At 35.2% G+C, this 144,179-nt stretch overlaps 5 protein-coding genes across 6 annotated transcripts; 4 read left to right on the top strand and 1 right to left on the bottom strand.

Annotated features, from left to right (window-relative positions):
* Positions 1 to 36,194: 36,194 nt before the first annotated feature.
* On the top strand, positions 36,195 to 79,611 carry LOC111511277 (uncharacterized). Its single transcript, XM_074171271.1, has 6 exons — positions 36,195 to 36,336; positions 61,080 to 61,395; positions 63,459 to 63,868; positions 67,817 to 70,759; positions 71,951 to 73,013; positions 78,372 to 79,611. Exons 1-6 carry the CDS (start codon positions 36,334 to 36,336, stop codon positions 79,364 to 79,366), a joined length of 5,730 nt encoding a protein of 1,909 aa, XP_074027372.1. The 5' UTR covers positions 36,195 to 36,333; the 3' UTR covers positions 79,367 to 79,611.
* A 9,940-nt stretch (positions 79,612 to 89,551) lies between these two features.
* On the top strand, positions 89,552 to 99,258 carry LOC111515792 (general odorant-binding protein 83a). Its single transcript, XM_023171993.2, has 6 exons — positions 89,552 to 89,703; positions 93,146 to 93,274; positions 93,333 to 93,368; positions 98,450 to 98,558; positions 98,985 to 99,049; positions 99,104 to 99,258. The coding sequence occupies exons 1-6, from the start codon at positions 89,629 to 89,631 to the stop codon at positions 99,119 to 99,121; spliced, it is 432 nt and encodes a 143-aa protein (XP_023027761.2). The 5' UTR covers positions 89,552 to 89,628; the 3' UTR covers positions 99,122 to 99,258.
* Positions 99,259 to 104,847: 5,589 nt separating this feature from the next.
* sax (type I BMP receptor saxophone) lies at positions 104,848 to 121,482 on the bottom strand. Its single transcript, XM_074171270.1, has 7 exons — positions 121,375 to 121,482; positions 120,727 to 121,282; positions 119,143 to 119,448; positions 115,144 to 115,366; positions 114,812 to 114,999; positions 112,239 to 112,464; positions 104,848 to 110,453 (listed from the first exon to the last, which is right to left on the bottom strand). The coding sequence occupies exons 1-7, from the start codon at positions 121,448 to 121,450 to the stop codon at positions 110,304 to 110,306; spliced, it is 1,725 nt and encodes a 574-aa protein (XP_074027371.1). The 5' UTR covers positions 121,451 to 121,482; the 3' UTR covers positions 104,848 to 110,303.
* Positions 121,483 to 123,097: 1,615 nt separating this feature from the next.
* On the top strand, positions 123,098 to 127,573 carry Rs1 (Dead-box helicase Rs1). Its single transcript, XM_023164679.2, has 3 exons — positions 123,098 to 123,311; positions 124,144 to 124,603; positions 125,897 to 127,573. Exons 1-3 carry the CDS (start codon positions 123,213 to 123,215, stop codon positions 127,510 to 127,512), a joined length of 2,175 nt encoding a protein of 724 aa, XP_023020447.2. The 5' UTR covers positions 123,098 to 123,212; the 3' UTR covers positions 127,513 to 127,573.
* A 4,493-nt stretch (positions 127,574 to 132,066) lies between these two features.
* LOC111509013 (GMP reductase 1) lies at positions 132,067 to 143,051 on the top strand. 2 transcript variants are annotated; one of them, XM_074171267.1, is made up of 6 exons: positions 132,067 to 132,228; positions 135,889 to 136,008; positions 138,545 to 138,802; positions 139,768 to 139,956; positions 140,571 to 140,754; positions 142,480 to 143,051. In XM_074171267.1, exons 1-6 carry the CDS (start codon positions 132,142 to 132,144, stop codon positions 142,677 to 142,679), a joined length of 1,038 nt encoding a protein of 345 aa, XP_074027368.1. In that variant the 5' UTR covers positions 132,067 to 132,141; the 3' UTR covers positions 142,680 to 143,051. The 2 variants fall into 2 exon arrangements, with proteins under 2 accessions (XP_074027368.1, XP_074027369.1); XM_074171268.1 differs by having other exon boundaries at positions 132,168 to 132,287.
* Positions 143,052 to 144,179: the final 1,128 nt, after the last annotated feature.

Raw genomic sequence — 144,179 nt, 5'->3', positions numbered from 1 at the left:
CCATCAGGTAAACATATTTATATAAACATACTTATATTAAGACCTGCCTCAATCTCAATATATAAAAAGTAACCCTCGTATTTGTTTTATTTACTTACATACCTCTTCATAATTTCAGGTGAAGGAAAACGGCTTATTATTTGTCACATCGGCAATGAGAATGGGTTTGTTGCTGAAGGACTGTGGTGTTCCGAGTCGAAAACTCGAGATTATCACGAAGAAATAACGGTGAATCTTTCGCACAGTGGTTTTCCATAGTTCTACCCCATCTGGAGGATAATGCTGTGATTGTAATGGACAACCTTATCATTCGCGACGGTTAGAGATGATTTCGACAAGTCCTTCAAAGAAGGTTGAGATCCAAAATTGGCTGCGATCGAAGAATATTAGCTTTGAAGTCTCAATGCTAAAAGTACTGCTACTAAAAATTGTCAAGGAGCGCAAGCTTGAATACCAAAAATAAGTATATAGTCGATAAGATGGCAGCAGACCAAAACAAAATTGTCCTTCGCCTGCCTCCATACCACTGCGAGCTCAATCCCATCGAGTTAATATGGGCTGATGTGAAGAATTTTGTAGCTCAGCCTAACACCACGTTCAAATTTGCAGATCTCAAAGTACTTTTTGATTAGGCTTTGAAAAGAGTCACAGCGGAGAAATGGGAGAAGTGTGTTCGGCATGTTCGGAAGTCGAGACAAAGATGTGGAAGCTTGATAACATAATAGAGGCACAAATCGAGCCACTGATAATTCAGATTGTTGAGGATGACACTACTGATGAAGAGACAAATTCATCCAGTTGACTAATTTTGATTAATATTCCTTTTGATTTTACATGAAATGAAAATTATCAATAAAGAAATAATTACGTCTCTTTTCATATAATGCTTGAGTGCGCTGTGAAAAATCCAAAGAAAATCTTTTTATATTACACATATTATCTGCATTTATCCCGTTAAACTGCAAAACTTGTGCATTTCACTCGTTATTATAAAAAGTTTTCCTACGTATGATATAGCATTTGCGATCAACAAGATGTTGGTTCTGAATAAGACCCTGGCCAATTCTTGGGATTTTCAATATCACGTGCGTCGGGCATGTCAATGTTTACATCCACTCTATCTTGGATTTGAATTTGCCCAACAGACCAAGATTCTGTTGATGATATTTCGGGTACATTAGCCTTCAATATAGACCACGTAATCATCAGTGGGGAGTTCCCAAACAAACAAAAATGTTCAAAACAGTTCCGGTCTTCAAATAGGGATGGAACCAGTGTGTGGAAAATTACAGAATGGTGGCATTCGATTTCGAATTAGCCCTACACAATCAAATAACATCATACCCAGCTAAACGTGATATATTGTTAAGTTTTTCCTGTGAGATTTGTCATGTTCAATTATATAAGTTCTTGTTCCATGGGTACTGGCAACGCTGTTCCAAGTCGTCGTCTGTCAAATAATATATGTAAAAAAAATAATGAATGAGTTTAGTATTATTGAAAGTAAAGTTATCTCGAAAAGTCTCTAAAAACTTTTCTATCCATGTGTCAGACAAAACAGGGTTGACAATGATTGACTACACTGTACAAATCAACTTAACTTCATTTCACTGCTACACTGACAATACAACACAAACACTTCAACTTTAACTTCAAACTCAATTGTCTATCGCTTTATAAGGTCACTTCGTACCTTCCAAATAGACTCCTTGATCTGCATGTTGGTAGTATTTATATATCGTTATGGAAGCCTCTGAAAGCCGATAGGAAAGTCTCTCGAAGGGACGCGATATCTAGAATGATTGCGGAGCGCAAGAAGAGTTGAGCGCGACCTTGACCAAGTTACAATCGATTTGACAACGACCAGTGGCGGTCGGCGTTGATGTTTTCAGGGGATGATTTACAACATTATTGACCCAACTTCAGTTCGAATTTCGACCTGGTTACTCAGTTGAAACAGCTTCGTAGGATCTTGTGTAGTATATACACACGACATCATCAAAGGGGATAAGTTTGTAGTTGGGTTATTCTTTGAACTGAATCGTGATTTTGAAACACGCTACGTTAGGTATCTGCAAAACAAACTGGAAACTCCAGACCAGGGTTTCTCAAAATGGGGTAGATACGCGTACCACTGGGGGTAGGCCATTGAGTAATAGGAGGTATGCGATAAAATTCACGTAATGGCGGCGGCGACAAACGTGATGGTACACGGGCGACTGAATCGATAACTGCGCACGCTAGCAATTGGGCAGCAAGAAATCAAGAATTTCTGGTGAAGCAGTGAAATGTCTTTTGCCTTCGTGACAACTTACCTATGTGAGATTAGGTTTTCTTTCACAACTGGTCATGATAAAGACGAAATACAGAAATCTACTGAACGCTGAATATGAATTAAGATTCATGTTGAGTAAAATCGACTTCATTTGTAACAAAAAACAAGCCCACTCATCACATTAACGTACCCGCCGCTGGGCACCAAGATGTGTGAACCAAAACGTCTGCTATGATAGCGGACGTTAGCCGGATTTTAAAACAAAATATTTTATTTGGTCTATCACCTAACGCTAAACATGTGTACTTATATATTGCTTTTTTGTAATATTTTTTGATAGAATGCCCATCAATAGTCAATGTTTTTTGAAGGGTTCGCTATGATCTTGAAGATCATAAAAGGGTACGTGGGACAATAGGTTTGAGAAACCCTGCTCTAGACCTTCAAGACATTTATTGAGTCATACATATCCAGTAGATCTTTCAAGGTGCAGTTCAAGAATCAGTTCTCTGACGAATTCAATGTCAAGATTGACACTCCCCAAGGTAGGGTTGTCTTTTTACTTTATGTCAACGATCTATCTAGTCATGGTAGTCAAGAAGGTACTTTGATATATGCAGACGATACTATATTCGTCACAGCAGAAACTATCACACAAGTGCAGGCGATTCCATAATCGCCATAATGGTTTGATGACAACTACAACTAATGCAAAGAGAATAGTTTTTATTGAATTTACTATTACTTCAAGCCCACCCATACACTATTTTTTACAACTATATCACTTTTAACAACAGATACATCCTCACTTTCATACATTGTGTGACCCATTTGAGATAAATTTTCAGTTCTTCTCATTCAATCTATGCTACCGAATTCAATTTATATAAACAGTGAAGCAAGAAATAACAAAATGATTTGAAATTCATAAACACTGCGAAAGACAATTACCTCTCATTACTTGAAAGCGAACATTACAAGGTAACACAAATATATTTATGTGTAATAATCGCATATGGAAAGTAAAATTTTACGCTCATCTGGAATTTCAATTTTAGGTCAATAATTCCTAGCATTTTTCTAATCACTCTTGATTCATCATAACAACATAATCTAAAAAGTAAAAATGGCCTGCAATTAGTTGAAAGTCAATCAAGAACAATAGGCAGTGATGAGCCATAATTAAAATTTCATGCCTAATTTAATTCTGAAATGGTTTGCTCTGATTGCAAAATTTGTCCCGAGTTTTCACGGTCTGTTTTACAACTTTATCCTGATAAGGATACCACATGGTGTGCGTGGAAAACGAGGAGATTTTCGATCATGCACAACTTGTAAGGCTCCAGATTAGTAAATGCATTTTACAAAATTATAGAAACCATCGTTGCCACTTCTTATTAAACTGAGGTAAATATCATTTCATCGATTATATTTTGGAATGTTCTAGTAATGACGATTACTAGAACCTTTTTCTCGTCTTGGAAAAAATTATACACTCAGGGATCAGAAGGTGTCAAGAACTTTCAATCAATTCTGTCATATCCATCTATAATTAGGTGTTGTGAAACAAAATAACATGAGGAAGGACCCCTACGACAAGGGGTTATTATCGAGTTCTTCTTATCTACCCAGCCAAAGCTACTTGAAGCTACAGAGGATTGGAGAATCTCAATCTAATATTGGACTTCGTACGAAGTGATCGAATTATTCTATATAGAGGATACCTATCAAGGGATACCGGTAGTCTTCCTAGGGGGACTCAGTGGGACTCAGATTTTATCCACTGGCTCCAAGGAAGAGACGCAAATCAAAGAAATTAGATTTGAATTTGTTGAATATTATTCCCTTTGCTTTTGCTGTAAGCTTAATTGCCATTAGCAGATGATTTCATGGCTATATGACTTGTCACTTCTGGCTTAGAGATTCATATTGCCAATGTCTTACATGATTAATTGCTTATGCAGCTGATTGCTTGCATAGTTGATTGCTTTTATACATAATTTTTTATATGATTAGTTGCTTAGTTGCTTATACAACTAATCGTTTTATTTTAATATGCTTTCACAGCCAGCCACTGATAAATCTAATTGAGTTTTTTAGTGACTGGTCCTTCATTGAGAATCGGCGGTATTGCTGCTGGTTTACATTTAGTGGATGTTGAGCTGGAATTGTTTTCGGCCCCACTGTTCCAGACCATAACTCCATTCATGTCAAGCCAGCCGAATCTAAGTCAGCTCTACCGTCAGTTCGAGATCCGTCTATAGTTGAATCCAACTCTTCCGTCTCATTTCGAAATTTAACTTCAATACATCCAATACAATTTGAAAAAGTCCGGAAAGTCCGGAAGGAAATCGTCGTGGACGTGGGAAAAAGAACTGTAGCTAATGCCGAATGTTTACTGATTAGTTCGACTATTTTTGTAAATATATTTGAACATAGTTGTCGAAAAAAAATTTACTTCACACTACCAGCTCCTCGTCACTGATGAGACCTATGACGGGTCGAAACAGCGCTGTCTGGTGTTGAATCACGAATATTTTATCTTTGGGCTCTAGTTTTATCTAGTTATCTTGCAGTGAACAAAAAAAGACAACATGAACAGAAATTGCTTTACGGTTCTCTGTTAAGTTATGTTAGGCTAGGTTCAAAGTGAGTGGGTCTATTCGACCATCCACCGCAACCCATAAGGGTTTATTGTAGCTCACACCTATCCACACTCGACCAAATAAACCCTTCTTAACGAAGTCGATTAGTTTGTATGGTGAGTGGTCTTTCAGGTCAGATGGTGAGAGTACGGCTATGCCGAATCCTAAAAACCTGATTTGGTCCCCAGCGGGGCAGGTACACAGTATGTGCTTTGCTGTTTCAACATTTTCCAAACACAGGCGACACACACTGTCTTCCTACAGTCCGAGTCTCCGCATATGATGATTCAAATGACAGTGACCTGTAAGAAGGCCTGTTAGACATCGTAGTTCATCCCTACTGTAGTCCAACAACTGTTTGGTATCAAGCTTGGAAGGGTGAATAAACGCCTTGGAGTGAGCCAATCCTGGAAGATTCTGCCAGAAGTCCATGAATCTTCTTGCCATCCAGGTGTTCAATCTTTGTTTGGCAAAGCCTAAAGTGATGCCAATGACAGGTTCTGGTCCGAAAAAACTGCTTACAGCACCCTTCTTTGCAAGGGAGTCAGTAGCCTCATTGCGTTCCAGGCCAGTATGACCAGGAATCCAGACCAGAGATAATCTTTAAGTCTTCCTATCAAGGAGAGTCGTTTTTGGCTATTTGCTACCAATCAAGACGTTGCTCGGTAGGAGCCAAGAGCTTCCAACGCCGCTTGACTGTCCGAGATTATTCCTATTGACTTGTGTATGAGGTTGGATTCTTCCAATCTCTTTGCACACAATTCGATAGCGTAAATTTCCGCTTGAAATACAGTCGCATAGGTTCCTAGGCAGGTTGATATCTCTATCCTGCGTCTGCGACTCAAAACATCTGCACCAGAACCGAAAGGTGTTTTTATTCCATCTTTGAATCAACAACTATCTGCTCTTAATATTTCCTTCTCCTGGAGGATCCAGTTATGTCTACTCGGAAACAGTACTTTATAAGGCAGTTCGTAATTGACAGTTGGAGGCATAAAGTCAGAGGTCATTCCCAGAATGCTGTGACTTCCAGTGTCAACCGACAGTCTGTTGCACTCTGCATTGAATTGATTTGTGCAATTGGCAATGTACACAAGTCTGTACGCAGTCCATCTAACCTTTCTCTCCAGAAAAATGTCGAGAGGAGATAGATCTAGAAGGATCTCCGTGGCCGCTGACGGTGTCGTACTGATGGCACCACTGATGGCCAGACAAGCCTGTCTTTGTAAGTAACCCAGAGAGCTTCGCCTGGGCCGTTTTCTGTAGAGCATTCGGCCAACAGGCATTTTGCACCATAAGTGATAATTGGTCTGATAATCATCACATAAATCCAATGAATTTGTTTGGGACCTGAACCCCAAGTTTTATCACAAATCATCCTTCGACATGTCCATAGGGACAGTCTGGCTTTATGTAAACCTTTCTTGAAGTGATCGTTCCAGGTGACTTTTTATCAAAGATAATGCCAAGATATTTCACCTCGGTTCCAAATGGAAAGACCTCACCATTGAGGGGAAGTGGCGTTAGATCATCCGAATTTCTCCTCCTGGTAAAGGGGATTATCACAGTTTTGCTGGGCACCAACTGTAAAAAACATCCATCGTGCTTTGGAGGATGTCACAAGCTATCCTTGCCGACGCGGATTGCCAAGATGACAAGGTCATATCCATAAGCTTGCAGATCTACTTTTCTTTTGTCGAGGGCATCAAACAGACTATCCATTAGGAGCGACCACAGAAGGGGAGATAGTACCCCACCTTGAGGGCAGCTTCTGGTAACCCTGAACCTGATTGCCTCGCCTGGAAGAGTCAAAGTTGCAGTTCTGTTTACCAGCATAGCATATATCCAGCCTGTTATGGTCGATTCCATACCTTTCCTTGCCAGAGACGATCCTATAGATTCAGATAGTGCATTGTCAAATACCCCTTCAATATCGAGAAATACAGCAACCGCAATCTCCTTGCTGTCAAGGGATTGGGAGATTTTCTCTACAAGGTTGTTTGATGCCGAATCTGTCGATTTGCCGGTTTGATAAGCATACTGGTGGTTACTCAGGGGAAATGGATATAATGCCACCCACCTGATGTGCCCGTCCAGTATCCGCTCAAGTCCTTCCAACAGGAAGGATGTAAGTCTGATTGATCGTACCATATACGGTTCTTTGTCTCGATTATTTTTTGTTTTGATTTGTTGGATCTATGATCCAACATCAGACATCGTTGTTTCGATCCATCAGGTCTCATCAGTGGTGCTATCCTGAACCATTGAACTGTCCTAAAACGAACAAACCCTAAAGTAAAGGTGATGCCGCGAAAAACGACAGAACGAAGACGACAGAAGACTCAATTCACGAATATCAAGGATAAACCAGGCTCCTCAATGAGTGGCTTGAGTCTTCTGTCGTTTCCATAGATGGAGTCTTTACACGGGTAGATGCAATCACCTTTACTTTAGTAAATTCAGAAGTACGAAATATTTCAATTTCATTATCAAATATATAATATGTTACGTGTTTTCGTGAATTCGTGGACTCAACACTTCAAAAAGGGGGAGCAAACTGCGGATACGTGTTTCTGGCTATTGGTTTCATCATCGCGGTGCAAAGATGAGCAACACTTGGTTACTGAAAATGGAAAACATCACATATGAAGCGTCACAAACAGGAACCAACCGCATTTGTGGATCCATTCCTAGGTAACATCTAACGTAACTACGTAGACAGCTATAGCTACCAGCGTGACTTCCGGGTCCAGCATATAAATTTAGATATAGATGTCATCGAGTGTGTATGATGTAAATTAAAAAGGGAAGAATTAATAGACACAACACTCCAAAAAGGAGGAAAGCAAACCCTTTTTCGTAACCAGGTGTTGCCCATCTTTGCACTTGGCTGCACCGCAGAAACACGTGCCCACGATTACCCCTCCCCTCTCTCCTTTTTTGAGTTTTGTGTTCAGGAATTATTCTTTATGCAAACACTTCGAAAATGATTTATCCAATCAGTATAATAAAACTGATATGACAAAGTAAAATGAAGGAGAAACGTCGACTTGAGACGTTGATACGAAGATAAGTTGAGTAACAAAACTGGATCACCTGATAACGGACTGTTACTTGTTTAACGAGAATGGCACTTACCTATAGATACAACCAGTATTCCGAGAACAAAAATCATTGATTATTATTATGAAATTCTTCAAGGCAATCCACTTTTGATAATTTTAGCTGCATTAGGTTACGGAATTGGAGTAAAAGGAAGTCTCGATTACCGACCGCAATAATGTTGCTGCATTGTTGATTGTCGTTGTTCCGTTTCATTTGCAGTCGGTTTTGCAGAAATTAAAAATTATGTAACGGTTCACTGTAACAAAATTAATTCTTATGATACAATTCACGTGCGAATTTAATATGACGTTTTTATTGGAAATACAGTATAAGAACTAGTGACGTATTCTATTAATTAACTTGTTACTACGCCGAAGTTCAATTGATTGGAGCTTAGAGTTTATAAAAAGTATCTTAGTTTCGTTGAGTTCACTTGAACGTTTCTCATCCGAAATGAATGAATTGTGAAATTTCCTCCTGTTACCTCTCCTGTTTTTGTTCAAACAATCAACACTGTTTGCCGATTTCACATGTCGTTATAATATAGCATTAAGTTCAGTATTCTAATATAATTTCAGTGATCAAACATAACATAACATAATAGTCAAATCAACAAGTTCAAAAACATGAAAAATAGAGATAAAGATCCTAAAGATATGAGCGATAGCTCATTCGATTCGGAATCACCTCTAGAAAAATGTTTTTGAAGGATTTTGGTGCAGGTAAAAAATTGCAATTTTTTACCTTCTAGAGGTGATTCCGAATCGAATGAGCTCTCGCTCATATTTTTAGGACGTTTATCACTATTTTTCATGTTTTTGAACTTGTTGATTACACTATAATATTCTTCGATAATCATAGCATTTGAGATGCGTCAATAATGCTGTATACACTCATATATAATATTGGTAGAATATTAACATTATTGTCTAAAGATCGATTCAATTCACATTTTGATCATCCGTATTCCGATAGAAAAAAGAAGAAATCTCATATTTATTCACTTTTACCATTTCATTAAGAATTATTGAATTCGATCTCGATATTTTCAAAATTTTCAGTTTCGCATCCTCATTTGATTTTTTTTCAATGAATGTTTTTCTGCAGATTGATGGTTCGGGAAATACTCGAAGTGAATCGAATGTTTAACATCTCCATTAGCAACTATTCAAAATTCTTCTGCGTGACAGATTACAGAAAAAGTTTTCATTCATTGAATAAAAATGTTGAAATATTGTATTTCTCTAAATTCCCTAGTATGAGTGACACACTATACTTGAGTACTTAACAACTTCATCCAGTAGGTTACTTCAATAATACAATTTTCAACACTCCTGCAGTTATACTCCAAGATACTTTTGAGGCAACTGATATAATAGCTATTACTTTGCTAGGTCACTTTAGCTTTCTTAGTCTAGTTAGTGTCATTGCTTGACTGTGCGTGAATAATCGATCAACTAAGAACCGTTACTATTAGCAGATAGAACAATGAACCTCAGAGAATATCACAAATATCAGGTGTTTTCAAAAGTTTAATTCGTTTTAATTTCATGTGTTTTTGTAGCCATATATCTCATTGAATATTTATTCTACTGTGGATAACAAGAGACGTTCCAAACACATCAAGAAATACCATGGTTAATGTATGGTGGTCATCGGTGGATGTGATTCACTATGACTTTCTGCAACCAACTCAATATTATGAGTTGAAAAAACAAACAATGAGAATGAAATGTAAATGAATAAGACCGCTTATTGTGACGGATCAAAAATTGAAATGTCAATAACATACAAACAATAAAAATAAATAAAGGAAAATAATAAAGTAAAATTGGAAAAGAATAAGAAACAATATTGAGAGCAACCTACTCAAACGACGTTTTGATTGTTAGTATCTACAATATTTGTTTTCGGGTGATAACTGACCTATTTCAGATACTTCAAAATTATTCATAGGTCACTTGAACGTGGTTTTGTCTCTTTTAAAATATACGCAGCTTCTTTACACTTCTTTACACATTTCCTATAGATTATTTCATTGTCTGTTCAAATTGATTAATTCGAAAAACGCTTTCTGGTGAGATTTTCACTACACAGTTTACTGAACCGCAATACGTGTTTCGTTATACAATAGCTTCTTCAGCTCTGATTGAATTGATGAAATGGCATCCCCCGCTTTCTGATTTTCTGGTTTCTTCTCGTGGACCTACTTGATGATATGTCAGTGGTGTACATTTTTAGTCGAAAATGTTATAAACTGTGTTCCGAGCCGCCAACTATACTCAATAGTTTGTATCTAATTGACGATAAATGAACAATTTGTTACGTGTATGAACTTTTTTTTCCATAAAATAGCTCCTATACACGTCCTTATATATTTTCAAAGTTAATACCAATGCGACGTCCACTGAAGAATTCCATTCTCATTGTACGGTATATCTCAGTAAGTTAAATATAAAATAATTGGGTATGTTTTTAGGAAACAAGTGTTTTGGCTTTCTACCACTCAATCTTCGAACAAAAATGTGTTGGACTTCCGTAAAAAAATATCTTTTTAGTCTAAACAAAATAATAATAATGCAAGAAATGCGTATATTCATCCTTCAAGGTTCAAAAAGAAATGACGAGTGTTTCAAGAAGTATACCATTGAGGATGACAGTGTTTCATAAGAGTGAAATTTTATATTAATAATCTTTTTGCAGCTCTGAAAAATTTTCCTAGCGATGATCAATAAGTTCGATACCGTTTTTATGATAAGAATAGTCTTGCTCCTCAAAATATCGATCAAATGCCGACATCGCTTAATTCTTCATCGTTGAAAAATCTTTGACTTCTGAGGCATTTTTTCAAGTTTGGGAACAGAAAATAAGTCGAGGGGGCTTAATATAATGAAAAGGGTGTATGAGGTGGCAATTCAAACTTTAATTCGTTAATTTTGGATATTGCGATAATGGATTTGTGAACTGGTGCATTGTCTTGATGAAAGAACATTTTTTCTTAGCCAACTGCGGCCGTTTTTGCTTGATTTCTCCACTCAAACGTTGCAATAAGTTCGCATAATACTCGCCGTTGATAGTTTTACCTTTTTAACATAGTCAATGAAAATTATCTCACATGCACTTTGAATGCAGATGCAACGAACTTTGCCTTCTTTGGAGCCGGATTTCCACTGTTTCAATTGTTCCTTTATTTGGGACGTAAAGTGATGGACCCATGTTTCATCCATGGTCAGGAAACGACGCAAGAATTCTGCTTTGTTGCTGTGAAACTTTGCTAAACACTCAATTGAAACATCTTCACGACACTGTTTTTGCTCGAGTGTGAGCAAACGCGGCACCCATCTTGCACACAGTTTTCTCATGTCCAAATTTTCAGATAATATAGGATGTATCGCACTTGAAATGCCTACTGAGTCTGCTAGATCGCGCACTTTCAGTCGATGATCATTCAGTAGCGCTTTGTGGATTTTCTTCACCGTTTTTGGAGTCATCACCTCATATGATCGTCCACTGCGATGCCTCTCTGGGCAGTTCGTTCGGCCTCGTTCAAACTCTGCTACCCAATATTTCACTGTTGTAAACGAAAAAGGAGAAAGTAGAATTCAGTTCAGCTTTCATATTGGTTAGACTGAGGCCTTTCAAATAAAAGCATATTACCACATAACGATAACCACAAATTCACCGAAAACGTTCGCTATTGATGGCTGCCAAACAAATAGTAAAGAACGCAGCGTCTTCAAACTTGAAAGACATGTTTCATAGATTGTGTACTTTTTCATACCGTGATATTTTTCGAACAACTACTGCAATCTCTGGGTCAGGCCGGGCACTTCTGGGACCATGCTGATATAAAAAAATTTTTAGTACAAAATAAACGGAAAATGGATAGTCGTGCACTTCAATATCCATATGAAAGAAATTGTTTCTAAATTGCTTTTTCTTTCCATTTACTCGTGAAGAAAACTTCTGTGAATGGTCTACATATTTTTACAAATTTACAAAGTGTTGGTTTTGAGGTTAATGTAGTGAATCAAATTTTTCTGAGGTTTTCCCCACTAAGACAAGCCTTTTTCGTTTAAATCCCATTATCCAGATATTTGATTACCTGGATTGGCCCCAATTGATCCGGATACTTGAAGGTTTGTAATGATTTATAATCAAAATTTTAGTACAAAATAAACGGAAAATGGATAGTCGTGCACTTCAATATCCATATGAAAGAAATTGTTTCTAAATTGCTTTTTCTTTCCGTTTACTCGTGAAGAAAACTTCTGTGAATGGTCTACATATTTTTACAAATTTACAAAGAGTTGGTCAAATCAAATTTTTCTGAGGTTTTCCCCCCTAAGACAAGCCTTTTTCGTTTAAATCCCATTATCCAGATATTTGATTACCTGGATTGGCCCCAATTGATCCGGATACTTGAAGGTTTGTAATGATTTATAATCAAAATTCTCCAATCGTTGACTTTGCTCTCAAATTCAACAACAGGTATCATATTATTCTGCGGCATAAAAATCTATTCGATGCCTCTATCATTCATAGTCATAGTCGAAACTTCAATAAAAAAAATCTTCATATTTCTTCGTTTTTGTTGACTGTTATTGTAAAATGTTTACATTTCTCCAAAGACTGATTTTATCATCTAAATATTCTCAGGCTATTCTTTGATTCTAAAGGTAGATTTCGACTTGGACACTTGAAAGCAATAGTCCGTTTTTTTTGGCGAACATTAAATGTTCTATTTTTCAGGAAGAACATTATTATTTATATCCTCATACTTTCTTGTTGACACGTAATCATTGAAGAAATAGTGACAACCACCGTAACAGCAAATAAAGAAGTGTCTCATTTATTTTACCGGTAATACTTTTTTAAATACAAGTGGAAGTGAAACGATTCACTTTCACTGCGGAATTAGAGTAGGCAATGCTTCTTAAAAATTGAAGGTCGACTTGTAGCAGCATATAATAAATAATAAATTTCCATTTCGTTATACGTTAACACCCATTACTGAAATATGTTGATTATACTACGTTAAAGCCGCGTTTACACCGGAGTTAATAACATTAGTTGTTAACATTTTTGTTAACAACTGATGTTAAAAACAAAAGTCATTAACATTTGTTGTTAACATTTTCTTTTGGCTGCTAGTTTTGTTAACAACAAATGTTAAAAGTCCGCCATCTTATTAATCAACGCTCATGCACAGCCAGCATTTCTAGTTGAGACAATGGTGCGAGAGGATGACGTGCTTCTCGCTGCAGCTGCGTGCGTTGTATTGGCTACCGCCGCTCAAAGGAGACGTAGGAGATACTGGGTGAAACCGTCACTCAGAGCAAGGACTGTGTACAGTGGGAGTGACATGTTAAACGATCTGGAAGAAGACGATCGTGACCCTCTTTCAGGCGAGCTAAGGTGCGACGGAAGCATAAAGAATTTCCTCCGCATGACCAGCTGTGATGTTGAGTGGTTGATCGGACAACTGGGGCACAGAATTGGGAAAAAGGACACCAACTACAGAAAAGCCATTCCAGTGAAAGAAAGACTTGCGGTCACTTTGCGTCATGCGTAGAGCTTGGCCAATTTCTGTCCAAGCATAGTTTTTTATGTTTCTATCTTTAAAATCAGCATTGGCTGGGTCCCACAACACTGGGCGCTCGCGATATAGATCTATCAAATTGATAACTTGCTCCTGATTCCATTCACTTTCCATAATTTTAGAAATAAACAAAACACTTCACGTCAACAATAAACTCAGTCTGTCTCCACGTGTTTCGTCCGCTGCTGTAGTTGGTACTGAGGGGGTGAGGGGCTACTGGCCCGCTCTGTGTAACAGGATGCCGGGCGAGGGGGTAGTGGGGGAAGAGAGGAACCTGTTGGTAACAAAAGTTAACGCGCTAAAAGAGGCTTTTAACTTTTGTTGTTAACATTTGTTAAAAACAAAACACATTTCCTTTGATCTTTACCGACTCTTGATGGTTAACATAAATCTTGTTGACAACATGGAATTTTCTGTTAACAACACGAGTTGTTAACTTTTGTTAAGAGAAATTTTTTGGCGATTCAGTTAAGTTAATAACTTTTTGTTAAAAACTCGTGTTGTTAACTCCGGTGTAAACGCGGCTTAAGTCAAGCCAGGACAGAGAGATCGTCGTTTCTTATAAAGACCGACAGGCTGAAACATGAAATATCTTCCATTACCAGTTAAAGTCCAACATTAACACTGAGTGCATTATACTTTTAAAGTTAGTATATATAAGTCGTGAAATTACTGCAGCTCAGAAGAACCACATTTTTTATTAATAAAATAAGATAAAATATTTATTGAACATTTCAAATATCGATAACAATAAATAGCACGAGTCAATTTTGTTACTATTTTAAATTTCCTAGAAGAACAATGAAAGGTTTAATTGACGAACAAAACGACTAGACAAAACGAAACAATACAAACTGATTAATATAAATTGTGACATTCATTGATATTATATCAAAACAGAAAAGAATCAAATTCCTAAATAGTATAAAAGAATTTACTGACTAGCAGTTCCTTAAGTTCATGCGGTATGTTGAAAAATCGGCAGCCAGCGTTGATGGGAGATTTTTGAAGTGATAATGGAGGGTAAACCTCTTCGTTACCGAACGCATAACGGCGCCAATTTGTCTGGCTTCCCTTTTTCTCACGCATACGTCAGCAGAAGGCAGGGTCCTCCTCTCTCGTCGGACAGACCGATCAGTGTTTAGTGTGCGTTAGACATGTACTGTTGACAGTATTATAAAAATATAACTAGCAAGCACATAATATTCTTTTATCATGTGAAACGTGGCTCAAAAATTATTATACTAATTTTGTGTATGTACATTATTAGTATCATTATGCAATCTTACAAAAATAACCATTGGCTTATGGGAGCTATAAGGTCTGTACATACACAAAACAATTTTTTTTAATAATAAATACCCTTTTCTTAGATTATCATATTATTATACCTACATAAAATTTAAGTAATAACCTAAGCCTTTCTCAAGTTGAACAATTTCAATATTAACTTGTGGTAGAAGTCCATTATATCTTAAAGTGGAGTGCAGTAAATTTGCGAAGAATAAAAACTCAAAGTCGTCTCCACAATGTATTATCCTCAGATGTTAGAACGGCAAAACCTTCAATCAGTACATGTTTCGAACCTATATGGGTTCATCATCAGCTACTTATTTGAAATTATGGAGAAGAAAATATTTCATAGTGGAGAAAAGAAAATTGTCACGTTACCAATGAACGAATAGTGACAATGACATGTTAATAATAATGAAAAATATTTTTTTTGAAAATAGTAAAACGACGGAAGTTTATAGATATGATATTATAAACTTCCGTCGTTTTCACTACATTCAAAAAAATCTTTTTTCATTATTTTTGTAATGCGGGTATTTGGACTTCTTCAGTTTTATATTATTATTTTTGCCTAGTATTTTAAGAATGAGAGTCACTGTTAATGGGAAATGAATGTTTGTTGTTGAAAATATATGTTGAAAGTTTCATCAAAAAATTGGTGTTACTGTGCGGATTCGTTTTGATTTAAAAACCTGTCTGCACGAATGCCGACTATTAATGTTGAAAATGAGCCTAATGAGCAACAAAATTTCTTGTGATGTCTGATGCCTGACCTCATTCTATAATGTTGTGTGAAATTTTGTTATACACAAGTGCTTAGTAAACCTGTAATAATGAATCTGTGTTCAAAATTTTTCTTACCATTTCCAGAATATAGTTCTTGTAATTTTCATCTTTATTATCAGAAGTTCAACTATAATCTCGGAATTTCGACCTTTATCTCAAAATTTCGACATCAGACTGGGAAATTCGACTATAATCTCTGAATTTCGACTTTGATTACGTACGATTAGGTATCAAACAGTTGGCAATTAACATTAGGTACTAGGAATTGATTTAATTACTTTCATTACGTGAGGTAATGATTCGTCTAGATACATATGAAACATTAACGTAGCTGTTAGTAGTAATGTTAGTCTCCTGATGATGTTAATATGGCTAGCGAAACGCGCATCGAGAGACAGTAATTTTGTACTGGTTAGGGAATTTTTTTTCAATCGATTCATTTTACATCAGAGCTTCCAAATTCTACTCACCAACTATTGTCCTGATAATAGTTGATATATAGAATACAATATACGAGTATGTATGATATCGTTAACGAGTTGATACATTCAGAAAGTTTCGATATATGTATGTCAATGCCTTGGTTTCTTAATAATGTGAGAAACTTTTGAACCGTGCTCATTACCAAAATTCCACGTTATGAAAATAAACTATACAAATCAAGCACGCATGGTTAACATCTCATGTACTCCAAGCCTCCCACAAGAGCAACAGTTACAACAAAATCTAAAATTATTTGTAATGTTCTTCTGCTATTTGGCAGTCATCTAACTTTCAGACACATTATAGTAAATCCAACAAATTTGTTCTTTTTACTATTTACTAGTTTACTAGTTACTAGTTATAGGTACAGATAATTCGATGAATGTTCATCATACTTTTCTGAATTCGTTTTGATCATCTTTAAATTAGTTAAGTTCTTCGATTCAGTGCCAAACCTAAGTTTCTAAGACATGACGACTGAATCTGTCCGTTATACAGTCATTGTATTGTATACATTGACATTGTCCTTGATGAAAAAATCACCTGGAACTCTCTTTTGCAAAAAGTTTCACACTGCCGCTGGACATTTCGAAGGATTTGTAGTAAAACTTGGGGTTTAGGCCCCAAACAAATATATTGGATATATGTGATGATTGTCGAACCAATGATCACTTATGGGGCAATAGCCTGGTGACCGAAGGCTTCACAGAAAACGGCTGAGGCGAAGCTCTGGCTTACGTAGACAGGCTTGTTTGGCTATCTGTGGTGCCATCAGTACCACACCGTCAGCGGCTAAGAAGATTCTTCTAGAACTACCTCCCCTCCACATTTTTCTGAAGAAAGAGGCCAGATTGACTGCATATAGACTTGTGCACATCGCCAACTGCACAAAGCAATCTAATGCAGAGTACTCTAGACTGCTGGCAGACATTGGAAGTCACATCATTCTGGGAATGACCTCGAACATAATGCCTCCAACTGTCGACTACGAACTACCTTATACAGTACTTTCTCCGAGTGGATTGGATCATCCGGGAGAAGGAAATTTCAAGAACAGATAGTTGTTGGTTCACAAAATCTTCCAGCATTGACTCACTCCAAGGCGGGCATTCACCCTTCGAAGCTTAAAACCAAACAGTTATTGGACTACAGTAGGGAAGAACTACGATGTCTAACAGGCATCCTTACAGATTACTGTCGTCTGAATCATCATATGCAGAGACTCAGACTATCGGGAGACAATGTGGACCGAATCAGGTTTTCAGAGTTTGGTAGAACCTCATTTATACTATCCGACCTGAAAGATCACTCACCATATAAACTAATCGGCTTCGTCAAGAAGCTGAGTTTATTTGGTGGAGTTTGAATAGGTTTCAGCTACAATAAACCCTTGTGGGTTGTGGTGGAGGGACAAATAGGCCCACTCACTTTTGACCTAACCTAAACTAACCTATACAGTCATATTTTGTTGAGGTGTTCACTAAATGGACAGAGTTCAGTTCTGTTGTAGATGATGATAATTTATTATCACCTCCGGCACGATATTGATGATATTGAAAAACATCCGTGTTAGGAATCACACGTTAAAAGTTGAGACCTCGTTAGTACTTAGATCGAACAAGTTTCGACTTTTGAGAGTTGTCGTTCGTAAGGACATCTGGTTAACGGAAAAACAGATTTTTTCAACCGATCTGCGATACTAACCTCTGTGCATAAATGTCTGTTGGACATAATTCAATATCCAGCGTGGTATTTGTCAGGGAAGCAGTTTTTTCCCGACAGGCATTTTACAGCACCTACGGTGTAGGTTGTAGGGGGAGATGAACATTTCGAAAATTTATTTTGAAAAAATTATTCATATATTGGTATATTTCGAAGTCATAAGGTCCGAGAACATACTGTCAACCATCAAATTCTTCTGGACCGTTTAGAAACTGTAGGAGTTATAGGTATTATTTTAGACTTATTCAAAAAATATATATCTGATAGAAATCAAAAGGTTAAAATAAACAGTACCCTCAGCGATCCGCTACCTGTCAACATGGGCGTGCCTCAGGGGACAGTGCTGGGTCCTATTTCATTTTTGATCTATATTAACAATTTTTATATATTTCATATCAATGGCAGAATAATATCTTACGCAGACGATACAGCACTTTTATTTGAAGGCGATTCCTGGGATGAGGTCTATGAGAAAGCTGAAACAGGGTTCAAATATGTACTCTCTCCGTTGAATATGAGCCTTCTGAGTCTGAATTCTTCCAGGTATTCGGTGAAATATTTGTAATTACTGACCTGAGAAGAAAGTATTCTATAGCCATATATCTCCTTCTTATACATTACACTTAGCACACTTAAAATATGGAAGACCTAAAAATCAGCAATCGCTTACCATATTTTGCAACAAAACCATTTCATAGACTTCAGTTCATTAAGATTAGTTAGACATTAAGTTAGTTAGGCATCTAGATGCCTATGAGACTGTAGAAATAAGTAAACATAATAATATTATGAATAACGATGGTGGACCAATACCTAATAGTGTACTATATAATATTACTAGTGTACTATTAAAATAATATTTCAATTATTAGATTCACCTGACTATTACATAAGGACACATTGTAAATTAATTTGAGACTAGTAGATAAGGCAATATTGTGAAATTAATTTAAGACTCTTAAAACGCAGGTACCTAAAAGAGGTATCTATGGTATAAATAAAGAAAACTTTTTAAGTATGATTAATTTAATCTTCCTCTTGAAGATGATCACCTGGTGATCGAAACACGTGTTGAGGTGTTAAAATAACGGTTTGGTGTTGGGAAAAACTCCAGTAATATGCATTACTACACTTTTAGTCGAAACATTTTTGAAAACTCCATCACTTTATCTCAAACTCCTCAAGGAATCTGGCTACGACACACACTGTATAATTAGTCGAACACGGTTATCATCTTGATAAAGTTCGTTACTCCTCACTCTGGATATATTTCCAATCCTGGTAAACATTGTCCTCATGACGTACTGGAAAAACTAAGTAGTTTTTTCAAATTACATACAATCAAATCTAGTTCACATAGCCATTTCAGTACAAGAGATGCAATTTTATCAATTACTTAATTGTCGACCTTGTACCTGTAAATGCCCAATTAAAGAAGGCCATGCAGAATATTTATCAGGTTAAAAACGTGTGGGAAATTTAAATCAGAAACTCGAGTCCATCAATATTCAAACAAGGAGAATTAACAACAATACATGATGAGACTATTGCAAGTGAACTTACTTAATTGACACAAATCAATAAACACGAAATAAACGCATTATGGTCATTGCGTTGGTTGTTGGTAAAATTTTGCGAAATGGCCCTTTTAAATTCAATTTAGTATTCAACTCCTTCGCAGATTAAGTGGATAAGTGTGATAACTTTTATTGTTTTCTAATTCGTATTCATTTCGTTCGGTTGGATTATGTTTAAGCGGTGGCTTGATGTAATATTGATCAGCTTCCTAGCGTGTGAATTACCACAAATTTTCTTCATAGCTACTTTTTTTCAAGGACAAAACAAAAGTACTACAGGAAAATCCTTGAGGCGCTCTTAAAGCGGTGCCTGTGCGAAAGTAGTGATTCACATTATATTTGAATCGCTGGAGATTAAATCCATTTGAAAACACGTTTTCAGGAAGTTTATTTCACATAAACGCTGTTCTCCAGATGAAAGAGTTCTCAAACAGTGAAGTTCGAGGTGTACCGAGTTGAACCTCAAAACGATGATCAGCTACAGTCCGTCGCGTATTTCTGATATGTACCGCTCTTGGAGGAATCAAATGTGTCAAGTAACTTGAACATGTCCCGTGGAAGTACCTTCAGAAGAGAGACAAATTTCTAACCTTTCTTCGAAGGTCCAGGCTATCGAGGTTACACGTGATGTTCCCGTCTCCAATCAGGCGAATAGCTCTATTCTGGATGGAATCCAGCAACTTTTGGGGTATGTTTGGGGACAGAGCTCCATGCATAAGAACAATACTCCAAAGAAGGTTTGATTTGAGATTTATAAAGCATCAAAAGTTGCTGAGCTTTTGAGAAGCAGCTTCTGCAATTCCAGCGACATGATTGTGCCAAGACATTGGTGTACATTTTAACCCCCAACAAACTTATCGAAGCAAAAAGCGGAATTGTCAGACCTGACATTATTATATCCTGAGATGCTATTATAAATAGTCACCTTTATGAATTTAATAATTAGGATAGACTTGTTGCTATTATTTGTTCGACCACTTCCTTTCTGGGTTTAGGCGAGACTTATGTTAATGTCACTTATATCACATTATGCAAAGGTCAAAGAATATTGAAATTTTTGGAACATATATTCAGTTTTATAAGGACTTCTACTGTTTTCTGATCCACATCCACATATTCAGATTGCGAGTAGGAGAATTTCGTATTTTTCAGCAATAGTAGGTACCTATAGCAATAGTACCTCTCAAAATTCACTGGGATAAATAAACATAATATTTCAAGGCGACATACAACTTGAATAGCATTTAAGTTGATATTAACATATTTAACCTTCATTACTTCGGAATAACAATCTTGCTGTAGATAATAATGATAATGATGAATATAATAATGATAAAAAAATTCTTGTTACTGGAGTTCTTGGTATAATTTTGAAATCATGTCGACTTGCCGCATTAAGACAGAAGTCTATATCGAAACTTCGGGAACAGGGCCAGACCAGCTCAACTTTCGGGGAAAATTAATAATAGTAATAATACGGAGATTGCGGAGAGGATGTACAGCTCGTAGATGGAATCATTCTGCACCATTTGGATGCCATTTACTTACCTCAAGGTGGAACAACGCCACTCACAAAAGGTAACAGCAGTGAAGAACTCTCTCCGCGTCAAGCATCAGCACAAACTCCGACAGATATCGTTGACGAAACTGTCAGGGAAGAAAAAGTTGCTACTACGAAAATGCTTGCCGTTACATTCTTGCTCTATTCGTTTGAAGTATTGAAATAGACTCGTGAGGAGTTGTATCAACTCGACGGAAAGACCCGAAAAACGATGCATCTGCATAGGAGCCCGTTCAGCCAAAGGCCCACATAAAAGCCGCAAAGATTACTTCACTCCTACGGCAACACAAGGATAAGCCATTGCATGTGGTTTTCTTCAATAACATTGAAGACTCCGACTTATCAAAGTACCTTACCTTCACTTTTCTCCGGTTGAGTGGGCTGAAGTCGGAAATTGAGGAGTTCATCATGGCTTGCCAGGATGGTGTCTTCAACACCTTAGTCTACCGCAGTCGCGTGATGGGTATAGAGGTTTCTGACACAAGGTGCAGGATTAGCCGCGAGGTGCCTGAGACCCTAAGGCACTGTCCAGCCTACATTCATCGACATAACTGATCTTAGAGTGCTTTAATACCATCTAAGGTATACTTTACGGTATTGACGAGACACCTGTATGTCCGGAGAATATTGAATCCCAGGAATGAGAAGTGCTGATTTTTTTATCATTTATTCACCACCTTCAGGCTCAAATAAGGTAATAAGCTTGATGTAGTTCTCAGACGATATTCGTCAGCTTCCAGTGAGATGAATATCCTACGAGAAAAAGAAAACAAACTGATGAAATATCGAGATTTTTCTCTTCGAACTTCACAGACTCTATCCAGACCACTTTGTTGAGATAGTTGTTCAGATCATTAGAGTCCTTGGTAGAATGATGCCCTATCTACGCTCTCTAGCCCTCTCTGGCTAATGCTGTCATTCTTGACTTCGGGGATAGGGTCCAACCAGCTCACCCTTTGAGCGGACTCGAAGTCACTTCATCAAGTGATGTAGTATCGGAACTGAATTGGTGTAGTATCGGAACAGAAATCATACGTGTAGCATCAGGAACTATGTTCTTACACGACCAGTTCGATGACCCGATCTGTGGAAATTTTATATTTCATTGCGGCTATCTCTTGAAAAGAAGGTACAAAATCTTATTTTATCTAAACTGATTTTATAAACAGAAAAATTGTGTTTATTTGTTTGTTCGTAATTAATAAACTCAAAAACTACACAATCGATTCCAAACATTCTTGCACCTAAAGAAAGTTACATCAACAACGAGTATGTGCTTCATTTAATTTTCCAAAAACTTTCGTAGGAATCAAGATTGAATGACAAAAAGTATCTAAGTCAAAGAGAATAACGGGGTATAGTTATCTCGCATTTGGGATTACTTTACCTTTGCTCATAAACTTATAATAAATTCTATGCGTTTCTGTAAGAGATAACTGTCATCGAAACTTTTCCACAACTGCATGCAATGAATTTTTAATATATTTTTCGTTACTTTCTCCTCAAAGGCATTTGACGAGTGGGTTCAATTTACAATGCTTTGAGTATTATGTCATAGTTTAGGTTAGAATAGAAAAAATATTTCTCGAAAGTTTCAAAGACTTAAAATCTTCAAACCCTAACAGTCTGAGATATGTTTCGCAAAATATGACATCTCACATGGGTTTATATCTACATCACATGAGTGAATACCTCTAAAAAAATTCAGGTTTGTTAAGTATAGTTCCAATAAAGAAAATAGAATATCTTGGAATAATTTTAGACAGCAATCTCAGAACCTTCACATAGACCACATAGTTAAAAAATTACGTTGCATACTTTACAAATTCAAACGGATAGCAAACATACTCAATCAAAAACAGAAAATTATGTTATATAAGAGTTTAGTAGAGCCCCATCTAAGATATGGTATAATCGGTTGGGGTGGAGTGTCGAAAATTCATCTACATTATCTTGAGGATATGCAGAAAATATTCACCAGAGGTATCCTACGGAAAGGTTACGACTACCCTAGCGATCTACTTTATTCAGAATCTGGAATATTTCATCGCAGACAGCTGTTTTTTATAAATATTAGTGCTGTAACAATAAGAATTACCTGCTCATCACCATAAATATGCTACACGTCGGAATCACAGTATCGTCATACCATTAATGCTCAAATCAGTTGGGCAGAAATCCTGCCAGTATTCAGGACCAAAACTCTACAGTTTTCTTCCTGAAAATTTAAGATGCGAATCAAATCTCACAAAGATTAAATTATTTATCAAGAATATACCACGAGCAGAGACAAATATAAATTTGAATACTTACTTTCACGATTGTGGATATATGTTGTATATTGATTTGTTTGTAGTCTGGAACCCTTATGATTAAAATCTCTATATCCATTGATTGTTTAATTTATTTATATTCTGTTCAAATGTGTCCAGTTCAAACTTATGTTCTTATCCATGCATAGTACCCATTCGATACATTAGTTTATTTTTAATTCTTCATATCCTGTTCAAATATGTCCAGTGTAAACTTATATTCTTATCTATATCTAGTACTTATTCCAATAGATTGATTGGTTTTATTAATTTATATTCTGTTCAAATGTTGCTATTTTCAATTTATATCTTAGTACTTAATTCAATGCATGAATCTCATTCAATGTCAGATTCAATATTCTCATTCCTTACACACAGGCAGATCATTTTGCCTCGTAAGATGTATTTTATTTGTTCACTGTTCATTTCTATATGTACATATATATTTACTGTAAATAATCTCAAGAAAAATAATAAATACATATTATTATTATTATTATTAATATTGAGTGAACCATTTCACGTGTCAAAATAATTTTCTAAAGTTTCTTCTGTGCTAAATTTCTTCGGAACACGGAATAGGAATAAATTGATAATAACAAGCTTCAACTTACATGCTCTAGAAAGAAGAAAATACATTTTAAATCAAACCCCGAAATTTGATACGGTCAACAATTTATAGGATATACAAACTTATCGCGAGATTTACCTTTGTAGATAAATAAGAAAATAATATTTCATATGTTTTTGACATAAGTAATTCTATCCCTTGTCAAGCTTTTGTGGCATATAAATTGGATTATGTAATGAATTGATCGGTTTGAGTTGTTACAAAGTTTATTTTCTGCTTGTCTGACCATGTAAATAAAAGCTTCTTTTTGAAAATGTAGTTTCACTGTAGACTAATTTTTTAGTTTTCGCTGGACAAGTTGCTCAGCCTATTCATTTCATTTAATGCATGGTTGACCCCTATAACATTTGTTCGAATTATACATCTGTAAAATTAATATGGCGATCATCTTCTTTTCCGCTAATTTGAACTTTTTTCAATTTGTATCCTTTCTTTTGATATTCATATCATGGGGGTGCAAAAAATAGTCCAGCTTCTTTGGGAGTCCATCATTTTCGATTTAGAGTGACGTCATTTCATTCTTCAGTGTACTCTTTCATTTGAAATCCATATTATGGGAATGTATGAAAAATAATTAATCATCTTCTCAGGTGGCCTGCCATTTTAGATTCAGAGTGACGTCATTTTATTTTTAGCATTTCTTCAGCAAATCCTTTCATCTGATAACCAAACAATTTTATTTTTTTATTTTTTTTCAGAAAATTATTTCATTTATTACGCATATCTTGAGAGTGCATAAAAAATAACCAGTTCGCCATCTTGGACCTTCAGAATGACGTTATTTTATTTTTCCTATTTTTTCACCAATCCTGTATCGTGAGAGTGCATAAGAATTGACTAGTCCGTTATTTTGAGCAGTTTACTACATTGTAGTTTACAGTTTACGCATTATATTTTTCTGTATTCTTTTCAGCGAACCCTTTCATTTGATACCCATACCATGGGTATGCATAAAAAATAACTAGTCCGCCATCTTGAGTGGTCCACCATTTTGGATGTAGGATGACGTTACTTCGCTAGCCATGCGTTGTTATCCAAATAAAACATATCCAGAATTTCAGCTCAATTGATTGAGGTTCATAGCATGCTGCATAATTTGACCCGAACTCACATACATGCAAGCATTGCAAGCTAATTAAAATTTGTAAAAAAACGTTATAGCTTTTAGAAAAAATACAGAGGGTAACGTACGCACATTGTGTAGAAATTGTGTATCATTATTAACTATGAAGAATATGAAAATGATTTCTGCTTCTGATAAAATTAGCAGTTTCTTATAAAAATATTCAATACTAATGATCGCACTTACACACATACCTCGCTAACGTCAAACTGGTCAGTTTTGAAATGGACAAACGCACTTTCATCCACTTTCACCAGCATAGAAATTATATATTTTTGTCAAATGAGGCAAAGTTACACCAACTTGGGGTAACCATATTCAAATATTTCTTGTACTAAAATTACAATATTTTGTTTTTTTTTTTGTAATATATTCTTGCTTGATTTTGATTTCAGTTTGGCTTCTCGATACTGAATGTAACTTACAAACAGGTAATTTTTTACACTTTGTAAGATAGCAAAATTACTTGATGATTTGTATTAATAATGTCATTGAATCATTTATTTCACTACTATGTATACTTTATTATGATTTTTTCGAAAAAGAGCTCCTATTATAAAAAAATCAAATTTCAGACTGAAATATTTTGTAATTAACATTCATTACTACTGTCTCAGAACTTCAAGAATTCTGTGGCTGGCTTTTTATGTATTTGCCTTACTTTTATGTACATAAATCTATTCTGAATGATGCTTGATTCTTCTCGACACACTGAATGTTTTCCAAGTAAAAGTGTAAACATTTATGTAGTTTCTGATAACCGATCTTCCAGTTTCGGAAGGAGAAAGTGATTGCAAATTGAATATGAAGTATATTGAGAGAATGCTAGTTGATCAAACAAAATGAGAAAATTTCCGTTTGGTTTGTCACACTGACCTTGATCGATCCTGGGACTAGAAAAGAATCTTGACCTTAGACCTTTACATCTTTACTCGAGAAGGATAATTAATGTATTGGAACCGGTAGATTATCAAAAATGAATGAATAATTGAATGTGATTTTTATAATCTGCCTTCCTAAAAATACACAGAATTTGATATGCGTGTCACGAATTATATCAATAATGATGTTTAATTGTCCTTTTTTGCGTGATTCAATTATTTAACGCTTTCCAGATCTATTTACATAATTACAATCAGCACACCGCGAGAAATAGAGAGGAACGAACTGCATGACTGTAAATTTGCCAGAAAATCAACGAAATTAATTCATTTGTATTTATATAATGATATTGCATGAAGTTTAATGAAATAAAACAGTGATGCAACGAAGTTAGTGTTTTTTGCTATGGATCAATATTTTGTCAGTCAAGAAGGTATTCAGAATACAATATTTCAATTCTCAATGGAAATTTGAGTAATAAATTGACATTACTTTTCAGTCTATGGAATTTATATGACCTAATCAATAAAATAGGGAACATACCTCTACCAGGCAACGCAAAATTACTATCCTTTGATGTGAAGAATCTATTTCCCAGCATACCTCCGGATGATACTATTACTTCAGTAATAGAATTATTAGATATTAAATAGAGTGAACCCAGTCATGAAACGAGAAATCATTGACCTTCTGTCGTTATGCCTCATACAAAATTATTTTCAATTTAACAACAATATTTATTCCTCCTCAAAAGGTTGAATTATGGGAAATCCATTAAGCCCCTCACTTGCGGAAATTTTCATGGATAATCTAGAGAAGTCGATTTTTAAACATCCTTCAATTAAAAATGACTTGTATTGGCATAGATATGTGGTAGACGTTTTAGTATGTTTTACAGGTACTAAAAGGCAATTAGATACTTTTCATACGGATATTATCAAAATTCATGAAAACATTAAATTCACTATTGAAGTTGAAGCAGACAACTCAATCCATTTCTTGGACTTAACAATTGGTAGAATGAACAATAAACATGAATTTTCAATTTATCACAAACCGTCCTATACGTATATTACTATACATTACGATTCTATTTATCCTTATAATGCATGATTCACAGAGTTAGTCAATGTTCCTCTTTCAATAGATAATTTCAATAAAGAACTTAATATCATCCAGCAAATTGCGTATTGTGGACAAAAGAGGCTTCATTTTTGAGGAAACGAGATGTTAAAATTGCATATAGAAAAAGTAATACGTTGGGAAAGTCAGTCAAAAATAATAAAGACATGCCCTGAAGTAGAAGCTTCCTTCCCCCCAGCTATTTAGCGAGGAGAACCTACTACCCCACTCCATCCACACCCGCTCTCCGAGCGGTCCTCAACTTGCTGATGGGCATTCAGCAAGATTGACATCTGACCTCTTTTGGTCAAAAGTCAGCCTTTAGGTGCTTTTACTTTCTTATCGATTCGTTATTTTATCTGACTATTCCTAACTGAATTTAGGCATGGGGGCCCCCAAAAACTAACCGGCGGCTTTGTGTTAATGCATCGAGCGTTTCTCAGTGCACCAAGAAAAAATTTTTAGAGTCGCGATCGCGGTCGAAGTGTTCTTCGCTGAACCTACCTGGAAGAGAGTGTATCTGGTTAGTGTTATACTTACCTAAGTCGCCTGACGGCGACTAATGGGGGCGGTCTGTTATTCTGTTTAGTCGGCCTGGGATGTTTGTCCCTTTCTCGGAATCTGAGGTCATCCATATTTAACGCATCGTGTAGATCGCAGAACGCTGGATTTGAGTGCGATCTGATTCTATCGAACGTGCTTTCTGCATGTTCTCTCATATACACGTCCACATATTGCGTGTCCAGGTCTAAGTCTCTGTATATAAATCTATTGGGTATATAATAAGGTACGTTTACGGCGGCCTTTACGCTCGCATTCATAAACGATCGGATCTTCTTCCTGTATGTCTGCGCACACTGGCCCCAGGCAGTGCATGCATACAGTATTATTGGCATTAGAATCGTTCTGATCATTAGTAACTTAACTTTCAATGCCATGTTACTACTTCTTCCTATGATCGGCGCCAGGCGTCGTCTGACCTGTCTGGCCATTTCTATTCTCTGCTGTACGTGGGCCTTGAATGTTAGTTACCTGTCTAGGATGACCCCAAGGTACGTCGCTTTGTTTGTCCACGGAATCTCTTTTCCGTTGAAGGTGACGTTGCCTTCCGGTTGTACGAACCTGCGAGTGAACAGTATCGCCTGACTCTTGTCAGGTTTGATACTGATCTTCCACAGGTTAGCCCACTCCTCCAATCTGTCTACCTGTTTTTGAAGATATCTCGTAACGTGTGCTTGACTCGTAGATCTCGCCAGCAGGGCCGTGTCGTCCGCGTAGAGCGCCTACTTGTTAAAGTTGTTCTCTGGCTTGGACACGTCTGCCGTGTATACGGAGTAGACGAAATCCATCTTGATTTTGTTCAGGTTGAAAATCTCTTCCCGTACCCTTTCGACTGTCTCTCGCCAGGAGGACGAGTGGTTCATAACTTAAGGTGTATACGGAGTAGAGGTGTGGCGAAAGGACTACACCTTGCGGAACTTCTGCCTCCAGTAGTCGAACTGTTGATAATTCGTCTCCTACTTTGCAGCGGCATCGCCTGTCAGCTAGAAAAGACTGAATTAATCTTACCATTGGTTTTGAGTATCCAAAATCGCTCATCTTGGCCAGTAGCCCGTCATGCCAAACTCTGTCAAACGCCTTGGAGACGTCTAAGAAGATAGCTCCGGTTAATAAAGACAAAACATCCAAATTCGAGAAATCAGGAGTATATAAATTGAAGTGTGGAACGTGTCCTAAGGTATATGTTGATCAAACTGGCAGAATATTTAGGAATCAAATCCAGGAACATCCTGAGCTTTGTAAATAAGAAAACAAATTCAACATATCCAAATCATCTTCTAGCAGAAAATCATATCTTTAACGAAGATTTCGAAATTTTTCACATAGAAAATAAAGGTTTGAAACTGAATCATTTGGAAGCAATGGAAATTAATAAACTTTAAAATTCAAACATTCTGATGAATGACCAACTGGATTTGAATAGATCATCATTATTGAAATTGTTTTCTTAAAAACAGAATTATTATTAATGTAGATGTGAGATAATATGCTTCAGGTGATCTTAGGTAGAGGTTTAGGTGATTTCTTGGTAGTCTCAATAATTATAGTTAGCTGTAGTATATAAATATTAGTGTAAGAAGCAACTTGAAGTATTCAAATCACTTGATAAAGCTATTGTTAGCGAAACATGATGTGATATATACTTTTCAAATAAAGTTTGTGGAGGTGTGGTGTAATTTATGAAATTACTATGGATCTTCATCAAGCAACAGCCGAATCAATCGGAAAATGAAAACTTTTCAAATTGTTCAAGATAACCTACAAGGTATAAACTCACTGTTGATGTATACAAATTAGATATATGGCTTTTTGACATTACTATGGTTCAGATTAAAAGCATCCTCGTTAGAAATAAAAAAAAATAACCAGTTTCAATTATCGAAGTTGAATAGAGAAAAGATTGCTTAAAAAATGATAGTGCGATATCAACAGTTGATTCAAAACAGTTGATTCAAAAACACAACTGGATATAAAATGCATCTGGATCAAGATCACGTTGTTCCTTCCATCCTACAAAATTGGGTTAACGATGTACGAGTACTATTTCATAATTCATGGACTCAGGATATGCTTCAGAAGAAAAACTTACTACAAATCTACTAAAACTCGCTATTTTTCAAGGTGTTCTTCTAAATCAGGTTTCTTTAGAATCATGTTTCCCTTGTTCGTTGACAATTTCAAACATACTATATATCCACTTTCTCTTCTGAAGCTAGGAATAAACTCTAATTTATGTGATGATGAAGCAGCACTTCAATGTAAGATTACTCAGAGAATAGATCAAATCGAAGTACCTGTGTCTTTTGAACTAATCTTATTGAATGACTATAAGATCTTCTCTGAAGAAATGCTAGAACTTGATTGAATTCAAATGAATTCAATCAAATGAATGTGGTAGATGCGCCACTAATCATATGGGATCTTTTTAGGCGCTTCTTATCTTTAATTTCAAATAAAACAAAGTATGTTTGAGATATCATCGAAATTGTATATTCGTTTGAAGGTCCTATTGATACCGTGTTAGGAATCACACGTTAAAAGGTAAGACCTCGTTAGTCCTTAGCTCGCAAAAGTTTCGACTTCTGAGGGTTGTCATTCGTAGGGGTGCGATATATGGACCGATGACGCCGCCCAAAATCCACACCAAACAGTGACTTCTTAGAGATGCATTGCACGTTCTTGGATCTCATGTGGATTGGTATCGTCCCAAATTGGACAATTTTGTTTTTTCACGTACTCATTCATCCAAAAATAAGCCTCATCGCTGAAGGGTCAGCTGTCAACTGCTCCAGAGCATTCAGCGAACACACGTCGTTGTCTGTTGTCGTTTCCTTTCACTTCCTGAATCATTTCAATTTCATACCGGTGCAGGCCCAAGTCACGATGCAAAATTCGCCAAGTTGTGGTCTGCGAAAGGCCGACTTCTTGTAAGCGACGCGAAATGACTGTCACGGATTCTCCTGCAAACTTTCACAGACAACGGCGACGTTTTTGGCAGATCTTGCGTTTCGTCGACGAAGGGGTGTAGGTCGATCATTTACTGAACCAGTGGACTTAAATTATTCCACCACATTGCAAATAATAGGACAGTAGGACGATTATAGCGACCGTAAAATGAGATAAGTGCGCGGTACGTTGCCCTATCCAAACACTCATTATGATGAAACAATCATATCATTTGACAACTAATGTGACAGATGTAGCTTCAACAAGATGGAAGATGCACCATTCAAAAAGAAGCATTATTTCAATAATTTCAAATTGAAAGTGTGGTTTACAGAGGAAATCATGGCAGATCTGAAAAAAAACACGATTTTCTTCATAAAAAAGCCAAGGAAAGCAAACTACAATGTGACTGGGATAAATATAAAATAAGTCGTAATTTCGTTACCAAAAAGATACGAATTGAAACTAAAAATTATTATGAATCAAAGATCGACGAAAATAAAGGAAACAGTAAGACTATGTGAAAAGCACTGAAAGATTTAGTAAAGGGAAATAGAAAACAAGAATAGAGAAAGGTATACAATTTGATAGTCTTCTTATAACAAATGAAGCAAAAGGAGCAGGATATTTTAATTCATTTTTCCTTGACATTTTGAAAGATCTAACCGAAAGTGTAGTACCAATAAATGATTATAATTATGTTCTCAGTTATATTATACCAACAAATGAGATACTTGGGGAATTTGAAACATTGAATATGTGCGAGTTAAAAAAGATGATTTTTTCCCTCGAGAAAAATAATACAGATGACAATGGAATTAATCTGAATATAATCAAGTTAACATTTGAAATACTGGGAAATAGGTTTTTGTACTTGATAAATTTATCAGTAACCACTGGAACATTTCCTGACGGTTAGAAAATTTCCACCCTTGTTCCTATTGGAAAAATCACAAACACCGTTTTAGGATCTGATTTTAGATCCATAAATACCCTGCCAATTTATGAGAAAATATTAGAAATCACAGTGAAACAGCAATTGATGAAATTTATAGCAAAACATAATATTTTGATTAAAGAACAATCTGGATTTAGGGAATCCCATTCATGTGAAACTGCACTGCAATTTCTAATCTCTTCGTGGAAAGTTAGGCTATTTATAAAACGTATTATAGATGTTGTCTTTCTGGATTTCAAAAGGGCATTCGAGACGGTCAACATTGAGTTACTTTTAATGAAATTAAATAAATATGGACTAGATTATGAAGTATTGAAATGTTTCACAAATTACCTCACATATCCGAAGCAGCTAGTTAAATATAATCAAGTGACATCCAGTACTTTAAATGTAATTTCTGGAGTCCCTCAAGGGTCAGTATTTGGTCCACTGCTATTCTTGTTGTCCATAAATGATATTGTGATGCATGTTAAAAAGTGTAAGATAAAACTGTTAATAGGTAGCAAATATCGTTTAAGACAACTGCTAGATGAACAGCTGTCATTGAATCTTTATATTGATAATGTCATCATTGGACGGGTAACAACTTTTAAATATCTGGGAGTGGTATTGGATCAAGAATTGAACCTTAATGCGCACTGTAGTTATATTCAGAAGAAAATAGCCACGAAAAAAATAAAATAAGTGAATATGCAAAATTAACAATTAATAAATCAATAATAGCACCCCACTTTGACTATTGCAATACATTACTCTATTTTGTGAGAAATGAAAATCTAAACAGACTACAGAAGCTTCAAAACAGATCCATGAGGGCAATATTAAGTTGTAATAAACGCACATCTGTGGAATACATGTTGGAATCACTGTCTCTTATGTCTGCTAAACAAAGGATAACACTGAATATGCTAATATTTATATTTAAAGTTAAACACAATATGTTCACTCAAAAGAAAATGTAGTGAATATATTTCAAGTAATAGTACCAATAAATCGTCTTGTTTTCTAGTTTCTTGTTTTAAAAATGTGACTTGTCTCTAATTTTATATTTATTTTTTGTTGTTTTGTATTTTATAAGTGACTGACTGTACTATGAAGTGCATTATTTGCTAATAAAGAGTAATAATAATAATTAATTGTTAAAGTTCGGAAGTCCCTGTTGGAAGACCCTTGTTTATAAAATTTGTTGAATTATTCCCAAATACTTTTACATTATTTGTTTTTTTTTCAAAAATTATATTTTGATGTGAGATATATTACATAAATTATAAAAAATTTGTTTTTTTTTAATTGACGTTTTGTGGGTATTTTTTACTTTCTACAATCAACAACATTGACATAATTTCATATTTCAAAACTCCTTTGACATCTGTCGAAGAAGTTGAGAAATAAATAATCAAAAAGAATAAATGAAAATATCTTTGAATTGTTTGTCAATTTCTGAAGACGGAGGCAGATTTTGGCCTCCGAAGCGTGAAGATAAGTATTGTATTATTGCTTAGCAATTTTTTTGATAGGCAAAATTGTTAAATACGATAAGTAACTGATAAGTAGAACATTTTTCTTTGTAAAAAATACTTTGATTTTACGCAGTAACTTATCGGGGTAAACTGAAAAGTTTGCCCTTTCTACACTTGTATACATTTCTCCATTATAATTTTTAAATTTTTTCAGATTGTGGAAGGTAAAAATACCCAAAAAAGGTCGATGAAAAACTGATTTTCCTCCACAAAAAATGACTTTTGGGTGAATATTTAAAAAATTTGAACAACAAAGTCAAAACTGTTTCATTATCAATTACATTTTTCAACCCTCATAATATTTACGAAATAGAAGCAACAATTTTCTTGGTCTTCAGAAAGAGAGATACTATGAATTTCAAAACTTTAAGGGTAATTGCATCCTCTAAGAGGGTGATAAGATATTTTTATCTAACTTAATATAATCCGATAAATTTGTGATCCAACACCAGACTCAGAATATTTTACAACTAACTGTTGACTTGAATTTTCATAAGAATTCTTCCGAACTTTCAATGATCTTTCAGGAATGTACGACGTTACCCAAAATTCTGAATTCACATTTCCTAAAAAGGCCTTATATACTACCAACAAATGTCCAGATTGAAATGAGACCATTTGATTTTGTAAATTTTTTGTATATATTTTTATTGCTCATCCGCAATGTGTCTTGTGGGCAAATATCTACATTTTACGATAAAATGAAAAGTCACAAGGCAGACATAGACTATGACTACACTCGAGGTCTCACTCTGCCTTTTCCTGAGTTAGTGACACGCGGTGAGGGTTTTGTGACTTGACGGCGGAGTCTCGATTTGCCTACTACCCAGGTCTCGTCGCTGGTCTCTCTAAGGGACTCAACCTACCTACTCCAAAGCCTATTTTGTTCAAGAACATCTTATCCTTCATTCACAACTTGCTCATTTTGATCTTCAAAGGTGAATACCAGTAGTATGCCGTTTATTTTTTAAATGTCTTTCTTCATGTTACTCAAGGATTAAAAACAGTAGCAAATAATTTTTAACTATTTTTACCAAAAGGAAACTCAAAACGTTCATTTTTATCTAAAAAATGATCCAATAACCATCACTTCAGGTGGGGGAAGTTTCAAATTTTTTGATATACTGTTCAAAGATAATAAATTGAGGAACCAGGAAATGGAATTGAAAACCCTTGAAATCCTTCACATTTAGGATTATATTGATCACTTTAATGAAATGAATAAAAACACTTTCGTCTAATCACCACTTGTTAATTTTATTTATACGACCGGTTTCGGGTTTAACCGCATTATCAAGTATAAAACTAAAATGTGAAATTTCAAAGGTAGTTAAAAGAACCAGGGTACCAACTTTAAAATTCAACACTGAAGATCATAGCTGTTATTAAACTTATAAATTCAAGAGTGGAAACCTACATAAATTGAGTTGCTCGTTTAGGGGTATATATTTCTGGTTTTTAATTGATTTGTACCATAATTGACTTTTGAAATATTCAAATCTAAAAAATTAAGCTACTTGTTTTGTTAGATTTCTACGGTGAATTCAATTTTGTTATGCAGACTATTGAGAGAGTTTACAAATTGAATAATCCGTCTGTTTGTACCATCAAAACCAACCAGTACATTTTCAATTCAATATCTACCGAAAAAACACTTTCACAGACTGTACAATTCCCTTTGACTCTTTCAGTCCACTCTCACATAAGTTATCCGCAATAAATCCATGATACACAGAGCTTTTGCAATCCCTTTGCCTGAAAAGATGAACTAAAAACAATTAAGCAAATTGTAGTAAAACTCATAAAACACTTTAAAGTAAATTATACCCAAACTGCAGAGAACACAATATAGTTACATATAGTAGCATCAACTACTCAGGTAAACTTTCGAAATAACAACAGCTTTCATTAGGAACAATAATTTAGGCAGAACTCTGTTTAATGCAAAACCCAAACGAGATGAAAAAATCAGGTATATATAGAAAAGAGTGTGGCGAATGCTCTGCAGTATATATAGGCCAAACCGGTAGAAATTTCGACGTAAGGCTCCGTGAATACGTCTGTTTGGACAAAAAATCTATGTTAAGTTCTCGGATAACCCCACTATATTTAGTGGGGTTATCCGAGATATTTATATTTGTTTGAGTGACAGTACGGATGTAAAAACGTACGAGCCGGTGATGCTATTGAGTATCCAGAAATCAGAGTGCCGATTTACGTGTGCTCCTTTATACCCACAAAGCAATCAACCCCTTACAGACCACTATTCGCTGCTGATTGGTGCAGCCTCACCTCACCTGCAGAGTAAGAGCAGGTGAGGTGAAAACCTTTGACGATTTGATCCGACATTTTGGGGATACATGCCAAACTCAATCGATTCCGCAACATTTTGGTCCTTCGAGCCGGATATAATTTTGATATATGCTCTATAATCTCATTCACTCTTGTTCGTCAGTAAACATTGGAATTTATTCATATTAACACGTGAATATAATTGCCACTGGCCACTCTCGCTACGTTTTTATTTTGAAATTGTTTCAGTCAAAACAATTTCAATCTACAATGTATGAACATCTTCAAGACTCAAAACACAAAATAAGTATAGATAACCTCAAAATTCTACACATATGCAATAAAGGGAACAAACTGAATTTGTTGGAAGCCATGGAAATTAACAAACGAGCAACTCGATTTATGTAGGTCTTCACTCTTGAATTTTTGTGTTTAACAACCCCTATAATTTTCACTGTTGAATTTCAAAGTTGGCACCCTGGTTCGTTCAACTTCAATCACACAGATTATATTGACATTGAATTGAACCGCGAAGATTAAAAATATCCTTCGAAATTGTTAGCCTCTGAAAATGAAATCGATGTGTTCCTGATTCATCGAATTCCTTCCTGGAAGATATCAGAGATATCAATGGTAAGAAGTTTTCAAATTGGCACTCTGTAAATTACAACCGATCTTTCTGTCGGGATATGTGGACATGGGCCTTCCACTATTCCATTTTGCAGCTCGCCCCCTAAACTCGTGGGAGCGTATAAAAACCCACCCAACAACTTCTTGAAGACTTTCTTCGACAACCAAACCCACTCTTTCACTCTCTCGGTAAGAACGACATCATGTACCTGTGCAGCACGCAGTGATGTGGTTGTGTCTTTAACAATCTCTTGTGGTTATTGTTGAATTGTGTGTGTCTCTCATAATTGGATTACACTCCGTTAGGATGGTGAGTAACTGTGAGAATGTTTATCGGCATTGTTGTCTGCAGATCAAAAAATGTGGGAAAAAATACGTGTTTCTGAATTTAGGTGCATTTCTTTTTGAATTTTGGTAATTAGATACCATTCGCTTTCACATATTCATTCAACACTTCCGCTGCCAAGATATGTACGCCAATTAAAAGGAGAAACGGGTTTAATATGTGGGTGAATTTAGTTATTATACTTCAAGAGAAAAATAAAGATGATTTTAAGACGTTTCAGAATTTGAATCTATAGTTCCTGGTAATATAATTTAATGGGAGAAGATAAAATCTTTGAATTGTTCTTCAATCGATATCTATACAGTCTTCTCCCTTCGAGAAAAATAATGACAATTATAAAACGTCCCTAATGCAATATTGTATTTTTTCATTAATATTAACACTTGAGGCTTAAGTTTACTTTTGGAATGAAGTTGATGATCTATTGCTATTTTAACAATTTCCATTTTGTCCCCTTCAAAATGGTCTCTCTCAAAAATAACACACTCATACCAGCATTTTTTCAATTCTTGAAGCAGTTCCCATATGCACTTTTTGGTATTTCCTTGAGCTCTCCCAGCGATTCGATTTTCATCTACTCAATCGTCAGTAAAAAGTTACAGGGTGCCAAATCTTGTGAATAAGATAAGATAAGATATTTATTGACCTTCAAAAATTACAAAAATGTTTATGAGATGAAATCACAACATAATTGTGTAGGTACGTCAAGACTGAGGCGTAGTATAAAATTTGTAAAGCTATGTAGAAATAGAAGTAGTGAATTCTTTAAAAGTGGGATAATCCTAGAAACTGGGCGTTGTGTTAGGTAGAACGTTAAATAGACAGTACTAAATATTAAGTCCATATTTGGCAGAAAACATCTTCAATACCATAAAGTTGATTTACAAGAAGTGATTTTTTTTAATAGTGTTTAAATTTTTTTGTAGTGAATGTCTTCCAATCCACCGGTATAATATTATATAGTTTAATTGGCAGATAGTCAGTCTGCTTCATTGTTTTAGTGTAGTTCACTCGAGGTAGTCTATACAATTCCTTGTTGCGGATATTGTACTCGTGAATTTCAAACCCCGTAGTGTTCGCATTTTTTTGTGTATCCACAATATATATATATATATATATATATATATATATATATATATATATATATATATATATATATATATATATATATATATATATATATATATATATATATATATATATACATGGAAGTGTTAAAATTTGCATTTTGATGAACAATGGTTTGGCATGTTCCCTTGGTCCAGCCTTAGCCATAGTTCTAACATTTTTTTTTGATTTATCAATAACTGGTGGCACGCTGAGCTTGTGCCCCATAATAAAACCCCATAGATTAAGTGGCAGGGAACCATACCGCAGTATAAAGTTTTCAGCACTTCAACTGATAATATTTCTCTGAGATTTCTAAATGAAAATTGACTTCTGGACAACTTTTTTTGCAATTCCTGGACGTATTCTTTCCAGTTCAGGTTGGAATCTATGTGAAATCCTAGTATTTTGACAGATGAATCATGTATTGTGCTTCACCTCGTGACATTGTCTCACCTAACATTCTATTGATCTCTTCTAAATTAAGAAAGTTGAGTCGTCTGCGTACATAAATACATCTGCGATGTCTAAGAAGGTAGGCAGATCATTCTTATAGATTATATACGACAGTGGCCCCAGGACTGAACCCTGAAGCACACCATGTTGAATTACCCTGGTTCGAACTAGTTTTTATCTCGATTTCGATAAATTGCTAGTAGGATCCTAATGAAACACATCCCACAAATCAAGAGTAGCCCGAACTTCTGGGATACATGAAACTGGTAAATCCCAATCTATTCACTTACAAAGGTCAAAAGTGCCAAAGTGGACTACTTTGTGTACGTTGAAGGAATGCCAATGGAGAAAGGCACCAGTTAGAAGCAGTTTCACAACTAAAATTGAAAACGCCTTCATCACTTCTTAGAAATGCAATGGTTGAGAAATCAATATAGCATACATAGTGACTGACTCTGTCATATGATCAGTGTTTACGCGATGTAAGTAAAGTGTATGTTGTCATAATTGGACCAGTTCATTGCAAAAATTAGGGTGGATTCATGCACCCAGATTTGAGTCTAAAGTTTTGAATCGTAGGAAATCGTAAGTACTCAATCAGCAATTTTCAGTGCATCCAACATCCATGCACTGGCGGAGATATCATCTTATGAATGTTCACCCATGAAATCTATGTGCATGAGTTGTGACTTTTTAGTAGTAACAAATGGAGAACATGAATTTTCAAGACTTTAAACTTGCGATATACGACTCCTTGTATGAATCCTTCCTTAGAGATCAAAAAACCAATTCAAAGCAACTCAGTTACTAATTAATGAACAACTCTCATGAATTCAACCGGAAATTTTTCGCTAGTTGCTACTCAAGCAGTAATTGACATACGACGAGATTGTAGATAGAAAAAGATGAAATTGAATTCATATAATCGGTATACTTCATCTCCTTTTGATGAAATGAGCGCCTAGAAAGATGTACTTCTGGGAGCAATGTTTGGAATGCTAGAGGTTCCATGACCTACCTTTCAGTTACTATTAGGTTCTTGTGATGCACTGTTTGGAACATTTGGTGTAGTAATAAATATTACTGGAGTTTTATCCCAACACCAAACCGCTATTTCAACACCTCGACACGTGTTTCGATCACCAAGGGGTCATCTTCGAGAGGAAGATTGAACAGTTTGATCTTCCTCTTGTAGATGATCACTCGGATTGTTTCAAAAGTTTTGTCCGTTTTCATGAGTTTACTTGAAACTGTAGTACTTATTCAATTTAATCGAAATAAGCGCCATTTGATCAGTGCTCGTAACACAAGTCGATTGAATTTGTCAGCATAACAATAAGGTGCTCGGGAATTGATCAACTCGACGAAGACCGTTTTTACCTAGTCCAGTAACAATGGTCTTTCCTGGTGGGTTTTCGCCTTAGAGAAGTGCCTAAGTGGCTCATCAGTGTCCAACCACTGTCTGAAACGTCTCCTGTTATCATAGAGGATCCACTTTTCATCACAGGTGACGATCCGATTCAAGAAAGGATCATTTTGGTTGCACGAAAGCAATGAAAAACAGACCTCGAAACGTGACAATTTATATTGATGGTTCAGATCGTTGGACACCCACTTTTCGAACTCTTTGACCTTTCCAATATGTTTTAAACCATTAAAATCCACATGGGAACTAAAGCCCAGTTTTTCCGCCATTTCACGCACCGTTTGTAATGGGTCAGGCTCCACCAGGGTTCTCAAACCACTTTAATCATTGTTCATGTGGAGGCTACAAAATAACCAAGAATATAATGATTCCATTTGCATCATTTGGCTACCAAGTCACGTTTGTTCTAGTTGTCGTTGCTTTTCAGATTTGAACTGAAGTTTCGGCATTGTTTTGAATTTCTGTCGTAGAAGTCAAATCCGGAAGGTAGTAAGTGGATAGGCGACAGGTCGTCGCATTTTCTAAAACCAAATCTAAAGCATATAAATGAATGTTCATTATTCGTTCATCATCATGACGTGATGAACTTTTGGCTTTATATTGTAAAATTATTCCAAATTGAATGTCAAAACTGGTGGAAGAAATGAAGAGGTGCTTCAGTAAATTTTTTAATGGCAACAAACCAAGATTCCAAACAGTACCAAAATATAGTAATGTAGTGAATTGTTCAAAAAGGAGGTGAATGATCAAATTTCGCGGGCTATGTGCATTCTATGTCACTATTTTCCGGGTTTGAAGGCCTTCATACCCGAAAAATAGTGACATCGGGTTTGAAACCATTTTACGTACATTCGATTAGCGATTTTTTATTTTATATATTGGTACACTCGTCTCGAAGATATGCCCACAGTTTCAGCTGTTAAGCATATCTAGTGTGTTGGTGAGAAGCATAAAAATTAGAAGTATTTTGCTTGTTCGGTGATTTTCTGCTATAGAATTTCCAAAGAATTCGCATCAAATTTTGTGAGAACAATTGCATTAAGTGTTCAAAAACCCTTGAAATGATAACAGTGGCATACAGTGATTGCACTCTGAGCCAGAAGAATGTTAACAAATGGTAGACGCTTTTCACAGAAGGTCGAGAATATGTGAATGATGCCGATCGCCCTCTAGACGCCCCAGCACATCAACAACCGATGAAAATGTTGAGATAGTGAAGAAAATTGTTATGGAGAATTGTCGAATCACTAGTAGATAAGTTGCTGAGGATGTCGGCATATCGTTTGACTTATGCCATCTATTTTTTTTTTGAAAATTGTTGGTATGAAGCCGTCTTATGCTCATTACATCGAATGCAAGGCACTTGGTATACTACTATTCAACAAAAACGAAATAATTACTCATTACTCTAATTGCCTGCATATATTTTCGAAATCAAATTTTCTGATTAACCGACCAACAGATAGACACATTTCGGGGTACTTGTCCCATCATCAGTACGGGCATGTGAACCGTCTTAGTATCACAACCAAACAAATATAATTCCAGCTAGTCATGAAGTCTTTTTCTGCAGTTGATTCAGTGGGATGTCATCTGTCCTTTATAGATATTCAATTCGAACTGGCTTAAATATACTGCTTTCATTTGTGAACATCAAAAGAGATTTATAAATAATGAACGAAAAATATAGATCAATATTTTTGTGGGCGCCCAACTTCACCTATACTCCCATACTCATTTCACTTTCATTGTTAGATTTTATTGTCATTGTATAACTCTTTGATCTAAACGTGTACATAACACCCTTTCATATATACATATCTGCACTTTCATTACATTTATTATTATTATTTTCATTTCATTATTACATTTTATAGACCAGACTAATGTTTTAATAGCATACCTATGCACAAGGTTCCACCTTTTATGGGTTTTCTTTGCTATTATTGTTACTCACTCTGTTGTACATCTAAATACTATGTAATGTTGAGCAAATAAAATATTATTATTATTATACAATCTCATTTGAATAAAACTGTAAAGAAGAAATTATCTGAGCTTATGTACCAGTTTCCACATGTGAAAAAAATATTCAGTAACGTAGAGTTATTCAATTATATTTAGTCGTTCAGTAAATTACCTGAATGCTTGAATCTATTTTTTCTGAACATTCTGAAAGATTGAGTTTCAAACGATTCTCTTCTCAATGTAACACGTCATCGTCATAATTGAATTCATTTCCTTCTGCTGAAATACAGTTTGCAAATGTGGAACTGGTCTTTTCATTCAAGAAATTACTTCTATGCTCTTCAATTCTTTAAGAAAAATTTCTTCCAGTTTGGCCCATATAAAGTTTTGGGTAACAGCCAAATTCAGCTAACTTATATACTCTTGATCTATCCGACACTGAAGTTTTGTCTTTATTGTTTTTTATAAATTTGCTTAAACCACGTCCAAGCATTCTTTTTTTTTAAAAACGAACGATATTATTGGTAGCTTTGCCAAAATATGACAATATCCTATAGCGAACGCTATCGTTTCTTGAATTTGGATAGATCTGGTTCATGGCTTGTTTCTGTAAATTTTTGGAGAGAATGGAGTCGAGTTGTTGACAGCGATTTGTTCGATGAGTGGAATATTCAATAGTCCGTGAAAGACACTATTGAATGCAACTACTTTATACTAGTAGGGGTGTGTGGAGGAATTATCTATGACAGGGGTAACAGCACACACTCACACAAGAGGCAACAGCAGTGAAGAACTCTCTCCGAGGCAAGTATCAGCACAAATTTCGACAGATTTGATCATCGGAACTGTCGGGGAAGAACAAAGTTGCTGCAACAAATATGCTTGCCGTTCCAGCGGCACTCTTACGGTATTGACGAGACACCGGATATTGAATCTGTTGTAGGGAACGAGAAGTGTCGAATTCGTTATGCAATAAAATTATATAGAGTTACTTATTTTAAAATTGATACTTCCTTCCTTTCTTTGGAAGATTCCCACATTTTTTGTATCAAGATGGAGTAGTAGAAAGCCAAAAACTTTCTTTCCCAAAAAATTAGTCACTCCTGAAAATGTATTAACACTTCCAAAATACAAATCGTGAAATTATCAAAAAACAATAAAAATTAATTGGCGCTCCGGGGCGACTTTATTGATTCCAGTGGCGCATTTGCTTTTCAGCTGCAGGAAAACCCGGAAAAACCCACAGCACCACATCATCTGAAGATCTTGATCTGCCAATGTCCTCTCTCTCTCTCATAAAACAAAATGTAGGGTGTCTTCAGAGGCTCTAAAAATATAACCGTTTCAATATATATAATACTCTTATTTTGTTATTCTAAAGATATGAATATCCCTGTAACAATCTAGCATTGCGACATCGACTTCCACCATACCTACTAAAATTTCGAAACGACAGATTTACACCGAGTTTAGGAATCTTGTTCCGTGTAAACGTTTGTTTTCTCTTCATTTTCTCTTGTTTTTTTCCTAATACTTTCCACGCTCTGTTTTGTCGGATGTAGAAAATACGTGTATAGATATTCATTAGGTTTTGCGAAAGTCCCGGTGATACACTATTCCATTAATTTGTGAAGTGATTTATTAAATAAACAGTGAAATTAATGTAACAGTTTTGATAGGTACTTGTGATAATAACTCACGGAATTATCGTCAATATGCTCCATTCTACACTTGCCATGTGACGCGTGAAGAACTGATCAACGGTATTTTGAATTTCTCCTCCTAATCATGACTATTTTCATTTCATTGCCTTTTTTACGAAAAAAAAAAATGATTGCTGTTAGCCAGTATTTAAAGCTCCAATTTAACGCTGAGAAGAGTACTTATTTTCTTGGTTGCATGCATCTCAAATTTAACAGTTGTAGTTTTTATGATTTTAGCTCAAATTCAATGCTTGAAGTAAACTACCAAACTAAAGCTACTAGATACGGTAAACAACATAAACAACCTCTTTCAAACAAAGATATATTGGGATGAATGCTTCATGGGATGATATAGACACAAATCAGGTTATATTTTCAGAGAGATTTCTTGATGAATGATTCTGACTTTCATTGTCTGAAAATTTGTTAACATATTTCAAAATAAGAGAAGGAGAACTAAGGAAATACCAACATACTAGGACTGAAATATTTAGATGTGTGAGTGAACTAATGATATTGTCAAAACAATTTAAAGAAATGAAACATAAGTCTGAAATAGCCGTTACTTCGTGGTAGAAAATCGTCATGAAATATGAGAAATGAAACTTTCTATGTTTACCACTTTTATTTATAACTAACGTTACTGCAGTTTCGTCCTTAAAGGACATCTTCAAACTCATAAATTAAATGTATTCGTTTGAAAATATCCATATAGGACGAAACGGCAGTAAAGTTAGTAAAAAATAAAAGTGGTAAAAACATAGACAGTTTCAATTCTCATTTTTTATAAGTATGAAATGATAATTTTGAGAAAGCTAATTCATAAAGAAAAGAAATTATGGCCACCTGAAATGGAAATGATTTAATGAAATGTTTCAGAAGTTGCTATTAAAAATAAGTAAGATGTCAATAACATATATACAATGAAATTAAACAGTAGTGAGTAGTGAGACAATTGAAAACAAAATAAGAAAATACTCCAACGAAGCCAGTATCCATAATTGTCTTTAGATAATAACTAGGTAATTATTCGTTACTTTACTCAAAAGATTTCAATATGAAGAGATTTTTTATTTTCATCTACGTCTGTTATGAACTCTTACACGCGTTGGATTGATTTCGAAAGAGATATTCAACGTCAGGTGACTTCTGAAGAAACGAAACGAATATTTATTAATAAATAGGTGAAAGGGCCGAAAAAGTAAAGAATATTCCTATTTTTCAAACATTGTTGAAGTAATGGCAATTCACCCAACACCATAAAAACCTTGTGGACATTGCTCACCATGAAACAATACTGAGGAAAGTATCAGTTTCAACATAGGATAAAAACATGTCCATCAAACACTCTTGAGTACCTACAGTGAGAAAGAAGCAACTAACTGATTGACATGTTCCATGAAACTATCTGGTGAAAAAGAGAAGTATCCAATTCTTCGGCGTTCTAGAGTATCAAGATGATGTTCGGGTCTCTAAACAAGCAGATAATTTTTTATAGTATCTGACAGCGTCAGGGTATCCTTTGGAGTGGAGCTCCACATCTGTGGGAAATAATCTAAATCATATGTCTCCATGAGGTGTGTGCAAGTCTCTAGTTCTAGTTCTTCAAATTTCTGAGAAGTTATTTCTGCGATGACAGTAATTGTGCCAAAATAACACCTAACGGTAACATTGAAGATCCACTGGTAGACCAGATTTCAAAGCATTAAATATTAATGCCATAAAACAGCATTTGGAAAATTTCTAATAGAATCTAGATAGGTCTTCAGCAGTGTTCGTCTTCGAAAAACACCTACCTGGTGAGTGAAAACGTCTAATTTGGATATGGAATAGCTTCTAAGTAAGAATAGGATCAATCAAAACGTTCTGGTTTATTATGACAATCTTGACGTTACAAAATATTCAATATGACATATCAACACTAACAATTATACGGAGTGATCCAATATTATTTCAATAAAAAATGTAACGCGATTCATAACAGGTTGTGTTCTTCAATTTGTGTTAGTCATAAGCGCCGATGTGGATCAACTGTAGAAGAAAATATTCACCATGGCCTCATCAATTCATTTAAAAAAAAATACTTCATTATTATAAAAATATAGGCTTCCACGGCCGGAGTCATTATTAAAGAGAAAAAATCCGGGCTGGTGGGCCGTGAAACTTGAAATACTAAACGTTTCGTCTGCTACTGCGGCAGACGTCATCATGGGTATGTGCGTTGACTGAGCAACGACTTCATTATTTCCAGGAAGTGAATGGGACACATTTTGAACATTTATTAAAAGTGAGTTTTGAGTTCTTCTTCTTGTTTTTTTTTTAATATTTACCGTTTATCTTCATTTTCTCAAGACGGATATGAAACTGCTAAGTACTCAGGAATGGTTGATCCGATTTTCAAAAATGAAACAGTTCTGGATAGAGAATTTGAATATCTATTGAACAAGATATCACAAGTCTCCTTTTCTATTGAGAAAGAGTGGCGCCCTCTCTGTGACGGATGATCTAACACTATTTTCTTTCTTATCAAAAAGTAAACTTTTCCATGTAATTTTTTCCGGGCATGATATTTTGTCCAGTTCAAAATTCAAGTGGAGACGGACTTTTTATATCCACACCGTATGTTAATACATCATTGTCCTCATTTCGCAAAATAACTAGATGGTATTTTGCTTAGCAAAGTTAAATTGCTCCCACATATCCTGTCTGATACTGAAAATATTCATGTCAGCTGTATTACATGCACGCATATGCTGGTACCACACTTCATTTTCATTTTTTTACAAGCTCCAAAGAAACTAGAATTACTCGCTTATGTAACTGATTCGCTCGCAAAGGGACAGTTGAATAAACATATATGGTATCAGGTTCAGAAGAAAATTCCATAATGGGGAATATAATCAGATGAATCATTCAATATTTATATGAGAATACAGGGTACAACCGTTGCTTTCAATGGTTTGAATCAATGATTTCCAACTATTCTCGGAATTGTGATGAAAGAGTAGGCAGAGGTCAATAACAATTAAAACAACGTGATCAAATGGAATCCAATGACGATATGATGGAGATCACATCGACATTGACATTTCAATGAATATTATCTACATTACTAGTCACGAGAATATCTGATAATTACATAGAAAGTACCGCTCTAACCTAGGAAACTGAACATACAGTGTGAAATGGAAGCACCTCCCAAACTGTTATTTTCTTCACTTGAATATTTACTGTTATCCCCAACAATTAAGAGATTACAGTGGCGCCGTATTTCTCGATACCGGGAAAGCATTTGTCAATGCAGTACCCAAATCTATCGAATCAGTATTGGTTGAAAAAGGCATAACTGGCTGGATCTATGCCATGCTTGTGAATAGAACAACAACTGCGACTCTTCAAGATGAGGCCATTAGGTTCAGGATCATTAGAGGCTACCCTCAGGGTAGATAGCCTTCCCCTTCTGCGACCGCTTCTAATAGATAGTCTGCTTGATGTCTTCGACAAAAGAGAAGTAGATCTGCATGCTCATACAAATGAACGTGTAATAGGTATAGGACCACGTCAGGAAGTGCAGTCTTCAATATCTTTCAAAGAATGCTGGACGATGCTCATGGTTGTGTATACCCCAGCGAAATACTGATTATGCAGTTCACCAAGAAGGGGAATCTTGATCACCTGGAATGCTCACTAAGAAAATATTACACACAAAACCAGACTGTTCCTGTGGACATGTCGAAGAATTTGTGGGGATATATGTGGTTGTCACAGCTATTTTCTGGTGTCTGAAAGCTTTATAGCAAACGGCGGAAGCGAAGCTCTCTGGTGTACAGAGATAAGCTTGCTTGGCTATCTCTGGTGACAACAGCACCACATCATCAGCGGCCATGGCAATTATTTCAGACCCACCTCGATTCCACATCTTCCTTGAGAGGGAGACTAGAAGGACAACTCACAGAATTGTACATATTACCAATTGCATATATCTAGCTCGAGCTTAAAGTATCAGACTACTGGATGGCACTGAAAGTCACAGCATTCTGAAAATAATCACCATCTTAGTGCATAGAACTGCCTTCTAGCAAAATATACTAAGATTGGCCTATTTCATCTATACATTCTAGGAAGTATGTTACCAAACATTTGCAGGATTACATTGTCTGACATGCGTACTCACAAGTTACTGTCTTCTGAATCATCACTTGCAGACATTTGGACTTTCGGAAAGAACAGTAAGAAGGGCCGTCTTTGTTTGAAGGATGATGAAACAACATTGCAAAGCATAAGTGCACTACATTAGAAGAGGTTGACTCCTCTCTGGATACAAAAAATAATATTGAAATAAAATTTACTAAAAATCGTTAATTGTTTCAAAATTATGGATTACCGGTAAAAACCATGTGGTTGAAGAACAAGGAGAGAGACAAAAAACAATTGACAATGACAGCTGTCATGTAATTCACTTTAAAAAAGTGTGTTAGTTTGTCGATGATAAAAATATGGAACAAAAGAGAACTATTATGGTGCAAGTGTGATCAGAGACATCTGCTGTTCTATACCTAAGTAACTCAATGAGAAAACCCAAAAATCAAATATGTTAATTAATTGAAAACACCCTCATTTTTATTGAGGAAAACAAGTGAAGGGTGCTGTTGAATGAAAGTAAACTCTGCCATAGGGAGGTTGGCAGTTTGTTAAAAAAGAAAATATTTAAAATGTTATGAATTATATTGATGAAAAACCAGAATTATTATCGGTTTGGAAATCATGTAGATTTTTGTCAATGTATAATAAAAAGGTATACATTTCACTGAGGTGATCGTTAGTATCCACAATCGTCTTTGGGTGATGACTGGACTATTCCTTCGAGAGATGACTATTTATAGAAATGACTATTTATTATTTATAGGTCATTCGAGCGCTTTCACCTATTCCCTCTTCCTCTCACCGGTTCAGCAGGAGATGACCGTTTGGTGGAAGTAGACCGTTTGGCAGGAGTTGACCATTTTCCGCTCGATTACGGGTTTCCATATGTTGCGTACCTCTACGCCAACTTTGCTGAATGCGTCGTTGGACAACATATATGCAGCTTCTTTGAACTTACTCTCAAACCAGTGCTATTCCAGGTTTCTCCTCGTGTGTTTTTCTTGTGCTCAGCAATGCGGACTTTCAATGGCCTCTTAGTTTCACCGATAGGTATATGATTTACCGCACTTACAGGGTATCCGGTAAATGCAATTCTTGGAGTCATATCCCGCGTTTGGCGGCCTGGTCACAGTCATCTATCGGAGAAATAGTCCAGGCATTATCCCAAGCGATTGTGGTCGGTCGGTAGCCGGTCGGTTCGACGTGGGTGCTTTGTTCACTCGCTCAATAGACCGCAGTGTTAGTCGGTGGTTCGATTTTCACTTATTATCGTCCAACCCCTGTAAGGAATCACCCGTTAAAAGGTAAGATCTCGTTAGTCCTTAGCTCGCACATGTTTCGGCTTCTGAGGGTTGTCATTCGTAGGGGTACGACAGCTGGTTAACGGAGAAACATATCTCAAACATATTTTAAATAATAGTAGTGAAGTAACTTGGTTTGAAATCTTTTTTAATATTTTGAATATATTTTTAAGTTTTTTTTTATTTTTTTAACTCTATAATCATTTTTATTTCGTATTTTGTCTATTTCGTTGGTTTCATTGTATTTTCATTTCACGTTTTATTGCTTAATATAATTAATATTTCAGCTATTCATTTTAGTTTTATTTGTTCTTTCATAGATTTCGAATCATAGTAGAATCATATTTGACAATGGAAGTCCAAACTGAGGAAATTAACAATAATAAATAAATATTAGCCAAAGACTCTATTCCGAAAACCCCATTTCTGTTCAAACATAACTCAACCTCTGACAAAAGCAGCAAATTCTTACGAAGGGTCGAAATAGATGAACACTTCAATCTAGCAGACCACTATTATAATCTTCATGCAGTCATGGTTCACTGTGGTTCTGGCGTTGAATCTGGTCATTATTACGCCTTGGTCAAAGACGAAACGGACTGGTTTAAGTTTGACGATAGTCGTGTCACGAAGTGTTCTGGCGATGTATTGAATTTATTGGAGCCTCTGGAGACAACCTACATTTTGTTTTATGAGAGAGAGGACATTGGCAGATCAAGATATTCAGATGATGTGGTGCTGCATTTTTTCCGGGTTTTTCTGCAGCTGAAAAAGCAAATGCGCCGATTGATTTTTGTTGTTGTTTTATAATTTCGTGATTTGTATTTTGGAAGAGTATTAAATCTCTTGTTCATCAAGAATTATTTAATAATTAAATCTCAGGAGATGCTCGCTTGATCTTGAATAACAAATTCGACTGAATTACAAACCCATATTTTTTTAATCAAAATGAATGCCACTTCTCATTACGTCCTGAGTGCATTAGTAACATTATTATTATCTAATATAACTAATTGATTTCTGTCTTTCTAACTCTTTTAAGTATATTATAAGCATTTTATAATTATGAATTACAAAATTTAAATTGATTTAGATTTTATTGCCATTCGTTTAATGGACAGTATTGGGTAACGAACAAATAATGAAGGTGTCACACCCACAATATTCCACAACTTGTAAAACAACTAAACAAAGTCAAGGATTGGTGGGCGACATTAATATTCATTGTGTTGTGTATGACTGATGTAGGCTTTGGTAGTCTTTTGTTTACAAAAGAGTAGGAGAGTCGCAATGAGTCACGTTAAAAATGCATTATTAAACGTTTTGAATCAACCGATCCATTAGACACACTTAATTTCGTAACACGAATTGACCTCCATAATTTTTCACCTTGTTTCGTCTGATATTATTTTAATCCACATCCTAAACTCATCAAATTGGAAATACGTTTCTAAACACAATTTCAAATAAAGCTGTGAAAAGAATATCAGAACATTTGCTAATTTCGATGAGACTGAATGATAATGTTTCATGATGCTGATAATTTATTGTGTAGCTAGTAGTAATTACGAATTGAATACAAATGAAAAATACCCAATGACTGCGATTTTTTTCAATATTTATGAGGGTGTATTTCAGCGAGTAAAATTTTGATTATACTTATTCAAGCAATGCAATAATTCATGTGTAAGGTAAATGTTCAAATTTTTCGGGCTACGTTCATTCAATTAGCAATTTTTAATTTTTTTTTTATGTTAGTGCACTTGTCTCTGGCGTCTCAAGCAGCGTTGGAAACTCTTGGCTCCTACCGAGCAACTTCTAAATTGCTAGCAAATTGCCAAAACGACTCTCCTCGATGGGAAGACTTAACAGAAGAATACTCTGGTCTGAATTCCTGGCCATACTGGCCCAAAAGGCAATGAAGCTACTGACTCCCTTGCAGGAGGGTGCTGTAAGCAGCTTCATCGGGCCAGAACCTGCCATTGGCATCGCTTAAGACTTTGCCAAACAAACATTGAACACCTGGAGGGCAAGAAGATTTATGGACTTCTAGCAGAATCTTTCAGGATTGGCTCACTCCAAGGCGTTTATTCACCATTTGAAGCCTGATACCAAACAGTTGTTGGACTACAGGAGGGATGAACTTCGATATCTAACAGGCCTTCTTACAGGTCACCGTCATTTGAATCATCATATGCAGAGACTCGGACTGTCGGAAGACAGAGTGTGTCGCCTCTGTTTGGTCCCCGCTGGGGACCGAATTAGGTTGTTCGGCAGAGCCGTACTCTTACAATCTGACCTGAAAGACAACTCACCATACAAACTAATCGGCTTCGTTCAAAAGCTGGGTTTATTTGGTCGAGTGTAAATAGGTGTGAGCCACAGTAAACCCTTGCGGGTTGCGGTGGAGGGTCGAATAGACCCACTTACTTTGGACCCAACCTAACCTAACCTAATATATTTTTAATCATCCTATCATTTGTACCTATAAGTCACATAGCAAATCTGTTTTTTTTAATTTCCTTGCATAAGAAAAATCACCGTACAAAATCATGATTTTTATAAAATTTGTCAGTTAGATATAATATTGAAATTGTATGAAAAACATATGTGGGATTGACTTTTAAATTCAACAACTTTAAAATTTGTGATGCACTGTTTGGAACCTTTGGTGTAGTAATGAATATTACTGGAGTTCAATCTCAGCACCAAACCATTATTTTTAACACCTCGACACGTGTTTGAGTCACCAAGTGATCAAGGAAGACTAAACTGTTTAATCTAATCAGTTCCAATCAGACAAAACGTAGGCGACTTGAATATTTCTCACAACCCAAATCGAAAAGTTGAACGGGACTTTTTTGTGTGTGAAATTCCATTTCAACTTTCCTGTGAATGATATCTGTTTCAATTCCCTTGCGAATATTTGAAATACAAGCTGAATAAAAACGCGATTTTCGTGTAATTCAATATTCATAGGTTTGTGATTATTGGACCCAATTACTTTCTTCCTTTCTTCGGAAGTCTACCATAGATACTAAAAAGTATATTTCTCTTCGAACATTTTTTTTCGAAAATCTAATCTCTCCATACTTCACCTATTCAGAGAAACTCACAAACTCTACCTTGAATGCCAACAATTTATTTTTTTTTTCTGATTGATTCGGCCGTTACTTGATGAAGATCCATAGTTCTAAAAAGCGATTCGAGACGTTTTTCCCATTGATAAGGTAGATAATCAAAATTATAGAGCTTTGCCTATTTTGGACAACCAACGGAAAAAGTGAAGAATACGCTACGAATATTCTTTTCGATTTCAACGTTAGTTATTCACGTACTCTGTTCATATATCCGAATATTGTGTTTTTGATGGTTATACTCTCGAACAACTGTTTTTGTTAAAATGTCTCCTCATTCAGGTAAAAAATTTGATGTAAATTGAGAATTGATATTTTGTTTGTTGTTTTTTTATGAACTCGTAGTATTATCATGCTGATTGCTTTCACGGTATTGCTAAATAACAAAGTTTTCGTTGAAGAATTAAAATGTTGACGTCTTAGTTTTGAAAAATTTTGCCCCTCTCCATTCAAATTTAGAAAACCGAACTATTGGAATCAGCTGGAGATCTTCAGACATTGTTCTTAGTGGAAAAATAAAGTTCTATTCTAAAATTCAGCTGCTATTAGACTGCTAGGAACAGTCTAATAGTCCTGACCTCCAGAGTCAGAACATTTTGAGTAATTTTTTTTTGCGTGAGGTTTTTTTTTATAATATAATCACCGGCAACTTTTTATTGAAGATTGGTCACCTAACAACAAACGGTTCTATATATCTGAAAGGAATGTATTGAGAATGTAAATCCAACGCCCAAGTATACGGAACGAACTGGGGCAAAACAACTCAGTCGGTCTATTAAACAACTTTCTCTTTCGAGATAATTGCCAACATTTATTGGGAACATATAAAATAAAAAACTGTTTTCAATTTTTGTAATCTGAATATACCAATGTATACTCGTGAACTAAGGAAACGTTTTCTGCTTCGAAAGTGAATGGAATGTTACAGGTATAGGGAAGTAAAAATGAATTCTGACAAATTGACTTATTTTTCCTAACATAACATTTCAGCTCTGTTCCCCTGTACTTTCAAAGATTCATTTCCACTTTTATAGACAATATAAAGCAAATTCAAATCCAAGATAGAGTGGATGTGAACATTGACATGCCCTACGCACGTGGTATTGAAAATCTCAAGAATTGGCCAGGGTCGTATTCAGAACCAACATCTTGTTGATCGCAAATGCTATATCATACTTAGGAAAACTTTTTTATAATAACGAGTGAAATGCACAAGTTTTGCAGTTCAACGGGAAAAATGCAGATAATATGAGTAATATAAAAAGATTTTCATTGGATTTTTCACAGCGCACTCAAGCGTAATATGAAAAGAGACGTAATCATTTCTTTATTGATAATTTTTATTTTATGTAAAATCAAAAGAAATATTAATCAAAATTATTCAACTGGATGAATTTGTCTCTTCATCATTAGTGTCATCCTCACCAATCTGAATTATCAGTGGCTCGATTTGTGCCTCTATTATGTTATCAAGCTTCCACATCTTTGTCTCGACTTCCTATATCACATGCCGAACACACTTCTCCCATTTCTCCGCTGTGACTCTTTTCAAAGCCTCATCAAAAAGTACTTTGAGATCCGCAAATTTAAACGCGGTGTTATGCTGAGCTACAAAATTCTTCACATCCGCCCATATCAACTCGATGGGATTGAGCTCGCAGTGGTAAGGAGGCAGGCAAAGGACAATTTTGTTTTGGCCTGCTGCCATCTCATGGAATATATATTTTTGGTATTCAAGCTTGCGCTCTTTGACAATTTTTAGTAGTTGTACTCTTAGCATTGAGTCTTCAAAGCTAATATTCTTTGATCGCAGCCAATTTTGGATTTCAACCTTCTTTGAAGACGTTGTCGGAATCTTCTCTAACCGTCGCGAATAATAAGGTGCACTGTCCATTACAATCACAGCATTATCCTTCAGATGGGGTAGAACTTTGAAAAACCACTGTTCGAAAGATTCACCGTTTATTTCTTCGTGATAATCTCAAGTTTTCTTTGACTCGAAACACCACAGCCCTTCAGCAACAAACCCATTCTCATTGCCGATGTGACATTGCCATTCTCATTGCCGTAAAACATTGTAAATCGAAGCGCAACACACTCCAATTTTATCGGAAACTTTCGATACAACTTCGTCGACAGTCGATGTCTCAATATCTTCCATCTCTTTCTTGAACACATTTAAAATCACTTCTTTCATTTCAACACTCAAATGTCTTTTTTTGTATCGTTTCCTGGATGGACTCAGAGGATAGCTCACAGTGTCATCAGCAGTGTCTGTACTGGACATCTTGGAAAACAATTTTAAACAATACACTATAACGCACGCCACACAAACACGCAAACGACTGATTACAACCTGGTACCGAACTCGTACCAAGAAGACGAATTCACCAATGAACGCTGCCCTTTCCATCTGACACTGGGCCATCACGTGAACATCACGCTTCGGTTTTGTTTTGTTTCACTCTATCTTGGATTTGGATAGACTTTAGATGTAAACAAATTGTTGATAGGGTGTTGAGTTCCATCCCTATCAGCAAATCATAGCTCTGCCTTCACTTTATTTTCGGGTGAGTTTTGATGAGGGATATTATTATCTGTTATTTTATTATTATCAACATATTTGTGATAAGTTCATTCCTCATATGACTTCATCTCAAAGTGCTCAGTCAGACAAGTAGTAGAACAACAGAGATATAGGAAAACCAAGGAAACTTCAACTATTACTTGCCACGTTCAACCCAGATATACGTCTCGATATACGAGGTATTTTCAAAAAATAAGGTAATTTTCTCGGGCTAAATACATTCGATTAGCTTTTTTTTAAATGTTTTCATGTTGGCAAACTCGTCTCGTACATATATTTTCAGCTTCAGCTGTTCAACATGTTCAGTTTGTTGTTGAGAGGCATAAACCTTGAAGTGTTTCACGTGTTTTCTGCTATCGAAAAAAATAGATGAAGGAATATTCATCAAATTTTGGGTAAAAAATGGATTTGAAAGCTCAAAAACATACGGTGATTGTTAGGTTAAGTTAGGTCCAAAGTGAGTGGGTATATTCGACCTCTATCGCAACCCGCAAGGGTTTATTGTGGCTCACTCCTACTCACACTCGACCAAATAAACCCAGCTTCTTAACGAAGCCGATTAGTTTGTATGATGAGCGGTCTTTCAGGTCAGATGGTGAGAGTATGGCTCTGCCAAGATCTAACAACCTGATTTGGTTCGGCAGGCACAAAGTATGTGCTCTGCTGTTTCATCATTTTCCAAACAGAAGCGACACATACTGTCTTCCGACAGTCCGAGTCTCTGCATATGATTATTCAAATGATAGTGACCTGCAAGAAGGCATGTTAGACATCGAAGTTAATCCCTACTGTAGTCCAACAACTGTTTGGTATCAAGCTTCGAAAGGTGAATAAACGCCTTAGAGTGAGCCAATCCTAGAAGATTCTGCTAGAAGACCATACATCTTCTTGCCATTCAGGTGTTCAATCTTTGTTTGGCAAAGCCTAAAGCGATGCCAATGACAGGTTCTGGTTCGATGAAGCTGCTTGCAGTACCATCCTTTGCAAGGGAGTCGGCAGCCTCATTGCCTTCCAGACCAGTATGGCAAGGAATCCAGACCAGAGACAATCTGTTAAGTCTTCCTAACGAGGAGAGTCGTGAATGTACTCTGAGTCAGAAAAATGTTTGAAAGTGGTACAAGCTTCTCACAAAAAGTCAACCAGATTGAATGGCAATGCTCGCCCTGGACACCCCAGCACATCAACAACCGATTAGTACAGGATCCCGTCGCAAAATCACTACGTTCATAACGTAGTTGATCAAACTCAAATTCTAACATACATTTATGAATAGGAAAATACATTTATGACAGGTTGCCAGTCGAAAAGTGGCCGCCAATATTTTCCTGGAATTTTTATTCGGTACTTTGATGAGCTGTCGAGAACGATAGAAAGCGTTGTCAAAAACTCTTGCACTATTCGTATCCAAATTTGGGATCGATGTGTTTTCAAACCATTCCTCGAAAATATTAGCTTCCATGTTTTTATGATAGTCAACATTGAAGTCCTCAAGTTTTTTCTGAGAGTGCCGCCAACTTTAAATGTGCACAATACCGTTTACTTCGACTATACATACATACATATAGATGAAGCTGAGGAGGTTTCACTTCAGTCGCGTATCTAAGGCAAACTCCCTTTTTTTAATAAAAAATATTTGCGGCCACTTTTTAACTAGCACCCTGTCATTATTGTATTCTCCTATTCATGAATGTATATAAAAATCTGAGTTTGCTTAATTACGCTATGGACGTAGTGATTTTACAGCGGGATCCTGGACTAGATGAAAATGTTGAGAAAGTGAAGAAAATTGCTAATAAGATTTGCTTGTGAGGGTCATAACTGGTTACAATTCATTGTTGAATGGCTATGACATCGAAACCAAAGTCTAATCGTCCCAATGGAAGAGCCCAGGAGAGACAAGTAAAAAAAAATACGCCAAGTTCTATCAAATTATTGGAATATCAAAGGGATTTTCTTTAAAATTTCTGGAAACCTCCACATATGATCTTAAGAATACCCTGAGGCTATTGGATTGTATCATCTGCCACAGATGACTCAAATATATCAAATAATAAGTAGAATTTTGAATCTCTCGTATGGAATGAATCTATCGAAAAGACTTCTTCCTCACCAGAAAAAAAATCATGTGAATTGAAGGGGTTATATTTTTAGGAGTGATTAATTTTTGGGAAAGAAAGTTTTTGGCTTTCTGCTACTCCATCTTGATACAAAAAACAAGGATGAGGAAATCTTCCAAGGAAAAGAAGGAAGTAATCAATTTTAAAATAAGTAACTCTATACATGGATGTGTAGATCATGCAAAGAAGTAACTTTCAGACACAAACTGAAAGAAAGTCCTCCTGAAACAGCTACTTTCATATAAACATTGAATTACACAGAAAGAAAAAATTCTTTCGAAACAAATACTTCTATATGAACACTGAATTATACAGAAGATACTTTTCTCTACTCAGTTTGTATTTCAAACATTCGTTATGGAATAAAAATCAGATATCATTCACATGAGTTTTACTTTAAATGAATGGTAATAAATTGCACTTACATGGAACACTGTCACCCTCACTGGTATACACCGATGTTTCGCCTTAAGACACTTGCCACAAGGCTCTTCAGTACCAAATTGGATAACATTATAGAAAATACACACAGTTCATTCATGAATTACGATTTTTTAATGTCACGGAATAAGCTTGATATGCTTATGTCATCGATGACATCGTAATATTATTCATTCACCTATTTTGATGTCTCTTGAAGCTTGTTTCGCTAACCAAGTTAGTTCGTTAGAGGAAAGGTTAAAGATTTATCTCTTTCTGTTTCATGTTTGTGGAATCAATTTGGTTTCTGCAAATGAACTTTTCCAACTGCTCAATAGCCTTCTTGCTTCTTCTCAAATACAAGAGATTATGAACTCCAGTAAATTGTTATGGTTATTGTCGACATTTATCAGAAAAGGAGTTTTATGATGCCCATGAAAATTTACACTCGAAACTTAGAATATTACAACCCAAGAACTACCCACATCTTTCCATTTCATATGCATTACATGAATGGTCCCTACTTCTATGTTACAAAGACAATTCAATTGGTAAAAATTCGTGAAATATTCCTTCCTTCCTTCCTAAACACGAAGGTCTGGTTGGATAAACTAGTACGAGTATAATAACAATGCTTCATCTGGACAAGATAATGTAAAATCGTACAGCTTTTCATTTGTAGGAAGAGCTTTCTGAATTCCGTTATGGTCCCGCCCACTAAATGTGCGTTCGTTGGAAGACTATGATTTGACAAACTGTACTAGAGGCAGTACTCTTCAACTTCAACGTACTTGTTTACTTTCTGCTACTATGCCAACTCAACTTTGTAACTAATTCAGAATTAACTTCAAATTAGTATTTTGTTGTCACTCTCTAAATGGATGTCCATAACTTTGATTTTACAAAATTAGTTCTTATATTTATGAAACGCATTACACAGTGGCTCCCTTTTTGCAGTTGGCCTATTTCTCCAATTATCATCTTTGGCGTAGTCTGAATGTCGAGATTAATATCCAAAGCTCTCTGAACTTGTGAGACATTGAAGATTCAATTCCATATTGTTTTCCTGGTTGCAAAAAAGGCCTTTGTTTTGTACTCTCTTCAGTCTTCTATTAAAAATCTGCCTTGGCTCCTCCTCAATACAAAGTTGATCCACAATGAAAACTGTCCTTTATTCAAATTCATCCCATCAAGTTCTTGAACTTGATGAAAATGGTCATTAGTTGATGATGCTGCCGTGCCCTCCTGAATCTATCTAGGCTTCGAGGAGAGAGTCTTTTCCACTATCGAATGTCAAGGTCATGCCAGCTTACCATAGTAAGGCAGAAATCTTGGCTGGACAAATGCAGAAGGCTGTCATTCTTGGTTCATTACGTCTACTCAGGCATTGGATATACTTTCAGACGATATTTAGCTCAGCCAGAGCTGAAAACTCTACGATAAATATTGTCTCATTTTAATGATCGAAGAGGCTCGTCAGGCAGCCTGCTACAGCAGGCTCAATCGCTTGTATGAGCGGTAAGTAATGACTCTTTCCAATAAGTCCGGCACTTTTCTTTCCCTAAAACAGATTCAATATCAGCTGGAGTTTAAAGCAACACCGGTGACTCGTCAATACCGTAGGAGTGCCAAAGGTGCTAATAGAGCATTCTAAGGGCCGCATTATGTCGATGGATATAGGCTGAGACCGCACACGATGGACATACCGACAGCTAAAGCGTGAGTCTCTGACATCTTACAGCACCTACATCTACACCTAGTGTAAGGAATCTCTATATCCATCATGTGACAACGATAGCCTAAGGTGTTCGAGACACCATCCTGGCAGGCCATGATGAACCCCTCATTTCCCGACTTTAGCCCACTCGACCTAAGGAAAGCAAAGGTCAGATGCTTTGATCTCAAAAAACGTACATTATTATCCAATGTAAATATTTGAAATGTTAAGTTCTCACTGTATAAAAAAGGATTGATCAAAATGAATTTTTAGTTTTGCAAAGGTTTGTAACTTCAATACAGTCAGTCGTCCTGTAAGAAATAACCAATTTATTTTTTATTTTTTCAGCACTATCAGAATCAATAATTTCAGTTATTGAATATCTATCTTACTTCTCATTTCTTATCAATATTATAAAAATTAAAGTTTGTGAGAATGGATAAATGTATGTTTTTATGTATATTTTTAGCTCTTTCACGCCTAATCGACTGAACGGATTTAGATGAAACTTTACATAAATACAGCTTATATATCCGAATAACATATTAAAATTTACAAAGGTTTTGTGTAATTTTGGTCATAATATAACGATAAATGTTAAGTGAGTCAAGAATATATCTACCTCATTTGTGGTAACCGCTATATGTAAAATACTGAGCCATAAATACAATTGGATTGGATACATTTTTTACAATGCACATTTTAGAATATCTGTCAAATTACAATATTACAAATTACATAACTGTCGTGTTAACCACGGTAAATTTTTTTGAAAAGTAAATTAATTTTCAAAGTTTTTAGTGCAAAGTTATTTTTATTTTTTGTTATCACCGAAAATTAATCAAAATTATACAGTATTGTGACAAAAACTGAATATTCAATATTATCAAATCACAAAACATCAAAATAGAATAGGTATTTCTAAACAAACTCATTGATTTCCTGGAATTTTTTTAGTCCAAAATAAGTGTTTTAAGTTGAATCTCCAAAAAATCAATGAGTTTGTTCCGAAATGCCTATTTTATTTTGATGTTTTGTGATTTATTTTTATTGAATATTGAGTTTTTGTTACAGTACTGCATAATTTTGAGTAATTTTCGGTGTTAACAAAAAATAACTTTGCACCAAAAACTTTGAAATCTAATTTACTTTTCAAAACAATTGACCGTGGTTAACACCATAGTTGTGTAATTTGTAATATTACAGGCTTTTAAAATGAACCGTCGTATACAGGATACTGTCTATCGTTTTAGCAAATTTCGTAGTCCCTATTTTAAAAATTGGGTAAAAAAATAAAACTTCACTCAGAAGGCCATAACTTCAAATCTAGATGTATTTTTAATGCTCAATAACTTTTCTAAATAACATTTACCGAAATTTTTCAAAATAAGAGTACTTTACTCTTGTCACAAAATCAAGTATTTGGAGGCTCCTCGTATATAACGTGTATTGTACTGTATTTATTTGGTGCATGTTTAGTTTTAGGGGATGCACAAACTTTTATCAAGAATAACTTTTTGTCGAAAACCCCTTAATAAATAAGTTTCCCATGTGGTGCATACTTTGGGGATGACACTGTATATAATACTTGCTAATAACAGCCTCGGCTGAATTTCGCCCTTTCATTGATTTTTGTATCTACTTCTTCTTTTTTATAAACAATGTATGTCAATGAATAAAGACCATTTATTTTTATTATTATCATTATTATAAACCTTGACTCTTACACCAAGTAATTTGGACGAATCGTTTAAAAGTTATCACGATAAGATTTACTTGACGCAACGCAGTATGCCACTACGCGTCGCGTCTACTGTAAGACGACGGGGTTAGAGGGGCGGTCTAAGCAATGAAGCGCTATCGCCGAGAACGCGACCCGAACGCGGGCAGACGCGTGAGGGCAGACGTTTTTGACGGTTATGTTAGTTTTGCGAATTTCTTTATAGGTAACATAATTCGATTCTCGAAGCTAATCATCACTTAGTGCAGTTGGCATATTTTTCAGTTACTGTATTTTTAAAGTAAAATGAATAAATGACTTGCAATTGCCGCTCTAATATCAACGTACAGCCGAAGCTACTGAGCCCAGAATCTTGAAATATGCAGGTAGGTTCTTTGTATAGCGTAAATAAGCATCAAGAAAGGGAATCAATAATTTCCACCTCCAAAGGTGGAAAAAAAAGGTTCAGAAATTGTATTGACTTTCGTCAGTTTTGAAGTTGAAAACTTGTAGTTTTGGGTTGATAAAAAAATATTGTAACTATTTGTTCAAAATGGTCTATCACGAAACTAAATGTGACAAATTAAATTCTCTGCGGGCGAATCCGCGGACAACAACTAATATTTGATATATTCAAAACGTGTTCAGCAAACCATTTTTAGTTTTCTTATGTGATAGGAGAAATTACATATAGAACTTATTTTACCACTGTCAGCGTTTTTATTCATACACTATGGTCTTATTGAACGTGGCTCTGAGAGTTATGTCAGTTATTATTATTTACAGCTTATACAGACAAACCAAATTTTACGTGGGCGAAGCCGCGGACAACAACTAGTAATCATATATGCAAGAATTGCTAGAATATTGAGACAATTTTGTATTATTGTTTGAACACTTTTCAGATTGTGAGAAACTTTCATCTGCTGCTAGCGACACAACTAGTCTATGTAGTCATATGCCAAAATGCAAGATCGTACGATACGAGCGAATGGGTACCTATCACTCAAAAAACAAATGGAGAATCCGTTTCCAAAAGAGCGACTGGGCGAGTCCTAAACCTGGATGCTTCCGCACAGAATTTTTTTCCAGAGGAGGAATATCGGTTTAAAAAACGTCGACCCAACTCTCAACAGCACATAAAACAGAAGGATAGATTCAACGCCCCTAAATATGAAAGCAGTTATAAATTCGAGGAAACACAACCTGTACAACAAAATGGTAAGCATGTTGAAAAATCTTTCCAGGATCTTTATCAAAACTCGAAACAATATTATTTATTTGCAATATGCATTTGATGAAAATCTATAATAAAAGTGTTCAAAAACACTTCGTTGTGACATTTTCAGAAAACAGTTATACTATACAGTGCATTTCTTTAATGTCCCCTCCCTTTTATTTTTTTTAACGGATCAACTCAAAAAATTGAAATTTGAGATAATAAAATTATTGCATGAGTACTTTATTTTGATGTGAAATTGACATATGAAACTTTCAAGATGGCGACTGGGCGCCATCTATGAAAAAAAATTCAAATGGAAAAGGAGGTCTTGTGACACATCTTCTTGAAGCACATGACAAAGGCTTCATAACCCTAGAATATAATGTCAATATCTTCAACTACTACAAAATGATGAAACTTTTAATAATTGCCTGAATACATTGACATTCACCTACATAATATGAGATAATAAGCTTGAGGTCAGTTCAGAAGATGCTCGAAATGGTTGCCTTGAACTTGTTGACAGATGAACAGCCTATCCGATATTTCACGCCGAACATTTTCGAACACAGTAACGTCAATATCTCTACAAATATTTATTATTCTCTGACGTATATCCAATATGGAAACAGGTTCAGTTTCATACACTTTTCATTCAAATAGTCCCATGAAAAAAAGTCCAAAGGTGTCAAATCTGGCGAGCGGACTGGCCACTCTGTAGAACCTCGACGGCCAATCCAACGACTGAGAAAAGTAGTATCCAAATAGTTTCTTACTTGTCTGAAGTAATGTGGTGGTACTTCTTGTTGGAATACAATATTCATATCGAATTCATTAGGATTCGCTTCGACGATTTCAGTGATGAGAGGGTCAACAGTAGTTTCCAGCATATTCAAATACAGTTCCCCTGTTGAATTTTGATCAATAAATAGAGGTCCTACAATATGGTTTCCCAATATTCCTGCCCTAACGTTAAATTTTTCTGGATATTGGGTATGTGTTCACCTGAAAACGTGAGGGTTGGTGTCACTCCAATAACAGCAATTTTGTTTGTGAACATTGCCGTTTAAAAAAAAAGCACATTCGTCACTAAAACAAATATTGTGGAGAAAGATAGAATGCCTTGCAATGGTTTCCGTCTTGATTTTGCAGATTTCTGTTTTTCGATCAGGGAGATCTTCAGTTAACTGGTGTACCATTTTAATTTTGTAAGGATGATACCTATTCCTCTTCATAAATCTCCACACAGTAAAAGGAGACACCTCACAAACATTCGCAACGGAATAAGTAGACTATTCAGGATTTACTACCATCTCACCAATTATTTGCAATTGCTGTTCTTCCGGAATGTACGGATGACCTGAGGGTTTTTTGTTATGTACACTACCGGTAGTTGTGAATTCTGATACAAGTTCCCTCAAATATTTTTTACAGATAGGACGATTCGGAAAAAGTTCATTGAAAATCCTTTCGGTCTCGTGAAAGTTACGCGTCACACCGTAAATAAAAATCACTTCAATTTTTTCTTCCAATGGACGAGATTGTTGACGTGATACCTTTCTACTAGTAAAACCGAAAACTAAATGAGAATATTCTAACTGAACAATGATGTTCATTGTTATACTGACATTTTTTGTCATTTTTATAAACAAAAAATAATTTTACAAACCTTATCGGGTTGTTGGAATTGCCATGTGGCAGATAAAAAGGATTCTTTCTAGAAATATCGATATTAATGTGTTTGTCTTCAGGAAATTATTAAATGTTTCGCCATTTTGTAGTAAATGAAGATATTGACTTCATATTTTAGGGTTGTGAAGTATTCGTCAGGAGCTTCAAAATGATGTGTCACAGAACCCCCTTTCTATTCAATTTTTTCCCCAGATGGCGCCCAGTCGCAGTCACTTCAAAATAAAGTATTCATATCAATTTCATTATCCCAAATTTCAATTTTTTGAGTTGACCCGTTCAAAAATAAAAGGGGGGACCTTGAAGAAATGCACTTTAGAACTACGGTTTCTTTCAATAAAGTAATAATCAACTGACTTCAACTGATTTCTAGGTGTGCGGTATTTTGGAAACCAAGACATCAAACTACCAAACTACGAACAGCCTCCCCCCATGAATCCTTATCGTCCACCCCCAAAGCAGCAATTCACTCAAAATGCTCAGACAGGTGGACTGAACACCAGAGAAACTCCAAACTTATATGAACAGTCCAACATACCCCTTAATGCAAGTAGTTTGTACCAATCTCTCAATCCTGGATCTATTAATCAAGAACTCGGAGCATTTCAGTTTTTGCAGAATGTTAGAGACGTTTCAAATGTCCAAAATACTCAGCAACACATGATCAAGGGTACTCTTTCGCCGAAAACACAGAAAGGAGAAGTACAACTGGTGTATGTACCTTTGGAAAACTTGAAGCCTAATCAACCAATTACACAAGATTCACAAACTGTTTACAAACAGGTATACAAAATTTGAGCAAAGGTTATAATTACATTTTAACTTTTACCTAAAAAAATAACTCTTCAAATAACACAACTGATGATTGAAGATCTTTCTATTTCTACATTTGAACTGAGAATTATAATCATATATCAAAATTATATTCAAATCCATTGTCTCAGATGATATAACGGAATAATATCTGTCGCCGTTTTTATTTGTGTAAATGAATGTCATTTCTTTATGAACCTTATATATATATATATATATATATATATATACAGAGTGACCCATTTGAAAGCGGGCCACCTCTCTAAAACTGTTATTTATTATCCGATTCAGAAGTTTTTTTTTCAATAGATAGAGCGTCAATAGTTCTATTAGAGTGCTGTGAAGTCGAAATATAAATAAAATTTTCAAGGCCTACTTCGAATTTTTTTCAAGGTCAAAAATCCAAAAAACATACTAGCGATTTTTTTATATGAAATTTGACGACGCCACTGGATTTGTGATGCTTTCAAATGGTTGTGACTGAAATTTCAAGATGAAATATGTTTTTTTAACAGAAATATAGCATAAGTAAAATTTTTATCACTTTATCTAAATATTTCGAATTGTCGTCATATTAAATCACAATATTATTAATAATATCGTTTAAAATGCTCTTTCACGTCGTTAGCAGTCGAGCTTGTAAACAGCAGTTATTCAAAATGGTGTCAAATTATGTTTCTTTCAAACAGAACTCCATAAAGTATAGAAGATAGTTATGTCCATCAAAACACTGCAGTTTTTTTGTCATCAGAGAAATGAAATATACATCTTTACATCAAATAGTAATCAATATTCAATAATCAATAATAACCAATACTGATGAAATAAATGAACTACAACAAAAAAATGGATTGAGATGAGAGTGCCCAGACATTAATTTCCGTACTTTGTAACTAATTTCCGATTTAATTCGATACGTTTATTCTACCATTTTCTAATGCTAACTAATCATAAGATTCGATCAAAATTCGATCATTGGTTTGGGGTAACATTTATGCAAGCCTGGTCTTATTCTTTCACGCAGTTCCTCTTTGGTGGTTGTCAGTTATTCCGAATATCTACATATCTTGGTTTCATTCAAACATGTTTGGGATGCCACATTTCGAAAATATTATTTTTATTAGAAGGCTTTGAAAGTTAAGTTGCCGTGGAGATGACAAGTCATTAAAATAAAAGACGAAAAGACACAAATTTGTCAGTATTAATAGTGAAGTTTATAACTCTTCAAGTACCTACACTAATAAAGAAGTATGGCAGATAATTTGACTTTGCAGGAGAAAATTGAAATAGTAAAACTTCGTGGTAACAACGACAGATCCGAAAGGGAAGTATGTAGAATTTTCAATAACATGCATCCGGAGCGTCGAAATATTAGCAGAGCTACAGTTGGAAGAGTAAACAAAATTTTCAATCAGTATGGAGCTGTTAGTAAACATATCCTGAAGAATATTAATACTGTACAAAGGCAGAGACGAAATAATTCTGAACGAATTCGAAATTATTTTAATAATAATCCGAAAACAAGTGTGAGAATTGCAAGTTTGGACATCAACTTACCGCGTGAAACAATAAGGAGAAATCTTAGGAAATATAATAATATGAAGCCCTTTAAACCAAAGTTTCTTCACACCTTAGAAGAAGGCGATAATGAAAAGAGGATGGAGTATAGTTTATGGGCTCAAGGAGAATATCTAAATAACAGGAATTTTCTGAAAAAAATTTTGTTCAGTGACGAGGCAACATTCACAACCAATGGAACAGTTAATTCTCAAAATTCAAGGTACTGGACGGAAGAAAATCCACATTGGATAATAAATTGCAGAAGACAGTACTCCCAAAAAATAAATGTTTGGTGCGGAATATTACATACCAGAATAATTGGCCCCTTTTTTTTTGAAAACAATTTGAATGGTCAAATTTTTTTGAATTTTTTGAAAAACGAGTTTTCCAACGCTATGGATGAACTTCCACTAGCAGAAGAGGCCCATATTCTATTTCAATTAGATGGCTGTTCCATCCACAATAGCAGGATTGTTAGAGATTGGCTGGAAGAAAATTTTCCTAATCGGTGGATAGGGCGAAATAGTTCACTGATTGAGTTTCCCCCCAGATCCCCGGACTTGACTCCACTTGATTTTTTTTTATGGGGCACCGTTAAGGAAAAAGTATACAAAACTCGCCCAACGAGCAAAGAGGAACTGCGTGAAAGAATAAGACAGGCTTGCAGAGATATCACCCCAAATCAATTATTGAATGTTTTGGTTAACATTAGAAAACGATATGATAAATGTATCGAATTGAATGGAGATTTGGTGGAACAGTCCAAAATTTAATGTGTGGGCATTGTCATGTTAATACATTCTTTTGTAGTGGTTCATTTATGGTTTTAATATTGATAATTATATTATGATATAAAGATGTGTATTTCTATTCTTTGACAACAAACTGCAGTGTGCTAATAAAGATAACTATATCGCACATAAAGTTGTTATGTTCTGAAGAAGTATTTCAAACCATATTATTTACAAAATTGTTATTTAATATACAACTATTTGAATTATTTTGACAGTGATTGGTACATTTTACTTATGCCATATTTCTGTTAAAAAACATTATTTTATCTTGAAATTTCAGTCACAACCATTTGAAAGCATCACAAATCCAGTGGCGTCGTCAAATTTCATATAAAAAAATCGCTAGTATGTTTTTTGGATTTTTGACCTTGAAAAAAATTCGAAGTAGGCCTTGAAAATTTTATTTATATTTCGACTTCACAGCACTCTAATAGAACTATTGACGCTCTATCTATTGAAAAAAAAAACTTCTGAATCGGATAATAAATAACAGTTTTAGAGAGGTGGCCCGCTTTCAAATGGGTCACTCTGTATATATATATATATATATAAATAGATAAGTACTTTCTGATCATTCCCATATTGATTTCAATTTAAGAGCCACCGGTCCTCGACTGAAGACAAAATGTGAAAAACCAGAAAAGTACTTGATAAAAATAGCTGCGTAAACGCAAGTGAAACATAAGTGGAACCACCTATTGGTGTGAAACCCAAGTCAACTTGCCAAGTTTTTATGTCAGTGTTGGTGGTTTGACCAATCAACCGACAACTGCGGTAGCAGAAGTTTGGGAAGCTAACCTGAAATGCCTTCGGAAAACAAATCCATATGTTTCTAGAAATGATATTAAATCGACAAAGGTTAATGCAGTCAAGCTGCTGGAAAATAATTCCATGAAAATCAAAAGATAAATAGATAAGTACTTTCTGATCATTCCCATATTGATTTCAATTTAGGAGCCACCATTTCTAGAAAAATATGCATTCGTTTTCTGATGGCATTTCAGGTTAGCTTCCCAAATTTCTGCTACGGCAGTTGTCGGTTGATTGGTCAAATCACCAACACTGACATAAAAACTTGGCAAGTTGACTTGGGTGTCACACCAATAGGTGGTTCCACTTATGTTTCACTTGTGTTCACGCAGCTCTTTTTATCAAGTACTTTTCTGTTTTTTTTTTTCGAGGACTGCCTGCCCGGTACTGACGATGCCCAATAGGCTGAAACAGGTGTCTACCGGTGGTTCTTGAATTGAAATCAATATGGGAATGATCAGAAAATACTCATCTATTTATCTTTTGATTTTCATGGAATTATTTTCCAGCAGCTTGACTGCATTAACCTTTGTCGATTATATATATATATATATATATATATATATATATATATATATATATATATATGAAACACTATTTATTTGTCATTCATTTGTCATATATATATATATATATATATATATATATATATATATATATATATATATATATATATATATATATATATATATGCTAATAAACACTATATCTCTAAGTTGATTATGAACACCAACAAGTTCAATGTTTTCCACAGATTCAGCCCCAAAGATACGACACTATAATTCCCAACCAGCAAGTTCGACTTGAAGCAATAGAAAATGACTTCATCCAACAAGCACTTCAGGCTCAAAGACTCCAACAGCAAATACAGGAAGGTCAACCCATTTTTCTGCAACCAACACCAATACCAACACAAACACCAACGAAGAAACGCAAAGCTCATCAGCCACCCCTCTCTGTCTACATTGAAGGTGTGAAACAAGCCGATGTTGGAGATGTTTTAAATGTTCTGAAAGACGCCAAATCTATAGCTGTGCAAGACAGTATTCAGGCAGACTCTCCCCAGATATTCATTGGTCCATCATCGTTGAGTCCTCCAGATGGATACACGAAATTTCCATTACCCTATTTGAATAATATCAATGGTAATAGGGTTGAGAGGAAAATTGACCACCTGCCATTCTTCGTTGCTCCTCTTAGCTTCAAAACTCCGCCTGGTTTCTCCAAAATACCTCTGCCATCTCCCCATGTAGGTTCTGTGGTGATCTCTAATAAAGAAGACCTACATGGAAAAAGATCGACTCCAAAGCAACACCACATATCCCAAAATAAGAGGGGACAGATAACCTCTTCTAGTACAAACACTCCACTAGTGGAGAATGTAACACCTCAGGCATATTTTGGTCAAAACTTTTATAATGAAGGACATTTTCTAGCGCCTAAACCTGAATTGTTACATTTTACACTAGATGATATTGGCGACTACCGAATACCCTCTTCTACATATTCGCCAGAATCATTCTTTGCTCAGTATAATTCTGAGTCAAAAAATCCACCAACAGGAATGACAAAGTATGATTTGGATAGAGAATTATCTTCAATAGGTCGACTAGCAACAACAATTCGTCACACAGTTGGTCAAAAAAACGAAATAGAATCAACTACTAGGAATTCGATAGAAGGACAGCTATTTCCAGCAGACGTACAACAGATTAAATTACCCCCAGAAACAAAGCCCTATTCAGATAATCATAATTTCGATGAAATACCATCCAGAAACCAGCAAGTTTACCAAACTCCGACACATTCAGCTGACCACGAAAACAAAATAAAGCATTTTTCAAAATCAAACCACAAAATACGATATGAACCAATTGCTACAACTCTGGATTCTAGTTATAATAGTGAAGATTCAGAAAGTCCACTGGTCAAAATTGAACCAAAAGTTACCAGTCCCAGTCCAATTGCACATGTTTCTGATGTATACACAGAATCAGATCGAAATACCCCAAAAGTTCCAGACGTGAGTCCACTTGAATTAGCAATAAATGAGTTCGAACTGTACCAAATCAACTCTCAACTTCAAGAAAAACCTAGGCCGAAAAGTCAATACAACCCCGATTTCCAGTTGAAGTCCAATACTCGAAATCAACATCAAGAAAATAGAAATCACTACCAACAATCAAAAACTGAAAAACCGGAATATAAATTTGATCCTGAACTCCACCGATTCGCTAGCACTCCAGCTTCGATTCTGAGGGACAGTTACGATGAAACAACAGTACGACCAGCGAATAAATCGAGGAGAAGGGGGCGGCCAACTAAGCCTACAACAACAACAACATCCCGACCAGAAAAGAATAGCTATACAGTATTAGAGGAGTTCACCGCAAGACAGCCTTCAAACGCAGATTATTCCAAAATAACAGGGCATTCCCAAGCACATGATCAGTTCAGGACACCTGAATATTCCAAAGAATCTGAATATTCTAGAGAATCAGAGTTCACCGCGATAAAGTCTTCAACTCCAGAGTATTCTAGTGGAACACAAGATTCTCATTTACCTAGCCAATCTAAAACATCCGAATATCCCAGAAATCCTGAATATTCTAGAGGACCAACGTTTACTGCAAGAGAGCCTTCAAAACCAGAGTATTCTACAGAAACTGAAGAATATCGAACACCTGAACAACCTAGAACACCTGAATTCTCCAAAGAACTAGAGTATTCTAAAGGATCGGTGTTCCCAGCAAGGAACCCTCCAATTTCTCAATTTTCAAGAGAACCTGGATATTCTCGAACTCCTGAGCAGACTAGAGCATCTCAATATTCCAAAGAACCTGAATATTCTAGATTACCTGAATTTTCTAGGGCACCCGGCATTCAGTATGCAACCGAAATTGAAGAAGTACCGGCCCACGTTCGCGTTTTGACAACACCTACACCTACTCGTGGTACTACGACTAATTCACAATACCAACCTCAAAGAGATGAAGTTGAAGCAATACCAGCAAGAGTATACAGTTTGAATGTGAATGATAATCACCAAGTGTACAATGGAGGGGTATTATCACAAAACCAACATCTCGATCAGACATTGATGGATCAACAAATCCTCAAGGGTACAGTCAGACAAGAACGCCCTCAGTATGATGCCAACTCTAATCCTAATCACTATAGTGAACAGGCAGATATTCAGCCTCTGGTACATAACAGAGGACAAGGTCTTAACTATCTTGAGAATATCAATGAGAATAGAGATTCCAATCAAGTTTTTGGATATGATATCAGTCTGGAAGACCCTTCTGTTCGATCGCTGCTGAAGCCGAACTTGTTGGTTCCAACAACTACAGATGAGGCGTCGTACTCAGCTCCAAAATATCTACCGACGACAGAGGAAATTTCATCGACCTCTACTACTACTACTACTACAACTACTACTACAGAGAAATATCAGGAGACTACGACTAGAGGGCGTGGTAGGGGTAGGCAGAGAGGTGGAAGCAGATATGACTCGCAAACCACCAGAAGGACCGTTTCTAGGAGAAGGCCAACACATTCTCAACGTACCACTACTGAGAGCTATTCGGCAGATACTGGTGGCACCAGGAAAGTAAATTCTAGACAGAGGTTTAGAACAAGAGGTCGTGTAACTCCAAACGCTATTACAGAGCGGTTGTCAACAACAGAAAATGAGGTAGGTTTCATTAAAAATATGATCGTAACGTTGAAGCTTGTTCCTCTTCATTACAAAGAATTGGATAGAAAATTTATTTTTATAGTAACCTTTCATAACAATATAACTTGAAATAATTAAAGAAAGGCTCTATTTTTTTATAAAGTATTCAAAAACTATTAGTGATAGAGAAATTCGCAAAAAGAGTCATACACGCATATAACTCAGAAAAAAATATTTCCATTTCTATTTTCATTCATTGTTGAATTTTATGTAGTTTTGTATCATTGGTATATTAATCTGAAGGAAAAATTGAGAAGGGAAATGCGTTTTCGTCATGTTCTCAAAAAATAAGTTTGTTGTAAATTATTATAGACTTCTTATTCACCTTCAAAATGTAATAATTGTCAAACAGCTTCAAATCATTTCACTTTGTGCAAACATTTTTCATTTCAATCGAGCTATCAACATAAAGAGTTTGAAGAAATTGTCAAATGGAAGTTAATTTTTCACATAATTTTCAGATGTAAGACAGCTAGCATAACGTCTGTTTTGGTTTTTTTAGGCAGACAGTAAGATAATTTTATTAAAAAAATGGCAATTACTGATATGGGAGGTTGGTTTAAACCAACTAAGTGAACCTCGCGGCACTCTATTTTCGATATTTAATGATCTAACAAGATTAGAGAAAAAGCTCTGTGAGATTGTGTCTTTGGAAATTCTTTCTTCCCTTAAACATTTTTCCGTCATCAGTAGTTTTCAGTGTGCTAAATCGTAGCCCCATTTTTGGAATCTCCAATTGTCTATATGCAATTGTTCAAGCAGTACACAGTATTGAAAAAATTAGTACGCTATTTTGTTATATTATCTTCAACAGAGGTCTGAAAGTTTAATTTTGTTTCAGATATAATATAAATTCACCTTTAGGAAACGTCTAAAACTTGGCACTCTACTGTCTGAAATACCAATTTCAATGTTTCCTTTTTGTGCTAAAAAACAAAATCTGGGCTGATAGGCCGTGGCCAAATGGAACTTGTAGTAACAAACGTTTCGTCTACTACTACAGCAGACATCATCGGTGTCGTATGCGACCACGATCTACCAACCAGATCGTGAAAGCCTATGTTCTTATTTTATGCTAAGAATTTTATTCATCGAATTATGTCTCAGAATAACATTTCTTACATTTTTGAGATTTCTTTGTTATTTCAGATACACAACAGTCCAACATCAGAAGCTGCTGTACAAATTGCAACTCACCCAACTGGACCACAATCTTATACGAATTACGAAAAAAGTGTTGACTATAGACCTAACGTCGAAATCAGCGAAAATCAGCATACACTAGATGCGTTCTCTCGTCGTCCTATTGTAGAGTATGAAAACACTGCAACCACTTCAACCCCTATAATAGATTATAAAATTTCGCACAAAGAACTTCATCAAAATCATGTAAACCAAGCTGCAACTCAACACCATACCGAAACACAACCTGAAGTTGTTTACAAAAAAGAAGAAGAAATTCCAAGAGAAACAGTAAGAGTGCGGGGAAGAATCAGAGGCAGGCCAAAACCAACAATCATCACTTCTACTACTGAACCCATAACGACTAAAAGGACAACAACGCCGACACAAGTTGAAACCGAAAAAGAAGAAGAGTTTTATGGATTCTTCAGGCAACCAAACTTCAGCTCCCAACCGGCGTTCTCAGCTGAAGAAACAATAACTACAGAGAAGTCCAGATTCCACCATGACAGTTATAACAGTGAAAATAGCCTTGCTCCGAGACAGTTCGATAATACAAATCTTGACTCGACCACTCTACGGTTTGTTGGAGAAATTGTACCAAAATACCAAACCACCAGTAGAGAGGTACAAGTAGAACCAGAAACCGAGGCACCTAGACCAAGGATAAGGGGACGAATAAAGGCTCCTCAAAGAACTAGCCATAGAGGATCATACGAAGACACAAGATCTCAAGAACAATCAACTAGGCGAACAAACGTTATCAGATCTCGAGGTAGAACTCAGTTTCAGCTTCCAGATAGTTTGAGAAAAGAAAAGGATGAAGATGATGTAGTAGGAGGTAATTATCCACCATCATTTTTCCAGAACAAACAACAGTATACGACTCGGGCTCCAACTTTTCAAATAACCGTAGATCCTTACGGTGAAGAAGAATCCGATCAAGCTCCACATCCGTCCATATTTAGACCCAATGTTGTAAGACCCGACGAATGGCATGATGCATCTCAATATGATGCAGGTGATAAAGGTAAAAAATTCGTTATTTGCATCTGTTTTCCATCTGTTTTGAAATTTAACGCTTTTAAGATTGAATTGATTTGAAACTTTATTCATCGATATTTTTGTTTTGCTTTCACCAGTTGCAATTTCAAAAATGAAGATCAAAGGTAGCTAATTTAGCACAATAGCACAATAAAATTATTGTGACTTGATATGGAAACGAGAAATGATATGGAAAAAAATATACGTGATTTTCTGCGGGTGACATGGGACATATTGTAAGAAGATGAATGAACAACTTACTCTTCCTCTTTTCTTGTTCTTCCATGGCTTGCTTCATTTTTCTTTCCTGTTCTTCAGGACCTTCTTTTTCTTTCCATTTTTTCACATAGGGAGCATTGTGCTATGTGCATTGCACCCCAGCAAAACTGTGTTAATCCCCTTCACCAAGAGAAGGATATTGGACGATCTAACGCCACTTTCCCTCAATGGTGTGGTCATTCCATTTGGAGCGGAGGTGTAATATCTTGGCATTGTCCCTAATGAAAGACTCACCTGGAACGCTCACTTGGAAAAAGTTTCACACAAAGCCAGACTGTCTCTATGGACATGTCGAAGGATTTGTTGTAAAACTTGGTTTAGGTCCCAAACAAATCGATTGGATTTATGTGATGATTGTCAGACCAATGATCACGTATGGTGCAATTGCTTGGTGGCCGAAGGCTTTACAGAAAACGGTCCAAGCGAACCTCTCTGACTTACAGACACAGACTTGTCTGGCTATCAGTGGTGCTATCAGTACCACACCGTCAGCGGCCATGGAGATCCTTCTAGATCTACCTCCTCTACACATTTTTCTGGAAAGAGAGGCTAGATGGACTGCATACAGACTTGTTCACATTGCCAATTGCACAAATCAATTCAATGCAGAGTGCAACAGACTGTTGGTTGACATTGGAAGTCACAGCATTCTGGAAATGACCTCTGACTTTATGCCTCCAACTGTCAACTACGAACTGCCCCATAAAGTACTATTCCCGAGTAGAGAGGACTGGATCCTGCGGGAGAAGGAAATATTAAGAGCAGATAGTTGTTGGTTCACAGATGGATCAAAAACACCTTCCGGTTCTGGTGCAGGTGTTTTCAGTCACAGACCCAGGACAGAGTTATCTACCGGCCTTGGAACTTATTGTATTTCAAGCGGAAATTTACGCTATTGAATTGTGTGCGGAGAGATTGGATAAATCCAATCTCACTCACAAGTCAATAAAAATATTCTCGGACAGTCAAGCGGCCTTGGAAGCTCTTGGCTCCCACCGAGCAACATCTAAATTGGTAGCAAACTGCCAAAAAGGACTCCTCGATAGGAAGACTAAACAGATTGTCTGTGGTCTGGATTCCTACCTCGATAGGAAGACTAAACAGATTGTCTGTGGTCTGGATTCCTACCTCGATAGGAAGACTAAACAGATTGTCTGTGGTCTGGATTCCTGGCCATACTGGCCTGGAAGGCAATGAAGCTGCTGACTCTCTTGCGAAGGAGGGTGCTGCAAGCGGCTTCATTGGACCAAAACCTGTCATTGGCATCGCTTTGAGCTTTGCCAAACAAACACTCAACACCTGGATGGCAAGAAGAGTTATGGACTTCTGGCAGAATCTTCCAGAATTTGATCACTCCAAGGCGTTTATTCACCCTTCGAAGTTTGATTCCAAACAGTTGTTGGACTACAGTAGAGGCCTTCTTACAGGTCACTGTCATTTGAATCATCACATGCAGAGACTTGGACTGTCGGAAGACAATGTATGTCGCCTCTGTCTGGAAAATGATGAAACTGCAGAGCATATACTTTGTGCCTGCCCCGCTGGGGACTGAATCAGGTTCTTTGAGTTCGGCAGATCCGTACTCTCACCATCTGACCTGAAAGACTACTCACCATACAAACTAATCGGCTTCGTTAAGAAGCTGGGTTTATTTGGCCGAGTGTGAATAGGTGTGAGCCACAATAAACCCTTATGGGTTGCGGTGGAGGGTCGAATAGACCCACTCACTTCAGACCTACCTACCTACGTTTTTTTTCATAATTAATTGCCAGTGTATAAGTAAAGCGGCGGTACTCACGTACAAAATGGATGTGACATCAGTTGGTATAGCTTTTTTTAGTTATCAAGGAAATAAGAAAATACAAAATCTGTAACATTTCAAAAGATCATTTACTGTCACCATAGTTGAGTTCTTATATTGATTACTCAAATAGTAAAGCAAAATCACGGTTAATACTGAAAAATCGGAAGATGCTTGTGAAAAACAAAAAAAGTTCATTGAATTTATGGAAAAGCCAAAGGTAGCAGACACAGATAAATGAGTGGGACTTGCTTTTCTGCAGAAAACGTCGACTCTCCATTTGGAATTACAATATATGTGAAGCAAATGACTAACAACTTCAAAAATAAAGGTACTTCATGAATGCACGCATTTTCACAAATGATTGCGAATCCACTCCTTTATTCATCTCAACATTGCAATTATGAATAGATGGCCCACATAAATGACCACTTGTACTACTCTGACATTTTCCGACTATTCGTGTACTGGAAAGGATAGAAAACATTTCACAACAGAACACGCGACTTAGACTTGTTTCGGCAGATCCGTACTCTCACCATCGGCTTCGTTAAGAAGCTGGGTTTATTTGGCCGAATGTGAATAGGTGTGAGCCACAATAAACCCTTATGGGTTGCGGTGGAGGGTCGAATAGACCCACTCACTTTAGACCTACCTAGACTTGTTTTGTCTGTTGGAATGAATTCGAGTTTCGAGTGTGTTTTCGAAACTAAAACAAGTTTGTTGAAAACGAAACTAGTCGCAAGCTAGTCATTTTGGTGGAAATCTGCCGCTTCAAGGCTGGGGCAGTTCGTTGTCAAAAAAGTGAATTGTGTTGTTTTATAAACTCTTAAACTAAGCTAACCTTAACGTAAAAAAAAGATTCTCAGCTGGTACATGTTTACGCTTTTTGTTACCTACCAAGGCTTTATGCCGCTGACATACTTAGCGATTTCCGAGCGGCTTTATCCAGCGCGGTTTCCAAGCAGCCATCCCTTGCTTTCAAATAGAACATGACAGAGTTTGTGATTTTTAATAGCTGCGATTTTTTACAGCCGACCGATCGTCGGATTCCGAGCAAGTAGAGTAAGAACCCAGATAAACGAATGGGACCCGACAGTGTTGGATATTGTCGAGCGGTTTTTCACTTGCGATTCGAGCATGGAAGTGGAAATTTTGATTCATAGTGCAGAAAATCACCCTTGTTCGTGAGACAAAAGCGATCTCGGTTTTGCCAATAAACCGGAAAGAGATAAAGCATGGAGGGTGGAAGGGGCACTCGAATAACAGAAAACCTTTCTTCGTGGTTCCTCTTTCGGTGCACGCCGTACCTCCTTGGGTGGCGTCTCCCAGCAAGAGCGCCTTCTGCTTCCAAATGCCATTTTATGGTGAAATATCGCAGCAACAGCAGACTTCATAGTGGTTGCTTTGAAGGCACGAACGATACTACAGGACAAGGGGATATTTCACCTCCAGTCAGGAATCCTGACTGCCAGGAAATCACTTGGAAATCGCGGACACTGTCAGATACTGTAGCGATATTTACTCGGCAATTTCTGCTCGGAAACCGCGCTGGAGAGAAAGCTCGGAAATCGCGAAATATGTCACCGGCCTTATCGTTGAAAAAGGAAGCGTTACATATTTCGCTCAGAAGTACTGAGTGCGTATTCATTTGTAAGGAATCGAATAATCCGTAAACATGTAACGTTACGTCTAATAGGGAACAGAGTAGTAGTGCATGTTATCCATCAACCATTTTGACACGCGTGATTCATTCAACCCAAACCACAATTTTTCCTACTTATATTCCCAAATTGTCGCTGAACCCTGGTGTTTTTACCGATTCGCTTTTGTTTCGTCAAAAAACTATCGACGCGAGAAATGAGATGGACTCAACTTTGTACACATGTCAATAGATGGTGCGCGCGTATTTTGTTCAAATCTTTAATTCACACACCATAATGCAAAGAAAAATCTTTTACCTAATATCAGTGTATTGCCAAATATAAACTTCTTTGAAAATTGAAGTGTCAACTTGACATAATCAAGCTGTATCACTTGAGTTGTAGCTACTCAGCACCTCTGTGAGTGAAATACAGAATTTTATTGAATTCCTTTATTTTTCCTTCATCAAGAGTGCTGTAGGTTGAAAGTTTTTGTCACAATATTTCACATACAGGATGTTTAAAATTCGATCCTCCCCATTGGGATCTCGGAAACTATGAGAGATACGAAGATGGTTAAATTGGGGCAAAGTAAAGTTGCACATTTATCTAACTAGCAACATACCATTGAGAAAGTTCTGAAATTTCGAGTATATTCGGAGATACACTCACTGACATTTTGTTATTGTACAAGCCATTGAATTTTTGACGAAAAATGGCTTTCACAAATGAAGAAAAAAGATATATGATACAAATGTATTACAAATACGATAGAAACAGTGTTAGGACATCGGAAATGTATTTAAACTTGTTTCCCGGCTCTTCAAAGGAACCAAACTTGGTGAGATTTTGATCCAATAACTTGAACATAGTTCGATTATGGTTGTCGTCTTTCGGGATATAAGTTTAAATACATTTCCGATGTCCTAATACTGTTTCTATGGTATTTGTAATAAATTTGTATCATATCATATCTCTTTATGTATGTATCATATCTCTTTTTTCTTCATTCGTGAAAACCATTTTTCGCCAAAAAATCAATGACTTGTACAATAACAAAATGTCACTGAGTGTAACAAATTGAAAGTCAAATTTAGAAACATCAAAGTCAGAGCCTATTATGATAATTTTTTTCAATATCTCCAATTTTTCAAAAAGAATGATAACTTATAATATATCATTGAAAAGGAATATCTGGTTCTATTCAAAACAGAAAGAATCCAATATAATGCCACTTTTCCGACATTACTATTTTTTCCGGATACACTAGGAATTTCAGAACTTTCTCTAAATGCGCAACTTTGCCCCACTTTAACCATCTTCGTATCTCTCATAGTTTCCGAGATCCCAATGGTGAGGATCGAATTCAAATCACCTTGTGTGGAAGAGGGTCCAAGTAGTCGCAACACGGTATTCTATGAATCTTGAACCAACTATAACATTTTGCTGTTGATTTTGTTGATTTCATTAAATATTTTGATTTTAGATCATAGCCTTCATTTTAACAGGGTGTGTTCATTTTTTTCAATTCTGTTCGAATTTGAACATACTTCCGCATAGCAGTAATATTTATTTGTGGAATATTTCTTCTTCAAAGTATATATTTATGAATATTTTACAGGACAAACCTTGGGAAACGTACTTGAAATTGAGAATAACCAACCAGAAGAAAACACGCAAGTAACGACTTCAGCCCAACCTATAGCGCTACCGATAAAAGCCAGTACCGAAGACACTACAACAGCAACCAGGGAAGAGACCTATACAGAAAATATCAAAGCCGCAGAGAAAATTTTCGAAACTATCAACAACAACTTTGATAAGGTGGATGAAACTACAAAAAAGCAACTACAACAGAAAAGACGTAGGAAAGGTGTATGGAAGTTGGTAAAGCAGCGCCCTGTGGATCATTTAGCAGCAGCCGAGTCACAAAATTACTACTCCGTTCTCAACTCCTACCAGGAACTTCAACGAACTAACGCCAAAAATGGTATCTATCAAGATGACAAATCATCGAGTGGTTTCAAAAATTATCAGAATTCAGATTATCAGGAAAATTCTCAAGACGGAACTATTCCTGACACTACAACTGCTGTAGCAGAAAAGGATAAAACTGCGACTGATGCTCCATCTGACGACACTAGCACTGTGTTAACAACGGAAGGAGCTGAACAAGAAATAGATATTACAACACGCATTCCTATAGAGACAAACAACACTTCGGTCCCTGAAGAGGGAAGTTTCTTCGACACAATATACGAAATGTTTGGCATATCAAGTAAAGAAAAGACAGCATCACTTACAACTATACACTCTGAGGCGGAAGAAGAAGAAGTTACTACCTCATCTACAACAAATGTCTCTCCTACATTTCCTGAAGAAATGACAGAGACCCCGACAAGTACTGACACTCACAACGTCACAGACATACTTGTAGACACAACGACTGATCAAGAGGTCACAACCACTACTAAACCGGATTTGAAAAACTTTGAAGTTGAACCTTGGGAAATGAAAGCTGTGCGTACTTCAACGTCCACTGAGATTTCACATGAAACTGAAATTTGCTACAAGGGTAAATGTGTCAAGTCCCGTGACAAGAAAAAGAGGTTATAAAGTGTTTCAAATGTGTGAGTGTGTCTGTGTTTTTTTGTAAATATAGGTAAGAGTGAGATGTACAAGCTCCCACAATTTCTGTTGTGAGAGAATTTTCAACTGAGACTATTTATTATTAATTGATTATAATTTCGAATATTTTTGAACGAGAATTGAATGAATTAACATTTTCCATCCATCTGTTGATATCGTCCAAATTTGTTCAGTTTTCGATCGTGTGTAAAAATACATATTATTTTATTAAATGGTAGTTTCATTGTGTCCTAACAAATGTCTTGAAAACATTCTCTAAGAAAAGCAAATGAATAAACCCATTTTTATTTTTTTGTTCCCAAAATCAAATCGGTACGTTATTCGAAGAATAGTAACAAAGAAAAATCTCGGGGTGAATGTGATGCTTCCAAAAACAGTTTCAAAGAAGCGGTTCAGCGGTAGGGGAGTGACGTTACCAGATATACGAAATGCGAAGCCATTAGTTTCAGTCTTTTCTGTGCAAAACGTTGATCGTTAGTGTTCATTTTCCTATGTTTTGGACATATAATACACAGCTGTACTTATTTAACCTGAAATGCACTAAAAAAATGTTGGCAAAAATGAGAAAGTTAACAAAACCTTGCCAATAGCTATTCGAAGAAAAGGGTTCGTTAAATGATCTTCCCGCTTCCCTCTTCCCTCTCTACGCTTCATCGGTTTCAGCAAAAGCTGACCGCTTGGCGGGAGTTGGTCGTGTTCCGCTTGATTAGCGTATATCTACCCTAGCTTGGCTAAATGCAATGTTAAACAATATGTATGCGGCTTCTTTGAATTTTTTCCTAACCAGTGTTCCTTCTTATGGACGATTACAGGTTGAGCCCACTTGATCTTATGTTGATGAATCCTGATTTGCTGGTTTCTCCTCGCTGTGTTTCTTGTGCTCGGCAATGCGAACTTTGGCTTCTTAGTTTCACCGATGTATCCGGTAAATGCAATTCTTGGAATCGGAGTCCGCGATTGGTGGCCTGGTTTTCGTGAGGCTGCTACGAATAGCGTTCCCAGATCTAAAACAGGTTCTGGTGTTATACGTGGACCCAATCCTTCTTATCCTTTCCGACAATCCTCTGATGTAGGGAAGTACTAGTACTGATTGTGGCAGCTTTTCTTCCTAGTGGAGCTCTTGCTGTCTTCTAGCTAAAACCTGTTCCACCATCACTTTGGAGTAACCATTCCGTTGAAAGTCATTTTTGATAATGCCTAGTTCCTTTTCGAGACCTTACTTTGTATTACAGAGCCCGAAAGCACGGTCTAGTAGAGTCTTGATAATTCCTCTCTCAGTCGATTGAAGATGGTTGGGTTCCTGGTTCAGATACTGTCCTGTCTGGGTGGGTTTTCGGTATACATATGTTTCCCATTTAGTGTCGGTCCTCTTCACCAATACGTCTCAGAAAGGCAATTCGTTTTGGATTTCCTTCTCCATTGTGAAATTGATGATTGCTTCAGCAAAGTGTCTAGTTCTGCATTCCCCTGATTCCATATTATGAAGGTGTCGTCCACGTATCTCAACCAGACTAGGGGCTTCTTGTGGGTCTCTTCAATGGCCAGAGTTTCAAACCATTATATATATATATATATATATATATATATATATATATATATATATATATTATATATATATATATATATATATATATATATATATATATAAATATATATATATATATATATATATATATATATATATATATATAGAAACATAAGTTAATATCGGACATAGCACTCATGAAAGTGGCAAACCATAGACACGTGTTTCGGGCTTTTGGCCCATCATCAGTATGGTGCAGCCAAGTGTAAGGATGGGCAACACTTGGTTACCAAAAGATAGAAATATAGAAATACAAATGCACGAAGCCACCAACAGGAGCCAACCGCACACTTGTGGTTTCAGTTGATAGATCTCGTGTTCACAAGAAAACTATCAAAATTTCTATCTATATTTCTATCTTTTGGTAACCAAGTGTTGCCCATCCTTACACTTGGCTGCACCATACTGATGATGGGCCAAAAGCCCGAAACACGTGTCTATGGTTTGCCACTTTCATGAGTGCTATGTCCGATATTAACTTATGTTTCTATATCAAGACACTCAATAACTTTCATATTTGTATAATTTCCTGGACCCGGATGTCACGTAGGTAGCTATAGCTGCCTCCGTGGTGATTTTGATAGTTTTCTTGTGAACACGAGATCTATCAACTGAAACCACAAGTGTGCGGTTGGCTCCTGTTGGTGGCTTCGTGCATTTGTATTTCTATATTTCTATCTTTTGGTAACCAAGTGTTGCCCATCCTTACACTTGGCTGCACCATACTGATGATGGGCCAAAAGCCCGAAACACGTGTCTATGGTTTACCACTTTCATGAGTGCTATGTCCGATATTAACTTATGTTTCTATATCAAGACACTCAATAACTTTCATATTTATATATATATATATATATATATATATATATATATATATATATATATATATATATATATATATATATATATATATATATATATTGGCTTTATCCATCAAGAGCCACACAATTATTCCAGCGCCGTTCTAACATTTTGAGCGAAATTTCTTATATCGGTGAGCATTTTTTAGAGGTCTTCAAATAGCCAGTAGTCGCTGGGAGCAAAATCTGGCGAATTTGGTATATGCGGGAGCAGTTCGTAATACCATTTCATGCAACTTTGCCATCCCATCGTTGTCATTGATTTGAGACATTGTGCATTGTCTTGATAAAGCAGCATTTTTTCATTCTTCAAATGGGGTCGTTTTTCCGCAATTTCGGCCTTCAAACACTCCAATAACGCTATAAAATATTCACTGTTGATAGTATTTCCCTTCTCAAGATAGTCAATGTATATTACACCACGCACATCCCAAGATACCGAGGCCATAACCTTTCCAGTCGATTGTTGTGCTTTCTGGTGCTTTGGACGAGGTTCACCAGTTGCTCTCCATTCAGATGACGCGCTTTTTGATCAAGGGGGATTGATCCCCTCCCCCGAAATTTCTACAAGCAACGGCCATCTAAAAATTATATCAAATATATCAAATACCACGATTAGCTTGTTTAAACATCACAGGAGCAATGAGAACAACATCAACCTCGACAATGGAGTTAACCACTAGTCTGTCCCCTCTGGACCTGATCGTTGAGGATGTTGCGTTAATGGCCATGTTACGATTGCCCACGGCTGGTGTAAACCTAGAAATAGGAATGGGTCAATTTTGGCTGAGCCTATGGCGAGAAGCGCTCTCTGCGCAACCTCTACTGCAGGCAACCAGTGATGCAATTGAACCCAGGTTTGTGTTTAATAAACCCTACAAATTGAAAATAAAACAGAACACAAAGTCAGATACTATAAATGCAATACGCATATATACAGACGGCTCAAAAACCAAAGAATGCTCAGGATGTGAAGTGTACTCCGGATCACTAAGCCTAATGATTGAGTGGAGAATGGAAAAAATACCAACGTGGTTCCAACACAACTGGCTGGTATATCAATTGCCACAATAACAATCTGCACTGATGGCAGACAGGGCTAGTAATAGAGTGCCACCAAGATTTAGCCAAAGCCGCGATAGATAATAACATTATCCTGAGGTTGATTAAAGGGCACGACAGGAGTATAGGTAATCGCATTGCCTTCTCTTCAGCCAAGGAAGCGGCTAAGAATTTTAGGACCCAGTGGCACATACGGCCTGATGACTTCGACAATTGCGGAGCTAGCCAAACGTTACACCCATGCTCAATCCCTAAAGAGATGGGATGGAATCAAAAGATGCAATCTTGCCAGGATAACCCTGGGCGACCCTGGGAAGCTGGCGCCGAAGAAATATCTGGCGATGACCAGAAAAAGTCTACGCTTAACAGTAGGATTTCTGACTGACCACTGTCAACTAAGAAAACACCTCCATAATATGGGGCTAGTGAACACATCTCTATGCAGGATGTGTGAACAGGAAGATGAAACTGTCAGGCATATCCTATGCGAGTGCCCGGAGTTATCGTCAATAAGAGTCTTGGCCTACACCTGCCAATATAACGGAGATGTCTCCTCGTGACCTGTCCATCTTCCTAGAAAAGACAGGATGAACGATGACCTAGGAGGACAACTCCTCGGGAGGATGTACAATGGGTCACATGTGACCTAAGTTCTGTAGGCCTACACTCACCCTCCCTACTCTACAGATACACATACTTTCGGAAATGAAAAATCCGTTAGGAATTTTATCAAGTCCTTGGCAAAACGAACCAAGTGCTTGAAAGAGAATATTGAAAAAAACTTCCCCGAAACACAATTAAAAAACCTTACGGCAATGTGCGTACAAACTTTTAAAGATCTTGGCGACAGTACCTGTTTCCACATGTACCCCTGAGAGAACTTTTTCTTCTCTGAAACGCCTCAAAACTTATTTGAGAAACTCCACAAGCCAGGAACGACTAAACGGTTTGGTGTTAATGTCAATCCACCGTAGAATTGACATCGACACCGAGGAAGTAATTGATTTGTGATTTTGTGATTTTGTAAAAAGATGTTAATATTTCTGTAATGGTTTTCTAATGAATATATATTCTCGTGTAACACCATTTTCATTTTTATATTTCATATTTTTCTACTGTTCGACCAAACCAAACACCCCCCTCCGAAATTGTTATCTGGCTACGGCCGTGAGTTTTGATTCCGGAGTGAAGTGATAGATCCAACTTTCATACATTGTCACATATCGACGCAAACATTCCGGCTTATTATATTCAAACATGGCCAAACACTGCTGAGAATCATCAAGACGTTCTTATTTTTGGTAAACAGTGAACTGGCGCGGCAACCACTTTGAACAGATCTTTCTATAGTCAAATGTTGTTGTTTCTGGTGGAACGGGGTCTGGGGGAACACTTTTCAAGCCATCGCTCCGCTAGAACGGTAATTTTTACCCCCCTCAAGAAGCAATACGAAATTTTTTTAGGTCCATTGTTTTAAAAATAACAAAAGTAGTGTCACTTTTAACACAATAACTCAAAAGAATATCATGAAATTTCAACAGCTTTCTTCTGAAGATTAGTACTAACTGAAAAAGCGGTGACTGCAACAAAACTAGTTCTATCTATGTGTTAGGTCCGAGACTTTTTAGCCCATGTAGTATTTTATAACCATTATCAAGACCACCCTCGTAAATTACTAATTGTGAAAATGGAGAAGATATATAAGAAGTGAAAAACATTATTAAAACAGTCAAACGATCAAAATTCTTATTGAACGACCAACATGAAGTTAATCTGTTGTGAGAAATTTACTAGAATTAGTCGAATCATTAGTAACAATAACTTTCACCTATTTTGTACCTGCTGGCTACATTGTGAGGATTTGTAAGTGTTAACATGAATATTGTTTTTGATTTTCACCAAGTAATTCAAAATTGAGTAAGAGTTTATTTATTCCTTCACAAAAACAGAAAACATCAAATTATAATAATTGCTATGAATTTTTTTTCAATAAAAAAAAGTAATGAATTTTTGTTTACATAAAGCAATGTGATTCTCAATTATACTTAATTGCCATCATGTTTATGTATTTTACTATGATTTGCTTTCTATTGGAAACTATTATTTGTAATCAGAATATAACTTATCAAATGAGTCACTCAAATGCAAAAATAGTACAAACTTAAAGATGAGAGATTGTCAGGGGGGATTTGACCGAAAATGTTGCCAGGTAGTCGAATGACTGATCATCAGAACACTTCATTTCATCAGTTCGGACTTCCATTGTTGAATATAATATAAATTGATTTGAAATCCCTGAAAAAAAAATTAAAAAGATTAACTAAAAATAACAATTTTATTGAACAAAATACTGAAATTACAAAGAAATAACATACACACATCGGAAAAGTCTAGGGATATTTTTAAATTTAAAAATTTTTTTTTTAAATCGCTTTAGGGAAAAAAAAGTTGACGGGTGATCATTAAACGAATGTAACTTACAACAAAATTTATTAAATGGTCAAAAATACTGAGTGCGCATATAAGCAAAACTAAAAAAAATATGGCTCTTCTTTGGCATCCCGAAAAAAAATCATAATACAAAAAAAAATTGAATCAGTACAAAGTATGGCCTCCACGCTGGTTTATTACGGCCCTACATCTATCGTGCATCGACAAAATGAGATTGTCAATGTCTTGTTGAGGTACATTTGCCCATTCAGCGAATAAAAGCTCTCTCAATTGAAACGTTGTGTGAATGTTCCCCATATGCGGAGTGATTCTTCGTTGAAGCATGTCCCACACATGCTCGATGGGATTCAGGTCCGGTGATTGTGCTGGCCATGGCAATACATCAACTCCTTCGTTGGTGAGCCAGTCAGTCACTAGACGCGCGACATGTGGACGAGCACTATCGTGCATTAGGTGGAAGTTTTCACCAACAACACCAGCAAACGGACGGCCGATAGGTAGAAGAATGGTGTCGAGGTACTGTCGAGCTGTGAGGGAGCGATTTGGAAAAACGAGATCGGTTCTGCCACCGATCATGATTCCGCCCCATAGCATTACTGTACCACCTCTGTATGTGTGGACTTCCTGGACGTGTCTCAAACGTTCGTTATTTCCAGGTCGTCTCCACAGTCTTACTCGACGAGAATCTGAATGAAATCCAAATCTGGATTCGTCTGTAAACAAAACTGTGTCACAATCATTTGCAACCCAGTTTTGATGTTCTTGACACCACTCTAATCTTTTACCGCGATTGCCTCTCGACAAAGGTGGACATCTCAGTGGCCTTCTGTTGTGGAGATCTGCCTCATGCAGTCGATTTCTGACAGTATCACGACCAATGGTTACCTGGTGCGTCTGCTGCAACACGTTAACCAACTCAGGTGCTGTGATTGTCGGTTGTCTTCTTGCGGTTAAGACCAAAAATCGGTCATGAACTGCAGTTGTAGCGCGTCCTCGCCCTGGATGTTGTTCGGCTGGACTGCCAGTTTCACGGAAACCCCGCCACAATCGACTGATAACACTTTGGGAGACCCCCAAACGAAGGGCTACGTCATTTTGTCGCATGCCACCTTGAAGAAGCCCTACAGCTCTATTCATCTCAGCCAATGGTAAGTGATGTTAAAGCACAATATTTGCAGTTTAATTGCTGAGCAAGAACTGCATAGAATGTACAAACTCGACACTATCAGATTATTCATTTTAGCCGAAAACCTACAGTTTGTAAAAAACTTGATAAAAGATTAGTTACCGTTTTTGCAGGCTTTGTTCAACCCATAGAAATCTACAGGGTGGTCGAGTGTACCAATTTAATCGAAATTAAACGACCCCATGCATTTATTTTTATGATATTTAGTATGTTATAAAAATATCCATAGACTTTTCCGATGTGTGTATAAGCAACAACCAAAAAAAAGAAAAAATTGAAATATTAATAAAAGCTGAAAAATTAAAAAATATTATTAACAAAAAATGAAAAAAAAAATTAAAAGATTCCAAAACAAGTGATAACTGGACTCATTCTTCTGATATCTGACTATTTATGAGTCCAAACATGCTCTACTATTCCGGAATAGCAGAGCATGATTGGACTCATTAACATAACATCAAGTGGGCTCAAGCTGAAATCATCCACAAGGAAGAACATTGGTTTAGGGGATACTTAACATATGGAAACCTCTAATCAAGCGAAAAACGACCAACTCCCGCAAAACGGTCATCTCCCGCTAAAACCAATGAAGCGAAAAGAGGGAAAAGGGGATAGGTGAAAGCACTCGAATGACCTATAAATAGTCAGATTTCGAAGCAATAAGTCCAGTTATCACCCGAAGACGATTGTGGATACTAACAATCGAAACGTCGTGATGTAACTTGGTTTGGAATCTTTTAATTTTAATTTTTCATGTTTTATTAATAATATTTTTTAAATTTTTTGATTTTCAGCTTTTATTGATATTTCAATTTTTATTTTTTTGGTTGTTGCTTGTATGTTATTTCTTTGTAATTTCAGTCTTTTGTTTAATAAAATTGTTATTTTCTGTTAATCTTTTTAATTTTTTTTCAGGGATTTCAAATCAATTTATATTATATTAGACAATGAAAGTCCGAACTGATGAAATACACCACGAAACATTGTCAATCACCTTCAAACAATCAGAACACTTTATAGAAAAAATTGGATAGATCTGAGTTTTCACATATTTCAAGGATAATACGAAATGCTAAATGGAAGTTAGAAGATTGAATATAACTGGCCGATACTTGATGAAAATCCATATTAAAACTAATTAATACAGTTGTTTATTGTATGATACAAGTGTGTCATCAGCAAAGAGATGAATTTCACACTTGTCTACCTCATTAACAATATCATTTATATATATTAGGAATGAGAGTGGTCCTAGTGTACTGCCCTGAGGTACTCCGTTGTTATTGACAATTTCACAGGACGTTACATAATTAAGTTTTGTTACTTGTCTTCTACTATTTAGGTAATCTTCAAACAATTTATAGACTGTACCGGATATTCCATAATTTCTCAATTTAAGCAGGAGTCTTTTCCTATTTACTGTCTCAAAGGCTCTTTTCAAATCTAAGTAAACTGCTCCTTCATTCATATTTTGATCTGTCCACATTTTCCAGTCAAATAAAACACTTTGGACCGCTGTTCTAAAATCTGATTGATTTTCAGTTAGAATATTATTACTATTTAAAAAAATTTAACATTTGTACATAGACAACTTTCTCAATTAGTTTTTCTATTGCCAACAAAGTATTTATTGGTCGCATATCACTGGCTTTACTTGTATTCTTTACTTTTGGAACTGGAATTATTGTTGATACTTTCAGCATAGATGGAAATGTACCTGTTTGTAGGTAATAGTTGACAAGGTTTAATAACGGGCCTTTTATATTATGATATATTTTTTTAGGAATTCCGTTGTTAGATCATCATCGCTACCTTTATTTTTCATTGTCAACAATATATCATGTAGCTCCTCAAAACTAATCAATTTGAAATCACTCAAATGTTCTTTTGCAGTGTTTTGTATCCTTATTTCATCTTGTGTCTCAATATGTATTTCTTCTACTAATTTATTGATACTTTCTACAAAATATGTATTGAGTTTATCAGGAATCATATTAATATCTACTTCCTCCTCATTGTCAATCTCTAACTTGGTGAATTTTGTTCTTTCTTTTGGTGACAGCAAAGGTTTCAGTGTTTTCCACATTTTTTTGGGGTCACCACTACAATTATCTATTTTGTCCTTGTAAAATATTGATTTTTGTTCTCTAATAACTTTCACCACATTATTTCTTGCCTGTTTGTAGTTTTCTTTGTCTTCAATCTGTTTTGATTTCTTATATAGTTTGTATTTATTATCCCTGTATACTACTGCATTTCTAACTGTATCATTCCACCATTCTTTATATTCCGGTTTAATTATTTTTTCCTGTTTTGGAGCTGCTTTATCCAAACATTCTTTCATAATACCTGTCAGATACTGGCATTTCTCATCTACATTATCATAATGGTATACCCAATTTACCTTCGCCAGCTCATTATTTATATCATCATAATTAATTTTGCCTCTAGTGTATATACAATATTCGTATGGTGTTTGGTCTTTATCATTGTTTAAATTAAGTGTAATTAAATAATGATCACTTATTTTTGGAGTTTTGTGTATATGAGCTGAAATATTCCTGTTAGTAATCACCAGATCTATAATACTTCCACCATTGTCGGTAGGATGAGTAATATCATCAATAACTTGCATGAAGCCCATATCAGAGGTAATTTCCCCCAATCGTTTGCTGTAGGTGGTGTTTGCTGAGAAATTTATATTGAAATCCCCCACAATCAGAACCAAGCAATTTATATCAGACAAAGAAGTGGCCTCCTTAGATGGAACCTCTGATGGAGTTAGCGAAACGCAAATAAAAAATGTTTGTGAAAATTGTTCAATTATTGTCATGGATTGATTCATTATTGCATGAATGCAACCATTGCATAAATGCAATAATGAATAGTGATTATGATTGAAGGTGAGATCAATAAATTATATGTTGGTTGAAATAGTTTTTTTACTTCGAAAAAATGAACTCTAAACTGCAAGCAACAACAAAATAATCAATAGATATTATGTGTACTCGTATATATATATATAGGTCACCTATTACCTGGAAGGTGTCAGTAAATAAGTGAAAGTAATTGATGATATTCCAATATGTTCAAGTTAATTTCAAGTCTATTAGTGATTTTAACAATTTCACAATCAGTTGTGGCACTTTTGAGTAGAGAGGTTTGTTGAATTTAATAAATATTTATTTTCATCATAAAATGAGTCGAAAGACTTGCAAAGATTGTAAAGACGAAAAGTAGTTTTTCCAACAACAACCTTATTTCCGTTGGTAACATAAAAATGAATGAAAGAAAACATTATTAATTTGATAAACATTATATTATCATCTCAGTCTCTCAAAGAACTTATTTTGTCGGTCCGTAATATATCTGGGCAATTCGAATAAGTTTTTAAACTTACTCAAATAGGTGATGAAATTACTAAATTGAACAATTTATACAACAATATAAAAAGATGTAAACTGATATTTACCAGGGAAAAAATTGTAGTTTGCCTGCCAAATAATTTTATAACTTTCCCATTGGTCTCTTCCAATATATTTGTAAAAAATAAAAAATATAAAAGTGGACATTATTTTTTGTAAAGTTCAGTTATCCATTTTTTATTTTTAGTAGGTTACAGTACAAATATGTACCTAATAGATTCAACATACCACAGTCCATGTGGTATTTATTGATTTATAAGTAACATAAACTGCAAAGTAGAACTAGATTGTAAAGAGATTTGATAATAACCCAATGTTAAAACATAAAATTAGTTTATATATTTGTTCGCGAAAGCTTTTTTTCTTTATCGATGAATTAGGCTTGAATAAAAAAGACTATTGGAAAATTAACTATGTGACCTTTATTGTTGGGTAAGAAAGCAACATTTGACTAGATTCATAGCTCACTACTTTCAAGGCCAATCACAGATGAGCAAATTCATAACTTCACAGTTGTGTTTTAATTATTTTCAGTCGCAAGTCAGCCGTCAGTAGTTTCTATGACCTGAGCCAATTCGAAGAGCCGGAGAAAAGCAAACCGATAAATCAATGTCTTCAATTTGTTGAAGAAAACCCCATGGATTGGTTTATTCTCGCATACCTGTAGGAATAACCTGATTACTGTGTTGTTGATGTGGGTTCTGACTTAGTAACAGAGTTGTGGATACCTCTTTCATTGTCGAAGATACAAACCAAGTTCACCGGCTGCTCAGGCAGCTTGCTTCAAAAAGAAATGCTCGGACTCCTGCTTTCTCATGGTCACGATCCGTTGAAATACTGGGTCAACTACAGAAAGTTTTCTTGCATATAAGATACCGTCAAGTAGGGGTGGGTACTCAATAATTTTTCTTCCAATAAGTATCTATTCTATCCGGGATCGGAGCAATACAATTTTTAGAACACGAAAAGGCTCTTCAAGTTTCATTGATGGGCTTTGGTTTGTAGAGTTCATTCTGTTCAGGCTGTAGAAGCTCTCAACAGAAGTTTGGAAGTAGCTAGGACTTGAATGTCTAGGTTGAGTGATTGCGTATACTCGTAAATGTCCTTCCAGAAGGATTCCACCCGACCAAAAGTCGATGGGTTAACTACAAAACGTGGAGGCTCTTGAAATAAGTGAGAAAGATACCCACAGAGTGTGGTATTTTCCGCAATACTTCTCTCTCGCCCCTTTAGTTACTTTTTAGCAACCACTAGTATTCGTATCCTATTAAAGCAATTCTGCTTAGTGGTTAATAATATCAGTTTGAAGGTTATTCGTCATCACGGCAGGCGTAAAAGTCATATAAGCTGCCCTTCGGTTCATCACACATTGTATACGAAACACCGACATCTTATTTAATCGCCATGTAAGTTTCCGAATCGGAGAGGCGGTATTCTACCTTTCCGACTGAGTAATTGTTTGAACGGCGTCATACATGACGGTGTTAACTTGCCAGTTTCCATCCACTCGAGCCAGTTGTGGTTTCAGGGGTTTAATCTTGTGGAGCGCCCAGCACATTCCGATTGGCTCGGCCGGAAGCATCGTTATGCTTCTTTTCAAGTAAGCCAACCGGAGATAGAATTGCCACTTCCACCACTTCGTTAGCAGACTGAGGAGTAGCTAAATAACCTCATCAACAGAGATAAGACACATACTCCCTTAGATTTTAGGCGGAAAAGGCGGCATGCTCCGGTTGTATTTCACATAATAGAGCATGCATTCTCGCCAGTTATGCCCCCGAACAAATTTAGAAGGCTATCATTTTTGCCTCATTGCGTCTGCTAGGAGCACATGATTTTCGAACCTAACCTATTTACCTCACGATGTGGGAAATGGTCATTCGTTGATAATGCTGTCGCACCCTCACGAATGTATTAGGGTTTCGAGGACAGGGTCCGACTAGCTTTCCCTTTCGCAGCGAAAAAATAACAATGATAATATCAATAATATACTTTCATAACAATGCATCAAGCTTTCAGTTTGCTTGTTCACTCAACGCGTCCGATATCGTCACGGTCGTCATCATTAGACAAATCATCTGGTTGGGCACCATTGCCTCTGACCCCTCAGAACAGGTTGGTTGTGAAAGTAACTGCCTTGTGTTTCAAGAACAGAATATTGAGTCTACCGGGTGGTCAGTCCTGTAGACTCTCTCATGTGCGTATATGCTGCCACTCTGGTTTTGCACCAGTTGCTCGGGAAAGTGGTGACGCAACTCACTAAAGGCCTCAGATATGAAATGACCAACCCTGATTATTTCTCATTATCACTATTATTGATATTATCATTATTATTTTTCCCTGCCAAAGGAAAAGCTGATCGGACCCTGTCCTCGAAGCCCCAATACATTCGTGAGAGTGCGACAGCATTATCAACAACTGACCATTTCCCACAAATAATCATTAGATTCAAAAATCATGTGCTCCTAGCAGACGCAATGAGGCAAAAATGATAGCCTTCTAAATTTGTCCGGCTAAGATGTCTGCCTTAGTGCGGCAAGCCGGCATGATAAGATTCGAGAGTATAGAAGTCTTCATTCCACCAAGGACTCAAATAATGAAAACAATTATCTTGACAGAGTAGTCTGGATTAAGTCTGTGGAGTTCGAAGAGAAAATCTCGATTTTCTATCTGTTTTTCTTTCACTTTCCGGACTATATGTGTCACGCCGGGAGCTGAAAATTACACGACAAATATCGTCTTACTCTGATGGTCGAGAAGAACTACATCAGGCGTATCAACTTGTATGTGTACGAGCCTGAAAGTGGAATGATTGGTTCAAATAAATTCGGCATTACTCATCCCCACAACGGATTCAATTTGTTCCCGAGTCGCAACACCGGTGTCTCGTCAATACCGTAAAAGTGTCGTGTTATTATTATCATCATGAGAATTTATCTAGAATGTTCTATTTTATGTTCTATGTCTAGAATGTTCTAGAATGTTAATTTCGTCTTAATTTGCGGTAGATATTATCGAAGATGATGGGGCAACGAATTGAGTAATCTAACTGTCCCCAGAGCAATAACTGCATCGTTCAGATTGGGCATAATAAAAAATATCACTCTTTCATCTGTTATTTTGATATGTTATAGATTCTAACAAATATTTCAACAATTCAAATATTTATTGCTTCAGGATTTTGGAGAAAAACTTCTTGAAGTAGCCAGTATGTTACACAACAGATGCATCATTAAAAGTGGTGTAAACGAAGTTAGTATTGAAGGCATCGCACATGGAAACTTTGTAGATGATATGAAAGTGAAGGTGAACGTTTTTCAACATATTTCATTGACAAAATGCAAACATTTTTGAATTGTTTCAGAAATACATCGCATGTTTATGGGTTGAATCAGAAGCAGTAAGTTTCATTTTAATATTATTCATATTTCAACCCTTTCAGTTTCATTTTTTTTTTTATGAAAATCATTCCTTATATATGCCTACTACACAAAATTCTCATTGTGCAATTCGACAAAAAAAATCTAATGATTTCACAAATCATGAATCTGAAAAGAAGCACACAGAATGTATTCAATTAATACTTATTTGTGAGATTTTCAATGGACAGTTTACAAAACTTCAACATTTCCTCAGGAGTGATCATAATGAGTCAGTTTGAAGAACACTCTACTGAGGATATTTCAAAATGGGTAAAATTGGAATTCAACAAGACAAACAGTGAACTTTTTTGAGGGGCTTTGATGAATTGAAAAATATTATTTGTTTCGAATATAGGTAGGTATATCTTCTAAACAACTATAGACCAGTCCCTTTGCTACCAGTGATATCAAAAATCTTGGAGAAAGCTGTAAACCACCATATCCTTAAATATTTGGAAGGCTTCAACATCTTGAGCTATCATTAATATGGCTTTCGGAAACAAATATCAACAGGCGACGTTCTATCGTATGTCACCCATATTTGGAATAACGCAATCGAGAAACATGGAAAGTCAAGAGATGTTGCGCTTGATATTTCCAAAGCCTTTGACCGTGGGTGGCATGAAGGTTTGCTGACCAAACTTCGATGCTATGGTTTGTTGGATCTGTTTTGTGTATGGCTCTCAAGCTTCCTGAAAGAATGTTCCCTGCAAGTGGCCGTCGATGGATATCTATCGAATACTTTTACCATCAACGCTGGTGTTTCCCAGGGATCCATATTGTCTTCAACTCTCTTTTGATTGTATATTAACGACTTACTGAAAAAAATAAAGAATCCAATATATTGCTTTGCTGACAACAGCGCACTTGTCTTGTCATTCCATTTGGATTCCGGGACATCGGGTGCAGATGCACATCTTCATCGGCAGGAGGTTGCATGTCTTAATGAGGATCTAGAATTGATTTCGAATTGGGCTGAAAGTAAGCAGGTTCAATTCAATGGCACGATAACCCAGGCATCGGTTTTCTCCAAATAGATAAATGTCTCCGAACCGGATATAATAATGTTAGGATAGACAATTCCGCTTTCTGCTTCGGTAAGTTTGTTGGGGGTTAAAATGTCCACCAAATTCAGTCATAACGATCTCCTGAGGACGCTTACTTGATTAGCGAAACGTGCCTCTGGAACATCGAAGAAAGGTTGAAGATTTATCTCTCTTTCATAGATTCTTTCAACGGAAGGTGTTCAAGTGACTCGGCACATTTGATTCCACCAAAAGCGGTACATAACAAAAATACGCGACGAATTGTGGTTGCTCATCGTTTTGAGATTCAACTCAGTACACCTAGAACTTCACTGTTTGAGAACTATTTCATTTGAAGAACTGCATATATGTGGAATAAACTTCCTGAAAACGTTTTTCCAAATGAATTTAATTTTCAGCGATTGAAATCCAACTTTCGCACAGACGCCTTAAGGATTTTTCTGTAGTGCTTGTGTTCTGCCCTTACAAAAATTCTCAATATCTGATATTTTAATTTCTCTCAAAAAGCCTCTCAACCTTATGAAGGGTCAATTCTGTTTCAGGTCTGAAATTTCTTTAATCATTCACTCCACTCCTGTTTGTAGTACTTGACATATGTTTTTCTCGCCAGAACAAAAAGACTATTTCTCGACACGGGTTTCACTAACGAAGTTGGCATCATCAGGAGATGACTAAGGCTAATTCAAATGGCTATGTCATTATTACATAGGTATATGCATTCAGACGAATCAGTACTTCACTTATTGAGGGTTAATGAATCAATTCCTAGTATTTGTTACTGTTCCTTATGTTATTTGCTCCCTATTGATACCTAATATTTATCTGTTTTATATCTTTAATTTCATAAGAGTGTGAATGGAGGGCTGTTGGTAAAGGTACTTATGTCACCGACTAGGAATTGATTTTATGGCCCGGATTTTCAATTGCCTTCATCATGAGAGGTGTTGATTCGATTGAAATTACTCTTAGTCATCTCCTGATGACACTAACTTGGTTAGCAAAATGCGCTTCGAGGACAGTATTTTAGTTCTGGAGAGAAAAGTGGTTTCAATAGATTCATTTTTCGCCAGAGGTTTCAGATTTTACTTATCAAGTATAAGCAAGTAATGCTCCTTTTCATTGATATGCTGGTCTCACCCGGTAAATAGCTCCCCAATCGGATCTCCGGGTGGGGGCTGATTCAAGGACATAATTCTGCAGAAGTTATTCGAAAACCACTATTTCTGACAGTCAGCAGGGTCTTCCTAACATCAATCCACAAGAAAATAGCATGGTAACTGCAGTTGCTAAGAGGCCCACTAGCAACTTCAAAATCTATGTCTGCAATATCAGAAGACTCAACTCAAATATAAACTCAGTGCACCAACATCTGCAATCAAATAGTCCTCATATCCTTGCACTTACAGAAACCAAAGTCACTGCTTCATGAAACCCCATCAATTTTCTATATCCCGTCTATGACTTCTACTCCCGATTCAGTCGTAACTTTGGAATATCTCTTTTTATCAGAAGCGATTTCTCCTGCCAACGAGAGGAAGTGGTGGAACCCCGAAACTTTGATGTTATGTGGTTCAAAATGATATCACAGAAGATCACCAACTTCATATGCTGCGTGTATCGACCAACTAGCGATACACAATATAGGGCACTATTCTATCCTAATGAGGATCTAGAAATGATTTCGAATTAGTGTGAATGTAACCAGGTTTAAATCAATACCACAAAAACCCAGGCATCGGTTTTCTCCAAGAAGATAAATGTCTCCGAACGGGATATAATTATGTCATCTACGTTACGCCAGCAACGCAAAGTACGGAAATTGCATTTGGAAAATGCCAAAATTACGTACTTTTAAGGTGCTTTTAAGGTACCGAAGTTAAAAATTAGGTGCTCTTTAACTTACAACGCAACTCAATACTCAAAGGTGCGTTGTTAGCAGTATGTGATGCTAGCAACGCAATGAAAATAATAATAAAATAATGAATGTTAAGGGAACACTATTAGGTGCTAATTAAGTGCTAAACGGTGAGGATCGTAAAACTTTCTAATTAATGAACAAAAGCTTCCAATTTCGCTAAACAACAGATCTAAGAATCAGATCTCTCGAAAACGAGGACGAATGCTTTATCAGGTATAAACTAGGCGTGGTAATAAAGTTTTAATTAGGTGCTTGCAAGAAATTGAGATGAAAACGACCGCGAATAAGTGAAAAAAAAAATTCGAGTTACCTGATTTGAGAAAAAAAATTAACAATATGCAATAAAGTTTTGAGATACTCGTAAACTAATACGTAGACGATCAAAATAAAGTGCTAATTAAGTGCTCACTAGATAAATAATAGTAAACCTACATTCCATAATGCCTATGGGGCATTATGGAAAACCACTATGACTGATGGACTGAGTTCTCACAGTACGTTCCTCGATAAGTAAAGGAATGAGAATGAAGTGCTAATTAGGCGCTCATTAGATATTCATAGTGAATCTAGATTCCATAATTCATATGGGACTTATGAACCCGGTAACCACCATGGACCCGATAACCACTATTAAAAAAAACGTTCAAAATATGTTTTTTCCGTTAACCAGCTATCGCACCCTAACGAACGATAACCCTCAGAAATCAAAACTTGTGCGAGCTAAGAACTAACGAGGTCTCATCTTTCAACGTGTGATTCCTAACACGGGTTGGACGATAGCATGTGAAAATTAAGCGTTCAGCCTGGGGCTTGAACCATCGACTCATACATCGGTCGATTGACTGAGTGACATCCACGTCGAACCGCCCGCCTTGCAAGAACCTAATTAGCACTTTATTACCACGCTTAGTTTATACCTGATGAAGCATTCGTCCTCGTTTTCGAAAGACCTGATTCTTAGATCTGTTGTTTAACGAAATTGGAAGCTTTTGTTTATTAATTAGAAAATTTTACGATCCTCACCGTTTAGCACTAAATAAGCACCTAATAGTGTTCCCTTTACATTCATTATTTTATTATTATTTTCATTGCGTTGCTAGCATCACATACTGCTAGCAAAGCAACTTTGAGTATTGAGTTGCGGTGTAAGTTACAGAGCACCTAATTTTTGCCTTCGGTACCTAAAAAGCACCTAATTTTGGCATTTTCTAAATGCGATTTCCGTACTTTGCGTTGCTAGCGTAACAGAGCTAATTGTGTCAGGTCAGACAATTTCGTTTTCTGCTTGGCTAAGTTTGTTGGGAATTAAAATGGACACCAATATGTTTTGGCACAATCATGTCGTTGAAATTGCAAAGGCTGCTTCTCGAAAGCTTGGAACACTGTTCCGAACCAGAAAACTGGACACATCTCAACTACTTTTGATGCTTTATCAAGTTCAGACCAGACCTTCTTTGGAGTATTGTTCTCATGTATGGAACTCTGCCTCGAACATACCCTGAAGATGCTGGATTCCATTCAGAAAAGAGCCATCCGCCTGATTGGAGACGCGTCATCACGTGCAACCTTGATAGCCTGGAACATCGAACGACTTTGTCTCCTTCTATAGATACTTTCACGGAAAGTGATGCCACCAAGAGCGGTACATATCAGAAATACATAACGGACTGTGGCTGCTCATCGTTCTGAGGTTCACCTTAGTACACGTCTAACTTCACTGTTTGAGAACTCTTTCATCTGGAGAGCTGCGTTTATGTGGAATAAACTTCCAGACAACTTTTTTCCAAATGAATTTAATTTCCATCGATTCAAATCAATGTGGATCGCTACTTTCGCACAGGCACCGCTCTGAGAGCGCCTTGAGGATATTCCTGTAGTGCTTGTGTTTTGTCCTTGAAAAAAGATATGGCCAGATATGATAAGAGTAAAGGGTTCACCTCACATTTTCACTAGCTTCATCCACTTATTATCAATAGTGTCAAATAAACAGACCTGGGATAAATACCCCGTCATACCTATTGAAATTTCTCTAGACATTTCAAGTTTCAGCTTTATGCAAGAATTACCGTTTCATTTTAATAATGATTGTTTTCAGATGAATGAAGACGGTTCTTTGAATATGGAAGTAATTGAAGTATTGTGTCCTCCAAAACTGAAACGAGAAATGGAAGTAGGTCTTCCTCGGTGTCACGCAGAAACTGCAGGTAGGTACCGATGATTCACTTATCTTTTATTGTTGAGCGAATCAAATTGCAGGTTTTTAAAATATATCTATATTCAAAATGATTATACCAAGTATTAGCTCGTATATATCTATCCACTTTTTTACACCACGATTGTACCTATATCATAAGATTATATAATAATCAAAAATGTTAATAACTCATTTTAACGAAATACTGACGGTTTCCGGGATATTGAAAAAATATATTTTTGAAACCTATATCATAGTTCCATTTATATTCGGAATTTATTTAGCATTTATTTTCCTGGGCGAAAAAGCTGAAATAAAAAATTCAACCTGCTGCAATTTTATCAGCAGCAGATGTGATGTAATGTACAGCTTGGCAGAGAAATATTTTAGATAATTAGGAATACAAACTATTTTACTATATTTGGTGTATTTTCAGGCATAAGACCTCTGTATGAGAGAACATACCAATTAACGAAATGTTTTTATGAAAGGTATCCCGATGTGAGTATCAGAATAACTTTCGAAATACAAATTCATTCATCACTTATTTTACAGCATTTCTTTGTGCTTTGAGGCGCAACATTTCACCACTGAGTCTCCATAGTTCCGCCGGCAGAAAGCAACTATGAACTTTACTATATAGTTTTCAATTTGTGTGTTTGTGCATGGTAATTAATTCATGATAAAATAAATACACATTTGAAATATTACTATGTATTGTACTGTATTTTCATAATCCACAACATGAATTGTTTGTTGGAACTAACTGGAATAGTTGATATCATACGACCCCATCTCTCTTAATAGGTACATTGTCATAATACATGATTTTAAAAAAAAGTGATTGGATACCACCTAATTGAAAAAAAATACTCTGATTATTTGCTTAAAACGCTAAAATGATGAAAAAATTGAAGGCTAGACCACCAAAATAGAGTTTTACAACGTTTATATTCTCTAAACCGATAAAGTGGTAAAAAAATTAAGGCTAGGTCACCAAAACAGACTTTTATAGTGGTAAAAGTGACAGTCAAGAAATCAGCATCTTGGTGTAATTATTCTTGAATTGTACGTGACTCTCTGAGACAACTCAAATGAATATGTAAATCAAATAGAACTCGCAAATACAATGAACAGATACAAGAGACCAAAATGAAAAATGAATTGCTGCACTTCACTGATTCACATAACTCACGAAAATGAGACAAAAATCCTTCATTCAAAACTCCATCTGAATATGATATTCAGAAATGTTAATATCCCAATCGAAACTCATTGGTATAATACAGTATTCTGAATAAGTAGTATCAATTTCATTGAAATCGAAAAAAATATGGGACGTGCAGTTAAAACATATCTCGGGTACCGGCTCTACGGTCTCATGTTGGGACACGATAAATTGTAACAATGAAATCCTGTTGAGGAGAACAAAGTCCGGGCTGGTAGCTCGTGGTCAAATGGCATCTGAAGAACCAAACGTTTTGTCTGGTTCTGCAGCCGTAAAGCCTATGTTCTCATATGAAATTCTATTGTTAAAAAAATGCACGTACTCTGTTCATATATTCGTAATTCGAACATTGTGTCTTTAATAATTGTACTTTCAAACAAATGTTCTCATCATTCAGGTAATGAAATTGATTTAATTTGAGAATCGATATTTTGTTCTTATATCGATTCATACAGCTGAGAACATTTCGGGAAATAATCTTTACGAATATCACTCGACTTATAAATTGTCTCACATAAATATCCTTTTTTTTCAAATATAACTGGAGTTTTTTCCTAACACCAAGCCGTTATTTCAACACCTCGACACGTGTTTCGATCACCAAGTGATCATCTTCAAGAGGAAGATCAGTTTGATCTTCTTCTCAACATTACTTGATGTTCCATCTACATCAACCGATATAGTAAGAACAAAATCCGATTTTTCATTACATTCTACTGAATTAACATTTACGAAAGTAGATTATAATTCGGATTTGGATAGTGATAGTTCTTAAGAACAAGACATAGATCATTTTATAATTGATATGTCAATTTTGTAGGCATTCACCTTTCTGTCGATGAAGATCCTTATCCCATAGACACATTTTTATTCAAAAATACTATTTTGATCCCTGAAATAGTGCGTCAACTAATTCTAAAAGGACCTTGCCAACCTGAGTTGTTAGATGACTACCAAGACTTTCCAGCTTCCAATGAGCCTTTTTCCTGAGAATAGTACAGCGAACGTGTCACGAGAGGCAGCACTAGTAGTAGGAACAAACATAAAGTATTCACATGTGAAACAGTGTTATGTACGTAATATTATTTCATTATTCAAAAATATAAATCTGATATGAAAAATTATTTTGTGCTAGTATAATGCCACCGAAGCATTGCTGTTTCGCGAATTGTACGTCGGTTAATCGATATCCGGAAGAAGACGTGTTTTTATACCATTTATAAAACCTCATATTAATGAGGTAAGATGTAAGAAATGGATACATGCTTCGAGAAGAGTGGATTTAACAGTGCAAAAATAAATAAATATTCATATGTATGCTCTAAACATGAAATGAATAGTACATTTTTCATAGTTAATTAGCATTGATTATAATGAGATATAACCTCAATCGTTTATTAAATTATGTTCATTTATTATATTTAATAAAATTTATTTCATTACCATCTATGTTTGATTCATATTTCACTCGGAAATAAATCTGAAATTCATAATTATTTTAAATTTCTTTTATTACAGTTTGAATCTACTGCTACTCTTTTACTAGAGTCTATATACTACTAACCTGTCTATTAATTCATTTTTTCCAGTTACTTTTAAATTACGACATGCAAGCCAACGTTTTAATGTTACAACATTGTTATCCTTTACAACTGCAAATTTTAGTTTTGCTCCAGTTACATCTTCTTCTGTTAAAAACATTCTTTTTTAATTGTACTTCATCATATGTTTAAATGAGGATTGGGCAATGTTTGTCCCTACCGAACTACTAGCGCTGCTAGTGAGTGATTTTTCGTACTTCAGGAAAAAGGTTCATTACAGAAAATTTAACGTTTTTTCGTACAAACTTAAAAAAACGACTTTTGGACAGCGCAGCTTACGTGAACGGTTAGTTTACTCTCCAAGAGGTAATAAAATGTTTTGTTTTGTATACTAGCTTTTTTATAGTTTTTGATATTATTGAAATATTTCTTTTATTATAGTTTTCTGATATTATTTCTTTTCTTGATGGGAAATACAGTATTACTTCAAATACCTATGCCTTTTTACTGAATATTGGCGCCTAGTTATGGTATGCCTTCCCCGCTCTTAATTTTTAGAAACGCCAGGAGTGGTGAAATTATGGAATTTCTGATCAAAAATTACATCGATCATGAAAAAAATTAATAAAATGTTGAAAATGTTTTTCTTCTGCAAATGAAAATGCCTGTTCTTTTACAAATAGACTCATGTGTCTACTCTATGGAAAATTCCACCAATGTTTCAAAATGTCCTCACATCAAATAATCTTAACTATTCGGGGACCTAGGAGGCCAAGTCCTACCTGACCTATCCAGCGCACTGAAATGCGCTGGCACCCTGTCGCACATAAAACACACTACTAAAATGTGAATATCTTTCATCAACGCTGGCAATTTTTCTTTGAGAATCTTTCAGTAATTAAATATGTATTTCAACTTGTCTTGAAGAAAATAAGTATCAAATTGAATAATCAAGCGTGAAATCCCGAGTTAAATCCATTAAAAAGGGTGCAAATCACATAAAATTCCAAATTTTGCTAAGCACATGACTTTGAATATTTAATAATTGATAAACTCTCCCAGGAATACGTTTGCTTGAAAATTATGGGATTGCGGGACATTCGGTCTACAGAAGTAGCTGTACAAGGGATATAATCATGTTCTCAGTTATATTATACCAACAAATGATATACTTAGGGAATTTGAAACATTGAATATGTGCGAGTTAAAAAAGATAATTTTTCCCTCAAGAAAAATAATACAGATGACAATGGAATTAATCTGAATATAATCAAGTTAACATTTGAAATGCTGGGAAATACTGGGCAATTTATGAGAAAATATTAGAAATCACAGTGAAAGAGCAATTGATGAAATTTATAGTGAAACATAATATTTTGATTAAAGAACAGTCTGGATTTATGGAATCCCATTCATGTGAAACTGCACTGCAATTTTTAATCTCTTCGTGGAAAGTTGAGCTACCTAAAAAACGTATTATAGGTGTTGTGTTTCTGGATTTCAAAAGGGCATTCGAGACGGTCAACACTGAGTTACTTTTAATGAAATTTAATTAAATAAGTATGGACTAGATAATAAAGTATTAAAATGGTTCAGAAATTACCTCACATATCGGAAGCAGCTAGTTAAATATAATCAAGTGACATCCAGTACTTTAAATGTATTTTCTGGAGTCCCTCAAGGGTCAGTATTGGGTCCGCTGCTATTTTTGCTGTACATAAATGATATTGTGATACGTGTTAAAAGGTGTTATCTTACACTGTTTGCCGACGACACTATGTTGTGCTGTTCTGGGACAACTAATGAAATCTCAGAATGTTTGAATGATGAACTATTGAATATAAACGAGTGGTTATGTGACAACGGCCTCAAGTTAAATGTTAATAAAACAAAATGTATGTTAATAGGTAGCAAATATCGTTAGAGGCAATTGCAAGATGAACAGCTGTCATTGAATCTTTATATTGATAATGTCATCATTGAAAGGGTAACAACTTTTAAATATCTGGGAGTGGTATTAGATCAAGAATTGAACCTTAATGCGCACTGTAGTTATATTCAGAAAAAAATAGCTACGAAAATTCATCTTTTATATAGATTGAAAAATAAAATAAGTGAATATGCAAAATTAACAATTTATAAATCAATAATAGCACCCCACTTTGACTATTGCAGTACATTACTCTATTTTGTGAGCAATGAAAATCTAAACAGACTACAGAAACTTCAAAACAGATCCATGAGGGCAATATTAAGTTGTAATAAACGCACATCTGTGGAATGCATGTTGGAAACACTGTCTCTTATGTCTGCTAAACAAAGGATAACAATGAATATGCTAATATTTATATTTAAAATTAAACACAATATGTTGCCAAAATAACCTGAGTGATCAGTTAACCTACACAAGTAGTATTCATACACACTCCACTAGAAATAGAATAGGAAATTTTTATATCAACAGAGAACATATAGGTTGTGATTCGTTGTATAGTTCTGGTCTGATTGCATTTAATAATTTGCCAACTCATATAAAAAGCTGTGATTCATTAAATTCATTCAAAAGAAAATGTAGTGAATATATTTCAAGAAATTGTCATCAATAATTCTTCTCGTTTTCTAGTTTCTTGTTTTCAAAATATGACTTGTCTCTAATTTTATATATATATTTTTTATTGTTTTGTATTTTATAAGAGACTGACTGTACTATGAAGAGCATTATTTGCTAATTAAGAGTAATAATAATTATATTTTAAGATTGTTTCCATAAAAAGAAAACGATGAGCTAAAAACATTAAAAATTACCTGTCAAAAGTACCTATGAATGACAACAGCGCTCATTTTGAGCACCGATTTAAGTTCAATTCATGCGATTACACAGGCCTTGGCTGGCATTTCTGAAAAAAATTATTTCATCAATGAACATATCAGTGTCAATGAATTTTCATTCACTTTTTGAAGAAACTGTCTGCAAAGGTCCATTCGTGATGAAAAATCCAGAGAAAATGAAGCCTGGAACCGTTGGATGTGGTTGGAATGTAATGAAAAGTCACGGAGAATTTTCCAAAACGAATACGGGAGATATTCAAGTTGTTCCCAATTTTTTCATGTACCTCATCCAGACTCTTCTGCAATTGAATTTAAAACCGCTTTATGGTGCTCTTACAGTTTTTTGGATTGTACTCCTTTCAGACGATTGTCTCGTTCTAAACTCGTATTTTCGCACAACTACAATGTGTGAAAATGTTCGTGCACCAGAAAAATTTTTCTATTTAGTAAGCGCTCTTCATCCATCCGATAGACCAATGAAATATGGTTTCAACACCTAATATCCCATTTCATAATAAAGTGCATATGGATGATTTTTTTTATACAAAAATGTACATTCAATAGAAGTGACTAGATTTGATGAATCAAAAGAGTAGAATTAACACTCAAAATGCCAGCCACATACTGAAGTCTCATAAGTATTATGACTGAAAAATAAAATCACTGAAATGTTCCAAATATTGAAAATGAAACACAGCTAATTTGAGAAACTTAATATATTGCTCATGGAATATCTGAGTTACACAAATGACATGAAATTTTTACAAATGTTACTGATTACCATTAAACTAACATCTACTTACAACAAAATACTGATTATGATAACACTGAGTATGTATTAAGTATTTCCATAACTATTCATTGATCTGATATGAATTTTTTACTAAAAATCTTAAACCTACTGTCAAATCATCAAGAATCCTTCTGATCCATCAAATTTGAACAGTTTTCAACAGATATGACGTAAAGATATCAATGTTTTGATGTACATTATTTACAATATAAAATTTTATTTTTAGATAGGTACTCAATTAAACTACATTACTTTTGATTTGTGAACGATTGTTTTAGTAACCAATGACTTTATAAAACAATCGTATGAACAAATTAACTACAAACTATTCTAAATTCAAAAAATGTTTTTAAAGCAACATAAGATATGTAATAACTGGTTGGAATATAGTAATTCAAATGCTTCTCAATCAAAGTTTTCAAAATTTCCAACAAAAACAAAGTCAAAATAAAAATATTTTCTAACAATGAGCAATGAAACCATGGCACTTATAAGGAGTATATAAAACAAACTATTTCTAAAAAGTCAATTTGTAAATGGCACATTGTTATCAGCACAGTGCCAACAGATCAGGTGAGAAGTAAGACCGAGAAGAATTTAGAAGCCATTTTTCAGCCGCCATTTTTATCTAACACCAGTAAATCATAAAAATTCAAACTCCTTCATAATTGATATATCGATCAATAAAATAAAATTGTACCACGAATGATGCATTACTCAATTCAATAACGAAATTCCAAGACAGGATTTTTTCCTTCTTCGAGTCATGGCATTGTTAATATTTGTTTGAATTATAAAAACTTCTCAAGAATGTATATCTTCTTAGATCTTGAAAAAATACGTTCAGAATAGTGTATGACCGTTGGCAAAAATTTGCATTATATCAAGGGATTCCATTGGGATATCTCTGAAGGGTAACTTATAATTGAACGAAACTTTTAAAAATTCAATACAATAACTCTATAACCCTACACATTTCAAGGACAAACTACCTCGTAAACACATCCCAAATGAATTAGACCTTCATACATTGTTTCAGTTTATTCTAAATGTCTGTATTGAAAGTGAACTTGACTCAAAATTTTGAATGAATTACCGTAAATTCGGTTATTCATGGACAGTTTCTTTCAAGTATAAAATATTCTTGTTCTCAAAGAAATCAGATCTTTGTACATTGTTTCAGTCTATTCAAAATGTGTGGTTTTTAAAGACATATAATCTAAATTTTTCAAAACCTAGTTCAAGTATGAACTACTCCTCAGACCGCTCCCAAAAAATTTATCTGTTGATATATTGTTTCACGGTCTGCTCAAGGTAGGAATAAACTGCCGTTAAGATGCTATCAAGAGAGTCATTTTATGGCGTATTGCTCTTTAGTCAAATCTAAGTGTATTTGCTCAAAATCTACTTGGAAAAACATTCGTGAAATATTTTCATAACTTAAACAAATATCAACTATATCACGATTCGACTTGGAATAAATCATTCCTTGGCATTTCTTAACTCAACTAAGTTATCCATGAGTGTAATTTCATCCTAAATTATATATTGAAGTTTTGAATTATAATTCTCTGTGTCACTGATGTTTTTGATAGCTATTTTAAAACGACCGATGAAAAATAACTGCTAATTTCACAATGGTAGAGGTAAGTCATATTCGTGGGTATCGAGTTGACACACATACATACAACAGAAATGGAACCAAATAAGTAATCTAGGTACATTATTGATCATTCAATCCAAACAAACATCATCGCCTAATATACACATGAGAGTTGAAGAATTTTACTAAATAAAATTCACCAGAAACAATATTACAAAAGTCTTAGTTACAACTCAACTAAAATAATCATGAAAATGAAATATATGATGTAATTCCAGATAATAGAATGTATCACTAGATTCTGAAGAATGTGAATATGAAATTTCCCTCGTGAATAAATATATCAATTTCCTATGGGTTCCGAAAATTCTACAACACCCATCATGCCTTAATAAAAAATCACAACTTCTCCTCAAAGTGCAATATGTTGTTGTGCTGAGGCTGTGTCAAAGTTCTAAGAGCTTCGTTGAATACAGGCTTAAAATATTATCATACAGTGTGTCACATCAAGCTTAATTCAGAAGTTTGAAATTAAAGAGTGAAATGTTTTGAATAAAAGTTTAAGATATCAATGCAATAAAATATTCGTCGATGGGTACTCCACAGAAGCGTACTCGGTAGGAGAACAGCATATAAAGTTGGGTTATGAAGCATATTGCTATTCATATACGAATTTCTTTGGAAAATTACAAGTTAAGGCAGAAATAATGTCGAAAAATGGATCTATTCAACTGTTGGCGTTTTCATTGAAGAGTTATTTTTATTATGGAGATGTTTTGAAAATGAGGTTTTCTTATTATTAATTCGACTAAAAATTTTTTTCCATTACAAGGTGAATCAAAAGTCGAAAACAAGATTTTTTTCTTGATTCGTTTGATTTCTTCGTGAAAAACTCTTTCTGAAAATATAGTTCTATGTTTTAACATACTGAAAATTCAATGTTGAAAAAACATGTTTCCACCTTTTTTTTTGAGGAAACATTATTTTATAGATAACCTGGTCAATCCTGAATAAACCTAGTTGCTCATTTAAAATCTTCTATAAATTATTTCTCTATGGGGGTTTTCTACAAAGAGGAAGAAGAGAATAAAATTCACTAAAATAAAATAAAATTAAGTATTGTTTTGACGAAATCAATTCAATTCAAGATCATAATACACTGCAAATTCAAAATATAGCTTCACAGTGACACAAAAGTAAATTTGGTCAAAAATGTATTTTTCATGATGGAGTTGATTTATATAAAATATCTGACAATATCTTTTTTTCAATATGTATGTTACATTGTCCCTACTAAAAACATGTAATGTTTTTTGGGATTATTATATTTATTATTACTAAAAATTCGTAGTTTAAACAGGAACTCAATGAAATCAGAGTTGAAACTTTGAATTCAATAAAATTCCTAGTTTGAAGTTAAAATTTTATTGAGTTCAAAGTAGAAATTTAATAACATTTTGAAAGTGAAGTGAAAATTTTCTGTTAATAATTTTATTGAATTCTGACTTTGATCTCGAAACTTTTTGTTAAATTCAGAGTTTAAACTCGTAATTTATTAAATTCCAACTTTAACTCGATATTTTGTTGAATTCAGAGTTTGAACTTGGTATTAATTTTTTTTACAAATCTGTTGCCCTACCCCTTTCCAAGTTTTCAATAATTTTTATGTTTTTTTTCAAGTTCAATAACAGTCATGTTCTCAAGATTAGTCTCCTGAACAACCTGTCATAAAAAAACGGTCTTTTCATATTCCTGAGAGGATGACCAGAAGATCTATCAATTTGTCTAGAATTTATTTCAGTCTGAAATTTTGTTTTGAAAGTTTTTGATGGAGAAGTTCAATTTTGAAAATAATATATATTTCAAATCTATTTTCGTTATAACTTTCGAACTGCTAGGTATTTACCTACACAACCCCATATGTTTACACAGAGCCTTTCAATGAGAAATTGTATCTTGAATAAAATAATGAATGTTCTGTGAAAATATCTCTTCACTATTAGTCACTGATATCATCATAAAGACAGTATGAAAAGACATTTGAGAATTAATTAAATTACTATGCAAGTGATACAAATATTAAAAAATAACTGAGTGTTAGGAAAATGTGTTCTAACATATTTTTAACAATTATTGAGCATTTGAAAAATCTAGCATATAGATTTTTTTGTATTTTTTGATTAATGGGTTCTAAATACTTAGATATGAAGGAAAAATGTATACATTAGAATTGTGATATTGAAATAATTTCAATTTTGTACATAGCTACCTAAGTTGCATTGTTGAAATGTTGTAAGTCAGTCCCCATCCCAAATCAAAGTCCTGAGTATGCCCTGGATATGTTCACTATGGTTGACAATTGTACCTGATCACTAATACTATACAGAAATAATTCAAAAAATCAGCATTTGACACAAACAAACATGTGCCCAGTCTTCCATTAGTTGTCACATGCAGACAATCTCTTTCAACTATTTCAAAATAAAATTCTTCTTCAACAAAAATTCATCAAAAATTCAACTGAGACAATATAAGAAATTAAAATTGCATCGTATTGTAACGAATGCATTATATTTATACTATTTTGAGCAATTTGTTAAAACAACGATAAAATTAAAAAGAAAAATCATTTTTCAAAATTCCACTGGATCCAATATTCTGAAATCTGTCACTATATATTAACTGTTCTGGCAACTAGGAATTCCTTTTAAATTGGTCAGTTTCTGAAATGGTCTTCCTAGTATACCAAATACCTAACTATTTTTTCATTGTAGTATAGTCTTGTCGAATTAATCTCAAGAAAATCACACACCAAAACATTAAAATATTTTCCTAAATACGCGGTTCATCAACCAAGTACAACTTAATCAAAATTAAAGTCTAAGAGTAATTCTCAGTTCTGATGAGAAACGCAAAGTCATGAAAATATTTAAAATATAACTTGCTTGCCATTCCTAGAACCAAAAACTAAATTATTCAAACCCAGAAACTTACTGGACGTTGATACATTGTTCAAAACAAAAATAAGTATTTGACAAGACATAAATACAGACGTTATAGTCAATCCTGATTGTCATGAACACTCAACAAGAGAATCAAAACTTTTAAAAACTATCCAAATACATAGTAGAGTTGGTTAAAATTCATTATGAAATAACAATTTACAATAATTTGTCCGAATACATGAAGAACATCAATTCTGCTATTAAATTCAAGAAAACTGTTACAAAGTATTTTTTATCTGTTGAAGATAATGGTTAATTCCATGAACACAAAAACCTTTGAATTTCACCTGGTTCTACTTAGTATTAATTAACTTATTATTTTTTTATTCATATTGAATCATAATAGTTATTGTATTTCATTCCTTCTATAAACATGTATTTTTTGGAATTATTTAAATTTTTATTGAATCACCGTAATTTTCATCCAATTCATATTGAGAAGATTTGATAAGATGAAAACCTGTGAAGCATTATAACTTTGAGGAAAGAAGTGCATTTTTATGAAGGACACAAATACTAAATCATTCTTGACGTTAGTTTTCGGAGTTATCATCTGGAATACATCATAGGTTTTACAATTATCCCCATAGATTCTTCGAAGCTGCAATTTGGCAAGATTTCGATCTAGATGTGCCCGTCAAGATAAAATTTTCAAATAAAAATTAAAAACACGAAACGTAAAGTTAATTCGATAGGCCACTACCAACTCACATTCTCTTCCAGTCTGATTCTTGATATATTATATTCAACAGAGTCTCACACACATATTTCCATATCGTCCAAATTTATGATTGTGTCTGTAGAGGCTAATTTGAGAAGAGTTTTCTTTATTCGAAGGGCAGGAAGACGAACATTGGAATTTTGATGCCAGCATTCTCTCATTAGCTTCCCCATTCCAGAGAGCAACTGAAAAAAAAAAGAGAAATTAATAAAATACATGAGAATTAAATGTTTGGCATTTATTTTTCAATTTAATTACTTTTAGGTGAATTTAATGTTCAATACGAGAATAAAATTTAAAATTATAATGAAGATGAAACTAATGAATATTTTTGAAAACTACTATTTTTTGATAAAATTTGAGTTGACTTGATTTTTAATGTATCTGAAATTTTTGAATTGAGATTTTTTCTTCAGTAGAAGTTGAATAAGCAATAGCCATACATCCATATATGTATTTCATGTGAATATTGAGAATATTGTTTTCATTTGAATATATATAATTATAATTTTGAATGATGCAACTAATTTTCCTTTATTTTCAGTATTTTAATATTTAATTTCACAAAAAGGATTTGAAGCTTTTTATATCTTCTATTATCTGCGAGCGCTTTCGACAGCTAGTCATCTTCTAGGCACTCCTCAAACTGAACTTGTCATCCTGTCGTCTGCCTCTTTATACGGTCTGAACGTCTCAACTCAGGTATTTCAGGTACTTTAGGTAAATTTGCCTGTATTTATACTGCATCAGGTACTATTCTTTGTGTTAGATCTTCTCTAGGAATGTGTATGATTTTGTTTAATACATTGAATGTGAGGTCTTATTGTGTATTTATTTGTACTTGTTCCTCGATAAGTGATTTATGACTGTTAAATTTATGGATGTTCAAGTTTTCCCGAATGTCCATGCGGTTTCCCTTGTTGACTTGTTTTATGAGTTTTATGTTCTCTGGTGGGGGAAATTATGTATGTTTTTTGTTTTGCGTGTGTTGCGAGGTTTGATTTATATACTATTGGATTTATTATGCCTTTTTGTGCTCGTTGTACCTTTGGATCAGTTTTTTCTTGGTTTGGCAACGATATAGAATTTGTTGCAGTCCGAGCATTGTATACTGTATATTACGTTTTGGTCTTTGTCTTCTTCTTTTTCATAGTTGTTTATTTTTTGTGTTATCTTCGTGTTTGGCTTGTATGTGATGTTGATGTTCAGTGATTTGAAGACGTTTGTTAGTTTTTTGATAAAAACGCCAATTTTTTCTTAACTTTTTACAAAGTATATCGACGTGTGGTTCCCAGCATAATTTATAGTCGATTGTTAGTCCAAGCAACTCAGGCATTTCACTAGCATATACATTCATGTCATTGTTCTTAAAAATTTGAAACTGTTCCATAGTTCCCCTCAAAGTATAATAATTAATATATTTCAAATTAATCTAATAATTAAAAGATCTGTAATTTTACACTAGTAAAATTTAAATTTTCGTATTTTTTAACTCTAATACCTTGAATATTATTACGTGTAAAGATGTTAAATTAATTTTTTGTGTATGTAAATAAAAATAAAAGTTGTCTTAATATATTTTTTTCATTGTTTATTACTATTTTTTTATAAAATATTTTATCAATTTTTAAAGTATTTAGACTAATATTTTCTATCAAATACAAAACCTGTTTTGTTTTTTGTTTTTCTTTTCAAACCTTGGTTTTTGCCAACCCTGGCTCTGACACTGTAAAATGTGTTTTTAAAAATAGAAGCCAATTCTATACAGTTTGCAATGGTTTGTATTCGTTCCTAACTTATATTTTAAGTTGCCAAACATCAGATTTCAATTCGTGGTTTCTAGTAAATGTCAGTCAAATGAGAAATGTTTTCAAATTCAATAGTCATTTCAAATAAACTTGTTAACCAATAACTCACACTTATTTAAGAATCGCGGATCTTGATCTTTTATTTAATATTTATTTACTTACGATATCATTAACCCATCTATTGGGTAAACTAGGTCGTTGTTGATCAACGCAAACCACTTTTTTCATGTCTTCGAAACTTGGGTCACTAGGTACTACATCAAAAAAGGGTGGTTTATAATCTTCGGCTATGCCATTGCTAACAGTTCTTCGGCACATCTCCCAAAAGACTAAACCAAGAGCATATATGTCAGCTCTTCGGAATGAATCGAAAACATCCATTTGTATGCTGAAAAAATACAATTTATTCGTTAAAAATAATTAGGTTATAAATTTTACCATCTGAACAATTTTCAATCTATTTTTATTGGGCTGAGCCTTAAAATAAAAAACATTTATCTAGCGTTGACTAACAGCGTTCGGGACTTGGGAGTGTTGTTTGATAGCAAAGTAACCTTTAAAGGTCATTATGATCACATTATATCTAAATTGGGATTTGTTCAACGATCCACAGATAAATTTTCTATAAATACCTTTAAAATATTGTACAGTTCTTTGGTACGCTCGGTCTTGGAAAATAATTGTGTGATATGGAGTCCTCAATATCAGAGAGATATATCTATGATTGAGAAAGTACAAAACAAATTTCTGAGATCATGTGCATTTAAGCTCGGATATCCGAGGTCCAAATATGACTTCTCAGACATTCTGCTTCTTCTGAATTTATCTACTTTGGAGCACCGCCGAGCTGAAATTGATTTAAGACTTCTTCATAAAGTTATAAATGGTGATATGAACTGTCTATTTGTAACACAAATGATTAACTTCAATGTAAATTCAAGAAGAACCAGAGTGACGGAGTTGTTTAAAGTTCCTTAGCATTCTACTAGCTATGGCTTGAATGAAACCATCACTAGAATGCTTAGGTTAGCAAATAAGAATAGCAGCTGTATTGATTTGTGTGACTCATTCTTGTACTCTTTTAAAAATCAGTTTAAACGTATTGACATACTATGAAGAAAATGCTGATTATTATTATTAATAATTAATTGATATTTGTTTTTTGGTATTCTATATTATTATTCAATTGTTTATTTTTTTCAATCACATTATTTATGTGTTCAATGTATAATGGCAAGTCCGTAATTAAATAAATAAATAAAATAGAACATAATCCCTCCTGATCTTATTCACATGAATCAATTAAGTTACTGCACAAAACTTCAAATGTAATGCTAAATTATTCAAGAATACTAATACACTGAGTAGTGCTCGTTTATGATTTCAAACAATTTACAATCTCTACATTTTACTTGCTATATATGTATAGTATAATTGCTATATATCAACGCTATGCATGTATGTTCCTATGTTTATATGTAAACTATGTGTGTATTTATGCATGCATGTATGCATATATCAATGCTTGTATGTATGCATGTTTGTACGGTTGTATGTATGCTTATAAATGCATGTATGAATGGATGTATGTACGTATGTATGAAAATATATATGTAAGTATGTACAAATAAAAGTGTGCACCTCCTGAAGCTCAAACAAATATTGTAGCAATCGGCCATGCAAAAAATAGAATAGAACACTGTTTCATTTTCAAAAATTTCAATTCACAATGAAAGAAAAAGTCATCAACGTGACCCAGATTGAAGAAAACAATGTCAAACAGGCATGACATTACTGATACAATTAAAATCTTGTGCACATATAAGTTAATCAAAACAAAATCAAAAATAGTAAAATGTTACAAGCCTATGCACAAATAAGTTCACCTTATTTATATGGAAATCAAAATATGAAAAAGTTTCAAAAATTATTTTCATCTTCGGAAATTTTCATATATTATAGATTTACCTGTGCAGATGAAGAAAAATACAAAATGTAATTTGATCTTGATATAAGTAATTCAAAGAAAAAAATTATGTTTAAAAAAAAGTTGGTAAATCTAGCGCCAAGCTTTCATATCATATAAATTTAGAGCATGTTGATGAAAGCTTGTTTTGAAAAATGTTTTTTATTATTAATTCGTTCAAATGCAAAGACATGATAAGTTGATTGTGAATATTACACATTTTTCTTAGGTTAAAACACAACTAGTTAATAGGCTGAAAGGTATTGAAAAATGAATAATTAACTATGCAATGGAATTGGCTGGAACCTTTATGTGATGAAAATCCATAAAGCATTCAAGTAACAGTTTATTGCGAGATTTTCACTGAACAGTTTACAAAACTGCAACAATCCTGAAGCAAGTGTTGCGGTTTTATAAACTGTTCAGTGGAAATTTCACAACATAGTGTTGATTGAATACAAATTATCTTTCATCAAATTTCTTTGAGTATTTTTACCTTCAGCAATCTGGAAAATGTAAACAATTTGGGGAACTACAATAACCTCTTTTCAGAATAAAAATATCAGTGTTTTTCATTTTAATTATTCGCCAAAAACTAGAATTGTTCAATTTCGTTTTTTGGCTCTATCACCTCCATTTTAATGATATAATAAAAAGGCAGAAGCTTTCAATACTCAATAATCTGATTTTCCTCAACAAAAAATGACTGGTTAAATACTAATTATCTGTATTGCACTTATATTAGGTTGCTCATTTATCTCATACTTACGACTCGTCAAGAACTTCAGGACTCATATAACGTTTTGTTCCCACCCTGGGATTGGATCCTATATCTAAATAATCATTAGACTGAAAATGGGTAACCGCCAGTCCAAAGTCTGCTATACAACAAGTACCATTACTCTTCACTAAGATATTTTTACTTTTGATGTCTCTATGAGCTATTGCCGGTTTTCCCTAGAGTAATAAAAAATCATTACAGGTAAATCTAACTCATCAATTAAGTTAATTGCACTATTTTGATATTTCGAAGAAAATGTTAAGAATGCTTTGGAAAATAAAACTGAAAGGTTACAGTGTCACTAGGAAAAAGCTACTAACCTGTGTTCCAAATATTTCTGTGTGCAAATGAACTAAACCATTAGCTAGTGTCAGACACAGTCTCATTAATTGCTGATGAGACAAAGAAGTGTAATTTAGGTAATCGTACAGACTACCTAATGAGTGATAGTGTGTAATCAGCCAAAGCTGAGTACAGGAGTTTCTTGAAGTCATATCAGATCCGATATATCCTAAAATATTCTCATGTCGAAGTAAAATAGTGCTGAAAATGAACAAATTCTCGAATGAAATTGTCTACAAAAGTTCAGAAGGTGATATAAATTGTTATAATTTTTTAAATACTTTGTTATTCGGAATTCCAGTCAAATCAACTTAGAATCTCACTTTGTAACAATCACCAAAAACTTAAAATTAATTATGTATATTTTGTCACTAAGGATTTTCAATTCAAATTCTTGATTTCTTGGTGAGTTGCCCAGGCTAAGTTAAATCTGCTTTAACCTCGAACGAAACAAGTGAACTTTACTATTATCATTCCTTACTTTATTATTATCATTTCAATACTGTTTACTTTTTCTTTAAGTTGTTTTCAAAAATGTTCTCCCAAAAGTTCATGAAATATATTGTGTTACAGATGATTATATGTGAATCGTTTTTAATTTTTCAGGTTTATTCAAAATTTTGTTAGAAATAATGTTTAAAATAATAAACAAAAACATAAAAATCCAACAGAATGGCATGTTGTTCAGGATGTCAACTTTCCTCTTCTTACAGTGCTACTTATCTAGCAATAAATAAAGAAGAAGCATTGGCAACAGTGTTCTGTGACCTTCCTAAAGCTTTTGACTGTGTCAATCGTGACATACTATTGAGGAAACTTTCCCACATTGACTTCATATGTCTCAGGAGTAACATATGAAGTGATCTGTTTTGGGATCTGCTGGGATCTACTGTTACATTTTAATAATATTATTTTACAAATTTTGCGACAATATGACTTTGAGAAACTGATGAGATTTTAATTAATTTTCACCCAATGTATTCAAAACATCGGTACCAACGTTATCAAAAAAATAGCAAAGAAGAAAAAAATGAAATTAAGAAAATACAACAAACAACATTTTTAGGGCTACTTATAGACCAGAAATTTACATTAGAAGAATACATTTCGAAATTTTGTAAAAACCTTGAATCTGGGTACTTTGCAATAAAATTAGTTTCATTTAGTGTTATATTTAGAAGAGAAAAGTTTGAAACTCAATCTTCTAGAATGTCTAGAAATGAATAGATTCAAGGTAATTTTTTGAATGACCAAAAAGAATCAAATAACTCCCTGTTAATAAATATTTTTTCAAATGTGAAAACTGGTACATAAGCTCAGATCATTTAATTTATTACTCAGGTACACATAAAACTTTAAATGGCTAAGTAAAACTCAGGTACTTGAAATGTAGGTATTTCAAATGGTAAAATTAGATATATTAAGCATCTGTATTACTTTTTTTATATGAATTGAAGGGGTTATATTTTTAGGAGTGATTAATTTTTGGGAAAGAAAGTTTATGGCAAGTGTCTTACGCCGACACATCGATGTATACCAGTGAGGATGACAGTGTTCCATGTAAGTGCAATTTGTTTCCATTCGTTCAAAGTAGAACTCATGTGAATAATGTCTGATTTTATTCCACAACGAATGTTCGAAATACAAACTAAATAATGAAAAGTATCTTCTGTATAATTCAGTGTTTATATAGAAGTATTTGTTTCGAAAGAATTTTTTCTTTCGTGTAATTCAATGTTGTGTCTGAAAGTCACTTCTTTGCATGATCTACACATCCATGTATAGAGTTACTTATTTTCAAATTGATTACTTCCTTCCTTTCTTTGGAAGATTCCCTCATCTTTTTTTGTATCGAGATGGAATAGTGGAAAGCCCAAAACTTTTTTTATATGTTTCTATATTTAAAAAAATTGAATATGTAGAATTTAGTTAGAAAAGACATGCCCAAAGAAGCCATTGTATGGCAAAAGTGGTATTGTGTTTTTGCAAAACTGTTTAGTGTTTTTTGAATAAAGTAGTTTCCATCAAAGTAGACCAAAAATTCAAAAAAATATCTTTCAAAATGTGGATATGAGTTTTGGCCTTATTGTATAAAGATGCAGAAGTGAAAGCCAAACTGTTTTTTTCTCAAAAACTGATCTCTCCTAAAAATATACACCTTTCAATTCAAACAAGATTCCTATGTTTCACATATAGTCAGTGGGCATACTTGAAGACTGGCTATAAATCAAATTATCTAAAAACAATTCGTTCAGGCCAGTCTCAACTCCCTACACAGTAGGTTAATGGACTGACACCTATCAGAAAACAACTACTCCCCTGGCTAATACCACGAAGGGCGTTGGATTATATCCGACAGGTGTCAGTGCAGGATTCTTCACAGAAGTTATTCCTGCATATGCTGTTGGCGATACAACTGCCGCAATAGATTTTCAATTATTGGAACACACTTGCAGACCGGTTTCGGGCTGTTTGGCCACTCGTCAGTGCAAGGTAGTGTATATCATCAACATAAAGTCAATGATTTCCGATAACTGAAAATCGAATTCCGTCAGAGTATCATTCCTCAAACTAAGCTGAAGCATACAACAAAGAACAGGTTTGTCGTCGTGCCATCTGCCTGTGAACGAGGTAACCAACTGCATATCCGAAATTTGCCCAATTACTCGTTTAAGGAAAGAAAACTTCAACACTGACTATATGTGAAAGTTTTCTTAGCCAGGGGAGTAGTTGTTTTCTGATAGGTGTCAGTCCATTAACCTACTGTGTAGAGAGTTGAGACTGGCCTGAACGAATTGTTCTTAGATAATAAGATTCCTATGACTGGGATTAAATTGATTAAGGGTATGAATCGTAAAACGAGTAGATTACCCTCATCCGTGACAAAATATTATCCAACACTGTGCTGATGACGTAATTAGACAAATGCCTTATTCCGAATCTTCTGAGTTCGCCATTGACGATGATAGTGTTCCATGAATGTGAAATTTCATATCATAGCTATTGTGTGGCGTTCCGATGGATGATATCTGATTTAATTCCGTAACAAATGTTATGTACAAACTGAATAGGAAAAAGTGATTTTCAATTTCAATTCAATTTTCATATGAAAGTATTTTTTCTTTCGTGTAATTCAATGTTCATGTGAAAGTAGTTGTTTCGGAAGGTCTTCCTCTTCCAGTTTGTATCTGAGAGTAACTTCTATGCATGATCTACACATCTTTGTAAGGAGCTTATTTTGAAATTAATGGCTTTCTTCCTTCTCTCAAATTCTCCCACAATTTTTTGTATAAAGATGGAGAAGTTGAAGCCATAAAGCCTTCTTCACAACAACCAATCCCTCCTGAAAATGTAGCCTTTTCAATTTATACAAGATTCGTATGGCTGGCATTAAATCAAATAATGTCTTCACATACTGTCATACTGAGTAAATTTGGCTCATCCATCACATAAAGTCTCAATGTTACGAATGAAAAGAGTTTCATCTTGTAATATTATCCAGAACGGTGTTGATAAGGTAATAAGACAAGTGTCTTATTCCGAAACTTCAAAGTCCGCCATTGGGAATGATAGTGTTCCACATAAGTGAAATGTGAATGACGTTTTCCAACTGGGGTTTACCCGTAAATGAATGACAATGAACAAATATGCCTGTCTGTTTTCAATTGAAATAGCATAACACTGATTGATCCTGCCCGATTTTCTCAGGTTTCGAAATAAAGGTGACCTTAATTAGTCTCCATGTTTTTGGTACGTATCCCAGAACCAAACCTGTGCTGGGATTTCATATAAATTCATAAATATAGTATTCAATTTAAAAAATTATCTGAATTTTGCTTCTATAAAAAACATTACAAAAAATACAGAAAGTGACTTTATTCATATCAACCAATTATCATTTTAGTATATTTGAAAATAACTGAGTAAATCAACTGAATTAAAATTGATTTTCTGAACAAAACATGACTTCCAATTACCTGTATATTTCAGTTTCTCTTGTCCAACTGGCCTCATCTCTAGAGAAAAATATCTTTACAGCAATGCTTTCCCCATGCCAAATACCTCTCCATACTTCTCCATATCTGCCTTTGCCAATACATTCTACTAATGATATTTGTTTGGCTAAAGTTCTCTGGATTAGAAGTGGCAATCCAGAACCGCTACCAGATGTCATTGAATGTTCCAGGTACTCTCTCAGAGTACTATCCCCAGCTGCAGTTGCCCTGAGCAAATCATCAGAAGCAAAGTACGTGTCAGGGTCCATCCGATGATCATTGCATAACCTGAAAATAATCGAAATATTCAATTCTCTAACTGAAATGTATGTAACTTTTTTACAGAAAATAGTATGCAGTAACAAGGAAAATGTAGTTGAAACCAGATTTCAAAAACAAAGCATTTGTGATCCAACACCAGATAGTGTTGTTTGGACCTGCCATTGTTCTCATTAGAGGATGGAGTCAAAGGCATTTGCTAGACTCAAACATCCTTAAAATAAAAGCCAGAGAAAATGAAGGTGATGACATCTTCCCTTACGCAGATGCCATCTAGGGATTGACAGAAGAGTCAATCCATGAATATCAAAGATGAACAAAGCTCCCCAAGTCAGCCCAATTCAAAGCCAACCTTCGACATCAACTGTCAAATGAGAATTCTCCTCTGTCTCTCACTGCATGGCAACTATTCGAAACCAGAGCCCAAAAACAAAGCAACTGTAGACTTGTAGACTGGACAGCTTGTTATTATGAAATTTGAATTGAAACAATAAAATTAACCGACACTGCTAATTACCTTAAGCAACGTAAGTTTTTGATAAAAAGTCCCGTGTCACCAGCCTTCTTTGAACAATGTTAATTTTGAAGAAATTCATAAAGTTATATGCAGCTTGGGGTGGTTGAGAGAATAATCCTGCTTGAACCCAGAATATCTTCCCGCCAAAAAATATTAATTTTGAATATATCAATATATTGCATGTAAAAGGTATACAGCCTCTCATAACACAGGTGTTCTATGAAAGGACGGAAGAGAAGATAAAGCTCAAACTAACAATGTAAACGTTGTAAGTAGAGTCCACAACAGCTTCTTCAAAGAAAATATCTTTTAAATAGTCTAAGATGTGTTCTAATGACTTCATCTGTCTCAAACTGAGAGTAGAAAAAGCTGATGGATTCCATATCTTCCTGCTATAAAATGTCTGATTTTCACAGAAATCGATACATGCAGTTAAGTTTTAGATATTTTTTGTGTTGAGTAAACTATTAAAAAATCTAGGTTTCTTAGAAATCAATGAACTCGAATTGAATGCATAGTGAATGTACTTAGGATAATGAAAATAACATTTGTCTCATTTTTACCAAGTTTTTTATTTGTTATGATCAGTTTCGGTTTGTTAAACCATTTTCAAGTAAACTGATTTTACATGAATTGATCTAAGCTATCTTGATGATAGTTGTTATCAATTTGATTGATAAAATTCTCAGTCGTAAGTATATCCATTTGCTACCTTTTCACTGCTGGTGAAAAAATATGAATAAGAAATTGCCTGTTGCCTATAAACTTACCTATTTCTGTAGTACCTCCTTAGAAAATACAAAGCTATAACTCCAATTGCACCAAACACCGCTAACGGACCAAGAATGGCTGCAAAAATTTTCAAACCATATATTAAAGAATCAGAATAAGGACCTGAAGCTTCCTGATACAATGGAGGCAGTTCGGGAAACGGGCCGTCATTACAAAAATCCCCTATGCAGCAGTCGATCTGAAACTGTCCGCTGGCCTGCCGCTTGTGTTGGATAGTTACTGCAGGAGTCCTACAGTACAACGGAAGTTGTTCTTGACTTATAGTACATCCTCTTGTTACACTTTCTTCTCCCGAGCTTTCTCGTACTCTGGATTTCCAACACTGAAACGCGTTAGTACACACAGAGAGATTAGAACAGTCAGGTGGCTCACAAGAGTGGCACTTGTAACGTTTGAGTTGTGTAGAGTGTATGGAGTTCGAGTAACTTTGTTGGACGAGTAAGTCAGGAGGAGGTTCCCCTGGATCGTGTGGATTGAATGAATCATAATCATCATCTGAATCCTCTCTCAGCTGTGGTTGTTTCCAGACCTCTCCTGGAATGGCATAGAATAATGTTACATGTAGAAATAATAAAATAAAAGTAACTAAGAATTATTTTGTTTACATAAGTATGACTTTTGTTCACCTTTTATAGAATGAAATAGTAATATTATAAACAAACATTTAGACATTCCTGAGGTAGCCATGACAGAGGTTGACATGTTGACATTGTATTTGTAACTTGTAACCAAAGATTTGATTGTAATTGTAATGCAGAGTTGCCAGTTGCACAATTTCGTAATATATTCACAAATTTGGTAACTTTGATAATTGCGCGTGCCTACTAAGTCAAATATAAGAATTTACAAAGAACATTGTTATCTGGAGCATAATTGTGACAAAATGGGCACAATTTGGGAATGTGGACACCTAGGCACGAACTATAAAGATTTGCAAAAGTAGGTACTTTTTCATTTTCACCTTTGACATGTTATAATCTCATATTTTTTTGGAAAAAAAATCAATGTGGACAAGATTTAGAAAACAAATGAAACGACTTAGATCATATCGTTGATTACGTTTGTGAGTTTTTTTGTTGTCATTCAGTTGTTATTTTAGCAGTTATATGCATAGCTCAAAAATTAAACTTCGCCTTTTACTATAACTTTTTTAAACGTAGTTAGGACTTAATACTGTGATTTTTTTGGTTTTCTGGTTGTACTAGTAAAGGCGTTTTTATTATCATTATATGATTTTGAAAAATCCAGTTCAGATTTGCTATATGAGTTGGTAGTAAAATGGATGGGTAAAATGAATCAATATTCAATTTATTTCATTGATTCTTAGTAGAAGTTGAAAAAGAGAAGACGAAATTCCGCATATGTCGACATCATCAGCCAACTCCTGACTCTCAGTTATAATGCATCAGTTTTGATGCGCTAATTGTCACTTCTCATGCGTAAACTGTCAGCGGCAAGTCTCTCAAAGTGTGTAACTTCGTAATTTTAAATGTGAAAAACAACATTTTGTTACTAAAGTAATGCCAGAAATAACACTGCAAACAAAGTTTTAATCCCACGATTAATATGGCCTAATCACAGTAGAATGCTAAAACACCAATGCACCTGAATAGATGTGAAAGATAGAAAAAGAAACCCACAGAACGCATAATTATATTTTAGGTCTAGATTGGACTGATGTGTTTATTGTTGCCTTGAGAAAATCATGGACATAGAAATTTGATCCATATTTGATCAATACGTACATCGTATAGTTTCGAAACCATAGATATATAATTTCGAAACGATCGATTATCAGTATTTGTTCGAAAATTCAGGCTCATTTTATTTAATATGATTTCAGCATCATTTTCCAAAACTACTTTTTCAAATACAAAGGTAATGATAAAACTACTGTTACAAGAATGTTTCGGCTTTTCAGGTCGTCTTCTGTTGAAATTTATTCCTGACGTAGGTGGTAAATATAACCTTTGCGATAACACAGATCGCTGAAGATGCCAAACACTTGCGCCACTTGTAGAGAATATGGCCTAAAACCCGAAGCCACAGACAGTTACTGTTACTAACGTTCTCTACTGCCGTTATTCATTATTTCTGATCATATTGTTAATAATAATTATTGTACAAAAAATAATCACAAATACTCTAACGCAAGCACGTAAAATTTCAAAACAAATGCAAATAGTATGTCCACTCCAAAAGTCCAAAGAGTCGAGACGGTACCCAAGGAGTAACTCTTTTCACTCCGCTCCTGAAATAACGAACGTCACTCGATTTACTCCGTTTTTAAAATCCGAACGATCGTGGAGTGAAAAGTTTGAAGTCTGGATGTGGTCTGGAGTTGATATCCGAACTCACCTCATATTAACCTTGTGTTTTGCTTCATAAGTTTGATTAGTATGATGTGTTTTATATTTTGATTTTGATTAAAAGTGTATGTGATTATAATTTTTGAAGCTGTGAAATGAAAAACAATATAAAATCATTTGATACCATCATAAGAACAATCGATGAAGATGATGACATCGAATATTTTTCAGAAGAGAGTGATATCGAAGTTGAGGTTAGAAACACATTGTCTTTAATTTAGTTCCATTAGAATTAATTCTCAAACCTGCTTTTTCAATAAACAGTAAGTTAATTAGAAAAGGAGTGAACAATATCTACTGTTTTATAAATATCAAAGATATTGTTTGAAAAATTGAATCTGTCCTTAGTAGAATTTCAAATTAAAATTTTTCATTCAGTTCAGTTCAACTGATCCAGTCTTCTAGTAGTAAATCGCATGAATCAGTCATAAGAATTAACAGGTACCACATTTGTCATTGACTAAAAACTTGTATGAATGTTTCCATTGAAAATTAATGCTCCTACTCCCTAGGATATGAAACTGCTGCAGAAAGTCATCTTCAATTTGTCTTTTGGAAACTTGTAGTCAGTAGTTCAGAAACTGTAAAAATCGGTAAACTGACTATCCCCCTCTTTGGGAGAAGCTTGATTTCATGTTTTTTTGATATAATTTCAATATATTCAATACTTTATCTTCAATACATAGTTGTAGAGGCTCAAAGTAAGGTGCAACTCATGCAGTTTAGTTATATAGTTTTTCCTTTCATTGATAACTTTTTTGATGTTGTTTATGAATGACGTACACTGTAGTTGACGGTCTTTTCCTAAAGATATATTCATTTAGTGATATTTTTGTCTGGACAAAATTTTTCACATTATTACTGGTGACTAATTCTATATGCTGGTAGATCATCCTTGTTTGTGGAAATGGTAAACTGTTTTAGTAAGTTTTGATGTTATGCATTTATCCAGTTCCAACTGTTTATGGAATATGTACCTACCTGTTTTTCAATACCATTGATTTAATTTGCAATATTTTATTTCAGTTCCAACCTACGAAACAGAAAAGTAAAAATAAAGCAGATTTTGCAACAGACTTCAATTTTGTGAGCTCTGTGGAAGAGTACAATAAAGATTCTTGGAATGATCTCACAAAATATGTCAAGCGCAAAGCCAAACAAAAAACTGATGACAAAATAAAAAAAATTCGGCAAGCTCAAATTGAAGATGATAATGATGAAAAAGATGAGGAAGATGAACACTCAGATATTTCATTGTCCGACGATGAAATGAAACATGATAAGATCAAAGTCAAGGAAAATAAGAAAAAGAAAGTCAAGGCTAGTGAGGAAACGGAAACATTTTTTGATGATATTGAAATCAATACTGAGGCTGGTAGTTTCTATCAGATGAATTTATCACGACCTTTATTGAAGGCTATTTCTGAAATGAAGTTTGTCCATCCAACTCCTATTCAGTCGGCAACAATTCCAGTAGCTTTGCTAGGTAACATTGTTTCAGTAGAATTAGCTATATATGTTTTAAAAGATTCATAAACATTTACCGACTTATTCAATAGGCTTTCGTCTCAATTTAATATTTTTGGTGAACAAATTAGGCAATTGAAATATTTTTAGAGCAGTTTTTTTTTGACAAAATGGTTAAGGCTTTCGCGGCCAAGGTTTTCAGTGTCACCATTTTTCGGGTCTGAAGGACATCGATTTTTCGAATTTTTTTCTGAAGTTTCGCTGGCACGAGTGTCTAGCTTTTCCAGAGGTTTATACATCCTTAGTCAATCTCCAATGAGAGCAGACGTCAGGAAGAAATTCCAAAAATTGACGGCCTTCAAACCCAAAAATTTTTTTTATTGTGATAGACAAAACTAATTGCAACTGATTTTTCAGGGATTAACCCAACTCTATCATTTCGAATAATATAAGTAAAGTTGGAATGACAACTCCACTCACTATTAATTGACAGAAATTTCAAGCCTCAACTATTAACAATAAATGAGAGTCCCTTTGGCAGTTATGTGCAAAATGAAGTTTTGCCATGGGCCGCCGAATGGGATTGGCTTTCTCTCTTCCTCTGCAGCTTTCACTGCAAGTAGGTATTAGATGACATCAGAGCCTAAAAAACATTGCATACCTGATCTAATATCAGATTAAATTGTTTTGACCTGTCATATTGTATAGAATCTCGACATTGTTTTTAGCCTCTAATACCATCTACTTTAGGTGTGTTTGTTCAATACAAATCTGATCGCTCGATAAATTTGCTTCGCTGGCAAGCGTTCGATAATGCAGATCTATTGTCTCGGTTACATCTGATCTATGTTTGGTATTTACAAGCGTGAGTAAAAAATGTGATCGTTTAGCTCCGAGATTACCTTCAGGATCGGATAAATTTTATAGTTGTCATTTGTTATATTAAAAAAAAAAATCACTTTTGGGGAAATTTTTCACCCTTGTCAGCGCATACTATCTCCAGAAAAGATTCATTATTGACATATGATGCTCTAGTCATTTTAAAATAGTTGTAAAGAATGTTTGCATTTTTAAAATAAAATTATAAAGTACTGTGCTGTTATAGAAAACATTTTATCGATCATATATTAGAGATTTTGTGATAACAAATAGTAACACAAAAGTCGACTTGTCATTCAGATCGAATCAAGCATTTGTTAAATATATTTCGCTCCTTTGACTCTGTGAGCACTTTGTATCAAATCTGTATCTGCTAGCTCGGCTCTAGAGATTTAATTCTTATTATAATATCGTCAGATTTAATTTATTTCAGGTAGAGATATTTGTGGGTGTGCTGCCACAGGTACGGGTAAGACAGCTGCCTACATGCTACCAACCTTGGAACGTCTCCTCTATAGGCCATCAGGCAATGTACCAGTCACTCGAGTATTAGTTCTGGTTCCCACCAGAGAATTAGGTGTCCAAGTTTACCAAGTCACCAAACAAATTAGCCAGTTTTCAGACATCCAAATCGGTTTGGCAGTAGGAGGATTGGATCTCAAAACACAAGAAGGCATCCTGAGAAAAAACCCAGATATTGTCATTGCCACCCCTGGTCGTTTAATTGACCATTTGAAGAGTACACCAACATTTAGTTTAGAATCAGTAGAAGTACTTATACTGGACGAAGCTGATCGGATGCTTGACGAATACTTTGCTGAACAAATGAATGAAATCATCAAGCAGTGCTCAAAGAAAAGACAAACAATGTTGTTCTCTGCAACCATGACTGATGAAGTGGAAAGTTTAGCAGCTGTTTCTCTCACTAAACCAGTTAGATTGTTTGTTGACAGTAATAGAGATGTAGCATTCAATTTGAGACAAGAGTTCATCAGGATCAGGTCAGAGAAAGAGGCTGAAAGAGAGCCAATTCTTGCTGCTTTAGTTTGTCGAACATTTCGTGAACACTGTATGGTGTTTGTACAGACTAAAAAGCAAGCCCATCGATTGCATATCTTGCTAGGTTTACTAGGACTACGAGTGGCTGAACTACATGGTAACCTCACCCAACCGCAGCGTTTAGACAGTTTAGAAAAATTTAAGACAAAACAAGTTGATATTCTTATAGCTACAGATGTTGCTGCTCGTGGTTTGGATATATCAGGAGTTCAGACTGTTATTAATTTTATTATGCCTGCCACTGTGGAGCATTACATTCACAGAGTCGGAAGAACAGCAAGAGCAGGACGTGCTGGGGTTTCTGTAAGTTTAGCAGGGGAGAAGGAAAGGAAAATTGTAAAAGATGTCATTAAACGAGCAAAAAATCCTGTTAAAAGTAGGGTTATACCTGCAGATATCTTAGAGAAGTACAAGGACAAATTACTGCGATTAGAACCTCAGATTACACAAATCCTACAAGAAGAATATGAAGAGAGGATGCTTAGTAAAGTAGAAAACCAAGCGAACAAGGCTGAAAAATTACTGAAAGGAGAGCAAGACGAGAAGCGACCATGGTTTCAGACCAAAACCCAGCGAAAGGAAGAAAAAGATCGGCTTAGTCTCAAAAATGTAAACGAAAAGAATAAAATATCTAAAGACATTAAGAAGAAAAATAAAAAAGGCGGAAAAGAAACACCAGAAGATAGGGTCAGTAATGAATTGAACAAAGTTGCTTTACTTCAAGCAAAACTGGCTAAGAGAAAACAGAAACAAAAGAAGATTGCCACAGTAAAAGATGACACTTTGGCAGCTGTTGCGGCTTCAGGTAAAAAACGGAAGTCACATTTTGCAGATTTGGTCGATACATCACAGAAAAAGGCGAAAAAACTTCGATATGATGCTAATTTCAAACAGAAAATGAAGAATAAAGAAGTAAAAAATAAGAGCAATAAAAAAACTGTAAAAAAAGGAAAGAGCTTCGGTAGGCCCCAACAGAAAAAAAGAAAATGATGAGGAATAGTTTTATTCAGGTTTCTTGTTTTCGTTTTTTAAATAAAAAAAAATTATTTTACATGTAGTATTACTCAAACCCCAACAATGAAATTATGTTTTCGATATTTTTGCATGGGTCATATTTTGGTCAACTGAATTTACATAGAATTTTCAGTCTTAGTAGTATCATGCTACTATAAATAATAAGTGAAAAATTTTAAGAACTCTTTCAGTTGAATGAGTAAATATTTGAAACTACTCTCTCGATTATAAATGCTGGTCAAACAGGTACAGTTCTGGTGTGGGAGTAGTATCAATAATTGATATTGGAAACAAAGGTTCTCAAAATTCTTTTTGTAGTTTGTATTCCATATCAAATGAAATCTTTGTATCTTTTTTTTCATTTATTGTTTTCCGTAGGGTTTATGAAAAATGTCTGCTTTAATTAATATTATCATTTTTTGATTAACAAATTGATGAAAAAACAGTTTTATGATATTACCCAAAACCACAATGATCTTAGATGGGATCTTTTTTGTGTGAAGAATATATCTGGAAATTCTACAATTAACAGGTGGCATTTAAAATATTTTAAAAATCTTGGTTTTTACAGGCTTTTATATACCTACTAGACTGTTTTAAAAGTATCATTCGTTTTTATGAGTCTACTTTAAACTGTAATATCTCGGTGAATACTTATTCAATTTAATCAAAATAAGCGCCATTTGAATTAGTGTATTTTTGCCAATGTGAGGCAAGTTAATTAATTCCGTGAGCTCAGAAGTCGACGAAGGTCGTTTTTGCCCGGTCCTGTTTGACGAAGGTTCTATCACTGAGAAAAATATCGAGGTGCTTGAAAAGATGGTAGTCGGTTGGCAAGACGTCTGTGGAGTATAGTGGGTTAGGCGTATTTTGACGCTCAATTCCTTCAATTATCGGACGGTAGTTTGTGAAACATGCATTGACGTGGAGGAGAATCCTGTTGACCAGTGTCGCCTGCTGCTGCCACAATTTTTGGTACATTTCGTCGGTCTCCTCACAATTGGTTTTGCCCGGTTGCAGAAAGTTATAGTGAATCTCACTAGCCGCTGAGCACCATACAGTAATCATGGTAGGTTTTTGCCTTTGGAAAGTGCCTGTCCAGATGTCCAGAACGTCATCTGTTATCATAGACTTCATAGAGGATCTACTTTTCATCATATCATATATGATCGGAACGTTTTCAAAATATTCTCTAGATGATTATGAACATAAGATGTGGATATTATGTTATATGTCCGCGTTCTCGGCGATGAAGCTTCATTGCTTGGACCGCCCCTCTACCCCCGCGCATCGTACCCCGTCGTCTTACAGTAGGCGCGACGCGCAATGGCTAGTAAGCCATTACTCGTCGCAGTAGCGTTGCGTCAAGTTAGTCTTGACTTTTACTTGACAAATTACTTGGTGTAAAAGACAAAGTTCAGCTATATTGTATAGGTATACTAAAAACAACAATTGTATCAATTTTCATAAGAATTTGACAGACATTCGAAAATGTGCAATGTAAAAAAGTATCCAGTTTATTGAATTGATGAATGTAGCCGTTACTACGTGGTAGAAAATCATAAAGAAGCAAAGAGAATTGAAACTTTCTATGTTTTTTACCACTTCTATGAAAGTGGTGAAAAACAGAAAGTTTCAATTCTCTTTTCTTCATCCAGTTTATTTGTATTCATGGCTCGGTATTTTGCATATATAGTGGCTACCACATAAAGGTAGATATATGCTATCGCGGACTTTTATTTGGAACTATATGAAATAAACAATCTTACAGTACCTACATCTGCATGTAACTCCAATGGTATAGGCAGCGCAGGCCAAGATAGCTCTCGGGAAGTAAGAATTTTTCCGACTTACTTAAATACTTATCGTGATATTATGGCCAAAATTACACAAAACCTTTGTAAATTGTAGCCTATATGGTATTCATGTAAAGTTTCATCCGAATCCGTTTAGGCGTGAAAGAGCCACAAACATATACACACATACATACATCCTCACAAACTCTCATATTTATATTAGTATGGATATATGACAGTAATTAATAATGAATAATGATATTCTAAAATATTTTCAATCAAAAAGCGTAGTGATGTTAATGTATTGCAATATCAAGTATACCCGAATTAAAACACCCGTACATGTACATACATTATACTTTTTTCTCATTTCGAGAAACAGATGAAAACAGATTCAAAGTTCACAAAATACTTTTCAGCTATTTTCTGCGTTTAGCATCAAAATTTATCCAAATACATTTTCGCGCTTCTGATAAGCAATTGTTTTTTTCTACAATCGTATTGCCTATGTATACAAAAGTTTTTCAATTTTTGACATAAAGTTGGTAATCTTTTGAGACAACGAAAATTGTCGAAAATCCCAATCCTTAGACCTTAGACAATGCTTTTGCCATTACTTCTGCCTTTCAACGACAAAACTTCACAAAAAAGAAACTTATTGTTTTTACACGTAGATGTCGCATTCTGTTGATAGATATTAGATTCTCTATTATCTGATGTGAGGAATGTACATTACACACAACTTTCATAATTTTGTTACCAATCGTTATTATATAGCTAAAGATGCATAAAAACTCCTAATATTGTTACCAACCCCCTTTTTTTTTTCAAAAACTCTACGCGCGGGAAATGAAATTTAACCGATTTTGTACTCATGTTGATAGATGGTGTAAGGATCGAAATCTGTCGCGCGAATTTTGTTGACATCTTAAATTTATGGAGTGCAAGCTGAAAAATTTCTCAGCTAATGTGAACAACAGTGAAAACTGAAGTGCCCACTTGACATTGTCAAGTAGCGTCATTAGAGGTGCACTCTGTTCTGTAAATGGAATGCTGATATTTCTTGAATCTCTTTATTATTTCTTTGTCAAGAGTGCGATATGTCGAGAGTTTTTGAGAAAATATTTCACATTGGGAAGAAGTCCAAGTGATTACAACAGAAATATTATATGCATCTGGAACTAATCAATTCATCACTAAAATTACGGAAATACATGGAAAAGAAAGTGACTTGCTCCCTCTAGCGAAAAATCATGCGACAATGATCCCTATTTCTATTAAATTTTGCTGGAGTGAATCTGTAATGGAAGTGTACAACTTGCCAGCAAAGTTGAAGTAATAAGGCGAAAGCTCCTAATACCAAAAACAGCGCCTCAAAGTAGCTAAAGGAATCAGTTCAAATGAAACCACTTTGGTTTTTACTAATGACTTATGGCGAAGCCTAGCAGACTTCTGGCTTGCAATGAAATGAGCCACAACATTCTGGAAATGACATCCGACAGACTCAGTTCAGATGACTCAAACACAGGAGACAGATACCAGATGCATAAAGACCTATAATTTATATGTAGAGAGATTGGCAAAAAACAAACTGTACTGGAAGCACTTGGCTCTCGCTGAGCAAAACATCTATGTTGGTGGTGAACTTCCAAAGAAGAACCTCCTAAATAGAAATACCTAACAACTTGTCTCAGGTCTGAATGCCTGGCCAAACCGAGATGGAAGGAAATGTATCTGCTGACTACCTTACAAGGGAGAGCGCTACAAACAGTTTCATCGGAACAAAACCTGCCATATTGGTACTGCCTTGGGCTTTGCTAACCTGGACTGCAAAAAGACTTACAAACTTCTGATGAAATTTGCCAAGATTGGACCATTCCAAGGCATTTATACATCCTTCGAAGTTGTTCTGTCGAAAGGCAATTTGAATAGAACTACGAGAACGTCTACGAGATTATGCACCATATGATATCGATGTTATTTCAGTGGCTATGGTCAAAATATTACATGTAAAGAAAACTACAAAAACTCGCCTACCGAGAGTGCCTCAAATAATTCAAATTGATTACAAATAACAATGAAGAAGTACAAACAATCGGAGAATTTGTAATAAACAATATATTCCCTCGCAACGATTACACATCCATTCACATAATTTCAAATTTTTCACTAACGAGCGGATAGTACATTGAATTAACAACGACAAAAAAATTGCTTGCTAAACAACTTGAATCAGTTTCGGAACCCACTCAATTTTCAGGACAAAATACCAATGCCCGAGATTCTGAAATCAAAATTTGATAGCATTTCATGAAACGATTACTGAAAGAGTTGAACATCAACAAACCTCGTAGTCCTGACGAAATAAACGTCATCGTACTTGTCAATGGACTGACGCTGTTTTATAGGCTGTTGTAAGGAAAAAATCATTCAAGTTCAGGTTATACCTACACATAAAAAGGGCAAGTAACCTTCCAAATAATTGAAGATTAGTCGGTATAAATGCATTGATATAGAAATAAGTCATTTCACAATGTATGAATTAATATAAAACCCTTAAAGTTTAGGAATGAAGAAGACTGATTGACTCAAAACATATGAGACTCATCTTATCGATATTTCCTTCTATTGGACGGCGGGCGCGTAGACACTTCCATATTAGAGTGCTATCGTCAAATTCGCAAGGTCTACCTACTACAGTTTACTGCCAATAAAAATTCATCGGAGAAGTAGGGGGTTTGGGTTACGTCAGATAAGTCAGCTGAAAGTTATTTTAATTCATTTTTCTGGGTAGCACTCTACTGAAAAAATGCCCAATATCATAAATGAAATTAAATTAGATTTCAAAGATGTTTTATTGAGGCCTAAAAGATCGACTATAAAGAGCAGAAACGATGTGAGTAAATTAAATGCTGACTGAAATATATATTGATTTGCTACTAGCACTCTAAGTAGGTAGGTACTTGATTATGCCTATGCTTATTTTGTCATTCTTCATTTGTTGTTTAAATATTTTCTATTGTTCGAATAACATAGGTATGTATGCTTAACGTATTCTTGCAGTGATTAGGTATATTATGGTCTTGGTACTCACCTACGATTGTAGGTTTTGAAATGAAACTACATAATAACATGAAAGATAGATAATGGATTTGAGAACATAATTAAAATTTTGAAAAATATAGTTTAGTGCTGGACTAAAAAAGTAGGTGTCTATGATGAACATTGTGATGAAATATAAAACGTTATTGCGGCCGACTGTAGAATTCGTCGTTTTTTTCGTCAAAATCTAGAAGCAGCCTTTGAAAGTATTGCTCAGGCTAAGAAAATACAGTTCTTTAAACTTTATAACGTACCTACGTTCTCAAGAATAAACAAAAAGTCAGTGAGACAGCGCATTGAAATTTTTTAAACATTTTCATTAAATATCATTTCTTTTGCTTCGATTTTGCCAAACGTCTACTATCGCGTAACATATTTGGGTATATCAATCAATCCAGTGATCTACTTTTGTAAGGCCTCTTTAGTGATATTTGTTGAGATAAATTTTCGTGATTGCAAGTATTTCCTTGTATTCTAGTATAGGTATGCGTATGATTGGTAGATGTCAACTGTTTTTTAGTTCACATGTGGTATGAATAGGGTTAGCGATGTAGAATAAAGAGAAGAAGAAGAATAATAGGTTAGGTTAAGTACGGTACGGGAAAAACGTTTTCCCTTTTTTCGTTGTCATTAAAAGATAGCATGTATTGTAAGTTGTAAGCAATTGAATATACATAGTGTGAAAAGCAAGACACGGTTCTCACTTAATTACAAAGAAACTATCACGATAAATAACAATATTCTGTAATGAGCATTTCAGAATCGAACTAGGGCAATACCAACTCCTCATTTTTGTAAAATTTCCTTAGTTATGTAATATAAATGTTGAAATGATTACAGAGTACAGGCGGTGAACGTAAAAAATAAATGAACTCAGAAAATCAAGATCTACGATACAGATAGTGTTGAAGTCGCTAGATTGGAGGACGAGAAAAACAAATATAAGATACCTGTGTGTAATTTCATATATTTATAGAAACTTCCGGGATTGATGTGATGATCTCATTAAATATAATATTAATGAAAAAAGTATATTTGAAATTCAAATATTCATTAAAAAAAATTCATCGTATCAGAAGAAAATACAAAGACTGAAAACAACACGTTTCTGAGATGAAACTGCTGATATCCGTTCTAATCGTAGAAATAAATATTTTTTTTATTATAATAGGTACATATAAAATATGAACACTTGGCATTGTGTAATAGAAACAGTACAAAAGAGGGATGTAATTTGAGAAAACTATTTTCCGGATCTTATGGCCGTGGTCTGCAGGTTATGTCTGACGTTTTGTCCACTACTGCGGTAGATATCATCAAAGGCGATGTGGTAACACTGCGACCGTTACCAGATACGGGATAGTTACCGGATATCCGTTTCATTTCTTGATAAGGAAATAATAAAGATATTCAATAAATCACAGCATTTCATTTACAGAGGTGCATGGTACAACTCAAGTGACACTGCGTGACAATGTCACGCTTCAATTTTCTACGTTGCTCACATTTGGGAATAAATTGATATTAGGTGAATAATTTCTCACATTATGATCCATTAATTAAAATTGAAAATCTGAACAAAATACACGCGACATATTTCCATTCTTGTACCATCTATCAACATGTGTACAAAGTTAGGTCAGTCTCACAAAACAAAAGCGAATCGGTAAATACACCATGCATCTTGTATTCAGGGTTGCCCCCTACGACACGGTTCCTGTAAGCCAAACCATTGATTTTTTCGGGAATTTCTCCATTTCATTATAAGTATATTGATTAAGGCTACAGAAAAAAATCATTTTGGGTTCTATAGGGTGGCTAAAAAAAGTGACACATCAAAGTTTTGTTTTTTCAAATGGAACACTCTGTATTTCGTTACACTTTTGAATTTTGATTTCATATATACAGGGTGATTCAAAAGTACTTTGACAAACTTCAGGAGGTGATTCCTCACAATATTCTAATATGAATAGCCCAAATAAATAAATGTCCGGAAACGCTTCGTTTCCAAGATACAGGATGTTGAAGTTTTATTTTTATTTTTGTTTTTTTCAAATAACTTTTGAAATACTGAACTTAATGGAACGAATCTTGGTAATAGGAGATTTTTGGTGTCGAATTCGAACCTGATGTTCTTATTGCTCTTACTCGTAGGGGGCACCACCTACACGTCTTTTTCTTTTTTAAAGATTCATAACTTTCATGGGCGTACTTCCTCTATCATATAATCGTAAATAAGCTACCCTTGTTACTAGTCGCTGAAGGTGGACACTTCCAACAATTTATTCGAATACAATTTAGTTTCGTTTATTTTAGTTTATTCTACATATTCAAAATTTCCTGAAATAAAATGTTGATATTTTTTGCAAATTTTATTAAAACAAATACTGATTATGCACCCTTGATACAAAAATAACTATTTCGCTTAAGGATGTCATAAAGGAACGTACCCAACAGTAATGACCTCTTCAAACGAGTAAAACGTCAAATTTATTTCCAAAGCATTCTTGTGAAAAATGCAAAATATTCGTAATAACTTCAACATGCATCGATTATCAAATAATCGACTGGAAGTTTTCAAGTTCAAATATTTAGAAAACGGTTGCTTAAAGCGACTAGTAACAAGGGTAGCTTATTTACGTAGATATGATAGAGGAATCGATTTTTTTACTGAAAAATGTGCTAGAAGTACGCTCAAAAAAGTTATGAATCTTTAAAAAAGAAAAAGACGTGTAGGTGACGCCCCCTACGAGTAAGAGCAATAAGAACATCAGGTTCGAGTTCGACACCTCAAAAACCTCCTATTACCAAGTTTCATTTAATTAAGTTCAGTATTTCAAAAGTTATTTGAAAAAAACGAAAATAAAAATAAAAATTCAACATCCTGTATTTTGGAAACGAAGCGTTTCCGGACATTTATTTATTTAGACAATTCATATTAGAATATTGTGAGGAACCACCTCCTGAAGTTTGTCAAAGTACTTTTGAATCACCCTGTATAATTTTGATTTCATATATTTCATCGAAATATATGAAATCAATGACCGTTGGTTTGCCTTATTTTTTGAAATAATAGGATTCATATCCTGAAAATTGGCAAATATCAGGTTTTTTATATACATCAAATAAAAATAATGACGTTTTTCCAACACTTTCATTCGATAGAGCATATTTTAAAAAAAACTATATTTGCTAATTTCAGGATATGAATACGGCTAACCGACGGTTATCGCGCTGTACCCTGTATAGATTCTGGTGGCGAAAACGAGTTAATATCAATGTCTTTTGTTAGGTTTGAGGGCCGCCGTAATTCTCTAATAAATAAATTCTGCATTATTCGACGGCCCATAAACCCGACAAAAGACACCGATAAAATGATCTTTCCAATATTATTTTTATAAATGTTGCAAGCACAATGGACGACTTTATGAACCACAGTGTTTTTCTCTTTTAGGTGAATTTATATAGGAATATAACATTTCGGAATTCAAAACAAACTTACAATGGCATTCCTGTCATGGCGTCGAACATGGACACTGTCGGAACTTTTCAGATGGCAAAGGCTCTTTCAAAGGTGAGTTTTTTCGCATGAAATTGAGTTCATAATGTAATATTATAAAACCATATTTTATAATAGGAAATAAAAAGTTATATAGGTAACTGTAATTTTCTGATCAGTATATCAGTTTAATTTTTTCATAAATTCATTCATATATGGTCCGGGGTTGACAAAATAGAACTAGGTTTTGACTGAAATCTACAAAAATTACTTTAAAGTACTCTATATCAATGAGATTCAGTATTTCCTTTCATTCTTTTATAATTTTCATTTTCAACTATTGAATTGGTTTCTCGATTTGAGAAACGTAGGTAGGTACAGCAATGAAACTTCATTTTTACAAATTTTAATCGTGTAGAATATGTTTATCATATGGAGTTCCTTGGTGGCCGTGGTAGTGGACGGACGTGCTGATAACGTCCGTCCACAAAGAAGGTACGCGGATGCCCTGTGCTATCGTGGAGCTTCGTTTTGTGTTGTGTTGTATTAAAATTGAAATGTGGAGTTTCTAAAAAAGTGATGAATAAGTAGCCCCCTTTATTCACGCCGGTATCCAGGCCGGGGTGGTTCGGATAACCACGTAAAGGGGGCTATATATGTGAACAATTACCAAGAGGTTTCCCAATCAGGAGGCGACTTCAAAAAATCAAATTGTTTTTATGTTAAAAAAAACTAGTGTTTTTATTATAATAATTTAGAAAAAAATGGGTGGCAGCATTGATTTATGCAAGACCGCTGCGCCCCCCGACGAAGCTCCTGTTATCCAACAGGAGGAGCATTGGTCATATGCGCCTGAAGATAGGAAGCAACGACCATCTAAAATAGAGAGAGAGATGATTATCATATACAAACACTTGCAGTTCTAACAGTTTTTATAAACTGTCACATAGTAGCTAGTTAGAATTGGTTGTAAGTTTATTTCTTGAAGATTTTTTTTCAGTGGTACTTCTCTAGAATATTTTTCAAATTGCCTTTTGTACTCGTCGGTCTGTCTATTGCTGCATTGGTTCAGCGTCAAGTGTCGGTCTATCGGTTCTGGTCTGGTATTTATGTCCCTGGACGAGTGGAGGGGGGACCGGTAGTGGGCGGATGGTGGAGTTGGTGATGGAAATGAGGATGGGCCCAATGCCTCATTGGATTGGGCATTGTGTCCTCAGGTGTTCGAAAAAAATTGGAAATTTGATTGTTGCCTTATTAATGCCCCTTCAGTATTCAGCTCACTTTGCCGGTAACTCCATGAATATAAGGAAGAAAAGTCTTTTGATCCGTCTGTTCATCGAACTGTTTGGGATGTGGGGGAAGGGTTTGCTGAAACTGGATGGATCCTTGGCTTTGGGATTCGGGGTAGTCCTTTTGGTCAAGAGCGGATTTGGGTTTCTTAGATTTATTATGGCTGTCAGTGAGTCTAATAGACCTGTGTATGAAGAATAGAACGGAATTTACTTGGGCAGGATGATTATGGGACTTGGCATTGACGTAGCGGTTAGTATGGGTTGGTTTTAGGTAAACAGTGTTTGCGAAAAGAAATCAATTAGATTTTGTGAGGAAAACGTCCAGGAATGGAAGTGAGTTGTCATAACTGACTCTCATTCGACTTCCATCATACTCCTCTTCGGGAATGAGACACTCAAAGACAGGAAAATCTACTCTTCACTCCTCATTCGAAAGACCAAACATCTATGTCACCTTTCTTTTCTCAAAGCTTGTCGAACACATCAAGTAATTCCCAAGGCATTTCAGATCAGGTCAGGATAATTCGCAAAGCTACTGAAATTGAAAAACGTCCAACTCCCTCAACAGACGAGATGACTCACGGAGATTACCTCCTTCGTGACAGTAATGATTACTGTAATTACTGTCAGCATCGCCTTCACTACCGGTCCCTCCCTCCACTCATCCAGGGACATGCATACGAGACCAGAACCGATGAACCAACAGGAGTCCATTCGGTCGAGGAATTGGTTAGCCAACGATACAGGCGGAAATTCACGATGATGCGTTAGTTAGGGAAGCTATAGATTATACTGTAGACGACTCCCCCCAATATAGAAGGCCCCGACACTGTTGAATGAGACCCTCATATCGGATGAATAATTTTCTCACCCCAACCAGGTAGCGGTATACCGTGAAGTGCGGTACGGGAGTTTGGGGACTTTCATACCGTCATCAATCCCCAGTCTGTTATGCCTTGTTTATCCTTCTCTACAAACTTACATCGTAAGGGTAAGGGAGCTACGCACCAACCTGTTTAAATTAAGACGATGACTCGGATGGACCGACAATTGACGCTTGGGAGTAGGGGCAGATTGAGATCCTTGCGGAGATCAACGACGAGACCTGTGGAGTAGATAGATTGAGACCTCAGTATAGTGCTGGCTTCTGGAAAATGGCTTCAAGTCGAAGCTGAAACGTCGAACTACCAAAAACACAAGACGCGGTTCAAGTCGCATATCCGAATTGAAACAAGACATATTATGGTGTATTTTAATTTTTCTTGTTGGGTTGCAAAATTCCAGAATATAACATTCATGAACGTTTATTATATTTCTAGCATGGATTATTCACCTGTATTCACAAATACTACACCGTCGAAGAGTGGAAGACTTTCGCTTTGGAGAATACAGATTGTTTGAAAAATATGGCAGCTAGTTCTGGTATACTTGACGCCGACTTTGAAAGATTATCAGATATTTTGAACGCCGTTCCAGGACTTTCTTTCGTTTGTCTGGATGTCGCAAACGGTTATTCTCAACATTTTGTTGAGTATGTGAGAAAAGTCAGAGCTGCTTTTCCTAGTCACACTATAATTGTAAGTATGTACAGATACCTTGAGCACGATTTGGTTTAAGTAAAGGCGATGACATTTCTCCTTATGAAAATGCTATCTATGGGATCGACAAAAGATTCTATCCAATCATTATATGCGAGCGCTTTCGATAGCAAACTGTACTATCATCTTCATGGCTCTACTCAAACTGAACGTTTTATCTTCTTGTTCGTTTTTTTATACGGTTAGATCGCCTCAGTGAATTTGTTATTGTTGTTAATGGTTCATTAATTAGGTCTTGGGCAGGTATTTGTCCTCCCTTTCATCCGGATGTCTCATTGAATTTGCCTGTACTTGGGTTATATCAGGTAATATCCTTTGTGTTTTTGTTTCTCTAGGTTCATTGTTTCTGGGAATGAGTATTGTTTTGTGGAGTATATTGAATGTTGGGTCTCGTTGTGTTTTGATTTTTATTTGTTCCTCGATAAATACATTGTGACTTTTGTCAAAGGTACGACGAGCAGAAAAAGTCATACATAAACCTAATAACATATAAATCAAACCTCGCCACACATGCCATACAAAGCAAACATAACTTTCCCTCACCAGAAGACATCAAACTCACCTGATATAACTCAAGTACAAGGAAATTCAATGAGGCATCCGGATGAAAGAGGAGGACAAATAACTGCCTAAGCCCTAATTAAAGAACCATCAACAACAATAACAAATTCACTAAGGCGATATAACCGTATAAAAAAACAAACAAGAAGATAAAACGTTCAGTTTAAGTATAGCCATGAAGATGATAACACATTATGCAATCGAAAGTGCTTCCATATAATAATTAGAAGGATTTGGAACACTCACCTTTCATTATTTTGCTATTTCTTTTCTCTCCTTTTCTATCTTTCATAATATTTACGTTGAAGAGTTCAAAATTTGTTCGAAACAATGCAATTTATTAAAAGTATTGATACTGATCATATTCTTTATTTTTCTTTTAGGCTGGCAATGTGGTGACTGGAGAAATGGTGGAAGAATTGATATTATCTGGTGCTGATATTATAAAAGTCGGGATTGGTCCTGGATCTGTTTGCACCACCAGAATAAAGACGGGAGTGGGTTATCCCCAATTATCGGCTGTGATAGAATGCGCTGATGCTGCGCATGGCCTTCAAGGACACATTATATCGGTATACATTCTCAATTGGTGGTTAAATCAAGTGTTGACGCTATCAACTATTTTTCATTTTTCTATTAGTCAGTGGGCTATGCTTGAAGACTGGCAGTAAACAAATCTAAAGAAATGAACTTTAAACGTTCAAGCCAGTCTCGGATATACCTACACAGTAGGTTGAATGGACTGACGCCTATCAGAAAATAACTACTCCCCTGGCTAATACTATGAAGGGCGTTGGATTATATCCGACAAGCGTCAGTGCAGGAATCTCAACAGAAAATTTCCTGCATATGCAATTGGCAATACAACTGAAAGAGTCGACCTTCAATTCTGGAACGGGCACACTTGCAGACCGGTTTTGGGCTTATTAGTCACTCATCAGTGCAAGACAAAGTCAATGATATTCCATAATTGAAAATCGGAATTCTTTCAGAGTATTTCATTCTTCTTCCTAAGTTGGAGCTAACAACAAAATGTCACTTCATCTAGTGGACGAGGTACTAACCAACTGCATATCCGTAATTTGCCCGATTCCTCTGAATAAGGAAGAAAAAGTTTCTTATTAGTTAGTGGGCTGGCAGCAAACAAATCTAAAGAAATGAACTTTATACAATTTTTCAATTGCAGGATGGTGGGTGTACATGTCCAGGGGATGTAGCCAAAGCCTTCGGGGCTGGAGCAGATTTTGTGATGGCCGGTGGGATGTTTTCCGGTCATGACCAATGCGAAGGTGACATAATTGAAAAGAACGGCAAGAAATATAAACTCTTTTATGGCATGTCTTCCAGTACGGCGATGCAAAAACATGCAGGTAGAAAAACCATCTTTCGCAAGTGTTTCAAGTTTGTTTCAAAAGTTTATATGAGTCTGATTTAAATTCTAGTATCTCAGTGAATTCTACTTACTAGCGACACGCCCTGGCTCCGTACGGGTGCAATGCTGATACTAAATATGATTTCACCCACCGAATAAACAAAGATGAATGATGGAATTTTGACTAAGTATTACGAACTTTTCCGAAACTAATGATATTGAATGACATATTCAGGATAATAGATAGATAGATACTTTATTAATCATGTTATGTACACAAAATACAGTCATGACAAGTCGCAGTTAAAAAATGGTGGAATGGTAGTTCAAAAGAAATAAAGAGGTTTTTTGTAAAAATATGTGTAAATAAATCAATAACATAAATAGAATAATACATTAAAATGTTATTCCAGACACAATGGACATCACAAACACGAACTTGAGCATAAGCCAACAGTGATATAATCAATTATTTTAATAATTGAAAAATTATTAAAAACTTATGATTCTCTGAGCATAGTACCTTGCTTTACACATTTTACATATTTCTCAAGAGAGTAGAAGGGGTTTTCGAGCAAAAATAATTTTATTGTTTTATTGAAAGCGAAAATTCCGAATTTTCTGACTTCCACTGGAAGAATGTTATAGATATAGACGTTCAATTTCAGTGAATTATTTTGGGATTTACTGAGCCTTTGTCTGGGTCCTCTTATTATATCTGCACCTCTGGTGTTGTGCTGATGAATGTCAGATTGTGTTATTCATGTAGGAATCCTTTTGTGAATTTCAATCAAAGTATTCCAAATGTAAATAGAAAGAAGAGTCGCGATTTTTGAATTTTAAAGAGTGGTCTGCGGGTTTTTCTATATTTTGCATTGCACAGAATTCTAACAGATTTTTTGTTGTCGGAAAACGCTAGAAACTGCAGATGAGTTTCCCCAAACGACAATTCCATAATTAAGATGAGAATGGAATAAATAAAAATAAACTGATCTGGGGTTGCTTATATTTGTGCAATGTCAATGTTGTCGCATACTGAAAAGAGAGCGTGACAGTTTCAAATCTAGTTGCCTGATGAACTCAGTCCAGATTAGCTTATCGTCCAAAAAATCCTAGAACCTCCACATTTTCATCCTCTGGAATGGGTTTCCTAGTATAGATCATCAAGTTTTGTGATTTATTGTAGTTTAATTTCAGCTTGTTGTCTATGAACCACTGTTCAGCTTTATCTTTTCTTCCGATACGGTTTCTAGGAAATCATGTTCCTTATGGGAATAAATTAGCGTAGTGTCATCTGCATATAGAACACTTTCGTTTGGGAACAAGAAGGAAGGAAGATCGTTAATATAGAATTAAACAACAGTGGGCCCAGGACCGAACCCTGTGGGACACCAAATTTAAAGCCACTAAAGCTGGACAATCTGTTGTTGAATATTACAGCTTGGAAAAGATTTGTCAAATACGATTTATTAAGTGTGAGAGAGATGCCTCTGATTCCGTGGTAGCTAAGTTTTTCAAGAAGGATTTCATGGGAGACAAATCGCCCTTTTGAAGAATCCCAAGAGCGTCTCTTATATATTTCAAATTGAGACCTTTATTACCGAAATAATACTTTTCAACTTACACAAAAATAATTTTGAAATTTCCTGGAGTGGGCATTTCATTTTTTTGTCCTCCCTCCGTATATGGTTTGCCAATCTATTGAAATCAAATACTCTTACAGGTGGTGTAGCCGAATACAGATCTTCTGAAGGAAAGACAGTAGAAGTTCCTTACCGAGGAGACGTTCAAAATACCGTTCTAGATATACTGGGAGGACTTCGTAGTGCTTGCACTTATACGGGAGCATCAAAAATCAAAGAACTACCACGACGCGCAACTTTTGTGAGATGTACACAACAAGTGAATACGATATATAGTTAAACGAGATGGATCAGTATTCTACCACGATTTTAAAAAGTATTAACGCCAAAAATAGCACAATTTTGTTGTAAAATAGTATACTTATTTATTTTTATTTATTGAAACTTTATATGTAACCACGATGATAATTAGAGCATGTTTTTGAATAACTTCAGTACGATTTCAAATATTTTTTGAAATTCTTTCTTGTTGATATGTAAATGAATTTTCATCTCTATCAATAAAAAAAATTCGTGAGTTCTAGGTTACTGTTAAAATATTTTACAAAAATTTAAAATAATATCTAAATTATTCTGACACAACATGTTGAAAATGTATCTATCATCTTTGGAAATGTTAAAATAAATATTTCAAATAAATTTCCTCATATAATATGTTTATTTATTTATTGGGTTTTTCTCTCAGTTACTGTGGTTAGCCACTTTTCTACTGCCGTCGTTGTAGTCATCACGAAAAATGGAATCATGTTATGTTGATGCCACATGATACGAAAACTTTGGATTATATGAGTGTCATTTTTGAGAGGAGTTGATTGTAATGAAAGGTTTTTTCACTTGTCTCTGTGAAGATCTGTTCTTCCAGTAGTCAATGTGTGAAACACTTTTTTCTGTTTTTATCATTTCAATACCAGTGACACCTATGGCCTGATGACTTTGACAATTGCGGAACTAGCCAAACGCTCAATCCCTAAAGAGATGGGATGGAATCAAAGGATGCAGTCTTGTAAGGATCACCCTGGCGATGACCCACTCTTAACAATAGGATTTCTGACTTACCACTGTCAACTATAGAAAGACCTCCATATTATGGGACTAGTGGACACACCTCTATGCAGGATGTGTGAACAGGAAGATGAAACTGTTTTATGAGAGTGTCCGGAGTTATCGTCAATAAGAGATTGTGTGTTCGGCGAGTCTTGGCCTACACCTGCCGATAAAAAGGAGATGTCTCCTAGTGACCTGTCCATCTTCCTGAAAAGGACAGGATGGACGATGACCATCCACATCCTCCATTGCACATCCTCCCGAGGACAACTCCTCGGGAGGATGTGTAATGAGTCACGTGTGGCCTAATTGCTGTGGACCTACACTCACCCTTCTTACTCTACAAATACAGATATCATTTGAATAGGAATATAAAATGGAGATCGATTACTAAGCATTGCCTCTAGAGTCTGACTTAGTAAAGCAATGATTTCCTATAGCATTTTCTCGACCCCACTGCTGAAGTGTTGTGGGTTGTATCGAAACACTATCGACTATTACTTCCGAGGTATAGAGTGCATTCCGTTCAGAACGAGGCATCCCGAATAAGTCAGTTGCTATCGAGACTATAAAAAAAATCATGAAACACGTCAAATTTTGTTTTCTTGGGTACACACAAAATCATAGTCTGTCAATACTGTATCCAACTTTGTATCATGTTTGACAACTATAAGCAATGGTAGAAAAAATAAAATACTCTTTTCAGTTCTTATTCAATTCCAAACTAGAAAGTCAA

The sequence above is a fragment of the Leptinotarsa decemlineata genome, unplaced genomic scaffold (assembly GCF_025532065.1).
Source record: "Leptinotarsa decemlineata unplaced genomic scaffold, Ldec_3_MD MMD2_tig00000010_RagTag_RagTag, whole genome shotgun sequence".
Lineage (NCBI taxonomy): Eukaryota > Metazoa > Arthropoda > Insecta > Coleoptera > Chrysomelidae > Leptinotarsa > Leptinotarsa decemlineata.
The sequence above is the reverse complement of the archived record's forward strand: the minus strand, read 5'-3'. Positions and strand labels throughout refer to the sequence as shown.

What these genes read in the sequence shown, in the direction of transcription:
- LOC111511277 (XM_074171271.1), top strand. An exon ending in ACAACCTGTACAACAAAATG is followed by an intron (nt 61,396 to 63,458) that starts GTAAGCATGTTG and finishes ACTGATTTCTAG; the next exon opens with GTGTGCGGTATTTTGGAAAC. An exon ending in CACAAACTGTTTACAAACAG is followed by an intron (nt 63,869 to 67,816) that starts GTATACAAAATT and finishes TGTTTTCCACAG; the next exon opens with ATTCAGCCCCAAAGATACGA.
- LOC111515792 (XM_023171993.2), top strand. Translation starts at nt 89,629, where the DNA reads ATGTTCAAGTTAATTTCAAGTCTATTAGTGATTTTAACAATTTCACAA. An exon ending in TATGGGTTGAATCAGAAGCA is followed by an intron (nt 93,369 to 98,449) that starts GTAAGTTTCATT and finishes GATTGTTTTCAG; the next exon opens with ATGAATGAAGACGGTTCTTT. An exon ending in GTGTCACGCAGAAACTGCAG is followed by an intron (nt 98,559 to 98,984) that starts GTAGGTACCGAT and finishes GTGTATTTTCAG; the next exon opens with GCATAAGACCTCTGTATGAG.
- sax (XM_074171270.1), bottom strand. Translation starts at nt 121,450, where the DNA reads ATGTCAACCTCTGTCATGGCTACCTCAGGAATGTCTAAATGTTTGTTT. An exon ending in ACTATTTCATTCTATAAAAG is followed by an intron (nt 121,283 to 121,374) that starts GTGAACAAAAGT and finishes ATGCCATTCCAG; the next exon opens with GAGAGGTCTGGAAACAACCA. An exon ending in AGGAGGTACTACAGAAATAG is followed by an intron (nt 119,449 to 120,726) that starts GTAAGTTTATAG and finishes GATTATTTTCAG; the next exon opens with GTTATGCAATGATCATCGGA.
- Rs1 (XM_023164679.2), top strand. Translation starts at nt 123,213, where the DNA reads ATGAAAAACAATATAAAATCATTTGATACCATCATAAGAACAATCGAT. An exon ending in AGAGTGATATCGAAGTTGAG is followed by an intron (nt 123,312 to 124,143) that starts GTTAGAAACACA and finishes ATTTTATTTCAG; the next exon opens with TTCCAACCTACGAAACAGAA. An exon ending in AATTCCAGTAGCTTTGCTAG is followed by an intron (nt 124,604 to 125,896) that starts GTAACATTGTTT and finishes AATTTATTTCAG; the next exon opens with GTAGAGATATTTGTGGGTGT.
- LOC111509013 (XM_074171267.1), top strand. Translation starts at nt 132,142, where the DNA reads ATGCCCAATATCATAAATGAAATTAAATTAGATTTCAAAGATGTTTTA. An exon ending in CTATAAAGAGCAGAAACGAT is followed by an intron (nt 132,229 to 135,888) that starts GTGAGTAAATTA and finishes TTTCTCTTTTAG; the next exon opens with GTGAATTTATATAGGAATAT. An exon ending in GGCGATGCAAAAACATGCAG is followed by an intron (nt 140,755 to 142,479) that starts GTAGAAAAACCA and finishes ATACTCTTACAG; the next exon opens with GTGGTGTAGCCGAATACAGA.